The 105,986-nt window shown below is 41.2% G+C and overlaps 1 protein-coding gene across 1 annotated transcript; it reads right to left on the bottom strand.

The window, feature by feature from the left end:
* Positions 1 to 9,430: 9,430 nt before the first annotated feature.
* Positions 9,431 to 95,358, bottom strand: Slc38a9 (solute carrier family 38 member 9). The gene is given in 16 exon segments (XM_037209438.1): positions 9,431 to 14,429; positions 16,483 to 16,572; positions 20,629 to 20,777; positions 22,387 to 22,500; positions 31,878 to 31,984; positions 43,109 to 43,216; positions 45,381 to 45,440; positions 45,443 to 45,571; positions 46,746 to 46,805; positions 50,288 to 50,458; positions 56,776 to 56,869; positions 57,593 to 57,656; positions 57,786 to 57,907; positions 61,325 to 61,457; positions 81,662 to 81,805; positions 95,174 to 95,358. Coding segments are annotated over 15 exon segments (1,677 nt in total). The 5' UTR covers positions 81,772 to 81,805; positions 95,174 to 95,358; the 3' UTR covers positions 9,431 to 14,263.
* Between the last annotated feature and the right edge of the window lie 10,628 nt (positions 95,359 to 105,986).

Here is a 105,986-nt window from a genome sequence, read left to right on the forward strand (position 1 = left end):
CCGGCTCCGAGTAGAGGAGCTTCCAAATTTACAGGAGTCAAAACGATTAAACAAACTAACAACTCAATTAGTTTCCTGGGAGCAGATGAAATAGAAAGGATTTAGTTTTTAAATAGAAAAGGTAAGCAAAGGAAGAGGAAGTTCCATTTTGTTTTGACTAACGTTCCATAGCATAACCACTTGAGAACGCACAGTTCCGTGTTGTGGGAGTAGGAAACTGGCTTTGGCTTTCTGAGCCCCCAGCTTCCCCATGTGGGAAGCAGGTAGGAATGTTTGACTCAGCGTTCAGGGTCACTCTGAAGAAAGGTGACCGTCAGAAGAAACTGCTGATCACAGAGGAGCACATGGCCACGACCCATGGCCACGCAGAGACCCGGAGCCGATCCGCAGTCTTCTGTGTCCGTAGCCAGACAGGCCTCTGACGCTCATGAGCGTCCGGAATGACTTCATCCACTGCCCTGGAAGTTTCAAAGGAAAATCTCAGGAAATTTCTAAGGAAACTTCCAAATCAGCTAGCTCTTGATCAGATGATCACTTGGCTATTTAACTTTTTAAGACCACTGGTCCAGGCTGAACTGCAGACTGACCAAGCCAAATCATTCCTCCGTCTCTGGGCAGTTCTTGCTCGTGTCAATATGTGGACAGAAGAATATGGCCCATTGTCCCACCAGATGCAAATTATGGTCCCGATTCAACAAAAACCATCTGTCTTCCACACAGGGAAAATAAGCAGAGACGTGAAGCCAGGCTAATGTTTTGTGATGTGGCACTGTTGGCTGAAATTCACATTGTGGTTTGTGATTAGTAAGAAAAAGAAAAGTCTCAGAGAGAATAAACAGACAGTTGTTTTGAAAGATGAAAAGATTTTCAAAGAAATCTACACACCTATGCAAAGCCTATCCAGCAGTATCCATAACACAAATTAAATAATACAAATCACTTCCTCATCTGTGGCCACTGGAAATTCTTTCATCAAAAGCATGGGTGATTGAATCTTAATGAAGTACATGTAGTTGGATACCTTAGTAATTTTCTTTTGAGACAGAGTCTCACTATGTAGCCCAAGTTGACCTCAGACTCACCATGTAGCCTCATCCTTGGGGCATTTCCCAGGCTTCAGCCTTCCCAGTGCTGGGATTACTGGTGGGAGCCACCCCACCTGGCATGATGCATTAATTGGTACTTCTTGTAATAGAATAACACCTTAACTTTAATTTTTGCCCTTCCAGGTCTCTGTACACCTTTCCTACCCCTTTAGTGGGACGGAGGGCTTTTGTTATTTGTACTGTTCTAAGGGAGAGTCTGAAACAGTTAACATGCAGAGAAGGAAAAAGTAAGTTCTGTGCTTAGCTTTGGGTTGTATAATCTTGACTTGGAAGACCTAGAGCCAAATAAGGATTGTGTACCGGGCTCACTATGCTGGAGTCAGCAGTGAGCTTTGTAATTGTATTCTTTCTTAATAATGGTTGTTAGAAAGTGGGTTTTCTTTGTTATTGTATAGCTGTTAGTCATTTGTTCTTGCTCACTTGTGAACTGTCTGTTTTATATTCTTTTCTCATGTATGCACTGGAAAATCTTAGATCACTCCCTATTTATTTCCATATCAATATCTTATATATAGAGAGAGAGCAAATATTTTGTCTGATGTACGTCTCTTGTAATTAATAACTTCTGATTGTGTGTGTGTTTGTGTGTGCGTGCACACTGAGGATTAAACACAGTGCATGCCAGGAAGTGCTCTGTCTCTAAGCTACATCCCCAACTCTAGTTCCTATTTTTTTCTTTTACCCATAGGATTTAATATTTTCATGCAGTGAAATGGGTAGGGTTTGCCCCACCCCTGGATTTCCTCTATGATTCTAAAAGCTGATAGTCCATACTCAGTGACAGAGAAACATCTATTCATAATTCTATTTTGTTTGGGATTTTATTTTCACAGCAAACATTTTTTTTAATGTGTGTGGTGAATGTGTACATTGGTGTGTGTGTGTGTGTGATGGCATGCCATCATCCAGTCTTCTAATATATATATATTTGGTTTTTCGAGATAGGGTTTCTCTGTGTAGTTTTGGTGCCTGTCATGGATCTCACTCTGTAGACCAGACTGGCCTTGAACTCACAGAGATCCGCTTGCCTCTGCCTCCCGAGGGCTGGGATTAAAGGCTTGTACCACCACCACCACCACCACCCAGCCTGTCTTCTAACATTTTAAAAACGATTGTTTATTATTATTATTATTATTATTATTATTATTATTATTATTATTTTGTAAATAAGATGGCTTTCTGACCCTGGAGCTCACAGCTGGGCAATAAGCCTCTGGTATCTGCCTGTCACCACCTCTCAGTGCCGGAATTAAAGGTACTCACCACCAAGCCTGACTCCTTATGTTGGTGCTACACATCCAAACACAGGGCTTCATGTTCATGCAGCACGCTCATCACAGATGGAACCATCTCCTCCATCCTTTCAACAATTTTTTTTATTCTAATCAGAAGTTTCATCCATTTGATCAGTAAATATTTTCTGAGTGGCCCTTTATGCTTGACAAGATGTAGATACTAGGGATAAAATAATAACCAAAAATATTAAGAGTAGGAGAGATGGGTGACTAACAGGCAATGTCCCTGTAGTTGGGGACCGTGGTAAAGGGGGCTTAAGTGCTCTGGATGCAGTGCTGAGCCAAGTCGGTCAGGGTTGAGAGCTGCTGAAGCCTCTCCAAACCTTAGCCTTGCTCTCCGAGAATTCCCTTGAGCTAACTTGATAAACACAGTTTCTGCTACAAGCAAAATCTGATTAAGCACGGAGCATTATTCATGCTCTACTAATAGGCAAAAAGTCACCAGAAACACAGGAAGCAAGAGAATTATGCTTAAAATACTTAAGAATGACAACAATACACTTTCAGCAAGATTTCAAATCAGGATTCAGAGGAACAAGGCTGTCTGAGATAATTTGGAATTGGCTTTGGGACAACAATTAAAGGAAACCTTAAAGATTAGTAAATGTGAAAAAATAAAAACAACCATCTCACTTATAACCAATGTATACATGGAAACAGGAAGATAAACGTTTTATTCAGCTCAGCAAATATTTTAAAATACGGGAGTCAAACAATTCAGTCAGGCGTTTCCATACTAACGTTGTGAGTATAAATTAGTAAATCGGTATCATTTTCTTCTCTCCCCTCATTCTTTCTTTCTGAGACAAGATCTTACGTCTTAGACTGACCTTGAATTTGCTATGTAGTCGAGGATGCCTTTGAATTTGTGATTTTCCTGCTTTTCCCCCTGAGTGCTGTTTTTATAGGTGTGTGCCCCATGTCTAGTTTAGGCTGCAGGGAAAACCTGGAGGGCTTCATGTGTGTGAGTCAAGCGTGCCTCCAATTGAGCTACATCAGGTGAGTGGAGATATGTATGTGGTGGGTTTTGATGACAAGAATCTCATCAAAACAGCAAAGCTGGGGGACAATGTCCCACAACATTGATTAAATGACAAAGTGGCACATAACCAACCATTTCAAATACCAAACACATGAGAAATAATAATTTAAAATAACAGGTAGCTCAGCAGTTAAGAGCACTGACTGCTCTTCCAAAAGACCAGGGCTGAACGCCTAGCATCCGCATGGCAGCTGTAACTGCAGTTCTGGGCTCTCTGCTGGCCTCCACAGGCGCTAGACACACACATGGTCCACAGGCACCCATGCAGCAAAGCAGCCATACACATGAAATAATGATACACAAAATAACGGAATAATCGTTATAGTATCAACACGTCATGAGAATCGTGTTTGAACATATTTTCCTGAATGCCAGGATGTTAACCTGATAGTGGAATTGGGGTTTTCTTTACTCTAACTTCTCTATTGAATTTTCCAGTTTTTTTCTTTCTTTTTAAAATTTTTATTTATTTATTTTTTCATTTTACATACCGACCATAGTTCCCCCTTACCTCTTCTTCACCCTCTCTACCCACTACTTCTTAGAGAGGATAAGGCCTCCCATGGGAAGTCAACAAAGTTTGGTACATCAAGTTGAGGCCGGCCTAAGTCCCTTCCCCACTGCATCAAAGCTGAGCAAGGCATCCCTTCATTGGGAATGGGCTCCAAAAAGCCAGTTCATGCACCAGGGATAAATCATGGTCCCACTGCCAGGGGCCCCACGAACTGCCCAAGTCACACAACTGTCACCCACATTCAGGGGGCCTAGTTCTGTCCCCTGCAGATTCCCTAGCCATCAATCCGGAGACCCTGAGCTCTCATTAGCTCGGGTCAGCTGTCTCTGCGGGTCTCCCCATCATGATCTTGATCGCCCTCCCTCAGACAATCCCTCCTTCCTCTCTTCGACTGGACTCCAGGTGCCATTTATTTGGGAGAATCTACCCATTGTCACCTAAGCCTGACCTGGTGCCACCTTCTGGGGATGACTCCAAGGCCTGGAAGGTGGTTGCCCCAGCTGACAAATGCTTTATAAGGGTGGTGTTTCCTGCTGTGGCTGAGCCATGGCTGATCATCCAAACAAGCGTCCCATTCTGATCCCAATGTTGGCTTATGTAATCATATAAGTGGCACTTCGGCCATCAGCACTTCAAACATGCTGTCCCTGGCTCGGCCATCACAGGGTATGCTGTGCCCCTCCAGCATCGGGCTTGGACAGCCACACGCCTTAGGGAATTCCTAGATAACTAACAAGTGAAAAATTGCTTCCTGCTGGTATGGTTTGTTAAGTTTTGAGTGTGCTGATTAATTCTGTCATCTGGGAACGCTATCCAGATACTCGGTCGAACACGTCTGGGTATTTCTCGGAAGCATCTATATTGCTTTGATGTATGATTAGCATTTAAATCAGTGCAGGGGACCGGACTCAGAACCCTAGGCATTCGAGGCAACCGAGCTTACCCTTAGCTCTACTCAGCAGAATTTAAAGCAGACTGCCTTCCATAATTGGGTGAACCTCATCCAATCAGTTGAGGAAGACGGAGGAGCCCCACAGAATACTGTCTGCAAACTGCCCCGGCAGATAGGGAGGCACCGCCAGCCAGTTCTCTCAGAGATACCCACTCTACATGCATTGGTCTTGTTGGCTCTACGACCATGAGCCAGTTCTTAAACACACCTCCACAGCCCTGCATCTAGTCCGTATCTCCATTTCTCCACGACGTTCTGGCTACTGCAGTGAGTCAATACCTCATTTCTTCCTTGGGCTCAGCTGGAGGCAGTAGTATATTCCTATACTTTTTTTGCATAAGAGCAATGCTTTTCCCAACAAGGTTAGGACTGCACAGTCCTGTTTGTGGGGTGTAATTAGATGTATCAGTGCTTTGTGTTCTTCTCACTCCAGATGTCACACTGCCTACTCACTTGAAAATGACTGACCTGACTGTACAGAGGGGACGGGATTTCTCTCATCTCATGGTCTTGTCTCTGAGTTGCAAAGCTCCTCAGGAGGAGCGGTCTGCACATTCCTATGGAATGTTTCCAAAGATGTAATGATACAATTAATCCTGAAACAGTATTGGCGCAGTGCATTGGTTTAATAAGGCTCTGGTGCATACAGTGTGTTCTACAATCTTCTAAGCCCTCAGAGTTAAGAGAGGCATTATTATAACCACTTCCAATTTGCAAAAACAAACAAACAAAACAAAACAAAACAAAGACCCAGAATCAAGTCATGTGTCATATACTCCGTCTCTTCAGCTAGCCTCTGAGAAAGCCAGGACTAGACAATACGCCTTCTCTGATGCTTTTTTCTCAGCACCCAAACATGCCCAAGTGAGCCCACTCTACCAGGAGACTAGAGTGCCAATTTAGCATCCAAACAAGGACATCCATTGTCAGTGGGGTGTTTTTGGCTTTTGGATTGATAAAGGACAGTGACAAATTGGTCGTGGTCATGGTCATTCATACCCATAATCCCACTATTTGCAAGACTGAGGCAGACTGACAGAGATGAAAGGAGAATTGGGGCAGGAAGGATAACTGGTGAGTTTGAGGTTTGGATACAACAGGGAGTCATCCCCATTTTTCTATACGGCACACTCAGAGCTTTTCTCTCTTCCTCAGTTTCTCTAAACTCTAATTCAAATGGACCTTCCTCTGGGAAGCAGTTCCCAAGGGACCAGTCCAAAGTCCCCCTGTGTCCTCTGTGCCCTCACTCACATCTTCTTATGGGACGAAGAAGCCAGAAACGTGTGTTAAATGTTCAGTATATTCAAGGTGACATCATTTGACTGTCACTCTTAGAACTGTTTTGTGTCGGGCTCCTTCTATAGCCCAGGCTATCCTTCATCTCATAGCAATTCTCCTGTCCCAGTCTTCCAAATGGTAGGATTATAGGTATGAGTGACCATGCCCAATTTATTGTCATTATTTATTTTTTTTATCATCAATAAACACTGATTTCATGGGCATCCTGGTTATATAGTGAGACCCCTGCTTCAAAATCAAAACCAACTCAACCCTCTCAAAAACAAAAGCCTATTAAAAACTAAAAGCACAATTATGGAATTTTAATTCTTTTGAAAAGACTCAATATGTGTGTGTTGGTGGCGGGCACAAAGGTGCCACAGCGTGCAAGTGGAGGTCAGAGGACCACCCTCAAGAGTCAGTTCCTTCCTTCCACCGTGTGGGTCCTAGGGATCGAACCGAGGCTATCAGGCTTAGTTAGTGGCAAGCACCTTTGGGCGCTGAGCCATTTCACTGGCCCAGAATTTGCTTTTGGGACAAGGTCTCACTATGGAGCCTTGGCTGGCCTGAGATTTGATATGTAGACCAGGCTGGCCTCAAACTCAGAGATCCTAGGATCAAAGGCATGTATTACTACTCCTGGCAGAAATTTTGCTATTAATATCAGAAAAGGTATCTATTGTTTTAAGTGATAACAAGTCCATGATTTTTTTTTTAAAGAAAAAGCATTTATTACTTTTACCTCATATAACATAATGCATTTCAACATTTTAGACAATATGAGTAAACAAAAGACAATAAACAGGTCCACCCCAGAGGTAACCAGAGTTCATATTTGTTAAGCATCAAGCCCCTTTCCCATGCATATGTCTAAACAAAGGTTTTTAATTTCACACATTTAGTTTTGGCGATTTTTACAAATATCTTTTCTGGCATGTGCCACACACCTGTGAAGTTATTTTAAATAGCTACACAGCATTCCTGTTGGAAATTTACGTTTCTCATTTTCCCCATTAAAGTGTAAAGAGATGGGCTTCTGCGTGTCCAGGTCCCAGCTAGTTCATTAGGCTTTGGTTAAAAGTACAGTGTGTAACCAACATCACAACCCACGTTGACAACATTCCTAGTCTCCCGTGGCTATTTAGGGGTAAACCTTGCCCCATGCCTGCTTTACACGGTCTGGTTCTATCAACCTGCGTTTCTCGACAGGTCATCTGAAGAGAAGCACACGATGGTTGGGGTGTTGCCCACCTGGCGGTGCTGAGCGCGTTTCCGAGGTTTATCTGGGTCATGGTGTGGCCACTCGTTGGTTCTTGAGCTGTTTTCTCTTCTGTTAATTTGTAGTTCTCTGTTTCAAAGCCCATGCCCACTTTTCCACTGTGGTGGGAAGGATTTCACGGGGAGAGGAACAGTCAGCCTCAGACTAAGCAGGGTTCTATCAGCACCGGAAAGGACGCCGCTGTCTTCAGTTTCCAAATCCAGACATCAGTCCATGTCTCTCGTTCTGGCCTGGGCTCTGTGTGTGTTTGGCACTGATGAATAATTAAGATTCTTTATTTGAATCAAGTTTTAGTTTCCTCTCTTCAAAGAATGACACGAATTTCCAATTTGTTTTCTAAAACAGTTAACCCTTTAAAGCTGATCTTAGCTTTAATAGAAACATTCTTTACTGAAGGAGGCAGAATGTAAATAAATCAGTGGTGCCTTACTTAAATGTTACCTGGGAAGCTGGCTTCCTGAACCAAGAGCCCTGTAAATTCCTCATCCCTCAGGTTAAGAGGAATCACTGTTTGCAAATTAGTAGTCTCCAAAGACTAAAAAGAAAAAAAAAAAAAAGGGGGGGGTGCTAGGTGTGGTGGCACACACCTGGAATCCTAGTACTCTGGAGCCAGAGGCAGGAGCATTGCTACAAGTGAGGCCAGACAGGGCCACACAGCTAAACTCTGCACAAATAGAAAAAAAAAAAAAAAAAAAAAAAAAAAAGTTAACAGCTTGTGAGACTCATCCCCAGGCACAAACTCTCCACCCTGAAAAAGAAAAATGGTCTACTTGAATCCCAAATTAACCATCACTAGATTGGCACCTACTCTGGTCCTTTCAGAAACAAAAGCTCGGGTTTGGTAAAGTTCTTGGCCAGGTGTTGGTGGCGTACGCCTTTAATCCCAGCACTTGGGAGGCAGAGGCTGCAGATTTCAGATCTAGGGAGCGAGTTCCAGGACAGCCAGGGCTACACAGAGAAACTGTCTCAGAAAAAGAATTAGCTCTCCGGGTCACAGAGAACTCAGGTGTGGTGCCCATTACTGCTTCTCTAGATTCTTAATTCCCTGGCTGTCCCCAGTGGCCTGTGTCTTCAAGCTAACGCAGCCAAATCAGGGTTCCTCATTTGTATGAGCTACTTGCTATCTGAGGCTTCACATTTTGTGTTGTTCCCTAAGGAGGCAACTTTAGACGGTGTAGGGTGTCCGCTGGTGAAAAACCTGGACCTGTCCTTGTAACCAAAGGTCTTTCTCAGCTGGGCATGGTAAAGCCTTCCCTGTGCTCGTGACATTTGGGAGGGGTAGGGGGAAGATGCAAAGTTCTAGGTCATCCTTGGCTACGTAGTGAGCTCAAAGCCAGGAGAACCTACAAGAGTCTAAATAATAATGATGATGATAATAATAATATATTAAATATATCTGTACTAAAGATTCATAGTAGGCAGGCACCTTCCATTGTAGCAGTGTGTACACATGTTTCTACAAACCTTTGCCATGATTTATCTTAGCCATCACTTAAGGAAAAATTTGTTATACAAATAATAAAGCAACATGGGAAGTGATTCACCCGGAACTCCATCCCCTCAACAGGTCATTTGTTCTTCTACGTGACCTTCTGGTTTTGTACAGATAATTTAAGTGCTATAATTGACCTGGGATGGGGGAGCGTTTTTACACAGAAAGACACAACTCACTTCAGGAAGCCCCACTGATCACATTGGGCTTCTTCACTCAGCTCCTCAAATTACATGCCACAGCACTCCACAGAGACAGAGCACCAAGAGGGCAGAAGCCGGCCACTTCCTGGCACCTAAGGAAGGTGACTCAGTTGCTGGGTCAGAAGGGTGGACAAAGGATGTCGAACTGCCAGGACACACCTTGCCTGTTCACCACAGCATGCTCAGTCCTTACCACAAGGTCAGGCATTCGGTAAGCAATTAAGTATTGAGTGATTAATCTGGAAACTGACTGACCCATTTTTCCCCCTTTTTTGTAATGCTGGGATCAAACCAGGACCTCATGCTTGCTAGGCAAATGTTGTACCACTAAGCTGCACCTCCAGTCCCCACATTATTTTGAGGGAGGAGTATGTAAGAAAATTCTAGATAATAGCATCTAATGTGACTTTCCGTTTAAGTGGACTCTTGACTAACTAAACAAGCGCATCCTGAGGCCTGCGATGACTCAACATTACTGGACTGTTTGGGATGGAGAGTCAGAGGGGGAATGTCCAAGTGGAACCTCCTCATTCCTACTCTGGGACTAGACTGTGAGGCACAGTCTGAGATAAACAGAGTGGCTTTTTTAATTTTTAAAACAGTCTTAACTTCTCAAAGACTTGGGAAATCAAGAAAAAAATGACATTTGGTGGGGGCTAAAAGCATTTTTACTTAAAGAAGCCAGAAAATTAGGGACCTTTATTAGCTTAAAAGGTTTTGGAAATTATGACTTTTCCAGAGCTTTAGGCCAGAAACTGGGCAACACTCACCTAAGAGGGCCACAGTTCACGGGGATGGTCACCTCAGGTTTCAGTTAAAGTGATACATGCCTTCCTAGAAGATCAGGACTTTAAGGAAAACTTCTGACACGAGACATAGGCACAGTCACTTGAGAAATGTGGAACCTAGCTGCCTCTGTCAGTGGCCAGTGCTAGGTGGCGATAGTATTTCCTAGCCAAATTCTACTAAACAAAAATCCCAGAGATACTTTTCTTCAAAATAATTTTGATTTAATTTCTTTTTTTTTTTCTATAAAAAGACAAATCACATATCAGAGAATACTGCTGGGACTCTGAGGTTGCCCTCAGAGCTGTTTGACAAGACGTGTTTATACAATCTTAAGTGAAGTTGGCGGCCAGACTGCGAAAGTGGGCCACCCGGGTCAGCGTGTGTGACATCAGGGATTCATTTCACTTTGGATCGCAGGCTAGCGACACACTATTGTTAGGCACCAACTAGACTTGGATTTGTTTAAGTTGGTATAAAGTCAAGTTAAACACAAAACCCAAAGCACCACCACCTTCTAAAAAGCAACATGTCAATACTGGGTAAGGGAAACACACAGCATGATTTTCTCCGCTATTATCAACTGTGGGGGTTTCAGTGAGGAGTCTCCCCATGGGCTTATGAGTCCTCAGCTGGTTTGGGGACCCATTGTTTTGGGGAGGTTCTGGAACTTTCAGCAAATGAAGCATGGCTGGAGGAGGTGCGTCCCTGAGGGTGGGCTGTGAGTTCACACCTCTCCACACTCAGTGTTTGCACTCTTGTTTCCCTGTGTGCAGATGAAGTGTGATTTGCCAACCCTGCTTGCATGCCTTCCTGGCCAGCATGGACTCCCTCTTTGGTACCGTAAGCCAAAATAGACTCCTGCTTTTGGTCATAGTATTTTATCATGGTAACAGAAACAAAGGGAAACACTAGTACATCAATGAATGTAAACATTTGACATCTTGAATATTCATATTTAAAGAAATTAAAATTTTGAAAAGTTTATACAATCTGTTCATAGCACCCAGTGTATGACTAGTTACACCTCATATTAATCAATTATGCTTTCTGTCCAAGAGCTATAGGAGTTAAATACTTTAGTGATAATAAGGAAGAGGAAATAATAGCATAAAGAAGCAATTAAGTGTCACAAAATATGTTTTAGAGGAAATCTGCCCCAATAAAGGGAAATGCATGTAACATATCATTCTAGTTGTTGGTGAAACACACAGCATGATATTCTCCGCTTTTATCAACTGTGGGGGTTTCAGTGAGGAGTCTCCCCATGGGCTTATAAGTCTGAGCATTTGGTCTTCAGAGGGTTCATCAGTGAACGTAATGTTAGGGAGTAGGAGGAAACTGAAAAGTGCCCTTTGCCTCTGGACAGTTCCTCTTCCTCTGCAGCCCCTCCCCAGAACGCCACGATGCTCCAAGAGTCCCCAACACTGCCCTGTGTGCCAATGAGCACCCTACCCTGTTTCTTCACTAGATCCAGAGTCCCTCTAGGATGTGCATGCTGTCTGACACGTCTTTAAGCTCCTCCAAAGGAATGCACGTCGCTGACTACTCAGTTATTTACACAGAACAATTATGGGAACGATAATGAAAAGCACACAGGCGTTTTCTTGGTAAGTTTCAAGCAGAAGCAGACACCAGGTCCTCTGCTGTGGCCAGTAGCTGCCGACATTTCTACGGCACATTTAATGTAGATGCAGTATTTCCCCTAAGGCAGTCTCTTCCAGTGGCACATTTAGTCCTATTCCAAGCACATTTCCGGAGTGTGCCAACGGCAGTGACTTGGCATGATCATCCACAGGTATAAAACTTATCTCCATTTTTCCCTTTCTGGCTTAATATTAGCAAAGCCCAAAGAGATCCATAGGATTTATTTCTAAGGGAGATCTCTCTAAACAACGCCTTTACAATTTTAGTGTCCTTGGCTGGGGGTTAAAGAAGTTAAATCCAAAGGCTAACCACATCAGAGCAAAAAGTGAAAGCAGTTTAATTAGCAAGTTCAAAGAGAGGGGAGCAGAGACAAAGTCAGATTAACTGCGTGTGAGTTCGTGTGGCGTCACCCTCATAAGCCAGGACTCTCGCACTCATGCAGAGTCCGACCTAGCCAAGTGACGGGCAGAGGAGTCTCATGAAGAGACTAAGGAGCTTGTCTAGCAGGGCATTAGGAGGTCTAAACGATCAAATCTCTTTAAGAAAACAAAAGCATAAATCCATATTTTTTTGTTCGGAGAGTAGCATCCCTCGCCATATTCCTTTTATCTATGTAATAGGCAAAAACACATGCAATCATCTTTGATTGTTAAAGCATAACACATCTCTGATGTGCTAAAGCATCCAGGAATGCCTTGGGGGAAAAAGCAATGAAAATTGTTCCTAAAGTTCTCAAACACAAAAGAACCTACTCCGAAGAGACAGAGCTTAAGTCGGGAACATGTCTTAAAGCACCCAGCTCTGAGGCCAATGCCCCTTTACCGACGTGACTCTGCAGTCTGAGGTTCCAGGGTCCCCCCCAGCACGAAGGCATTCGCCCCTGTAACATGACTTCTACAGCAGCTTCTGCTAGCCAGAGCTTTTGAGACCAGCTCCATGCTGAATGGGCCCAGGTTCAAAGTTCGGGCTATTAGCTGGATGTTAAGGTTTGGAGAGATGAAATGACATAATGTCTGAGATCAGTTTTTAAATATGTCAGTCGAAAAGAAAAAGGCAGGAGGGAGCAGGTGAAGCACATTCAGCTAGGTCTGTAATTACTAGACGCAGGGATGGGTGTACAGGAGTTTTCCATACTATTCCATTTGTACATGTGCTCGACAGTGCTCATAACGAGCCCTTAAAGTGTTAGGAATTACAGCTTCTTATAAACAGGCCTGCAACGCCAACAGGACGTTAAACTATGCTGAAAGAAATTAAAGCTGGTCTTAAATCTGGAGCTCCTCACTAGATTTGTCAAAACCATTTCACCTGGTTTTTTTTTTTTTGCTTTTTTTTTTTTTCCCAAAGGAAGGACATGACGCAAATCTGCACACTGTCCTGGGAAGTGGAATCAGGATGCATTTTAAACAATTTAGCCCCAAATTAGAGAGCTCTAAATGTTAGTAGTCGTGGGTGGAACACAGACCGTGTTACATGGAAGACAGACATCTGGATTCTGGTTCAGCTTTTAGCTGAGAAGGGAAACGGGATGTTAACTCTAAGAACCTGGGTTTCTCAACCTTCTTGTCAGACACAGGTTTTCTTGGGGAGGCCTCACTTTTCCCTTCCCGCTACAGGAGCAGGTGGATGGTGTCTGCTCCGGAGGTCAGACCTGAACCAGAACGACTCGGGATACACTGGGCGCAGGTCCACCCTTCCCAGCTAGTCCCTCTCTCTTCTGCAAAGCCTCATCCACCACCCCTCCCCTCTGCTCACACTGTCTCCGTTGGGCTTCATGACAGGCCATGCTAGTCTCCAGGGCACGAGAAGTAAGAGTCCCCTCGTTGTCTGTGAGGACAACAGCTTTTGTGACGTGCAAGATCTGGCTTGGGAACTGTAACCTCAATCCAGGTCCCTGGAACTGGGTTAGAATTAAGTCACACAGAAACAAACTGTGCCCAAGTGTATCTGAGCCATGTTTTCTTTTGATGTCTTGAGACAGGCTTTATATAGTCAGGCTGGTTTCAAACTGGCCGCGAAACTGAGGATGACCTAAACCCCGGATCCTCTCCTCACCACCTAAGTGCTCACCGACACGTACCGACTGCCCCTCTGGCCTTACTTTACATGCATTTTCTGGTGGACGGATACTATTTACAACTTTTTTGTTCTTCAGATTAAGTACTTAGTTAGGAATTCAGTCAATTAATAATGATGCCATGGAAACTTCTTTTACAATGAGGTATTTGTTTTACTGTTTGAAACAGCAGAGGTTTGAGTGAACTGTAGAAAAGGTCCAGCAAGTAAGAAACTGGAAGAGAGTGCATCAAAACAGACCCAGGGTCTGGCACAGGCCGCCTCGACCCAAGACCCCTGAGATTCCTCACTGTAGGCAAAACATACCCACCTACCTTCTACTTATCAACAGAAAGATCAGTACGGCTCCTTCTGTACGTCTACTTGGATGCATGGGAACGGGGGTCACTGAGAAAGGCAGAGGGCTCAGACCACCCAATCACCCCCTCCCTGCTCCAGGACAAAAATAGTCATCAGTTGACCATCATTTCCCTTGCTCTCGGTTATCTTAGGAAAACACTTAGAATTACAGCAACGACAGCATTTTCAAGTTCTTTTATGCAGAACCGTTGCCAAGGTTCAGAACACCATGAGAAATCTCGAGAAAACAGTTTTCACATGAAGAACTGAGCAATCAGGTTCGCCAGGCCCAAAATGATGATGAAAACGTGAAAGACTAGTTTAGGCCATGTCAGACGCTCTTCTTGGTGGAGGGAAATGATATAGATGAGAGAAGGATATATGAACACGAAAGCCAGGCCGCACGCTGCTCCTGAGTACCTGCAGAATGAAAACTTCCTGTGTTAATGGTCGTGCTGTATTTTGGATGACTTATAATTAAGGTAAATACAGTATAATTTAAATTGTGCTCAGTCTCATTTTGCAACAAAATGTGTCATTTGTTACTGACATTGAGTTTAAATTGAGTTGTTAGATTTTTAAATTAACAAAAATATTATTTCCTGCTTGTCTTTATAATATCTGCATGGCAAACAGGTTTTATTCATTTCTTAAATCTCAGACACATCTGGAGACAGACTTTTATCTTTGATCTTTTTTTGAGACAGGCTCTCACGAAGACCAAGCTAGCTTTGAACTTGTTACATAGCTCAGAATGACCTTGAACTTCTGATCTTCCTGCCTCTACTCCCTAAGTGTGGGCATTTCAAACCCACAACACCACATTGGTTTATGAGGTACTGGAGATGGAACCCAGGGCCTTGTGCATGCCAGGCAAGTTCTACCAAATGAACTACATCCCCCATCTCCATTTTTGACCTTTATAAAGTCATTCAGGGTTTGTGAGGGATTGGTAGCACCTGTGTATGAATGAGAAAAAAGGAATTCATTCAGTGTAATTATCAAGGAACACAAAAATTCTTAAATAAGTTTTGACAGAGAAAGAGGCAATTCCCCATTTTCTCAAGGAATACTTTAACAGGGACTTTTAAGTCCATTATATTCCGTTGGTACCACATAACACTTTCTCACAGACACCACAGAACACTCTCTCCTACAGACATCACATAACTGTGGTGGTTTGAAAGAAATTGGTCCCCAAAGGGAGTGGCACTGTGAGGGGGTGTGGCCTTGTTGGAGTGGGTGTGGTCTTAGTGGAGGAAGTGTGTCACTGTGGAGGGGGGCTTTGAGGTCTCATATATGCTCAAGTCCTGTCCATGAGAATAGCCTGCCTATCAAGATGTAGGACTCTCAGCTTCAGCAACATGTCTGCCTGCATGCCACCATGTCCCACCATGATAAGGGACTAAACCTCTGAAAATGTAAGCCACCTCAATCAAATGTTTTTCTTTTATAAGAGTTGCAGTGGTCATGGTGTCTTTTCATAGCAATAGAAACCATAACTAAAACAATAACACTGTCTCCCACAGGCACACAGAACACTGTCCTCACAGGCACAAAGAACACTGTCCTCACAGGCACACAGAACACTGTCCTCACAGGCACACCCCCCCACCCGAACACTGTCCTCACAGGCACACAGAACACTGTCCTCAGAGGTACAGAACACTGTCCTCACAGGTACAGAACACTGTCTCCCACAGGCACACAGAACACTGTCCTCACAGGCACACAGAACACTGTCCTCACAGGCACACAGAACACTGTCCTCACAGACACACAGAACACTCTCTCCCACAGGCACACAGAACACTGTCCTCACAGGCACACAGAACACTGTCCTCACAGGCACCACTTTCTTCTTTTATTGCTTGCTACCTTCTTAGGAAAAATTCTTAACAAGAGTGACTCAATCTGATGTCTAAATCAAGGAAGACATCAGATCATTTTGAATGCATTTCACTCAGTCTGCTGTTCATATCGAGGAAGGCGTCAGATTATTCTGAACACATTTCTAGTGACAGTATGATCAACCATCTTTTTTTTTCTTTTTTCTTTTCTTTTTTTTTTTTTTTTAGAAAGGACATTAAAAAAGAGCCATCTTGGATTTAAACTCTTGCTTTTTGAATCTTTTTTCTTTTTGAGTAGAAACGTATTAAGAGTTAGGCAGACATGGTGTTGACATATAAAGGACTTCCTGGGTGCACCTAAGAAGTAATGAATATTGAAAATAACTTTTTATTTCAGATAAAAGAAACACAATGGAAAATGAGAAAAATAAAGAGAAAGGTAGCTGCGGGACAAGGAGGCTCCCAGAGCTCCTTCTCAGAGATCAGCAAAAATGGAATTTAATAAGCACCTAACAAACAGCAGAAAGTATACTTGAACATGACCAGCATGAAACACTTCCAGAAAATTCGTTCAGTTAAAGCATCAACAGCAACAATGACAACAGCATGTTTGCACAGTGTACCTTATGATCCCTCCTATGTTTGGGTAGAAGCAGGCCATGGTCACTCCAGCTCCCACAATAACTAAATTAAGAATCAGCACATGGAAAATGCTAGAAGGTAAAAGAGAATTTATATGAAAGAAAAGATATAAAACAGGTAAGTTATAATCAATTTTTAGGACAATTAAAAATCATTCTTTTTTCTCTTCTTTTTTTTTTTTTTTTTTTTTTTTTTTTTTTTCCGAGACAGGGTTTCTCTGTGTAACAGCTCCGGCTGTCCTGGATCTCACTCTGTAGTCCAGGCTGGCCTGAAACTCACAGAGATCTCTGCCTGCCTCTACCTCCCAAGTGCTGGGATTAAAGCTGTGCGCTACCACCACCTGGCTAAAATTCATTCTTAACACCTTTAAAATGATTGTCTTTACTTTGTCAACAAAGCTGAGATATACTATTCAATGCTGGTAAATGAAAGTGAAATTGGCCTTTTTATCTAATTCTATAAAAATTCTATAAAAAATTTATTAGGTGCAAACTAGTAGTATGCACCAGAATATACATTATATCTATAATTTTTTTACTTGGAATATCTTGAGAAAACAAAACCATGAAAAAAAAACCTATTAAAGTACTTACAAAAAAAATAAGAAGACTGTAGATCAAGGAAATCAAGTTTATCTGACAGAATATAGTAAAAATTATTAAAAATAACACCATTATTTATGTAAATAATCAAGAATTATCCAAACAATTTGGAAAAAAGCTAGTTGGATTTTCACTAAACAAGAAAATCAAAGAAAAAAGTGGAGGGTAGGAAGGTATGGCAGAGCATATTGCCAATGTATGAAAAAGTAAGGAGAATTATTTATGCTGGTAGGTAGTTATCATACATCTCGATAAGTTCCAGAGCTATTAGGTGTCAAGATGTTATTAGTCACCTAGAATTCCAACCTTCAACTTGCTGGACCTTTTGTTTTTCCAGGAGAAAAACTTGGTTTATTTTCCAGAGCAGCAGCTGGTTCTCCGAGTGTGACCACGAATCCCGTTTCGGGAAGCCTTTGAGGTAAACCCTGTTCTCCTGACCGTACAAGACACGGCATGCTTTATGAAAACAACACAGGAGGGCGAGGGCGCCCAGCTGTGTTCTATGATGGAGCGCTCACTGCCAACACTTCCAAGAGAAAATGAAACAGGAGAAAATACTTATTAACTTTGTCCATGAGAGGGGAGGGGGGTATGACTCAGTGGGGTGTTTACCTCACATGCTCCAGGCCCTGGGTTCGATTTCTACCACCCATGGGCAAAAGGAGCAAACTTAGTGTGTCAGATCTCACCCTTGGAGTGTGTACCTTTTAATGTTCTCTGTGGTCACATGGGAAGCAGTCAGGCACCCCTGCACACTCAAGTACACGCAAGTCTTGAGGAAAGGCAGCTACCAGCAGAGCTGGCCCAAACTATTGGACAGGCTCAGCAAATGCTACCATTTCTGCAAACGCAGCCCAAACAGCAGCCATCCACACTTGTTGATGAACTGACATTTCCTATAAATGAAGGCTGACGAGCTTGCCATTTAAGGAAAACAACAGGCAGTATTCATTGCTGATAGTAACAACTGAGTTTTCAAATAAAAACTAGGATTTTGGAGAACTTGGCACTTGCCACTGTGAGTTTGAGGGTTTTTCAAAATGTAAAGACTTTTTGGGATGAAACTGGTAATGATATTAATGGATGTGAGTTTTAGTGATGTATAAAGAAGTGTGTGAACATTGGAGAGACCTACAGAAACCCAGGAACCAATATTGACCAAGTATGATGTCATAAACTCATTCAGGGACCAAGAAGCACAAAGCAAGGGAACTCAATGGGTTTTCAGGCAAACAGCTTCCAACTGTACAGTGGGACGAGGAGCTACGCTGTGTCCAGTCCCCTCATGGCACAAAGATGAGGAACATCCTCAATTATCTGACAAGCTATAAAAGGCTCCTCTTCTTCTCCAACTCTACATCTACATGAGGCTGAATTTTCTTCACATATCTAAATGAAAGGATAGTATAGTAGACAATACAGAAACACAGACTTCAACTGCCAACCAGAAAGCAGACATTAAAGAGTTTTTAACCATACAACAATATTCCAGGGAGTCAGGTGGTGGTGGTGGTGGTGGTGGCGCATGCCTTTAATCCCAACACTCGAGAGGCAGAGGCAGGTGGATCTTTATGAGTTTGAGGCCAGCCTGGTCTACAGAGCGAGATCCAGGAAGGTGCAAAACACACAGAGAAACTCTGTCTCGAAAAACCAAATAACCAAAACAAACAAACAAACAAAAAAACCCCAATGTTCCAGGGAATCAGTTATTTTCTATAAAAATATTATTCACGTTAACAAGTAATGGTTTTATCTATAATTTTTTGAGGGGAGTGCCAGGGTCTCAAGAATGATGCATTTGTTTTCCAAGTTGGCCTCACCTTTGAGGTTCTCCTGCCCCTTCCACCTAGGTGGGCAGAATTACAGGTGTGCCTTTCTGCTTAGAGTTTTTTTTTTTAAGGAATCAATAAATACCCTAAAATTTTTAGTTTTAATTTTTTACATTAAATATTGATAATGTACCTTTGAAAATGAAAGCTCCTGGTAGTAATCAAATTGAAGAGTATAAAGAAGTCTGGAGTTAAAAAAAAAATCATGCACCATCATGTAGGGCAATGGCAGTGTGTTCTTGTCACAGGGAAGAAAAAAATGTGAACACAAAAGGGAAATCTCAGACTTTTTTCCAAGAAGAAAAACCACTCTAATGGGCACCATTAAAATAGTGGAAAAAAGGAAAACAAAAAAAGCTAGGCAGTGGTCTGTAACCCCAGCACTCGGGAGGCTGAGGCAGGTGGATTTCTGAGTTTGAGGCCAGCCTGGTCTACATAGTGAGTTCCAGGACAGCCAGGGGTACACAGTGAAACCCTGTCTGGAAAAAAAACAATGAAAACGAAACAAAAAATGGCCAAAGATAGGAGTGATGCATTAGCCCAGAAATATTTCATCAATGACTTGTTGAAATTCATTGGGTTGTTTTATTTTGGTGAAACAAATACAGTAGAGTCACTGGAGTAGCAAACAGAAACTTTGTATTTTCTGGACTCCAATAGATTAGCAGGGTTAGAACTGTAGCTTGTTACCCATTAATGTACAAGAGGACATTGTATCAATGTATCAAGAATACCTGGTAGCTCTTGATTTGAAATATTTCATGAGGGGACAGACTACAATCAGGAACTGTTTGTTTAATATTGCTTAAGAGTTAAAGTCTTGTTTAGTATGTTATTATAAATACAATGTTTTCCTATATTGTATTAATAAGTCTTTTTCCTTTAAAACATGTATTCTATTCACACCTATAATCCCACCATTTGGGAGGCTGAGGCAGGATCATGAGTTCCATGCTAGCTCTGGCCACATAGTAATACCCTCTCTCAAACACCCACCCTTTCAGAGCTAATTTATTCCCAATGAAATAAGGCTAGGTACATAAGTACTACTATTTACTGTAAGGGTTAATCAGGGGACTGTGAGAAATCTTCAGGAACTCCTGGAAACACAGTGATGTTACGTGGAAATTTCTCTTGGGTAAAAGTAACTACTTGAACAGATCTTATTCAAAAGGGTGCACAATTACTCTAGACCCATTAAGAGGCTAACATTCCCATAGTGATTTAAATTTGTTATATATGAAAGAAGAATTTAAACTATTCTATGTCTCACTTTCAATTCTACACAACTTGGCATTTCTGTAGGAATGTACAGCTATTAATAAACATAAAATGTATTAATATCAGTAATTAAGAGCACTGGCTGTCTTGAGCACCACAGCAATATAGGTTCTAAGTGCCAACACCTCTTAGCAAGGTGCACTTAGTAGCAGTTAAATCTTACATAGATAATAATAGACATTAGGGCTAATTGACTGTCCTGGAAAGGATGGACACCAGATTGTCCTGGGCAAGGGAGTGGCATCTCTATTTAAAGCTCTTCTGGGAAAAGTACCCTGTGTTCTATCTTTAGTAACCATTTTCATTAGGCATTTTTTTTTTTAATAGCAAAAGGATCAGTCAAACTTTAAACTGACCTGTTTGCATAGTCATTTGTTGCTTGGCACATCTTGCTGGTCAAGAGAAGAACCCTTACCTAGGATAAATGTCACCGAAGATATGGCCCAAGAGCTGAACACGAGCCAAGTAGCCTAAGAGCGGATAGACAGTCATCATCTGGAACAGCAGGAATATCCTTGCAATGAAGGACAAGGTGTCCCCGCTAGGGAAGTTGTCTAAGAAGTTCTAAATCCAAGAAAGACAACGGAGTCATGTCAACACTCAATGCAGTACATTCAATTCACCACATTTCCTGTTTATTGTGAACACAGGCAATACCCAAATAGTGGCTTATGAACTGATGTCCGTCTACAAACCACTTGCCAACTACTTGTCAAGAGGTGAGTACAGAAACCAAAACTACATATTTAGAAAGTGATAAAATACCAACACTGGCATAGTCTGCCTTATAAAAATCCTGGTCTGAAAATGACTCAACATTAAAACAATAAAGAAAACTTGTTCTTCACAGCAGACGGTGCAGGAAACACGGCTCTAAAGAGCTCATATGCAATACGTAAATTTGTTCCCGATTTATTTAAATGGCAAATTCAATCCCATGACATTGTATCGTCACTATATAGCTCTCATGCTTTTCCTCCACCGCCACTGCAGCACTTCCAAGAGTGTGCGCGGCGTGAGTGCACCTGCTACCGTCAATGCTTGCAGGCCAGCACCAAGTAGAAAGGAGTTACTTTGACACTTTGGCTTGTTTTTTTCATTTCAGTCTGGTATCCTAAAAAGTTAATAACTCAGAATTACATTTGCCCTTTCAACTATGAATACCACGAATATTCCTATTCCCAGGGGAGTTGGCAAATTGTGGGATTATTCACATCAGGGAAAACTTAGCAAACACTTGGCTTCCAAAGAACTTCCACAAACAACAAGATGAAGAGGGGTACATTTCCAGCTATCACACGGCAGCAGCTCTGTCTCCTTGCAGAGAACACTACCAACATTGCTGAAACACACCTTGTAACTGGCTTGAAACACGATCACTGGACTCCTAGAGGGGTTTCCTCTGACTAGAAAATCACCAGGGAAATGCTGTTCTTCGTGAGAAATTCTTTAATACCTAAGATGTTACTATTTCTAAGTTTCACTACAACTGCTTAGCGAAGGATTTCTCTCTTACTGTTTCTGGCTCTCACTTTTTTTTTTTTTTTTTTTTTTTTAGTTTTTCGAGACAGGGTTTCTCTGCATAGTTTTGGTGCCTGTCCTGGATCTCGCTCTGTAGACCAGGCTGGCCTTGAACTCACAGAGATCCGCCTGCCTCTGCCTCCTGAGTGCTGGGATTAAAGGTGTGCACCACCACCGCCTGGCACTGGCTCTCACTTTTTAATGGCTACATCGTCTGCTTTGTTTTGCTGCTTTTTACTCAGTCTCTAAACAAGAGTCCTATCTGTCCTTAAAGACCAATGAATTAAAACCGGTTCACCCTGGACATTCCCACAAGCAAGCTTTGGGAAATCAGGGACTTCAGTGACTTCTCGGTGGGGGTTTTAGAAATCCATGTGAACCCTGGTAACAGTGATCTATACAATGAGAAATGTGTGCAGCACATAAGAGTGGTCATTCGAGCATTACAAGCTGCAGAGTATGCAGAACCTTATTCCAGAATCCATCAAATGGAGCCTGCATGTATTGTGTTACTTGATGCAAGAGAAAATGGAAACTTGGGAAAGATGGGGGAGGTAGAGGTGGCATTCAAATCCAGGCCTGGCTGATCTTGCTCCTGTATCATTCTCCCTGCTCCACACACAAAGTCACACACGTGCACACGGTGCCTTACCTGCTCAATGCAATCTTTGGATAATGGAGGTGAAGGAAACGAGGCAAAGACCAGGAAGCCAATATAGAGATAAGTCAGTGTCACCAGCATATAAGCCAAGCACAGGTCTCGAACCTGCGCATGAACAGAATAAAATGCTCACTCAATATGAAGACATTACAGTACGTCCATTCAAACACACTAAGCAAGGAGTCCAACAAATAAACCTACATTTATAATTTTATTTTGTATGTGTCTACATACTTCCTAATTTTCACAGACTGCAATATCTATATATACATACATATATACACACACACACATATATATATTTAATTACTCTGATAGTTTTTTTTTTAACTTGTCTGGAGTATGTAGACTACTAAACTACTTGTTAGAAGACTTTGGGAGCTAATAATAACTGTGGTTTTTAACATGACTGAAGTTCTAATTTAATTTCAGAAGGTAACATTTGCCAAATTAAAAAATACTTGATTATAATAATAAAGACAACAAGAAAGTATAAGCCGCTTTTGGTTTGACCTGTGAAATTTTAAAAATTCTTTCTTAGTAAATTAGCTTATATCATCCAAGTATGCGTAGGGAACAGGAGTGGAACATATGAAAACATATTTAGTAGAGAAGGGAGACTAGTTAAAGAGTAGACAAGTACACGTTAAGGACAAGCTTTGAAAACTCAAACAGTAACTAAAAGGACATTGAAAAAGCAGCTGGTTAAAGAGCTGTCCAAGGCTATTACCGGAATCAGCAAACAAACCCAGATTATTAAATAAAGCAGCCTGCTTTCTTCCAGTGCCGTTCCCACCCTCCCAGTCCAGGCAAAATAAAAAGCTCCAAGAGGCTGAAAGCAGCCAGCTGTTAGATCCAAACAGAGCAGATTCCACAGCCTGCACATTGTCTCCATTACCACTTAAGCCGGAGCCAAACAATTCAGCACGACTAAATTGTAGCAACAGGCCTATTCATTTTAGATAGAGACTACGTGAAAGCTAGGAAAACAGATTAGAAAAAATTATACGCAGTTTTTAAGTTTGATAACATAGTAAGAATGTTCAGACACTTGGAGTTAGGGAACATTTTGGATTTTTCTGGATGACTCCTAAAGTGGGGTGAAGCAACAGCAGTGTTTTATAAACTTGGCATTCATAAGTCTGGCTGAAGGGCAAACAAGAACTTATGAAAAATCTTAAGGTCAGGTCTAAACTGCCATTCAGTTTGAAAACAAACGAGGGCTTCAGTATCAGAAATGAGATAGTGGGTAGGCCTCTGGAGCTAGAGGCTTATGCAATCTGGTCCCAGCCCTTCCAGATCAATGTGAGAGCTTACTGTCTAGGAAGGGGCTTCGGAATCTTTTCTCTTTAGTTCATGAAGCTCTAGGGCCCAGGTCAGCTAGGATTTGGTTTCCCCTGGCGTTGGGTCACACTCTTGTGTGGGATGAGCAAAAACAAATCGAGAAATGCCTATTTTCATATCAAAAAGTAGTTGGCTTCAATTACAACATTTCAAAGGCATTCCAGTCTCCACCTACTCAAGCTGGCTCAAGAATTAAGACAGCCTCATTTAAAAAGTGATTTATTATTTTTATGCATGTGTGTGTTTGTTTGTGGGTGCACATGGGTCCTGGTATCCAAGGATACCCCTGGAGCTGGAGTTACAGGTGGTTGTAGGCTACCTAATAGAACTGAACCCAGGTCCTCTGAGAAAGCAGTACATGCTCTTAATTGCTAAACCATTTGTCCAGCCCAATATAGCCCCCTTAAGAAAATCCTGGGGGGCTGGGGAGATGACTCAGTGGTTAGAGTGCTTGTCACATAAGCATGGGGACTGGAGTTCAGATCTCCATAAGCCCACATCAATGCCAAGCTGGCCTTGGAAGGGAGAGATGGGGTCCCCAGAGCAGTATGATTGGCAAGACTAGTCAAATCTGTGAGCTCTGGGTTTGACTGAGAGATTCTGCCTCAATAAAGAGGTAAGAACAACTGAAGATGATTCCCAACTTCAACCTTGGACTCCACATACCCATACATATGCATAACACACACACACACACACACACACACACACACACACACACACACACACACACAAAGGAAACTGGAGGATAAACAACTGTGTCAGAGAGGGAGAAGGGAAAGACTTCACTGACAGTCTTTAACTTACACCTGACCGTCTTCCTTTAGTCCAACTTCCTATAAAACCTGTGCCTAAGTGAAACTTCAGGATGCGAATGATGATTCCAAGACTACGGTACCAGTGCCTCCCAACAAAGCAGGGTTCCCTCCCTGCTTTCCTGTTCTCAGGGCATCAGCCAAGTGCAGCAATGCTTATGTTCTAATCACCATTAACTTTGATTTTTAAAGTGTGTGTGTGTGTGTGTGTGTGTGTGTGTGTGTTGGTGTGTGGTGTGTGTGTGTGTGTGTGTGTGTGCGCGTGTGTTGGTATATGCGCAGGAAGGAGCCCAGGTGTCCACAGAGATAAGAAGAGGGTGTTGGATTCTTTGGACCTAGCGGTACAAGCAGTTGTGAGCTGCCCAGTGTGGGTGCTGGGAATTGAACTTGGGCTTTTTACAAGAATAGTTCACACACTTAAAGGCTGAGTCATTGCTCCAGTTCCCAAAATTATCAATTTTTTAAAAAAAGTTCTTGAGTGGAAATATGTCCCTTGACATTAAAAAAACAGCCAAGTTTAATAGTTATTTTATCACAGACCTTATACTCCCACTACCTAGGACAATATTGGACATAGCAGGAACTAGGAGGAGAAAATACAGACATGACCTGGCAGCCAGCCCACCTGGCACACTGCGTTTCTAAATAAGAAACATGGCACACCATGCCCCAGCAGTCGGAACACTGAATTCTGAAGGAGTGTTTGTTGTTAATAAATAAAGTTGCCCGGGGGTCAGAGCTATTAGAGCCATAGCAAGAGCGTGGTGGTTAGAAGAGCTAGGTGGATTTCTGTGTGTTCAGGGATACAGCCAGCATTGGAGACATATGCCTTTAAGACCTGGAGGGTGGTACTTACAGGCAGTGACGAGGCAGTCATGTGTTTGGGTTTACAACCAATGAGAAGGCAGAACAGAAAGACTATTTAAACACAGACACACAGGAAGTAGCTCTTTCGAGGAAGCTAGGAGCACTGCAGGAGGTAAGATTTTAGCTCTGAGCTCTGACCTCTCAGCTTTCTCTTTTACATTGGTTCTGTGTTTCTTATTTTAATAAGACGGTTGGTTACATCTACAGTTAGTAACTGGTAGCTGGCCTGTAACAAACCACACTCTCCATGTCTCTTTTTATGTGTTTCTTCCCCATAGAGACCCTGGAGTTGTGAGCACTCACTATCCAATCTGAGGTAACGTGCTAAACAATCACAGGCTATATATAGGCTTCCACTATGTAAGTAGTTATTCACATTCAATAAAGCAGACACTGTTCCCTGTGACTGTCTCCAGAGTGGTTCTTCTCCATGCCCTTTACCCACCCGTGGGCCTTGTGGTCTTGTCAGGGGACACCTGGTAATGATGGTAGGAACTCAATCTAGATAAAATACACACATCTGTTAATGACTTCTAGATGCCCGCATCTGTGATAAGCCCTGCATAAAGCCTTACGATGTAGCCACAGTCCATTTCTTTACAGCTGAGTTTAAGTCACAAAACTTTTACATGGTGAGTAGTTTGGTGAAGCCAATATTCCAATCTCCAGCAACGTCTTTCTGTTGCCAAATTGTGTGCACTTAGCTACGATGATGCAAAGTTTACTAGTCTTCGGGTATTTAAACCATATTAATAATAATAATAAAAAGAGGCAAAAAGGAGTAACAAAGAATATAACACAAAAGAACAACTAAAATTACAAGAAAACAAACGCCTTTGAGGACAGCTCTATTACATGTACTTGGCACATATTAAGTACAGCTCAGACAGGAGATGTGTGTCTGTTTTCATATGGAACTACTGATGAACAGAAATGACGCTTTTATTATGAAGCAGCTGAGGATCAGCATGACCTGGGAATCATGGTGCCCACAAATAGCATGCATATATTGGGGGCTTGCTATTCTTTGAAACCAATGTCATCTCTGTACTAGACCTAAACTATAGCTTCCCAAAACCCCATCGCAGGGAAAAGGGCCGGGAAAATCATCTTATGGAAAATGAGGGTGACTGAGTATGATGGTACCTGTCTGTAACCCCAGCAATCGGGAGACAGAGAAAGAAGAACCAGGAATTCAAAATTACCCTCAGCTACACGATGACGTTGAGGTCACCCAGGGCTACACTGAGACCCTCTCTTGAAGTGGGTGGGGAGGAAAGACTCTAAGCAAGGAGTATGTTTAAAAAGAGATAAAAGCACAGTGTGAGGTGGTAATACACCTATGTCAAGAATCCTGCCCCCTACTCTGCTTCATTATTAGGGATCCTGGAAGATGGAGGAACTAAAGACAGGTAGACCGTCAACTCCGACTGAGGACTAGATTTACAGCAAGGTCAAAAGAAACACTGTGTTTGTCACACACAGCTTATTTGTTCCATGTACTGTTCACAGTGAAAACACTATTCTACAGAGCATCCACTAAGAAAAATGACAGACAATAACCATACAGCTCTACTCCAAAATTTACATAAAAACTTCTGATCTGTGGCCAAGGATCTACAGACTCAGACAAGAAAAAAGGAATAGCAAACAAGATAGAAGATATGTTGAACCACTTTAAGATCAAAGCTTGTAACAACTAAATCAAACAACATAACTACACAGAAGGCTCTGCATGAGGTCTGACTCACCGAGAACTATCAGGAGGCGAACCCACACACCCACATAGACCACGCATTTGATGGTGAGTTCATTTTCAACCCCCTGATGTTTTTCTGGTCAAGTATGCTTTAAGGAACAGAAATGATATACAGTTTACACACACACACACACACACACACACACACACACACACACACCAGCTGCTGAGGTCTTTAGGGCCCTTCACAAGCACCTGGGAAGGAAGGGGTCAGGTCCAGCTTCGGGCACACTGGAGGGAATGACCCGGCATTCTACTTTCAAATGTCTTCACAACTCTGCTATTTTCTGACTTTAATCCCCCCAAATTTTGTGCCTCGCTATCAACTGGACAATTTTCAGTCAAATTATTTAGTGAAAGCTCTTAAAAGGTGTAATCATTAAATAACTCAAATAGTATGGCATCCATTTAGCTTGAGTTATGCCAGTATAAAAGCCAATTTCCGTATATGTTTACATCCATTCAGAGTGGTTAGGATGCTGCTGGCACATGGTACCTCATAAATGTTCATTTTCTTTGTGGTAATTTAAAAAGAATGAAGTACAACTGCTTTTACAGAAAAGTGGGAGCAGGGGCAGCAGGTAAAGGCCATTCTTGCCAAGCCTCACCCCCTGAGCTCAACCCACGGGCCCCACGTGACAGAGGCAGCGAACTGATTCCCCCAAGTTGTCTTCTGACCTCTATGTAGACCTAGGACATTTGCATACACACAGAATAAACAGTTGTAGAGAACTAAAATAAAAACTTTAAAAGTTAGACTATCACTTCATACTAGTTTTAATTAAGACAATAAAAAGAAAAATCCATTTAAACACTGGCCTTTAAGTCTTTCTTTAAAAGATATTTTCTATAAATGACAAAAGCTGAAGACAGACTTTATTAGTGCACCTGATACATGCACTAGTTTTACAAAGCCCTCACTGACCAACTCAGCAGAAGGAGAAACTCATGGCGTCCAGCATTCTGCTTTGCTCTGCGCATGTCTGCTGGCTCTTAAACTCACGCCTCACGCGTGCTGAGCTGGAGCCGTACCGCTGACCTACGTCTGCAGGCTCCCGACTGTGGTAATAAGACAGACAGAGATCTCCTCAGCCCCCGGACAAGGCATCCATGTCTCTATCCAGTTCTCAGCTTCCCATGAAGAGGCTCGCCCCCTTCCAAAGAAGCAGGCCTGACTTTCTAGAGAGTCGATTCTCCTGGAGACTTTTGGGAGCTAGAGTTAAGCCCTGGCAGTCTCCACATGCAGTACAAGTTACTGTGCAGCAGGGCGCTGTGACAGCCAATCACAGAGACAGAAACTGTGATGCTCGTGTAAGCTTTGACAAGTTTTGTCAAAACATTAAACTGTATTTGCTACAAATGGAGAAGGAAATGAAAAATATTAAAATAGGTGCTTATTTAGTATTGTAATTAAAAAAATCAGCAACCAAGGGCCTGGGGACGTAGCTTAGTGGTGTAGCACTTGCCCACACGCATAGGGCCCTAGGTTCAATACCCAGCACTGCCATAAATGAACAAATGAATAAATGAATGAATCAGGAGCACTGAACATTAGATGTTTTGTTTTCTAAACAGTATTAGTTTGAACTACACTTCCCCCTTCCTGACCTGGTTTTTAAGTACAAGGTCTCCTGTAGCCCAGGCTGGCCTGAAACTCACTATGTAGCTAAGGATGACCTTGAATTCCTGACCCTCCTGCTTCTACCTCCCCAGTGTTGGGTTGCAGATGTGAAGTGCAAGGCTGGGCTAACACTTGCCTCCTTTTCGTGAATGATTATGATACATAGCAAGCATCTTTTTAAGACCTCAGTGACATGTCATACTCCAGCTTCGCATGGCTTCTAACTTTTCACCCTGGGGCTTTCAATATGGTGAGGTCTCTCCAAGAGTTCTTTCTTTTAATGTGAAGCTTTCTACACTGTCACTCCTTCTGTGACGTCTTTCTTCTTGTCTTGAAAACCGGTCTCCAGATTTGCTTTCCGTAAACTCCTCTGGCTGTGTCTCTGGAGTCTCTCAAAAGGAAGCAGTCTCAACGGTTCTATAACCAGCTATTTCTCTTACAACTCTATTTGTGTCTGAATGAAATTTCACTTTATCATTGCCATTTTTGATTATTGCGTTTCACCTTTTTCAGTTATCAACTTTATGAATTATCATGTTTGTTGCTGAGGGGACAACACAATTATCAGTTCTGTAGACTGTGAATGACATGCAAGTGACCAAATGCTGGCTGACTTTGAAAGCAGTGATGTGATCCGTCACTAATCATGATGGACACTGCTATTTACACAGTGATTTGTGAACTGAGGACAGTGACTATTATTCTATGCCAGGCTCATAATTCCAATCCTGGGTTAAATGAAATTTGAACCATATCGGGACTTGTAATTTGAACTACAGTGATTAAATTTGGCATGCGGGAACCATGCAATGTGAGAATTGCTTACAGTTTAACTCCTTATTAATCCTAGAATTCAGGAGGCAGATCACTGTGAGTTCCAGGCCAGCCAACGCTGCATAATAAGACCTTGTTTAAAAAAAAATTTATGCGGCGTGGTGCGCAATCCACACTCGAGCAAGCAGCGATCTCTGTGATTCGAGCACCTACAAGTACAAAAGCAAACAACAAGAAAACTGTCTCGAAAAACAAAAAAAAAAAAAAAAAAAATATTGTAAACAAAAAACAACAACAACAAAAACCATGGTCTTACCTAGTCTAGACTGGCCTGAAACTTACTATGTCGTGGTGGATGGCCTTGAACTCCTGAACCTCCTGTCTAGCACTTGGGAAGTGGAGGAAGGTTAGGCTTTTGATTCTACAAATTTACTCTTAATGTAGGTATTTATAGCTGTACATGTCCCTTTAAATATATATAGCTTTAGGGACAATTCCATACATCTTGGTATTCTGAATGTTCATTTTTCAGTAACCTTCAGTGTGTGTGTGTGTGTGTGTGTGACTCTTCCTTGACTCACTGGCTGTGTAGGAAGATGTTGGCTAACTTTCATTTCTTTGGAAATCCCCAATGCCAGTTGTTAGTTTGTGCTTTTGCTCCTTTACGGCTAGAGAACACACTTGACATAATTATCTTTTGCATTTATTGATCCTTGTTTTGTGACCTCGCATGGACCCTATCTTGTAGGTGTTCCTGTGCATTGGAAGGAATATAGGTTCTGATACTGACAGGACTTTTATAAAGGTCAATCAGATCCAGTAGGTTCATGGCATTTTTCATGCTTCTTACCCTTGTAGTTTTCTGTCTATTTGTTCTACTGGTTATTGAGGAGGAGGGAAGAACATTTCCAATTATAATTGTAAATTTGTTTACTTTCAGTTTGTTGGTACTTCATATATTTTAATTTCTAATTACATTTTATTTAGCTCTGTGTGTGTGTGTGTGTGTGTGTGTGTGTCACAGTGTATGAAGGTCAGAAGACAACTTCCCAAGGTCAGTTTTCTCTTTCACCATGTGGATCCCAAAGATTGAACTCAGGCTGTCAGGCTTGGCAGCAAGCACCTTTACCTACTGCGCCATCCTGTAGGCCCACTTCACGTGTTTTAAGTTTCTATCACTGGGGGAATATAGACTCAGGATTATTATAGTCTCTTTCTTTCTTTCTTCTTACAAGTGAGAATGATTGTATTTCAATGCATAATTTCTGTATAACCTGATATTAAAGCAGAGTAAACAGAAAACACAGCACTTCCTTTGCAATGCATGATGACTTGCTTAGAGACTCACTCACAAGTGAGCTTATGAAAACTAAGTCTTAACATGAAAAGTGAAAAAAGAACACAAATGAAGAACATTATGATCTAATAGTATCAACTAGACAGTACTTTATTTGTAATATTACATTATGAGTAACTAAGAATAAGTGGACTGTTAACTAATATTTTTATAGTTTTAGTAAATGGCCAAATCTAATTGAAACACAGTACACACTTATTCCCATTAGGACATTTACTCAAATGTAGATTTCATAGATGTCGCATGGTACTTCCAAGCGAATTAGTCCATGAGGTCACAATATAATCATTTCTCTTTGACTATGGCATTATCATTTGTGCTGCTAGTAACACAGGTGTTCTACTTTCTTATAGTATTCTTAACGTTTCTTAAAGGTACCACATAATTAATTTTATTTTTTAACAAATCTGACAATTTTTCATTGTAGTTCTTGGACCATTTATATTTAGTGTAATTGTCAATGTAACTGGGTTTAAATCTACTAGCTTGATATTTAGTTTCTTTTTCACAGCTATTTTTTTTTGTTCTCCTTTTCTTGTCCTCTTATTCTCTTTTTAATTATTATTGGAATGTTATTAGCTATACCTCTTTATTTTTTAGTAGATTCTCTATAGAATCTGGTCTATGGGTCAAATCTGACCCACTGTCTGTTTCTGAAAAAAAGCTTTACTGAAACATAGACACCACCCATTTGTTTATCCATTGTCTGTTTTCATGTCACAACAGCAGGATTGGGTAACTGTAACAAGAACATATTGCCTGCAAAGCCTAAAATATTACTATCTAAAAGTTTCATATGGTTGACCACTGAGCTATAAGTTAAGCTTATAAATTAAGATGTAGAAACAAGTTGTATAATTTTACTCAGAATATAAAGTGCTTCCAACATTGATTAAAGTTTATTCTTAGGAAATATCAAGGTCATTTTCTCTGTTAACTACTCACGTTATTTTCTTGGTTCTTGTTGTTTTTCAAGAGTGTGATAATACAATTGTGAATAAAGAAAGCAAGAGTAAGCACTCCAGTCAGCTGTGGAAACTCAAATCTTATCTCTAGGAGAAAAAGAGACAAAACCAAAAATGTTAAAATTACAAGTAGAAAATGAACATTATCATCCATTAAAATCAGTCCCTTTTATTATTATTATTATTATTATTATTATTATTATTATTGCCTCAGGGAATAAGAATATTCAAGTGTTTATGAAAGTTCCTCAAGGTGAGCATTGTACTTGGTCAAAGCACTTAGAAGAGAAAGAAAAGGAGTAAAGGGATGTGTGTTCTGTGACTTTCTCTCAGTTATCCCTAGCTGAGATCCCACAATTAGAAATAATTCAGGGTCTGTCTAGGACTAAAATCTTCCACTCTTTTATACCTGAATTTGCTTGAAAAGTTCCTGTGGTGGTATTATGTTCCCCAAAATATTGTGCACCCCAAAATTTATCTGGGGTCAAAGAACAGAACAGCCACTAGATACAGAGGCTAGAAAATGATGGCACTCACACCTTTAATCCTAGCACTCCAGAGGCAGAAATCCCTCTGGATCTCTGAGTTCAAGGCCACATTGGAAACAACCAGGTATGGTGACACACGCCTTTAATGCCAGTAAGCAAGCCTTTAATCCCAGGGAGTGATGGTAGAAAGCAGAAATATATATATATAAGGAGTGAAGACCAGAAACTAGAAGCATTTGACTGGTTAAGCTTTTAGGCTTTTGAGCAGCACAGTTCAGCTGAGATTCATTCTGGATGAAGACTGAGAGGCTTCCAGTCTGAGGAAACAGGATCAGTGAGGAACTGGCAAAGTGAGGTAGCTGTGGCTTGTTCTGCTTCTCTGATCTTCCAGTATTCACCCCAATAACTGACCCCAGGTTTGATTTTATTAATAAGACTCTGTAAGATTCATTCTACAAGTTCCTCTAGAAAAGGCACCACAGAGGGAGAAATGGCTACTTAAGCTTCTTGGGTGACAAATCTAAATTGCATTGCATGAAAATATTAGTGGTTAAACTGAGATATAGTTTGCATTGGGCTACAGTATTTAATACCAGGACAAATGTTTGAGTCAAGCAGCATGTCAAGCATGATTTGCTTTTATTTTTTAAAATGTACATAAACAGCTGTAGATTATGTACTCAAGAAAAGAAAGAAGAAAAGATGTTGACAGAATCACAGTGGCTATCCCTAGTTGACAGAATTTATTTTAAATTAACCACTTAATTTTCTATAATAGATAGTTATTTAAAAATAATATTCTATAACCAATGTTTGGAGGCAGGTAATAGTAAGTGAAAAAAATTAGCTAATGTGGAATCAGACTACAGTTGACTTGGCAATATTGGTAGGTCTAGGCAAAGCATGTGGCAAAGTAGAGAGCCATCTCAGGGACAGCTTGGTGTAGAGAGCAGAACTGTAGAAAGGGTCTACTAGCTCTCTGCTACACTGTTTTAGGAAAGGAAGTGTGACCCACTAAGAGTCAACCAGCAGCTCTGAACAAAAGTAGAGGTTAGGCCAATGGAAGTCCATTGTTCCGCTTCCTTCCTTTTTTGTTTGCTTTCCTCAGCCTCCTGAGTTCACCACTCCGGTTACAGGCACGCGTCCCCACGCCCGGCTTACTCTGCTAGCATACTTCCTGTCCGTCAGCTTTCGTCCATATTTTTATCTGTGAATGCAATTCACCATATAGGCAAATTCTTCCTTTGTTGGTTTTTAAAAATCTTCTTTTAGTAATCTTTCTAAAACACCTCCTAATAAACTGAGATCACTTGTAGTTAACAGCAGCATTACACATGCGTGACGGCAAAAGCGCTATTTTTGAAAATGATGACAAAATCATGTGCAGATGGCTTTACTTGCTGATATTTTTAACAGAGGAGTAACTGACAAACTCTTTAGCTGGAATCCAAAGTAAAGCAGCTAAATAGGAAAAAAAAAAAATCACCAATCATAGTGGTTCATGCCTGTGATCTTAGCACTTGGAGGCTGAGTCTGGGGCCAGTCTGGGCTATTTAGTAAATTCCAGGTTAGCCTGAGCTAAAGGGAGATCCTGTCTCAAAAGGCTACCCTACCCCATCAATTTCTTTCTTATATAATAACTGGTTAGAAGCCGTAAGAAAACAAATGAAACGATCCCATCCACATTAGCACAACAGACACTAATTTGGCCTCTGAGTACTTTCATTTCTACATGCCATTATATTAAAGTACTCTGACATATTACTGTGGAAGTACAACACCCAGATCTTCCTTTACGTGAGAACCTGAGCAAGGAGGTTGTTAGCTGATGGTTCCTGGCTCCAGCCCTCTGGTGTCTGCTGCCCTGATCCTACAATAGCTATTTTCCCACCCTAACAGCTACTAGCCAACCCTGAGCTTGCAGTGTATTAGGGTGTGGGCACATTTGTGTATCTCTAGATTATTCTAGAGGCAATATTTGCATTGAGAGTCACAGTGGCTGGCCAGGACTTTCTGATTTATTCTTTACATTTCTGTGGCTTTATAATCCAATTCTTTTCACTCTCATGTTCAAAAAAAAAAAAATCCAAAACAAAAAACAAAAAAAAAAAAAAAAAAAAAAAAAAAAAAAAAAAAAAAAAAAAAAAAAAAAAAAATTCCTTTTCTTCTCTCCCTTCCTACATATCTCAACCAGGCTTAGTCTTGTTCCTAATCCCTTATTTCTTGCTCTTCTAACCCTATTTTGGTACCTGCTTACTGGAGAACTGAAACGGATCCAGTTGGTGTTGAAAGTGGTCTGAGAAACTGGGATTTGAGCCCTGGATAACTTACTACCAAGTTTTCAGTTATCATCTGTGCTGTGTTCATGCTAGATCCAAAGGTTCTTTTTAGTTTTGAGATGGGATCTCATGTAGTCCAGGCTGGCCTCAAACCCACTATGTACTTGAGAGTGACCTTGAACTTCATGATCCTCCTGTACCTACTTCTCGGGTTAGAGGCATGTGCCACCATGTTCAGTTTTATACAGTGCCAAGGATCAAATCCAAGGTCTCTTGCATGCCAGGCGAGCACTGGATAAAGAGTGGTACCCGAGCCAGGCGGTGGTGGCGCACGCCTTTAATCCCAGCACTCGGGAGGCAGAGCCAGGCGGATCTCTGTGAGTTCGAGGCCAGCCTGGGCTACCAAGTGAGTTCCAGGAAAGGCGCAAAGCTACACAGAGAAACCTTGTCTCTGAAAAAACAAAAAACAAAAACAAAACAAAACAAAAAAAAGAGTGGTACCCGAGCCCCAAAGGTTCTGACAGTGTTCCACTGTTGACTGAGAGTGACTAAAAGGAGGGGCGCGCTCCTGACCTCATCCTTTCTGGGTAGCATTTCACCACGGCCACTTCACTACAAACTGCATTTTCAAACAGAGGACTATAGGGCTATTCTTCCCTCGCCCTACTGGTCTCCTGAAGACATAAAAGCCTATCTTGCAAGCGTGGGGGCCGGGGGAGGAGGAGGGAGTCATAACTGGCCTTTAGAGTTATATTTAGCTTAAAAGAGAAGCTTTTCAGTCCAGTTCTTGCTTTTTAGTGCTTCCTACCATTTTCTCAACAAGTATTCTTTCAATTGAGCCATTCAAATTCTCATAATTTCCTAAATGAGTCATGTTACTTCAGGCTTTAACTGTGCATGGCATACCTCTGAGAATTCTCCAATTCTCATTTACAGATCTCTTTTCGGCCTTTAATAGATTCCTCTGAGATCACTTCTCTGCCTCCTCTGGTATATGCAATTCCTCTGTACTCCAGTGTCCCTGTGTACCTCTTTATTTTACGATTGCTACTCCATCAGTTGTCTTACTGCTCATCTGGAATCTCTTGGAGGGCAGTGGGTCATGTTTTATGCAACACTGTGTGGCATGTAGCAGGAACACTATTGTCAGAACTGAAGGACTCTCAGCCATGGATACAAACAAAATTCTACTTAAAATTGTTTTTAGAGTTGAGATTATTAATTTTCACTCTTACTGACCTTTTCCATCTCAAAGCAATCAACCTCTGTCTATGAAAGCTGATGAACTTGGTCATTTTCAAATTAAAACATTTGCAATTGATTGACACAGATACTTTTTGAGCAAAAATGTAAAAACCCGAGAGTTTTCAGTGTTGTTAAAATATAATTCGTATATGTTTTACTTATGTGAAGTGTAAACATAAATGGTCTTTAGTATATTCAGAGTTGTGTGATCATAGCCATAGCACTTTGTCCCTTTCTAGTGCTGAATGATAGTCCACCATATTGATTCATCATACTTCAGATACTCACCAGGGACAGACACTGGGTTGCTTCCACTTTGGTCAATTACAAATAATGAAGTTATAAACACACATACACACACACACACATTATGAGGAATATGCCCAATATGCTTTTTCAAAGAATATAACATTCATGCCATGATTATTCCATTGTAATTAAAGAAGACAAGTAAATTCACAAAGAATTTTAAGGAGTCCTAAACATCTGGTCATTTTCAAACTACTTAATTTTTTCTTTTGAAAATGTGTATCAAAGGAGGATTTAAGCTAGTTCTGGGATGAGTTTGTGGTGCCTGCTTGGCATATGCAAGGCCCTAAGATTGATTTCCAACACTAGGAGGTAGTGGGGATAGGGAGAAGAGAATGTCAGTACATGTATCTAATAAAGTAGTACTTATATCCAGAATACACAAAGCAATATAAGTTAAAACATGAAAAATAGAAAACTACTCAGAGAAGTACTTTACCAAAGAGCAGATCCATATGTCTAGTGACATATGAAAAAGTGATACCTTGCTGGGCATGACACATGCCTGTAATCCCAGCGCTAGGGAGGCTAAGGCAAGAAGATGACCAGGAGTTTGAGGCTATCTGGGTTGCAAGGAGAAACCTTGCTTAAACGATCAAACAGAGGTGCCAGTTTTATTAGCTATCAGAGAAATGCAAATAAGACCCACAATCTAACAAACACAGATGCATCAGAAAAGCCAGTTGAGAAGAAAAGACAAGTGTTGGTGAGGACCTGCAGAGCTACAATCCATAAACAATGTCTGGAGAATGGAGTGCGCACAACCACTGTGCAAAGCTGTTGGACATCTCTTAAGCAGAACACAGCGTATTCTTTGGCCTAGGTTTGTACCCAAGAGAAGGCAGCCACATGTTCACCTATATATAAGAATGAAGAGTACTAAAAATGAAACTAATAGCAAAAAAATCAGAGACTACTCAAATCTTCATAAACAGAAAAAGATAAGACAGACTGTGGTAGCTATCCAATGCAGTAATAATGACAATGAACTGTAACTCTGTACCAACATGAATCAATCTCATAGTATAATGCTAACTGAAAAAGGCCAGACCCCAAAGAATATACATTATATATACAGCACATATTACATTTATATGATGTTTAAAAAAAGCACACAAAATCAATCTTTAGTGTGTCATTCTTACAGGGAGACAGGTGGGAAGATTGAGAAGATCTAGTAATTGGGGTTTTGATCTGGATGCTGCCTAGATGATGGATACAGTTTGTGGAAATTAAACTGACACATTCTTGCATATGAATATTCTACTACAATAGTAAAGCTCCTAAACAAACAAACAAAAATCAAAGGATAGAGCATATACCTAAGAGTAAATAGAGGTTCTATTTTATTTAGAGATACTATTAGGTATCAGTGTGTGTAAAAAATGTAGTCTGGATAAAAGAAAAGAAAAAAAAGTAGTCTGCTGCTGTGGATGATTGATAGATAAATAAAACACTGATTGGCCCAGTAGCCAGGCAGGAAGTATAGGCGGGACTAGCAGAGAGGAGAACTGAGAGAACAGGAAGGCGGAGAGGAGGAGACACCAGCCTGCCGTCCAGGGAGCATTATGTAGAGGCAGCAGGTAAAGCCACAGAACACGTGGCGACATATAGATTAACAAAAATGGGCTGAGTATACGAGTAAGAGCTAGACAATGGTAGGCCTGAGCTAATGGCTGAGCAGTTTAAATAATGTAAGTGTCTGTATGTTTATTTTATAAGTGGGCTACAGGACTGCTGGGGCTTGGCGGGACTCGGAGAGAAAAACTCTAGCTACAGTCTGCTCTCAATATAACTATTCAAAATACTTGAGCAGGAAAAAAATTTCATGTTCTTATTATACTGGAACAGAATAATGCTATGAAAACAGCAAACCAGGGGCTCGGGTCAGGGAGGCTCAGCCAGTAACGCACTTCGTGTACTCACGAGGCCTCGAGTTCAGATTCCCAGCAACACGCTTAAAACCAAACACAACCCAACAACAAAACTATCAGTGTTTCAGTGCACATGCCATTTCAGCACTAGAGAAGTGGAGACAGGAGGATCCCAAGCTCCTGCTGCCTGGTTCATTTGAGACTTTGCCTCAAGAAAGAGTTGGAGGTTAATTGAGGAAAACACCTGATGTCATCTTTGGCCTTTGTGTGGCATACACACCAGACACCACACAGACACAGACACATACACACACACACACACACACACACACACTCAGTGTAAACTAGCATCTAAAGTCTCTTTGACGTCAGTTTCAAAGAATTGTGAGAGCTTGTTTTTTGAGATAGGTCTCTGTGGTGGTTTGCAAGAAAATGGCCCCAAAGGGCGTGGCACTTTTAGGATGTATGGCTTTGTTAGAGTAGGTGTGGCCTTGTTGGAGGAAGTGTGTCACTAGGGGTGGGCTTTGAGGTCTCCTATGCTCAAGCCACTTGACATGACAATAACAGACTAAACCTCTGAACTGTAAGCCAGCCCCAATTGTTTTCCTTTAAAAGAATTGCCATGGAGCCAGGCAGTGGTGGTGCATGCCTTTAATCTCAGCACCCAGGAGGCAGAGCCAGGCAGATCTCAGTGAGTTCAAAACCAGCCTGATCTACAGAGTGAGTTCGAGACAGCCAGGGCTGTGACACAGAGAAACCCTGTCTGTCCTAAAAAATAAAAAAATAAATAAATAAATAATAAGAGTTGCCATGGTCATGGTGTCTCTTCACAGCAATAGAAACCCTAACCCTGGGTTAGCCCAGGCTAACCTCTAAATTGTGACAATCCCTCTGGCTCAGCCTCAAGTCCTAGGGTTACAGGTATGAGTCACTATACCCAGCTCAGAAATGTCATCTTAATTGCAGTTTCAGGTCTACTAATTGTTGAAAGTTAGCCTGGCATGCTGGCACATACCGGCGATCTTAGCACAGTGGAGGTAAATGCAGGAAAGCAAGAATTGAAGGCTATCCTCAGTTACACAGTGCATTAGGCCATCCTAGGCTACATGAAACCCCGTCTGTCCTCCCCACCCCCCAAAAAAGGCAACAACCAAGAACGGTTAAAAGTTAAGCAATATTGGAGATGTGGCTCAGTCACTAAAGTGCTTGCCAAGGGTGAAGAAAGAACTGGATTTGGTCCTCAGCAGCGAATAAACCGGCTGTGGTGGTTGGTGCATGCTTATAATAAACATGGGCATCAGAAGTGCTGAATAATCATACTTTTAATTTGGATTGGGTAAATCCAAATTAAATTTTTTTTGTTTTTATGATTATGACTGAATTCATAGCAGGCCATGGACTGCATTGTGATTAATTTCCTTTTATATAAAAACTCTTTTCATTGACTTGTTTTTCCGGAGGAAATAAATAACTTTCTTTTTTAGTCCCTTAATTATCTAGTTAATACTAGTTCCTCCTCAAACTTTAGTCAAGAATTATAAACTCTTTCCTCTCAATCTATACAACATACCAAAAATTTTTGCACTGTTTTCTTTGAAAAATTCCATTTAGGATATCTGTCTATCTCTCACCATTTGCTCTGGCTTCCCACTCGGCCTGTCCCTCTTGTTTCCTAGTTCGCCTTTCATCATGTCTCTTTACTCTTATTTTAATGGGATTTAGGAGGAAGTAAAGTAAACATATTTAGTTATTCAGTAATTATTTCTTTACATCTTTACTTGTGTGCGTGTGTGTGTGTGCGTGTGTGTGTGTGTGTGAATGTGTGTGTGTGTGTGTGTGTGTGTGTGTGTGTGTGAATGTGCATGTCACAGTATGAGTGTGGTTGTCAGAAATGGGTCTTGGGGATTGAACTCAGGTCCTCAGGCTTGGCAGCAGGTGCCTTTACCTGTTGAGCTATCTCACGGACCCTCAACACTTATTTTTTATTAGCACTCAGTGTGTGCCAGCAAGTATTATAGGATTTTGGGATACAACAGTAATACAGAACTTTAAAGAATATAAATAACACTCCAGTTAAAGGAGACAGATACATAAGTAGAAAATGAATTTTTGGTATCTGAATTCAGGAACCCAAAACATTTAGAAGTATTTCTGGATAAATCCCCTTTTACTGTAGCTTGTGCTACTTTGGGAAGTGCAGGAGCCAAATGGATTAGAATAATTTGGGGCCCCCAAGACTCCAACTCATTAGAATCAGGAATTACTAACACATCACAGGTGCTTGCTAGAAGGTTCGTACTGAAAAGAGCCTTAAGGAAAGGAGCAAAGAAGCCTGAGGGTGGGTAGGTAGTCTAAGAAGATCCTGCATAACGACACTGGCCATCTGTGCCTCTGAGAGAACAGGGCACCTCATACACAGGGAACAGTGAATGAAGAAATTCTTAAGCAGGTAACTATTTATTCACCCTGGTTACACATTTTAAAAATCATGTTTTTTCTATGTTCAATTATGTGTAATTGTGCCTGTGTGTGAGTATGTGCATGAGAGTATAGGTACCCACAGAACACTGATCCCGTGAAGCTGGAGCTACAGGTGGTGGTTGTTGACTCCCAGCAGGTGCTGAGAATCAAATTTGAGTCCTTTGCAAGAGCAACTAATGCTGTCAATTGCTCTGTCAGCTCTGGAGCCCCACTAGGTTTCTACTTTTAGTTTAACTATCATTAGTAGAAACTTTCCTCACTAGCGCTTAATAAAGCATGGTAGACGTAATATTCAAAAACAATATCCTGGTCTATTTTTGCCATTAGGGGGAGGACTCAATACTACCATTTTCATCAGTACTTTTTATTGTCTCTTTAGAGACAGGGTCTCTCATGTTCTGGTTCTTCTGGAATAGAGATCCAGCCGCCTCAGCCTCCCTAGTGCTGGGATTAAAGGTGTGCACCACCATACAATCTTGGAAAGAAACATGCCCTTTCAAGGCCCAGTTCTTTGATAAATCAAAGTTAATAAAGTCAAATGTTCTGAAAAAAAGTAGCCATGTAACATAATCAACAATTTTCAATGGCTCCCTATTCAATACAGCTTGAAAATCTAGGAAGGTCCTAACAAAGAAATAGGGAGATAAATCACTCCAACTAGGGATATTAGGAAGACCAGACACTGAGTAGTGACTTGAAATTCTAGACTGCTTGGTGACTGAAGAAAAGAAAGAAAGCAGTCTTTCTAAAGCTACAGTAGAATTGAGCATTATTTTCTCATGATTAGTTTTCAAGATCTTTTTGTAACTTTTATTCCCCTGGGGGAATCTTTGTACTGTCAACTTTTTGGTACGTCGTGTTTTCTGCGGGTATTGGCCACACACTGGGGCATTTTCTGACTCTAGATCTTCTTCCTTGGTGAAAAGGCTGAAACTTCCCCAGAGACACTTTGCCCCCAGCAGATCCTTTCTTGGGGATGGGCAGAGACAGGTCACAAAAACCCTCAGAGATCGTGGAGCTTGGCCTGGCACAGACCTGGCACTTGAGGCAGATTTTCAACTGTCCCACAGATAGGTCCACAATCTTGCTGTCTTCTTGCTCCAGATAGCGCTTCCACATTAAGTTGGCTCTGTCATCATGACTTAATTCAGGTTCTTCATGCATAACCCCTCCTTGGAGAGGTGGAGAGGGAACTGGACCACTGGCCAGGATTGGAGGTGCCTGGCGGCCTCGTCAGTTGATTTCAAGGTGCAAACGCTCCATGAGGAACTTCAGGAACTTTTGGGTATCCTGCTAGCTGTATCCAGAGAAGGAGGCAACGTATTTATGGAAGACAGCCCGGAATTGAGGAGGATTCACAGCTTCACAGGAGTCAGGGTGCCAGACGTAACTACATCTGCGAAGCTCCTGGGCTCGGCCTCTCCGGGCATCTCTTGCTGGAAGTTCCTTCGAAGACAGAGTCTCTCCGGGCATCTCTTGCTGGAAAGTTCCTTCGAAGACAAAGTCTCCAAGAGGCTTGTGCTGCTCATACACTGTAGCACCGTGTTCAGGAAACAAGTATTTTCCAGATTTCGGAGGCCAGCATGGTAACAGCCACTTTTTAATCTGTCTTCTTATTTAGTATGATTCATTCATTTATTCATGGTTTTATTGGTGCTTTTTAAAAAATGCCCTCTATATTTTAATTTGGGTGAAACTAAATTGCCACATTATAATCAGGAGGAGAAGTGAGACAGGTGCAAAAATCCATTTAATAATAATAATCTTGCCGGGCGGTGGTGGCGCACGCCTTTAATCCAGGCACTCAGGAGGCAGAGGCAGGCAGGATCTCTGTGAGTTCAAGGCCAGCCTGGTCTACAAAGCGAGTTCCAGGAAAGGCACAAAGCTACACAGAGCAACCCTGTCTCAAACAACACAACTATTAATAATAATAATGATAATAATAATAATCTTAACCTGAAAAAACAATAAAGTTACTGAAAAACCTATAAAGGGGAACAATGATTTTTCTTTTCTCTTTCTTTTTCTTTCTTTTTTTTTTTTGAGACAGGGTCTGGCCTGGAACTCACAGCAGTCCTACCCAAGTACTAGGGTTGAAAGCATGTATCACCACACCCAGCCAGGAACAATGATTTAAATGAGCAGTATTATCAACATGCGTAAAAATGTTCTAAGTCTCTGACATTCTAAGCATATGTTCCTTAGAAAAGTCTAGAGAATAAGTTTTTGATTTTTTCAAGTGCATTATAAATTAAATGGGCTTCAAGTGTCAAGTCGTAAATGGTAAGAGCCCTGGTTATCCTTAGTTGCCAGAAATACCAACTACAGTCCTGTTTTGTTTTATTTTATTGTTTTTCTGAGGCCCAGGCTGGCCTAGAACTCAAGGCAGCTCTTCTGTCTCAGTCTCCCACATGCTGGAATTGGCAGGTGAGAGCCACCACATTAACCTTGTATTACCTGTTTTAGACTGACAGTTCAGAGTAGTTAACTTAAAACACATTGTTATTTAGTTATTTCTTATTTTGACAAACTCACCTGGTACAAAAAATTCTGTTGGCACAAACCAGTGAAATTCCAGATGGAATCCTAAGCGAATAGCCTTCAAGGTGACAAGGAAAATCAAATAGAGGACGGACACCGTACCTGTGTGGGACAGACAAACAAACCCAGAGACCACTTATCACCCTTGCGTATCTTACAGACTGCTTTAAAAATCAGGACTGGAGAAATTATCTTCATTAATTTTTTTTTTTTAAAAACCCAGCTAGATTCTAAAGAATAAAAATTAGCCTTGTGAGTTATCAGAAAATGAAACAGGAAAGGAAGCCTAAGGAGACCCAGATCAAGGAACCTCTAGGGCTCACTGAAGGGGAACTGTTCAGTTAACTCAGGGATTCAGCGCAGACAACAAGCAGACTCCATTACAGAACTGTCAGGTATACAAGAGAACAAAACCATGAAGCCAGCTGACTTTGTTTTAGGTGTTGAGAGACACGCAACACACTGGAAAGTCTGTCCAGTTAACTTGAAATGATAAAGTAAAGAGAGAAAAACATTTGAGAAAGTGGACAAATGGGCCGGCAGCTATGTGAGGCTCTGCCATAGTTTTTACTGGTGCAGAAATGAGAGGACTGTTATCCTTTAACTAAAACATGTTTCTTGTAGTACTGGGAATCAAACTGAGAGCCTCGTAAACACACAGCTAGGCTAATGCTCCCTCGGGGAGCTCCATCTCCAACTCCAGGTTATTCCTCCTGCGGAAGTAGATCCGGTCATTATGGAGGCAGTCAGACCTGTTTCTGGATGCCCCTGGATGCTACTGCTGTGAGGAAGTCACAGTTGGAAGAGGAAGGAAAAGGATGACAGCAGAATGTCTTCAAGTCTGGTTGGAAGCCTGAGGACCACAGACGGGGTCTCGCTGAGCAAACTCTCTGTAAGTTCACACGCTTGGAAAGACTTGTTCCCCTGGAAAGTCAGCAGTGAGTCAGGAAAGCACAGTGAGCTCTAGAAGCTGGACCGTGGGTTTAGAGATTAGCCCATTCACAAAGGTGAAGACAGAAGGCCGGGCTTCCGGAACAACTCGATTTCTCCCTGTGTTCATGCTGGCTTACAGCATCCTGCTCAGAGGGAGACAGACAGAGAGACCTGTCTGTACCCTTTCTTTTCATCTCCTGGGAACCCAGCTACGTCTGGGTTTTGTACCTCTGAGTTCCCTCATATGATGGAGAGTCTGGTTATCATGCATGCACTACAGCTGCCCACCGGGAGAGCCTTTGAGGGAGGTAAAATCCTAACAAGTCTTTGTAAGTGGTTATCTCCAGATTTCCTTTAGTTAACCAGATCTGAGCTTTCACTGAAGGTCTTTTTGTAACTTAAATGGGGTGAGAACATTCCTTGGGAGGTTTCTGTAAAACAGGAGACACATACAGAGGTCTATTCCTTTAGGAGGCAACTGTGCTAAGAAACAAAAACCGAGGAAGAGCGCAAAAGCAGGATAAACCTAAGAAGCCAAGCCAGGCTGGAGTGGAGCGCAGCGCGAGAGCATGTTGGTTGCCCAGGAGGCACAAGGCCTCTGTTTCTTTTTGTTTGTTTTTAAAGCATTGGGTTTGGTTCCCAAGACCACATGAAGGAAAGGAAGGAAGGAAGGAAGGAAGGAAGGAAGGAAGGAAGGAAGGAAGGAAGGAAGGAAGGAAAGAAAGTAAGTGAGGGAGACAGAGAGAAAGAGAAAGAAAGAAAAAATGAATGAATGAATGAATGAATGAGAAAGACTTAGCTACAGGATATCTCTTATGTTTAAAGTTAGGTGACAATTCTGTGCCATACCCCCCCCCATCTCTGTAGTCAAGGATGACCTTGAACTCTAGCTCCTCTGCCTCTGTCTTCCAAGGGCTAGGATTAGTGGCATGTGTCGCCTGCCTCACTGCTATGAAATACTCTTAGATGGAATACAGGGAAGGACCTTTCTGTAGCAAGTGCCAGTGCTTTTATACTTTTAAACTGAGGATTCCTGCAATAGCCATGCTGATGTCTCCTCCTGATTAGTCTATCTCCTCCAGCTGAACTCTCACCGGAGTGAGTTGTTCAAGGTTAGAACGGGAAACCTTCATATCAAGAAAACAAACCCCCCAGAAGGCAAAAGGAACCTCAAGTGGTCATGTCCATTTTTTCTGTGCCAAACTTTATAGAAAAACAAAAAGCAACAAGATCCAAGTATCATATGAATGAACAAATGAAGTAGATATGAACAGCCAGGAAGGTAACGCTCTCCCCACTCACACGCCTCAAGTCCCACAAAGCAGCGTCTTACCTAGGATATTAAATTTGGAAAAAAACGAAGGCGATTTGAAGTTGAGCAGGGGCAAGAGGAGCCTATCAGGTACAAGGGCACCGTCTTGGACTTACTCCACCACTTCTCAAACTGCTGCACTTCCGTGTCGTTGTAGAGAATCAGGGAGCCGTTGTTCGGGTGGCCACCGCTCCCCGCGCTGGGACAAATCACTGCAAAAGTAAAGTGCCACGTCAGAGGTTAGACCACACAAGCCAGAGGATCACCGTGCCAGGGGCTGGCGCCTGCCTGCTCAGCTCTTAGCACCAACTTCTGGAAACGGGTTATGTAGGTGCTGTGGGAATCTTTCCCCTAAATATAAATAGTGGAAGGTGAGGGAATCTTAATTAGGACCAAGAGAAAGATCCCATAAGGTGCTCCTTGGCCCCATTGCTGGACAGAAAATTTTGGGCTTATGGTATCTCAGTAATATGAGATGTATCACGCAGAGTGATTGTTGGCACCAATAACCATACAAAGGTCTGATAGCAGGCCTTTCTCTCTTAACATTTATATTGGATTTATTACTTGTGTGTGTGCGTGTTCATCACAGCACATGTGCAGAGGTCAGAGGACACCTGGCAGAGGCCTTCTCTCCCTTCTACCATGGCTGTCTGGGGACTGACCTCGGGTCATCAGGCCTGGCGGTAAAATACCTTTACTTACTGAGACACTTCACTGACCCCTTTTCTCTTTTTTTTAATAACAAAAAAAAATCTATGTGTTAGGGAATTAAAAGCAGAAATCCATGATCACTAGTGAAGAACTGAAGAATTTGGAGTGTGGCAATCCAAAAGGATTCTGGAGTTTACCCGACTTGCAGAAGCCCGAGAGTCTATTTGACAGGCTGAGGACTGCGAGGTCTGGAGAGGTGTTGGTCTTCTCTTTCTCTCTGGCCCTCCCTTCCTTCTGCTCTCTCAGCACCCGCTTCTGTAACTTACTTGCTGTGCACTGACAGGCTGCAGTGTGTGGAGGTCAGAGGGCAACTTGCAGGAGCAGGTCCCTCTCCAACCCCGTGGGTCTGCGGGGTCAAGCTCGGGTTGTCAGGCCTGTTACCCCCGATCCATCTCCCCAGGCTCATTTTCATTTATCCCCTTATGGTGCCGAGGCGTAACCCCAGTGCTTCTCACACGCCGTGCAGATGCACTACCACCAAATCACACTCACTTATTGTTAGCAAATGAATCCGTTCTGAAACATCCTGCCAATAATTTTATAGCAACCCAGTAACATAAGAACAAGTTTTCCCCGACCGCTCACTTAAATTGTGGTCACATGTTCTATTGTTGAATTGTTTTGGGAGCAGGACTGGGGACAAGGAAACGGACTGAATTCCAAACGACTTACCAGAGTTGCTAGTATTAGTGCTCAGTATAGTGTCTGTGTCATTAATGTGATGGATAAAATCTAAAAGTTAAAGACAAGCATATAGTTAAGCAATGAACGAACCATGCCAAATCCCATCATCATCTAAGGTCTTTTGTTTATAAAAACAGTTATTTACTGTATCCAACATTACTGAGTACACTGACCTCAAGCTTTCTTAGTTACATGATTTCACTTTTAGTTTTCTTTGCCTACAGGAATGACAATGTCATTTACTTCATAGGCCCATATGGAAAAAAAATTACATAATCCAAGGTTAAAAAAAAAAAAAGCTACCTGAAAGACTGAATTAATGGTAGTTAAAAGGTCTGGAGGAAGATAATGCATACAATTTTTTCGTATACTTAACATTAATTTACAGAAGTATAGCTACATTTTATGTAAAGCTCTCCAGTATGCCAACAGGGAAACCAACCAGCATACATGGCCAAGCCCATTTGGAAAACCACTTAACGTCTTAAGGCACAGTACATACTTCTACAGAGTTAAGGCTGTATAGTGACGACCAAGCTTGTAAGAACTGCTGAGGTGGATGGAAGGACACAGGTAAAGGCACGTGCTGCCAATGCCCGAGCATTCCTGCCATTCCACAGTGAATGTGAGGATGGGTAAACAGTGTGCTAGGTCTGTCTGTTGGTTTTGAGACAGGGTCATGCTTTATACCTTAAAAAAAAAAAAAAAGAAAAAAAAAACTACAGACATAATAATATTTGAATTAGAGTAGTGGGGGACACCATGGCTCATGGTTTCTCAATGGGTGTGATAATGTTACCAAGGAGAATTCATTCATTCCTGAGGGGAGGAAAAAACTTACTTTTTAAAAACATAATGTTCAGATACACACTTTATAAAAAGTCTATCTATGATGGTAAATTTTCATTGGAGGGACAATTAGAATAAAATGTCTAAAAAGGTGTTCTCAAGGAGTAATATTTTTTTTTTTTTAAAGTGGAGGAGTTAGAAAATATAAAAATATAGGAGATGCCAGCCCACTATCCAGGGAGCAGCATGTAATGGCACACAGGTAAAGCCACAGAACACGTGGCGACATATAGATTAATAGAAAGGGGCTGAGTTTAAGTGTAAGAGCTAGTCAGTAGTGAGCCTGAGCTAATGGCTGAGCAGTTTTAATCAATATTAAGCCTCTGAGTGATTATTTTATTAGTGGCTGCAGAACAGTGGGTGAGAGAGATGTGTCTGGACCATGCGGGGTTGGACCAAACGGACACAGAAAAACTTCAGCTACATATTACAGACTATTCGAGAACAGTACAATGTTGACAGCTGATAGGGCTAAGTGAGAGAAACATGTGGATTCTTTTTCCTTAGTATGTATGTATGTATGTATTATGTATTTATTTATTTTGGTTTTTCAAGACAGGGTTCCTCTGTGTATCCCTAGCTGTCCTGAAACTCACTCTGTAGACCAGGCTGGCCACGAACTCAGATCTGCCGGCCTCTGCCTCCTGAGTGCTGGGATTAAAGGCGTGCGCCCCCATCACCCAACATGTGGTTTCCTTATATTGTTTTGTTATTTTGTACACATTTGAATTTTTTAATAATAAAAAGTATGTGTTGTATAACAAATTGAAACTACATTTACAAAACCAAATTAAGGTATCAAGCAAAAAGTGTTTCTAAAGTACATAAGACTTTTACCAAGAAAAACATTAAATAGAGACTTAAACTATGCTATGATCATGGGTAGGAGAACTCAGCATCCTGGTACAGTTTCCTCCCACACCAATAAATCTAATGCAATTCTTATTAATCCTAAATCAATATCCTAGTAATATTGATTATAGTATGTTGACTGAAAATTCAATGCAACGTCAGTCAAAAATCTAACTATATTGCTTTAGAATTTGATAAGTTGATTGATTCTAAATGTATATAAAAGACTTATGAACCTTAATGCAAAAACAAAACAACAACAACTAAAAATGACTAATTTGAAAGTAAGATTAAAAAAAAAAACACCCTGAATACAGCACCATATGAAAGTGAATACAAGCCATTCAGATGTTTACAACACAATGGTAGATATGAGGCTAGTGCGTGGTCAGAATTTGATCCCGGAAACACAAGTGGTGGAAGGAGAGAATACAGTCCTACAAATCCTCCTCTGACTTCCATACGTGAGCCCTGGCACGTGTGTATCCACCCACATACACACGCACACACACACACATACACACGTACACACGTGTACACACACACACACACACACACACACACACACACTACAAATAAATGCAAACAAAGCTTAAAATCAACATCCTTTATCCAAGTTAAAAACAGTATAAAAAGCACTTGGGTTGAGTTGTTAATACCCTCTTCAGAATTCTACAGCTGAATTGGGCAGGTAACAGTTCTGTAGTCCAGAAATAATATATCATCTAAATTTCATTATTCTACTGTTTTCTACTTTTAGTTCCTAATGTTTCAGTGACTAAAATCTGTTTACTGTTCAAACACCCAATTCTTCAACAACAAATACCAGTGAATTTCATAAACTTTTCTGTTTCAGTACTAAAGTGTTGTAGAAATACTTTATACTAACTAATTAGAGACTTAGCAGGAATACCTCTTACTAACAGTTAACTTAGTCGGAGGTCACGCACCCTGGCGTGGGAGTTACTGCTGCTGTTTTGCTGTGGACATGATGGGCCTGTGAAACTGCCTTCTACATAACTGTGCTTATGCTCACAGACTGGCGCTGCTCTCAGCTCTGGCCAGAGACGCTGCTTTTTGCAGTGGTCAGTGGTAACTGTGGAGACTCCTAACTGGCCAAAGTACTGAGAATAAATGACTGTTGGTTGCCCAGTCGTAAGTGGGACAACTATAACACCCTCTCCATGGTTCAGGGAACATTCTGGAAGAGGAACCAGAAAAAAAAAAAAAAAAAAAAAAAAACCCTTAGGAGCCAGAGAGGAAGTCAGGGTGCTGCCTTCTGGGAATGGCATGTTTTTGCATTCTTGAACTCACAACAGTTGTGATACCTTCCTAAGACTGGGCTTGTCGATAACTTTCATGGAGGGCGGAAGGGCTCTTGGGGCCCACCCCTTCATGAGAATACATATGCAGGTAACCAGTGACGGGGAGGGAGAGATATTGTCAGCGGCGCAGACGTTGCTTGAGCGCATCTGCTCCAGCAAACCAGCTTACACCCGTGTTCGTGTGAGCAACCCTAATGAAATGTGGAAGTAAAAGGGAGCTGGTTGGGAAGGGGAAGGGGACTAAAGGGAGTGGAGGGGAATGAGAGCCCAACAGGAAGTGAATATGATTGAAATACACTACGAAAATGTCAGAATGAAACCCATTGTTTATGTAAAAAAATTAATGGTTATACACAGGATATTTGAGGTCCTGAGCATAGAAAAGCTGAATCAAGCCTATTACCCAGGGTTATATAACACTTGACATATAAAAATGTAAGGCGGAACTAAAATATTACAATGCTATTTGAGGGTAACTTTGTTAAAGACTACATCGATACTTACTAAAAATAAACTTTCCAGTATTAAAAAGAAAATTAGACATAAGCACCCAATAAACTATCATTGCTCCAATGAGAGACACCAAGGAGAAAAGGAGACTTGACCATTGTCCAAAGGAGCCAAAATAATGTTTGCAGACATCTGGATATTCCCAGGTAGTTGTGTCCGATGTACCTAGATAAAAGTGAAAGAGGAAGAATAAGACTAGATATTGTCACACATTCAACATTTATGATTTGTATTCCCTCAATCAACTCAAAATAGTTAGCAAAAGATTATGGCTACTTTACCAACAAATACAAGAATGTACTATGGAAAAATTAGCAATTAAAATGTTGTAAATCAAAACAAACATGATTAGTGAAATCGTATAATCTGAGAAACATAGCATCATAACTTTTTATAACCAAAAAGAGCATGTGATAACCAAGAGTAGGAAAACTAATTAGTCAAAAACAGAATACTCTCTCTTTTTAGTTTTTTGTGATGGTGTCTTGCTGCACAGCCCAGGCTAACCCCAAATTTACAGCAATCCTCATGACTCAGTCTCCTAGATTTCTGGGATTGTGGCATAAGCCACCTTGTTAGCTCATTTAAAACACTACTTAACAGTTAAACACTACTTAGCAACATGAAGGAAACTTGTCTTGAGTCCTATTTTATGCTACAAGCCAATTTAAATTTTAGGTAACTGAGTTAAGAATTTAAAAGTAAAGCTAGGCATAGAAGTGAACACTTGTTAATTCCAGGCTCCGGTATGCTGAGGCAGGAGAATGTGAACTCAAGGCCAGCCTGGGCTACACAGTGAGTTTGTGAACAATCTGAACAAGCCAAACATAGCAAGACGAAATAACAACAAAAGATTAACAAATTAAAGTCAGAAAATAATACAGAAACCCAATATGAAAGGTTATCCTTTTATCAACTCAACAAGAAACAGAACGTGCAAGAGGGAAGACAGAAAGGCTTATGAAAACCATTTGAACACTGAGGGAGAAAGAAATTCATAAGAAACTATAGATAAAAAAACTAAGTTCAATATCAGATAAAGTACTTAGCAGAACTAAAAAAGCACTAGGGAACTTGGGGATAAGTGGAAAAAGATACAAACAAATGACACAATTAAAGAAGATCACACCACTTTGCAAGCATAAGAAACAAAAACAGAACTGGGAACACACAAAATAATGGCCGGCTTCAAAACAGCCTACCGCTAATGTACAGCTAGTACTCATGGGAATTAGCACGGCTCTTAGAAAGAAACTTAAATTTAGCCATTGCCGTCTCTCTTTTCCCTTCTGTGTTTTGAACCAGGACTTGAGCCCATGTAGCTCTACACAAGCTAAGTCTGTGCTCCACCACCGAGTGCATCTCCAGCCCACACTTTTTTTTTCTTTAGTGGTCAAAATTTAAAGAAAATAATAAAAATAAAATCTACAAAAATATGTATAAATTATTTTTAGAAGAGTATTTCTTAGAACAGTAAACAACAGAGGACATTGTACATGTGTTACAGTACACAATCAATCAACCAACTAAACAACAAACAAAAATAATAATGGTGACTGCAACCCATAAAGTTCTCTTAAAAAAGTGATGAGGGCTGGAGAGATGGCTCAGCAGTTAAGAGCACTGGCTGCTCTTCCAGAGGTCCTGAGTTCAATTCCCAGTACCCATATGGTGGCTTACAACCATCTGTAATGAGATCTGGTGCTCTCTTGTAAAATAAAAAAATAAATAAATAAATAAATAAAAAAAGTGATGAACTGGGAGACTTGTAATTGTAATAAAACATACTAGATGATAAGAAGACCACAAAGACATGTGTATAAAAACACAAAAATTATTTGCTTTTCCATGGTTGGGTTATTGTAATAGCAATTTGTCCCCATATTTTGGGACAGAATAAGAATAGAGGTAGTAGGTATAACATAAGATTATGCTAACTGTCGTCAAGTTATAGTCACTTTCTCCACGACTGCATGGTTTGTACTGCTGTAAGTTAATTGCTGTGTGCTGACGAAGCAGGAGCAGTTCTATAAACATCAAGTGAACACAGCAGCCAGTACATGGCAGAAAGCAGCGGTGGACGCTGGCACTGAGCAGGGCGGTTTGCATCTACATGAACACCACTAGTTTGGACGAGCAGAAAGCTCAGTGGTGAAGGTGCCGCTGCTAAACCGATGACCTGAGTCAATCCCTGGATCCACATGATGGAAACAAAGAACCAACTCCCCAAAGCTGGTCTCTGATCTCCACACACGCTGTGGCACTCATACGCCCACACACATATACAAGCATATACACCCCACACAATAAATCAGTGTAGTTGAAAAGAGAGTTTTAGAAACAATGACAGTTTCATGAACAATTCCTTCAGCCTGGTGTAGTAGTAGGTGCTATACTCCTGCTATTCTGGAGTCTGAGGTGGCACACCAGTGAGTCTGTGAGTAGGAGGTGGAAGGACCACATGAACCTATTGGTTTGAAAAGAGCCCTGGGCAACACAGTGAGATCTCTCTTAAAAACAAACAAACAAACAAACAAACAAACAATTGTGCCAAGCACTCATCTAGTTTTGGGGGGTGGGAGGTCCAGTGTGATTGTCTGCCTGTCTCTCTGTGTGTATTATATAAGTAGGACTAATTAGGTACAGTTTGCCCCCCCCAATCTTGTCTGTTCTATTCTAATAGCATTCATACGGACATTGGGGTATGAGAATAAAAAGAAACAACCACAAAGGAAAAACTTTCTGGTCTATAAATGTCCAATTACGAATGGACTTTGAAGAATAGACAACAAGCTTATTTATGGGCACAGCACAGAAAAAGTTCTTCATGAATGATGGGTGATAACCATCTCATGTGACTCTTTCAAATGTCCTCTTGACTACCTGCCCAGATGATTTCTGGTAATGCCCTATAACTTTTTGATATATTTCTTTTAAGGTTTTTATATCTTCTGTATTGATCAGGAAAATCTCAATCACTAGTTTATGTGCACAATCAACCTGCTGAATTTTCTTCTAATATCTTTATGGCTTTATTTTTTCACATTCAGTATGAATGCCATCTGGAATATATATATATATATATATAGAATATATATATGAGTATAATTTTAAAGGTTTATTTATTTATTATGTATACAGTATTCTGTCTGCATGTGTCCTTGCAGGCCAGAAGAGGGCACCAGATCTCATTACAGATGGTTGTGAGCCACCATGTGGTTGCTGGGAATTGAACTCAGGACCTCTGAAGAGCATAGCAGTCAGTGCTCTTAACCTCTGAGCCATCTCTCCAGCCCATGGAATATATTTTTATATAAGGTGTCATACAGTGTTTTCTCCCCAATTGATACTTAGTTTAACAGACACCAAATAGGACATATTAAACTCATAAACCCGAAATTTACATTTCCTTGTCCAGTCTAGTTTTTATAAAGATTACATTTTTTTTAAAAATTTCATGTGTATGGATGTTTTGCCTGCGTGTCTGTGTAACATGTACATACCTGGTGCCTGAGGCTAGAAGAAGACATTTGATCCCCAAGAGTTACAGACAGTTGTGAGATGTCATGTAGGTACAGGGAATTGAACCCGGGTCCTCTGGAAGAGCAGCAAGTGCTTTAACCACTGAGCCATCTCTCCAGCCCTTCCCCTCTGTTTTCTTCCTGTTTCTAAGATAGTAGCTTTCTGCTTTATTAGAATGACTTTAGAGTATGTTTTAATAGCTGGTAAGTCTGAGTCTTTCATACCGCTTCTTTTTTTTTTTCTAATTTTCCTGGCTGTGTTTGAAATGGGACTGAATTTATACATTTGATTTTCTGCGGTTTACAATAGTGAATCTTCCAAACCACACGGTATGTTTTTCTTACTTGTGCGGTTTAGTTCTTGGGTTTAGGTAGTTTGTATTTTTCCCTCATCACTTGTGTTCTCCTCCTAAATTTTGTAAGTCCCTTAGAGTTTATTGCTGTGGTGAATGGAACAATGTCCTTTGCACTGTAGTTCTAGCTATTGATTCTTGACTTCATATGCAGTCAACTTTCAGATTCTCATTAATTCTAATAGTACTAGCCAGCATTCTAATACATTTTTTTTGTTATGATTACTAGTCTTTTCCAGTTTTTATATTAGTTCAAAATTATTTTGCTGTATTTGATAATATCTCAAAAAACACTATGAGTAATTATGAGCATCCCTATGTTTTCTTGACTTAAATGGAAATAAACTTAAGGATTTTATCACTGTAGAATGCTGCTGGTCCTGGTTTAGGAGTAAACAGTCTTTAACTTGTTAAAAGTAGTATTTTCCTCAGAGCTTTACTAAGAAAAGGAGGCTGAATGCCATCAACTGCCTTTTTAGGGGTGTCTATTGATATAACCATGGATTTTAATGTTGGGTTTCTTAATTCTCGCCTCATTGGAGTAAGCCCTATTTTAAACACGGGATATTATTTTTGTACATCAATGATTCTATCAAATAATATTTTGTAACTGTTTTTCTTTCTTTTTATGTCCTGTCAGGCTTTGCTTTAGGGTTTGTTGACTTTGTAAAGTGAACTGATGCAAGTTCATCCTTTTAAATGGGAGCAGTTAAGAAGCACAGGCATTACCTGTAACAGAGCGAGCACAGGAGAGGCCATGTTCCCACTGCACAGGCAGCCTGATGTAAGATCCATACTTACTGCATGTGTACAAAGAGCTCTTCCCATTTCAGTCAGAACCGAAACTGCAGAAACCAAAGCTGAACAAACTCAACTGGAAACTTGAATGGCTTTTAAACAAGACTTCTCCCAAGACTTTAAACAATACTCCCCAAGTGACTAAGACTAGATTTAACTAAAGAAAGAGGCTGCAAACTAGCCGGGCGGTGGTGGCGCACGCCTTTAATCCCAGCACTCGGGAGGCAGAGCCAGGCGGATCTCTGTGAGTTCGAGGACAGCCTGATCTACCAAGTGAGTTCCAGGAAAGGCGCAAAGCTACACAGAGAAACCCTGTCTCGAAAAACCAAAAAAAAAAAAGAAAGAGGCTGCAAACTAAATGTTGCTTTGAACATGCTAATAAGACTGAATGGCACCTCCGCCTAGCCAGTTCCAGGTCAAGATGGCCATTTCTGGGTCAAGGCGTCTTGCGCAGCGTGACCATGTATTCTACGCACACGTGTGGAGTAGTGACGTGACCTGGCCACGCCCCCAGCCGGTTTTAAAGCAGAGCACCATGTTCCCGGTTCTCTCTTCTTCCTCTTCTCCACGCACGTGTCTCTCCCACAGGCCTGCGCACTCTCTATCCCTTTATCTCTAATAAAACTCTTATAAGTGGGGGGGCGGAGACTGAATGGATAATACACATCTGTCAAGTCCTAAAAGTACTTATATATGTTTTTGCCTTTTCTTTCTTTCTTTCTTTTTTTTGGAAAGAGTCTCATGTAGCCTAGGCTGGCCTTGAACTCCTTATATAGCTGACGATAACCTTGGATTCCTGATTCTCCTGTCTCTAATTCCCAAATTCTGAGATTATAGAGATGTATCACCATACTCAGTTTAAAATGTGTAAAAATGACTCAAAAAGATGTCTCTCTGTAGTAGCAAGCACAGTCCCAGCTGCTTGGGAGAATAAGGAGGTGTGGGTTAGATGACAAATTACTTCTACTCAGGACTGAAACCAGCCCTAGCAATCCAACAAGACCCCATTTCAGACTTAAAAAGAAACAACACAAAGATTATCCCCCTGATTCCCTGATCTAGAATCTATACAAATGAGTAGAGGAAATGAGTTTATACAACTTTAAGAATTGCTTCTACTTTCATATTCTTTTATGGATATTTTATGCTTTTAGGTCTGTTATGTATAGGTCAAAACAAGTAAACAATAATTGGTAAGAACCATAGAGTTCTTAATAGTTTTGACAAGGGCTTTATTTTAAAAATATAACATTTTTGGGCCAATGAGAGGGACAGGCACTTGCCGCCAAGCTTGAGAACCCGAGTTTAATCTTCAGGACCCCCATGGTGAGAAATCTGTTTCCGTCAAGTAGTCTTCTGTTTTCATATGCACTCATGCACACCCAGGAATAAGATATAATCATTCTTATAAGGACATCAGCAGTAATATCAATGTATTCTCCAAAGAACTCTCCGTTCTGAACTTCAGAGGGAGTCAGAAATTGTTAACAGACTGGCCAGCAGGAAGCCATGAGTTAGAAGAGAAAAGCTTTATGTAAAAGTGGACGGCTGGGGCCAGTGAGAAGGCTCGGAGGTTAAGGAGCCGCTGCCAACCCTGACAGTCAGAGTTCAATCCCAGACGACTTACATAGAAGAAGAAAACTGACACCTTCAAGCTGCCCTTTGACCTCCACGTGTGCACTGTGGCACATGTACACACACACAAATAAAAAGGGAAAGGAGACAGCTGACACACACGTAGAGTATACACAGGGGCATCTGCCTCAGTAGGAAGGTTTGCTAGTTCATGCGACAATGGATTCTCACTTACATATCAAAGTCCGTGATTTCACCACTCTGTAGCAGCAATAAAGTGTTAAAAGGCCCATCAGCACGATGACGCACATTCCAGTAGTAAAACCAGCCTTTTGAAAAATAAAAAAATTGAGTTCCTCTCATTAGGTAAGAATAACATCATATGCAATACATTGTTACCCTAAGCAATTATGATGAAAACATGGCAATGGAAAAATGAAAAGAACATTTGCATTTAAAGAGAATTTTATGTAAATAATAAAACTTAAAATATAGTTCTCTCTCTCTCTCTCTCTCTCTCTCTCTCTCTCTCTCTCTCTCACAGTGCTAGTATTTGAACCCAGGGCCTCATGTAAGCAAGGAAAGCATGTTATCATTGAGCTATATCCCCAGTCCCAAACTTAAAGTATAAAGTAAAAATATTCAAAGCTATTATTTAATTATTTTGGAGACATTTGGAATAAAAATAGGATGGCTTCAAATTTACTTTGTAGCCCAAACTGGTCTTGAACCCATGATCCTGTTGCCTTAGTGTAAGTGTTTTGGATTGTAGGTACTGAAAAAATTTCAGGAGGTGAAGAGATGGCTCAGAAGTTAAGAATGCATATGAGCCTTTCGGAGCGCCGGAGCCTGCTTCACAACACCCACGTTGAGTGGCTCACAGCTGTCTGTGACGCCAGCTGTGGAGGGCAACCTAACACCTCTGACCTCCACAGACCCAGGCACTTATATGCACATACCCACACAGTCTCACACATATACACAATTAAAAATAAAAAATAATAAATCTTAAGAAGTTTTCAGATTAAAGTGTACTAAAAAAAATATATTACCTGTTTTATGCCCCAAGGAATACTTAGTATAGATGTTCCCATCATGGTATTCCAGATCATAAAGCTGAAAGAGTAATAGCAGTAAACATATGAAGTTGGGCTCCTCAAACATTTTAATTAAGACAGAACTAAATAACCAGTTATTTTCGTTCATACACAGCTTAGTTCACACTTCAAGAATAGCTCTACTCACATAGTTACTAAGCTGGTGTTTTTACCGTAGCCTTCAGTGTAGCTCTGGAGTTTATAGGCAGAGCCCAGGGGACTATACACATAGCATTCCTCTGGGGCTGGAACTACATGGTCTGGAGCAATCTTGACGAAAAGAAAAGAGAGACATCAGAACCAGCAAATGTTCTCTATTGAGCAAAGAAACTGACTGGACACACTTCTAAGATTGACACTGAAGTCAAACAGTTGGGAGGCTCTGGTTGATGGATGGGCTCCCATAGGCAGTGGTCAGTGAGATACTCGGCTCTTGCCCATCTGGGCTTTTGCTCTCCCTTCATGTCTCAAATGTGTGACCCTCCTGTCCTTGCTACGTGAGTGCTGAGGTTATAAAACCCTCCAGCATGCATATCTCTGAGACACATTTTTAGATACACTGCTAAGCATTATGAACATTTCATATTATGTATCCCTGATTGAGAAATTAAAAGTTCTTTTTTCAAATACAGTGGTAGATATAAAGAAGCAAGACTTTATCTCTATCATCAAAGTACTTTTCACATTCACAAGAAAGAAGGTAGCAAAGAATAAAATGAAAGAAATCTCCACAGAGGAGGCTGTCCTTACGTGAGGGGCTTTTCAAGAACTAAGTGGTGTTACTTAACTCTGAGGTGAAGGTGGTTTTAGAAGAAACAGCCAGGAGTCTCAGACTAAAGAACTGAGGAGACAATGGGGAGTAAGTAAAGAGATAGTACATAGATTAAGTTTTAAATGCTTTGGGTAAAAGAAACAAGTACCAAAGGTATTTAATGAATGGTAAACAAGGATTTCAGAAGCCAAAGACATTGAAGTATAAAAGCAAAGGAGAAGGCAACAGAGAAGTAACAGATGTAGTGAAGAAGACTGAAGAGATGTACCATATACACTTATTTCTCACACTGCCTCCTACATTTCTTCTAACTCCACCTTCCCATTTTGGAGAAGAAAACCCATCCTGTTTTCTGATGAAACTGTCCATCTCTGAAAGTTGTTCTTAGAGAAGAGGAAGTCCTTAAAGGCGTGGAATCTAACTAGTGTGAACCGACAATCTTTTCATATTTAACACCTACATATCAATTTGCAACTTTGTGCTAGGTTTCCTATTTGCAAGTCAGGTAACAGCTTCAAACCATCTCCAATTCCAGTTGGACACATGAAGCAATTAGACAGGACTAGAAGGCATACTAAAATTAAGTGTTCAACTCTGTGCTGTACAGTCTCACTGGCTATACAATGAGACCCAGAATAGCTGGGGGAGACGTCAAGGAAGAGATGGAATGTCAGCCTTAGTAGGAGGAAAGGGCATACATTATCAGTACAATGTCACACTTTTCTCTTTTAATGTAGTGAGATCAGTGGTGTCTTTGCAGGAAAGAACATTCTGAAGGCTATGCATGGTGTGGCTTCAGAAACAACTAGTTCCTAGAGACACAGACAAAAATACATATGAAAATTGTTCTTTTCCTTCTCCTCACCGACATTCCTCTAAGAACTAGATGATCTTGTCTTCTGCCATGAGTAAAAAGAAAAAAAAAAGTGCAACGCTCTGTCATATCAAGAAGGAAAAACACCAGAGCTGACAAAGGAAACTGAAGAAAAACAAGTAAAATCAAAACCTATACGGAGCATGGTTCAATAAGAGGAATCAAATTCTGGTTGTGTTCTCACACTGACGTATACACAAAAAGGAAGAAAAACCTACTGCATGTACACCTCACCTAACTCTGTGCCCTGGGCTCAGTCTCTGGTCTGGATTACGTATGGGAAGATGTGAAAGATGGGGCGTTCTTAGGAGGCCTGGTAAACCGGAGGGCTGGATCTCACTGTGGCAGTGGTCTAGGGTGGTATTTCCATCTGAATGTTCCTATGACACGCACAGGATCTTGCTGACATACGGACTATGCTTCACTGGTCTGACTAAGCCCCACATAATGCCTTTTTATTAAGCTCTCAGTGATGCTGACAATGCTGATCTGTAGATACACGTGTTTATTAGCAAGGATCTAGGAGATGCTGGCAGACAACTTTCCTCTCCAGCTTAAAATAACAATAATGGGATTTTTGTCATAAGTGAAAAGGTTTTGTTCTATGAACATTTGGTAACAATGATTTATTGTTCTTCACTAAAACATACTTTTAGGGAAAATGACTGGGATTTTTAGAAAATGCATGTGGGTATTTATACAAGTTCATTAGAAATGGATCTATCACTAACTTTGGTGACTGAGGGTACTAAAGTCATCCATCCCAGTGCCAGCTAACAAAGGGTTACAACTCAGTGCACATGCTGACTGAATTTCCAGGCACGTTATATTTATTCAGCCCTAGATGATATCTCTGAAGTCTGCTTCTAAGAGTATAGAATTTGGAGAGTCTGTCAGACCATATTGTCAAATCCCCCAAAGATTTAGGTAATTCTATAATGGACTTCATCAATACTTATGTAAAGTCCTGAGTGGGGAGATGGGAAATAAAAAATAAAAATTGTAAAAAAATTAGTCTGCACATAACATTTCAGAAGTCTTCTCTTGAGATCTTAGAACAAGGCATGGTGGTTCATGCCTGGAAGCCAAGGAGAGAAGGCAGGGGCTCAGGAGTTCACTCTCAGACACACAGAGAGATGGAGGTCAGCCTGGACTTCACCAGATGCTATCCAAGCGAAGACAAGGAGATCTTAATGCTTACTTCACATAGCCATTATGGGGGTTAAATCGGATGGCCAAGGTCAGGTGGTACCCACTCCTTGACCTTGGTAGACCTTTAGTGACAGTCAGAGGCCAATTGTTTTCTTCATTTTTGGCACTAAGATCGACTTTTACCCTACTTTTTTAGCTTTCAAATTTCCAAGTATCTCACATCTGATCACCGTATAAGCAACAGATTACTTACACATTTTTAAATTCTAAAATAATAGACTTCAGACAATCATGAATCCATAAGCTATGGTCCCTAATGCAAATTTGGCCTTTATTGTATTTGCGGCCCTTTCCTAAGAATTTTTTTTAGTGTTTCTAAGACAAAACAATGAACTGTAATAGCATGTGGTCTGAATAGGCTAATTTTTAATTTATAAAAGGAAATGCTAAACAGGAAACTATCAGGTATATGTATGAGCATATTTGTTTCTTATTCCCATAAAAAATGTATGTAAATATTTTCCTTTGTAGCTTCAAACTTAGAAATTAAACAGACTAGCTAGAATCTTATGTTTTTAGTCAATGATTTAAGCTGCTGTTTTGAAAGAAATTTGACTTCCTCAGAGCTCTTGGAATCAGAGATAAGCAAAAATTAAAAACAAAACAAAACGATCCAAGCTATTGTCAACAGAGTTTAAAAAATGTCTATGCCAGGGTAGATAAGAATGAACAAGCCTGAAACATGTATTAATGACTACTTTGACTTTGCATGATGCTATCTTTGGAATACCCTAGCGAAAAGTTCAAGCCCTGGGAGTTGCCCTGGTTTTTGGTGTTTACAGTTCACTTCAACTCAACTTTAGACAAGCAGCAGAACTTTGCCTCTTACCAGCGCCTTGTCTGCAGGAGTGGTGAGCCGGCTGTAGTAATGAATCCGCTTGTTCATAGCAGAGGCATGGTCGCTAACCTTCTGAATGACATCATTCACATTGACGATGTTTGTAGGCTCTATATAGAAAGGCCTAAAGAAGGGAATATATACTTGACAAAAAACGTTCAGGCAGAAATTCTGGAAGTCAGCCATTGCAGAGAATAACTTCTTGTCCTCCATTTGAAATGGGATGCACAAAGGCAAGGCATTCACTTCTCACTTTTGGTGGGAAAAGAAAATGTCACAAAAGAAGTATTATCCTATCCACAGAATACAGCTTTTGTCTCATAATGCTTTACTTTAAACACACTTGAATCTTAAGGGATTTAGCAACAGATGAGAAAGAGCAGAAAAAGCTTAAGTCATTAAGGAGAAATATAGCAAAGAAAAACAAAATGTATCAGCTGTTGGTCTCCAACAGTGTAACTTAGATAGAAACAGCTTTGATTAGTCTTTTAAAATACTTCTGGCACTAAATCAGAGAAATTATAGACAAAAATGTCCCTTTACAGAAGAGTTTCTACTCCTTTCTCTATAAGCCAAAGTTACTTCCTTTGACAAACAACATTCCTGCTTCTCAGGTCATGTCCTAATCAGCTTCTCTCTTTGTGTGACTGTCCAAAGTGGGTCAAGTGGCGCATCCCGGCACTAGAGGGATTTTGCCTCCCTTACTTTTCTTGGATCTTGCTAACAAACTCGATTATATATGTGTTTGTTTCCTCGCCGGCTGTGTCCTGATGAACTGCAGATTCTGGCTTTCAATCAGCATCTCCAGTCCGCCCCTTGGTGTCTTCCTGAAACCCCCTCACTTGCCGTCTAAGTTTCCAGTAATCAACAGCCCAAATGGAAAGACAAGGCCGCACTGCATGGAACACTGCATTCCTCTGCCGAGTCTCAGACCCTCTGCAGTGGGAAATAACACTGTGTCCCAAACTGTGGCTGTGACTCTTCCACATTATACCCTGGCAAGAATAGTGAAAACCGAGCCCCAAGAGACTAATCCTGGCCTCACAGAGCTCTTTTGCACTCACAGTTCTGAGAGAAGCTCATGACACACTGAGGTTGGTGACTGACTTTGGAGGATTCTGCTGATCTAATCTTGTGGGGGGCAACTGAAAAGCCAAGTGAATGACACTTTTATTTCTGCTACTTTTCTAGCCAACTGTGATATGGTAGGTGTTGAGTTTAGTCCTCTCTTTCTAACTGACCTATATCTATAGAGCCTTTGAGCCACTTGTTATTCGTTCTCCGTGACCACACCCAAGTAGAGGGATCAACTAACTAGTCCATTTGATGGACAATACTAGAGCACTTATAAAAGCAAATACATGGGCAGAGAGATCAACATGACATTTTAGATATCAAACATACTGGCAAATGCATTAAGTGCCATCAATAAATTTTAAGGGGATATAGTAAAATAAATGGGTAAGAGGCTAAACAATCACTACTTCTACATTTGCCTAATATAACCCCCACTCTCTCTGAAGTGTTAGGATGTGATACACTATTTCTATTTCCACTGTGACACTCAGTGATACTAAAGGCAATGTAAGAATACTGCTCTCTGGGGCTAGGGCCATGGTTCAGTTAGTAAAGTGCTTGCTGCACAGGCGTGAGGAATTGAATTTAGATCTGCAGCATACATAGACAAGCACAGGGGCACATGGTTTTAGCCCCAATTCTGGGGAGGAGGTAGAAAACAGGTGAATCACTGGAGCTCATTGGCTAGCCAATCTAGGCAAACCGAGGAGCTCCAGGCTCAATGAGAAACCCGGTTCAAAAGATAAGGTGAGGTGCAATGGAGGAAGATACTCAGCATTGACTTCTGGCACTTGCTTGCGTGTGTGCTCATACAGACAGACAGACAGACAGACAGACACACACACACACACACACACACACACACACACACACACACACACACACCACACACACACAGAGGTGTCTGGGAGATGCTACATTAGGAAGCTCACACTCTCCAGGACATTCCTGTAGGATCAATGCCAAGAAAATTCAAGAATGCTAACTTAAGGCAGATACTTAGTCTACTGAAAAGGTCTACTGTTGGTAGAAAGAGGTATATATATGTCCTTGTAGCTTTTCACTCTGAAATTCAATGGCAGTAATCTCAACCACTGGGCTGGTTTGAAGGTCTGCTGAAAAGCAGTCCGGGAAGTGCTAGATTCCTTGGCTCCTGCCTCTGACTGAAGAGTTAACTGTACCAGTTTAGTTGGCTCGGGTACTCTGAGAACAGAATGACTTTGAAAGTTTTCCTTTTCCAACCGTTTTCATCGAGATGTTGAGTGCCTGTTCAAACAAATATTTTGGAATTTTTTCAAAACAGATTCTCTTTAAAAATATACAATTCAGCATATTTTCAGTGAATTATTAGAAACACATGTCTAAAGCTTCATTCGAGAAAGTGAAAATATATTTCCAACGTGAACTTTAGTTGGATCTTAAGACACTTTAAAAATGAAGAACTCTCCACAGAGGACAATTCTCAGGATAAAGGGGTAGGGCTTTTTTCTCTGAACACTTTCACTGGACTGCGCCCGGCAGTGTGGCTTGCCATTTGACATGTAGTTCATCTGTACCCACTAAAAACAAAGCGGGCATGTTTGCTTCCCCTTGTAAACACTTAGAGTTATGCCAAAGAAAAAGTGTTTTAACACTGAGAAAAATTTGTAAAATATTTAAAAATATGACTCAATTCACATGTGTTCATTTAATATACGTATAAACAAAGAAATCTCACTCACTCCTATTAACACCTTTTTTAGATTCTACTCCTTAAATTCCTTAAAATCTTTTGGCTTTTCAATCTGTCTCCACCCTTCTGCTGCCTGCCATGGTTCGGTGAGGTTAAGTAACAACTCTATGACTCACGGGAAGGCTGGTACCCAGTCTGGAACTCTTGATTGGAAACCGCCCACTTTTTCACATCCCTATGAAGTTGAGGAATTCCAACACCTGACAGACAGGTGTGTGTGTGGGGGGTCATTTGTTTAAAAAAAATGACAAGGCAATCAAATATTCCAAAAATGTTATTCAAATAACTTTTCAAATAATGAACCCACTGTTATTGCTTCTACCTGCTTGGTAAAATATTCAGCAGGCAGCTTTTCAATAAAAAGTCCAGAAAAAGAAATTGCTCAGGCCACTGCATCTAGAAAGTCCTTCTGCTCCTAGGGAATGATGGGGAGCTCTGGCCTCCTGGCCTGTTTCTCACTTCCTCCGAAGCTCATACAACATCATCTCTCACAAAAACGCTGCTCTACAATTCATCTTTAGACACAAAGGCTGGGCCTATATATATTTCTTCTCTATATTGGCTAGTTTATTGGTATGAGTTTTCAAATTTATTGAATAAATATTATTTAAGTTCCAACGAGTATTAAGCATTTGTGTGAGATATTAAAATGATGAATAAAACATAGACACCCCCCCCAAGGAGGTGATCATAAGCTATTTAGACCCAGGAGAAGAAACCAGGTTTTCAAAAGTAACAACAGAAGCAAGGCAATGAGGACTGTGTGGCGCTTGGTCTATGTGGGGAATGGGTAAAGGACACAGAAGAGGGAACCAAATCATCTGGTACACTTTTGAGGAAGTTAGAGGTAAGCTGAATCTTAAAGTTGGAAATAAAGGAGTAAGTCAGATGTGGGCAATAGGAGAAAAGAGTGTTTCAAAGAATGGAAGGCTAGAGATGAAACCCACATGCCCAGCATGTGTAAGGCCTTGGGTTCATTCCCTGCACACACACGCTACATGCATACACACATACACATCACCACATGCACCCACACCACACACTTACACACACCACACACACACACACACACACACACACACACACACATACACATCACCACACACATACACACACACACACTTACACACACACACACACACACACACACACACAGGGAGAGGGAGAGAGAGAGGAGAAAGAGAATCAAAAGGAAAAAGTATAAAGGTATATTTTAAAAACCCATGTGGGTCAGTATATGGAGGATTTCACACGCTAACACAGGACTTCATCCTAAAGGAAGGAAGCTTTCATTTCTGTTTCTCTGACTGATTAAATCTCAACTCTCCAAGCATTAAATGTAAGGGTTCCCTGGAGATCACAGGCATCTCTCTAGTCTCACGTCGCTGGCTTCATCACCTAACTGCATTCATGCTGTGCACACTGAAAGTGTGAGGTCCAGACTGAATGCCTGGCTCATGTATCAGACTTCCCCGCTGGGCTTCCTTCTCCCATCGGTTGGACTTGACCACATTAGCCTCCTCCTCACCATTCCAGAAACACTACAAGCCCACATCCTCTTCAGGTAAAAACGAAGTCTGTGAAGGCCTTTTATCTAGATACCTGCACAGTTTGTTCTTCACCAGTTCATTCCCAAGCTGTCTCTCTCTCAACAAGGCATCTGATTATTATGGTCATCATATATAAAATTTCAATGCCTCTTCAACACTCTTGCGATCTGCTTCTGCTCTACATGTTCTCCTTCACAGCTATACTACCTAATATGATAGACAAATCTTTATTTTTGGACCCCTCTGGTGAAATGCAAGCTCTATGGGGGGCAGGATTTTTTTTTGTCATTTTGGTCATTAGCATATCCTTAGAGCCAATCACTGTATTTGACATGACATCGGAGCTCTATAAAATGTGGTAAGTGGGGTTGAGAATTGATCTCAGGGGTAGAATGCTGACCTAGCAAGCACAAGGCCCTGATTTCAGTCCTCAGTTCTGGAGAAAAAAATGTAGTAAGGGAATACAGAATAAAGTAGTGCTTTGAGAAAATTCTGTGTGTGCATGCTGTGTGTGTAGATGAGTAAAAGTGTGTGCATGCATGGAGGCTAGAGGTTGACACAGGGGGTCTTCTGCAGTCTGTCTCTATGCTGTTTTTTAAGATGATGAACCGGGAGCTTATCAGTTGGCTAGGCTGACTGGCTGATGAGCCCAGTGCTGGGGTCACAGACACCTTTCACTACCCCAGCTTTTACGTGATGCTTTGAAGCCAACCTCAGGGTTCCAGGCTTGGGTGTGAACACATTTGCAGAATGAGCCATCTCCCCAGATCCAAGGAGAAAATTATTTTAAAATAGCTTTAGACAGCTACACAGAATTTGGAGAAAGTACACAGAGTTGAGTTTCTATAAACCTAGGCTTCTCCATTGGTGGCATCTTCAATAATCAGAAGATAAGCTAATGAAAACATGAGACAATTCTTTCAACTTTTCTCTAGGCTTAATTTTTTTACAATAAAAACTCGGGGAGCAATGATGGAGGAAATGAAATCAAAGAATCAAATGTTGCGGACTAAGCAGCAGCCTGTAAGAACACCGCACGGTTATAAACCTAACCTATGAACCATGAACACACACAGTGCTCTCTCCGTTTCCTTCTGCCCGCTGAACCTTCCTACTGAAACCTGTGATGTGACGGGTCCAGAAAGACTCTCCCTGCGGTGTGTAGACATCCTCCAGTGCAGCTGTCACACCCACTTTGGAAGAGGGTGCTTTAGTCCGTCAACTCTTCCTGCACAGAAAGAAGATATGCCCATCTTCTGAGGGCTCTCTCCATATCTGTGTGTGTGTGTGTGTGTGTGTGTGTGTGTGTGTGTGTGTGTGTCTATGTTTGGAGCACAGGTAGGTGCTTGAATTTCGAGATTAAAATGAATGTTAGGAATGAAGGGGAACACAGCAGAGTACAAAAGAACGGGAGGCTGAGGGACTACATGCTGATTGAACCCAAAGTATTACACCAGCAATACTAGTATTTAGAGCCTTAACAGTTGTCGGGAATCCCAGGCATGGCAGCTCATGTCTGCAATCCTAGTACTCAGGAGGACATGGTAGAAAGATTGTTCTGAGTTTGAGGCTAGCCTGGGTTACATAATGAGTTCTAGGCCAGCTTGTGCTACATACAGAGACCTGTCTCAAAAAACTAAACAACAGAACCAAAAATTGTATGGAATACCAGAATATACAAACGGTATTGCAAGTACTAAATGTAAAAAAAAAAATATATTACCAGCAAGTTTCAGTAATACCACATAATTACTATAGGACCTTGAAGTGATTTAGAATTCAGCCTGAATGACTGTTGCACTGTAATTTTTAAAAAGCATATTAAAGGCTTGTTATTTTAAATTGAACTTTTACTGTACTGTTAGTATATACAACTTAATTTTTATTAACATTGCTTATTTCTTATAATTAAAAGTTTCTTAGCCTGGTGGTGCCAGTAGTGGTGCATGCCTTTGATTCCAGCACTCGGGAGGCATAGGCAGGTGGATCTCTGTGAGTTCAAGGCCAACCTGGTCTACAAAGTGAGTTCCAGAACAGCCAGAGCTGTTACAAAGAGAAACCCTGTCTTAAAAAAACAAAACCAAGTTTCTGTGGTGGACGTTAATTTATAGGGCACATGAAATAAAATGCAAGTAAGTAAACATATATAATTTGCAAATGAATAAATGTGTGTGCATATGCACATTTATATGTAGTCCAATTTTTAAAATTGTTAGTGTTATTTTTCTTAAATTATGTATTTATTGATTTTATGTGAATGAGTGGTTTGTCTGTAAGCATATCTGGGTACCAAATGAGGGCCTGGTGACCACAGAGACCAGAAAAGGGTGTTGGTTCCCCTGGGACAGGAATTTCAGACAGTTGTGGGAGACCGTGCAGGTGCTGGGAATTGAAACTGTGTCCTCTCAAAGAGCAGCTAGTGCTCTTAACTACCATGTTATTTCCCCTTCTTGTTACTTTTTAACTGATAAGAATGGTATGATGGAGCAGGTTTAGAAAATGTAAATGCTATAAACACTTGGTTGAAGATTATAAATTCCCTATTTTAGATTCTAAACTGTTAACTTAGTTGCAAGTAAACATCTTCATCAAAAACATATGGCAAAGAACTTGGGCTGAAAATTAATTCTCAGGCCCATATTATCCTAATTAAATACAGACTCTACTAAGAATGAATTCCAAAATTATTTTGATGCAATTCATGTTTCAAATTTTGGCTCTAAAATGGCATAGATTATTGTTTTAATTCTACTGGGCTAAAAGACAGAAATATATATTCTCTCTCACATTACAAAATGATCTAAAATAGAAATTCGAGGATTCAGTTTTTATTTTCCTTTTCAGCATTATCATGGATGAAGGGAAAGAGAATCACATAAACACCAGACATGTCACAACCAAGTTCAGATGACAGGTGTACCTGAAGGTAAACGTCAACAAAGTGTGTCTTCATTTTTATCTAAGCTGATGCCAACACTGATTCCTCCACTCCCCTTCAGCTTCTATTTCGAGAAAGTGAATCCACATAGGACAGGGTGAGTGACATTCCCCAAAAGGAGATGAGAAACGTGGGAAACTGCAAGAAGCGTCTCCTTCTTCAGTGTAAGTGAATACCAAAGGAAACCCAAAAGTCTCAATGTGCTTAAGTGTAATAATGAGGAGGGGTATCAATGTAGTATTTGAAACAGAGGGCTTGTTTCAATTATAAGTAAAGTAGGCTCCAGCCAGCAGAATCATGCTAATTGTTATTCTCCCTTTTACACAAATCAACCAAAAAATTTCTCAAAATATGAAGTTTCCAGTTTGTAGCCTAACTATTCCACAATTGGGGGGGGGGAGTGGGGAACAAGAAACACGATAGGCCAGTGGCTGCCATTTTAACCAAGATTTAACTACATTTTAGCATTGCCCCCAAAATTTCCTTCCTTAGAAACTTGGAAGATATTAAGAGAAGTTTAAGAATGTATATATATTGGTTTTATATAAATATCTTGCTTTTAATCTATATATAGTACTAAAATTGCCTTAAAAAATGCTGCCCAGTGTGGTCTTGAACTCCTAGTCCAGATAAATGCCACTGTACCTAACTTGTTTTTGCCATTTTAATATAATCATTCAGAAACTAAAAACAAACAAACAAAAACCCTTCAAACATTCTTTAAAAAGATGACTGAAGCCAGGTCATGGTGGCACATGCCTTTAATCCCACACTTGGAGGAAGAGGCAGGTGGATCTCTGTGAGTTTGAGGCCAGCCTGGTCTATAGAGTGAGTTGCAGGACAGCGAGGGCTGTTACATAGAGAAACCCTGTCTCAAGCCCCCCTCTCTCCCCCACAAAAAAATCACTGAAGAAGATGATCCCTTAATCATCCCCCTTAATTCATTTTTCAAAGAGTTATTTATTTTATGTGTACGGGTATTGTGCCTTCATGTATGCCTGTGCATCATATGTGTGCCTAGTGTACTTGGAGGCCAGAAGAGGGCATCAGTGAGCTGCCAGTAGGTGCTGCAAATTGAACCTGGTTCTTCTATACAAACAAGAGCTCTGAGCCACCTCTCCTGCCCGTCTCCCTTAATTTTATCCTTCAGATAAGAAGAACTTAAACCATGGGCTCATGTCTCACTAATGGTCCCAAGGCCTTTATAACAGAGGCTCTGAGCAGCATTTAGTTAACTTGCTCTTTAACTCTTCTGCCATGTGAAGACATATCAAGAAGACCCTTACTAGACCTCAGGCTTAAGCGTTGATCTCAGGCTTTCCAGCCTCCAGAACTGTTAGAAAAAATATATATTCTCTTCACAAAATCCGCAGTGTGAAGGAAGCACAAATCAGACTGATAATTTAAAAGAACAGTTCTTCTACACATTAAGCTTTAGAAATCATCATGATTCCCAGGGCAGGGGAGATGGCTTAATGGGTAAAGGGGCTTGCTGCCACAACCATGAGGACCTGAATTTGGTTCCCAGCACCAATGTGAAGCGTTGTGCGTGGTGACAGAAGCCTGTCACTTCAGCATTAAGAGTACAGGCAGATCCTAAAAATTCACTGGCCAGCCAGTCTGACCTAGGTGATGAGCGTCAGGTCTGGTGAGAGACCCTGTCTGACCTAGCTGATGAGCGTCAGGTCCGGTGAGAGACCCTGTCTCAAAAAACTAAGGTGGAGAGAGACAGAGGAAGACATTTGATCTAGACCTCTGGCCTCCACCTGAATGGTTATCTGCACACATGCAAACACCTATAGATGCACAGAACACACACATACTCTCTCTCTCTCTCATACACATACACACACACACAGACACACAAATCATCATGATTCTCAAGAAAGGTATGTGCATTCATGCACACACATCACACACACAATACTTATTATTATTATTAAAATTGTGAACAATTTTATATCCAAACATGTTAAATTATATTCTAAGATAAAGTTTAGAAATAATTCCTACTGATTACTTTTTTGTGTTATTTCAGAGATAATTTTTCAGTACTGGGGTAGAACTCAGCATCTCATATATGCTTGGCATGTGTTCTACCAGGCTTCAGGGTCTTAAAGACAATTTGTTTTTTCGTTTTGTTTTGTTTTTTTTTTTTTTTTTTTTTTTTTTTTTTTTTTGGTTTTTCGAGACAGGGTTTCTCTGTGTAGCTTTGCGCCTTTCCTGGGACTCACTTGGTAGACCAGGCTGGCCTCGAACTCACAGAGATCCGCCTGGCTCTGCCTCCCGAGTGCTGGGATTAAAGGCGTGTGCCACCAACGCCCGGCCCTGAAAGACAATTTGTACTATAAATGTTTAACTATTTTTTTTTTAACCTGGCACTTCACCTATCAATTTTTGTCCCAGTTTCTGTCCCTAGCGTTTATAATAGTCAAATATTTTTTGAAAAGCAATTATTTGTTTTGCCTGTATGTAGGCATGGGCGTCACACTTGTGCCTGGTACTTAAGGAGTTCAGAGGAGGGGGTGGATCTCCTAGAACTGGAGTTGTGGATGGTTGTAAGCCACCATGTGAGTACTGGGAACTGAACTCGGGTCTTCTACAGGAGCAAAAACTGTTCTTAACTGCTGAGCTATTACTCTAGACCAACAGTTAAAAGCTTTAGAGTACCTTGTTAAAAGAGTCTAGGTTTGGGGCTGGAGGAGTGGCTTATCAGTTAAGAGCACTGCTTCTTCCAGGAGGACCCACATGGCTGCTCACAACCGTATATAACTTTACTTCCAGAGGATCTGACCACCTCCTCTGGTTTCCATGGGCACCAGGCACAGATGTGGCTGCACAGCATACACACAGTCAAGACACTCATAAAATAAAAATAAATCTATCTCTCTTTAAAAAAAAAAATCTAGGTTTGCTTCTATGGGTTGAACTTGAGGGAGAAGCTGGAGATTGATAAAAGGAACAATGTTAATTAGAATGGTGTGTGTGTGTGTGTGTGTGTGTGTGTGTGTGTGTGTTGCTGGGGACTGAACTAGGACTTTCTGTGTTTGAGACAAGTACTGTACAAGTGAGCTATATCTCCAGTCTCAAAATGTTTTTACTAGAAACAATTAAGGGTGTGGGATGAAATTCAGGTGAGTAGGCTTTTTATTTTTATTTTTTAAACTTCTCCAGAAACAAAGCAAGAGGTATTTTCATGGGTCACAGCAGTATGAAGTACCGGGGCTGCTTATACCAGGGTCTCTGGAGCTCCTCCTTCTAGGCCAGGGACCAGCAGCCCATAGTTCAGGAGAAAAAAATTAGGTCCACTGCCTGTTTCCATAAATAAAATTTGATTTAAACACAGCAAGGCTCATGCAATTATGGAGTGTCTGTGCTACCTTCCACCCTACAATGGCAAAGGTGAGGCCATATGCTCACAGAGCCGGAAATAACTACTCTCTGGACCTTTGTAGAAAAAAAGTTACCTAGCCCTTGCCCTAAGCACAGATGGTCCCCTGGGGGACTCAGAACTGGAACAGAAGCTTCCTCATGCCATTATCAGATTTATGTCAGGGAGCATTTAAACAGGTCTTTCTTTCCTTTAAGGATGTTTATACTCACACGTCCCTGGGCCTTGCTCAGGGACTTCCAGCTGGCACAGAGGAGCACCAGCACAGCTCCCAGCCCAAGACCCCAGCCCTTAGCAGTGCAGAGGACTAGGATTCCACAGGGGTCTTGGCAGTGGTGGCTCAGAATGGGTTTAACTAGTGCTTTCCTAGTGAACAATAAGTTTTGAAAACACACACATACTTTAAAAAATATTTTAGCCATTGTATCATCATGCTCTCAAAGCTTTTGCTAGAGGCACACAGTAGGAACTCAATGTTTGCTGGCAAAGGAAGGAATGGAGAAAGACAGAGAAATGAGGAAGAAAGAAAGTACAAAAGATGACAAGAGAGAGGAAGATAGAAAAAAGGAAGGCAGGAAAGAACAGAAAGAGAGAGAGAGAGAGAGAGAGAGGGAGGGAGGGAGAGAGAGAGGCAGACAAACACTAGGGAACACCTTACAGAAGCCATGTTACCTTGTGTCTTAAATTTTAATCAACAAGAATCACATGAACTTGTATATACTTGTGACTTCATCTAAACGCACCATAGAAAAGGCAGCTCAGAAGAGAGCTTGTTTCTGTGTTTTATTCTAGAGACTTTATGATCTTCCTCCCAAACCTTTCCTAATTATATATATATATAAAAAATAAGCAAGAGGAGAAGGCAGAGGAGGAAGGAAAGAAGAAAACATACACCATCCTAAAGAAGCACAGGAGATTTAGACAATTTTTTTAAGAGAGCCAGCTTATAATTTTATATTTTGTTTGGATCTAAATTATAAGAATGCTGTATTTTTTATTTTGTTCTCATGAGAAAAGTATTATATTGCAGACAATATAAGCATTATTGAAGAAATAACTGTGGATGTGCGGGAATATTGTTCAGCAGTACAGCATTTGCCTAGCACATACTGGCTCTGGGGTCAATCACTGCAAAACTACCTAAGTGAATAAAGGAAATAAGCACTGCTGACATTCTGGTGTGTGTCTGAGAAACAAGCACAAACATCTGAATTTTGGTTTTACTTCCTTCTGCACTCTACATGAAACAGAACAATAATCACACACATAATTGTCTGTCTACTTTTTCTTTGTTTGATGTCTTAGGACAGGATTTCCTGTAGCCCAGGCTGGTCTAGAACTCACAATCCTCTTGCCTCTTAGCTTCCAAGAGCTGGGATTGCTGGCTTGTCCCACCGTGCTGGGCATCTGTCTAGCTTCTCTTGGCAACGTTATTTTTTTTTTTCTTTTTTATTTTATTTTTTTGATATATATTTTTTATTTTACAATACCATTCAGTTCTACATATCAGCCATGGGTTCCCCTATTCTCCCCCTCCCACGCCCTCCCCTTACCCCCAGCCCACCCTCCATTCCCACCTCCTCCAGGACAAGTCCTCCCCCGAGGACTGTGATCAACTTGGTAGACTCAGTCCAGGGAGGTCCAGTCCCTTCCTCCCAGACTAAGCCAAGTGTCCCTGCATAAGTTCCTGGTTTCAAACAGCCAATTCTTGCAATGAGCACAGGACTTGGTCCCACTGCCTAGATGCCTCCCAAACTGATCAAGCCAGTCAACTGTCTCACCTATTCAGAGGGCCTGATCCAGCTGGGAGCCCCTCAGCCTTTGGTTCATAGTTCATGTGTTTCCATTCATTTGGCTATTTTTTTTCAATAATTGAGTAAAACTGAAATTTATTATATGCCACAGTCGTCCTAGGGACCTCCATGCTATATATATATAGCCTTTATGGTTCTATGGGGCAACGTTATTTTTTATGTATTGGAGATTCATCCATATTCTTGTGAGTGGCTAAAGTCTGTTCCCATTTATAGCTGTGTAATATCTTAACATAGGAAAGGGAAATGAGATGAAAGTATGTAACAATAAAATATAATTTTCAGATATAGATGCCCCGGCACAGCTGGACTCAAAGATATACATAGAGAAGATCACTGCTCTTTTCCATTTCCAAGGAGTGAGTCAGGATTTAAGGGAAGATCACAAACTGCTCTGCATGGGAAGTGTCAGTAAGTAAACAGCACAAGCACTGGTAGTCGTGAATGGAAATTGGTGTTAGGAAACAAAAGCCAGGGTTAAAGAATAAGAGGGCAGATATGTGGTCAAAGAAAGAGAACCTTAATGGACGTACTGACAGTGTGTCAAGATAAACAACAATCAAGTGAAAAACAAAACAAAACAAAGATCTTGAAAATGATTGAGGGCACGTGTGTATGTGTGTGTGTGTGTGTGTGTGTGTGTGTGTGTGTGTGTGTGTGTGTGTGTGTGACTGGCAACAACTCCAGGAATCAGTTCTGTCCTACCACATAGGTTCTGGGATGGGGCTCATATCCATTGTCCAGTTTGGCAGTGAGCACCTTACCTGCTGAGCTATCTTGAAGGCCCAACCTTGCTCTTTGAAACCGGGTCTGTCACTGGCTTAGGACTCCTTGCTGGCTGGCTGGCCAGCATGCCCCGGTGATCTCCTCTTCTCCAGTGGTGGGATTACAAGCATGTGTCACTGCACTAATCACGTTATGTGGTGTCTGGGAATCAAACAGGTTCTCATGCTTGTAAAGGAGGGGACTTTACAGGCTAAGCTAGCTCCCCGAGTCCCCCAGACCTATTTGGTGTGCATCATTAGCATTTGGTTTTCAATTTGTTGAAAGCAATCTCTTGCTATCACTACTGGCTTCACTGTTTTTGTGGTACTGGTGTACCATGCAGCAAATCCCTTCTGACTATACACTGGAGTTAAAACTGAGAAGACAGACAAGGGCTATACCTCAGCTCTTCATATCTTTTCTGCTCAACAAAACATCTTTGACTTGACCCTGCAGAGTATCAATCCATCCCCCAAAGCTCCCGTGATCTTCGGGCTTCTCTTAGTAATGTCAATGAGAGAGGCAGAAAGTACAATAAAATACAACAGACTTTCCGGAAAGTGGAAAAAAAAAATAAACAAACCCCGAACTGACAGATCTAAAGAGATCCAACTCAGGCAAACATATACTGAAGGGGATAATTGTAAAAAGATATCTAGGAGAGAAAGAAGGGGGAAAAAGACATTAAAACAAAGAATTTGAGAGCCTAGAATGATTCCAAAGAGCCTAGAAATAAATCATAATCTAACATAGTAGCAGAGTCCCATATAAATTTAAGATATCTCTGACGCTAAGACCAAGATGATTTTCTTTAAGCATTTGGCAAAAAGATAGCTCTTTTAGGAAAGAAATCACAGGAGAGGGTGGAAGAGTACAGAAGTTACTGGGCCAAGGAGGGAAAGAAAGGAGGCAGAAGGGAGAGGAGTAGAGGAAAACCAGGAAGCAGAGATGGGATTGCTGAAGGTAGTAATACAATTTGTTAGTTCACCCCAGCACAGTGTTACCAGTGATAATCAAGGTCCCAGCCATCTATTTAAGGCAAGCTCTTTATCATGTAATTCACAGCAGCTCAGCAAACTAGCCCTTCTGGGAAAATCACTCTCTCTTTTTCTCCCCCTGCTTCTTTTGGGAATTTAAGATCAAATCTAGGGGTGCCGTGAACATGCTAGGATGCTAAGAACAATGTCTACCACTTTCCAAATGTTGCTCATTTTTTCTTGTCTATATAATTCCCAACTATAAAATCACCAGACGTCAGGTAATCACTTCCAATCACTGCCACGGGCCAACATCTACTAAACTGTTTACTTTGCCTTAGGAAACTGCTTTAGTCTTCGTCTCTCCTGGGGCCACAGATCCCCACCTACCACTTTAGGCTGATCTATAGGGACAGCATTAGTGGCAGATGAACTAAAGAGGCTGATTCCCAAACACAAGGACCGGTAGATACTCCACAGAGCAAGGCACCACAAGGCACCTGCCATGCTCGAAGGCCATGAGGATGCTGTGTTTGAAACACCCACTTCTGTCCTAGAGCCTTAGCAGAACACTACCGAGGGATGCTACCAACTAGCAAAAGCTTGAACCCTCAGGTTAGCATTTGATATTTTGAGAATTTGGGGTGTTAAAATTCCCCGAAAATAGCCATGTAAAGGTAATAGATTACATCCCCAATAGACCAGATTATTTTCCATTCTAATACCAAGTAGACAACAGAGCCCTATAAGAACCATAACAGGGGAGTACTGGTAAATAATAAGGTACAGGGTTGAAAAGTATGTGTACAAAGCATTCCTAGGGGTTAAAGCCCGAGTGAGCGCCTGCCTTAGGCGACCCTGAGCCTACAAAGAACGACATGAAAGCCCTGAACTCTGGGAAAAGGAGAAGAGAAAACAGAGATTCAAAGAGAAGGGGAAAATTAAAAACCAGACCAACTCATAGAAGAGTGCTTGCCTAGCAAATACAAGGCCTTGGGTTCAATTTCCAGCACTGGAAAAAAAAATTAAATCAACCATTTCATAACTTTGTAGGCTGGCTGGAATGTCAACTTCCCAGGGCACAGACATAGTGGGAAAAATATAAAGCAATCCTGAATACCAGCTCCATCAAAGTCTCTGGTAATTCCCAACAGAATGTATCCAATAGAACCCAGGAGACTTCTAGACTTTTCTGCCCTTCCATTTACGTTTGTACTGTTCATTCAACCCCCAAACAGGCTGAAAAAAATCATGGTATAGAAGGGAGGCATGTGGAAGAAAAAGAGGCCTTGCTTTTTTTTTTTTTTTTTTTTTTTAATAAAAGTGCCCTAAATGATCCAGATGCTTCTGACTTGTATCCTATAATGTCAAAATCCTTCCTCTACCTGATTTAGACTCTGGTTCACCAAAATGATAAGCATGCAATCCTTCAGTCTATAGCCTTAAGTCTGAACTAAGCCTTATATCTGAACTAATATAAGATTTGATTGCCACCTAGTGGGAGAGAGAAAAATAACAGAAGCTAATTGTAGAAGAAGTAATCCTCAAACATCTAATGTTGTTTTCTATCTCCCTCCAGCCATACCGTTTCCCACACGTAAGATGATTCTTGGCACTACAATCATGAATGCTAACTAGCTGGGATACATGGCAATATAAATTAGAAGAGTATAAACACTGTAAAGTCCTCATTTCACAAATATGAGATGAGGCTAAATGAACCCTGATTTGAAAAGGTGAGCAGGTTGTTAAGAACATCCAATTACACCATATCTATGGTACAGGGATAGCACCAAAGTGACTCAAAGGACTGAAGCTTGGGAAGATCTAAGTGGGATCTCCTCCGGGAAGACACGGTGTCTGGGTTTTCTTTACATGTAAGAGAGGGAGGATCCATAGCTCAGCAGAAACAATGTCTCACAGTACACATCTCCTCCTCATCAAATAGTTTCTGCTTTCTCAAACAGAAATAATCCTACAAGCAAAAGCAATGAGAAGTGCTAAGTTCTGACAAGTGGCTGTCTTCCTTCATACATGCTTACCAGTCACGCCAGGATTGAAAACAGCGGATTCCTTCTGACAAATTTCATTATAGAAAAGGTATTTCCATTTAATCTCCCCTGTTAGATTAAATTTCCAAGGAACTGAACTCCTGCCAACTTATCGTAATGGAATGCACTTTCATGACCTATGTTCTATTGTCATAGTGGTCAATTATTTATCACAGAACTTAGAAGTTTCAAGAAAACTCTGGGCATTCAGTCAGCATTTATTAGTGCTTGTATTAACTAATATTAGAATATACAAGTGAAATTGCAATATCAATTTCTTCTAATAGCCACTACTAATAACAATGACAGATTTCTTGCATGATAAACTTCACACTGCCATCTTTAGATGCAAGAAAGACTGAAAAATGGTAACAATACCGTCATGATCAGCTCACAGCAATCCTTCTTATCTCCTAGGCAGGAAATGGCTGAAACTCTTTAACTAGGATTCTGCTGATAGGGAGTGAGAGCGGTAATGGATTAGGTGTTGGGTTTCTACTACCACTATTTACCAAACTACCTTACCTCAGCTGTTCAGTTTCTCAGCCATCTATTTCTTCCTCAGACTTCATTGACACATACAATGTTGTCTATAATGTAGTAGTTTTGTTGTTGTTGTGGTTTTTTTTTTTTTTTTTGAGACAGTGTTTCTCTGTGTAGTTTTGGTGCCTGTCCTGGATCTGGCTCTGTAGACCAGGTTGGCCTCGAACTCACAGAGATCCGCCTGACTCTGCCTCCTGAGTGCTGGCATTAAAGGAATGTGCCACCACCGCCCGGCTTTATTGATTTATTTTTACATAAATGGTGGCATACTATACACACTGCTCTGCATTTCTTTTTTTTCTTTTAACAAAATAAGTTGAAGAGTGTTTCATTTTTATATATCATAAAGCCATCTCCTTTGTATAAGATGAAAATATTCCATTGTATGAATATGCCATAATTTAGTTTTTCAGTCCTGCAAGAAAAGATGTTTTAGTTGCTTTCAGTCTTAGCAACTTACACAACCCTGTACATACATCATTTGACACTGTGAATCAGTGTGTGTATAGCAGTAAGATTGCTGATACACAGCAACTTCAGAGTTGGCTGCTGGTATTCGGGAGCAGGATCACACTAAATTTGTGGGTGCACATTTGTGTGGGTGTGTGCACATGTGTGTGTGCACCTGTGTGTGTGCAGGCATATGTGAGCACAAGTATGAAAAGGCCAGAGGTCAACATCAGTTGTCTACTTCAACAACTTCCACTTCTTTCTTTCTTTCTTTTTTTTTTTTTTTTTGAGATGGTCTCTCGCTGCACCTGGAGCTCATCCATTTGGCTAAGCTAGCTAGCCAATGATGTCTAGACGCCATCTGTCTCTGCCTCCCAGTGTAGTGATTACAGGTGCACACCACAGCTCCTGAATTTGACAGGGGTGCTGCGGGCCCAAATAAAGGTGCTCATGTTTGTGACACTCTACCCATGGAGCCTCTCCCCGGATTAAAATTTAAAAAGTATAATCTTTATTCTTTTTACCTGGAGTAGAATATGACTTTCTTTATGTTATATTTTACACACACATATATTTAATATATACATTTCAACATTTCTAAATGAGGGTACCGCATAATCTTTAACACGTCTTAATCTCTGTTGGCCAGATGGTCATGTGGTAGTGATTTCTGGTGGTGTGCTGACAAGCAGCTGCCACCCCTGGCCATTTCAGTCAAAGCCCTGAAGGACCATCTGAGGAAGAAATGGGAATGCTACGTGAGAAGAGCTCCCATGACACCTTCTGGTAAGGCCATGACAGCGCCAGTGGGAAAACCTGCCAGCATCCTCATTTGTCTCCTAAGAACATCAAAGAAGGCTGCGTCATCAAAGTCAGCGACTCACGTTACGGCAAAAGGACAATTCTGTATGGGGGGGGGGGAGGTGGAGTGACGGGGTGGGCATGGGACACACAACTGTCTGATGACTCTAAATCAAGAAGTGGTCCAGAGAATCAGGTTTTCTAAGTGTGGGGTTTCAATAATATCTTAACCAATGCACTTCATTTATATTATCAATTTTATAATTATATATGAGATAAATGAGAAAATAACCAATATGGCCATTCAATTTCAGCAAAAATTCCAAGTCCAGTTTTTCACATATATAATGCACATAGACCCATTGTGTTTGTGTGTGTTAAGTTTTGTGAAATGATCTTTGTATGGGTATGGGTGCTTTGTCTGAGAGAATGTCTGTGCACTATGTTCACATGTGGTGTTAAAGGGCCACAGAGAGGGCATCAGAGCTTCCGGGACTGGAATTACAGATGGTTGGGAGCCACCATGTGGGTGCTGGGAATCAAATCTAGGTCCTCTCGAAGAACAGCCAGTGCTCTTAACCACTGAGCTCTCTCCCCAGGCCCTCTTTGTATATTTTTATTTATTTTTCTATCTATCTGTCTGTGTATGTATGTATGTATGTATGTATGCATGCATGTGTCCACCCACCCACCCACCCACCCATCCATCCATCCATCCACCCACCCATCCATCCATCCACCCACCCACCCACCCACCCACCCATCCATCCATCCATCCATCCATCTATACATACATACATACATCTATCCATCTATCTATCTAATATATTCAAGACAGTTCTCACTATATAGCTCTAGCTCTGGTTGTCCTGGAACTCACTCTGTAGACCAAGCTGTCCTTGAACTCAGAGATCTGCCTGCCCCTACCTCACAAGTGTTGGGATTAAAGGCATGCACCACTATGCCCAGCTATGTATATTATAAATGCAATTAATAATCAATAGCATCTCAGATTTGATGAAATACTCCAAATCCTATCTATCTTTTCTATCGATTTATTTAGTGTTTGTGTACACTCAAGTGCATATCTGGAGGACAACTAACACTGGGTAAGTTCTCTCCCTCTGTCGTGTGAATCCTGGGGATTTAACTCAAGCAGTCAGGATTAGTGGCAAATGCCTTTCCTGCCAACCCATCTTGCTAGCTCCTTGGTTTTGTTTGTTTTTAAATAGACAAGGTATCACTGTGTAGCCCAGGCTAGCCTTAATCTCACAATGCTCCTGCCTCTGCCTTTTGAGTGCTAGATGATAGATGTGTCCCATCATTTTTGGTCATATTTTTGCCCAATTCGTAAGTAACCACTTTGGGTATGTGTGTCTACAACTATGCACTGAGGCCACAGGAGGGCATTGTCTCTTATTAATCTGGTACTCATGTTTTTTAAATCTTTTTTTTTTAAATATTTATTTATTTATTATGTATATGGAAGAGGATGCCGGATCTCATTACAGATGGTTGTGAGCCACCATGTAGGTGCTGGGAATTGAACTCAGGACCTCTGGAAGAGCAGTCGGTGCTCTTAACCTCTGAACCATCTCTCCAGCCCGGTACTCATGTTTTTTGATTAGGCTGGCAGCCAGAAAGTCCTAGTGATCCTCCTGTTTCTAACACCCCTATCCTTGGGTTTGAAGGTGTGCATGGGCTCACATCTTGCTTCTGTGGTTGCTAGGAAACAATCTCAGGTCCTCATGTTTGCACAGCAAGCATCTTACTGCAGCATCTTCATCTTTCCACCCCATAACCACTTCACTGAACTCACTTACTGTTACATTGTTTTCAGGAGGTTCTTTTGAGGTTTTCAGTTATAAATTGAACGATTATTTAATCTCAAATTATTTTAGATTATCTGTGTGTATTTAAAGTCAATGAAGGTAAAGACTATTCCTTTTCTATCTCTAGCATCTGATTACTTTGCATGAAGTAGGTGATCAACACATAGTTGAGTCAATTACATAGATGCATCTTACTTGATAAAACAGACATATTGAGTTTAGTCCAAAACACAAAACTATGTAAATGAGGAAATAGTATTTATATCATCATATACACATACATCAGAGTATAAGTCTGTAAGAAAATAGACATTTCATTATCAATTCTGTTCACCTTTTTGTCTGTAATTTATTAAATCTTAATTGTTAGAAGCTCTAATTATAAAATAAATGCACCGAAGTCTTACCTTTTAGATCTTAGATCTGATGAATCAAACTGGATATTCATAGGTCCAGGATGTACTTCATTTTCTTCCTCAGAGATAAGATGCCTAGAATCACTATCCACATTTGCCATTTTTCTTAGATTCTAGGCACTGAGGAAATTAGTCCTATATAAACCAGAAAACGGTAATTCAGTTTAATCTTAAAAATATTTTACTATACAATATGTTTGCATGCAAAAGAAATAGGAAAGTATGGGAATTTGCTGAAGGTACCATTTTTAAAGACAGCTCACTGTTGCTCAGGTTGGTCCCCAGCTCTTAAGCAAGCCTGGGATTATAGGTATAAAGCCATCATGACTTTAATGAGGTCTATGATTGACATATTTATCAGAAATATTACTAACTTGAAATCTCTCTCTCTCTCTCTCTCTCTCTCTCTCTCTCTCTCTCTCTCTCTCTTTGAGACAGGGTTTCTCTGTGTAGTTTTGGTGCCTGTCCTGGAAATTTCTTATCTTTCGGCTTAGAATTAATTTCCAGGAATAGGACAGATTCAGTTATTTGGACTCAACATTGGAAGAAAAGAGTATTTTGGAAATCTTAAAATACGGAGTGAAGTCAGGTAAGTTGACAGCAAAGAAAAGAAACATTGAAATAGCGCAGGGAATGGCTGCTTTATCAGAATTTGAGCTCATGTCTTCAAAGCCGTAAGACTTAGGGCAACAGAGACTCCAGTCCCCCTAAAGACAAGACTCAAGAGTTTGTCCTCAAAGAAGTAAATGGGGGTAATTGTAACTCCATTACAAGAAGTAAATGGAAGATAAATTTTCTTAACTGTGATTAGTGGCTACCACACTAGGTGGCATGAAGATAAAACCCTTCAACTTTAGAAAATTCAGTCGATTTAAGCATGCCAGCTTCTACAGTAATACTTGTAGCCAAACATCTCTCCTGAATCCACACTTGTACATCCAACTGGCTACTCAGCACTTTAACTGCACATAATCACAACTCAAATTTAGCATGTTTCAAACTTGATTTTGTTTGTTTGTTTTTGTTTTTGTTTTTTTCAAGACAGGGTTTCTGTGTAGCTTTGGAGCCTGTCCTAGTTCTCACTCTGTAGCCCAGGCTGGCCTTGAACTCACAGAGATCTTCCTGCTTCTGCCTCCCGAGTGCTGGGATTAAAGGTGTGCGCCACCACTGCCCGGCCAAACTTGATTTTCTTCCTTAAAAAACCATATGCATACTGTTTTCCTAACTTCAATTAGTGGAATCTTTGTCCTTCTGATTGCTCCAATCAAAATTCTTGGAATCATCAGTGACTGCTTTTTCTAACTCCCAGCATCTAATCCACTAGGATATCTTATTGCCTTTTCCTTCAAAGAGATCCAGAATCAGACCATCACCATTTCTTTTTTTTTTTTTTTCCCATCACAGGCAATTTATTTTGTTCTATTCATTCACAGTTAATACAGAAAATACTTGGAAACATTTCCATATAATGTTTGACACAGAAATCATCAAATAGAAGTATACGATGTTGACAGGAGGCAGTACATTTATAATTTATAACCCCAAATGTATTTATAAATTAGAAATGGAAAGATCTACAAATGAAATTATGAAGGTTCACCAAAGTCATTTAATCTGTCAGTTTCTCATTCATTTTTATGTCTTAATAATATTCTATTGTATGAATAAGCCACATTTTATTTCTCTCCAGTATTTGATAGCTATTTAAGTTGTTTTAACTTTTTTACTATTAGCAACACACTGCTGTAAACCTTCATGTACATGTTTCATAGGTGCACATTTTCAGTAGTTTGAGGATATATTCCTAAGGGTAGAATTGTTGAGTAACAGAGTAACAATGTTTTGCATTTTGACCAACCACCAAACTGTTTTGCCAAAGTGGCACACCATTTTACAATCTCACCAAATCCTTGTTTTTAAGGCTCTGATTTTTGTACAAAAGCATTCAATCATTCTGTCAGACCAAACCAGGAAAAGTAAGCTATAGTTCAGAGCTGTTCTATTCCATTTACTATGCAAAGCCATTCTTGGCGTTTGCAACTCTCAGCCCTTTTGAGTATTCTTGCAGTGTTCACCTTTTCCTCCACCACTTTTTTTTTCTTCTTTTTTTCTGGTTTATTTCTATCTATTACAAATGTATAAAAAAATCCTCTATCAACGCTGCTGATAGCAGCAGAACCTTGAGAAATATACCTTTGGTTTGCCTCAGAAAAGGAACACATATTGTACTGTAAAGTTTATAAAATTGGCGCAAAACATTGTGATAATGTTACAATACCAGTTTTAAGAGTTCAGTGACTAATGGGGAGCCGATGGGATACATGCTGAACTGTGAAAGCGATCTCACTTAGCCAGCTGTACACGTAGACTGTAAATCTACATTCAGATCATTTCTGAACTAAGACTATCATCTCAGTTTATCTCTTGAGGTCAACCAGGAAACCCTAGAATATACCTTGATTTTTGCAAAAAAAACAAAATAGGGGGAGGGGTTTCTTCAGCATTTCAGTCCACGAGTAACAGTATCCTAACAGGCAAAGTGTTCTCTCACTGTCAACATAGAATGAACTGCTGCTGGAGGTCAACTTGGGCTTTAAATTTGCATTAGCACTTACATGCATAGTAGTCCAAGTTGTTGACCTCATGACTTTAAAAAGTAACTCTAAAAAAGTAAAATGGCCCTTCTTGGAAGACTAAAGAAAGACATCCAGCCATAGTTGTAAAAGGTCTCATCAAAACAATATACCCTTTTATGAATTACGCCTCAATTAAAAAAAAAAAAAGTAGCCCCAATAAGAAGCAGCTCTGAAAAAGAAAATATAACTTAAGATATTTGAAAAAAACAAGGTGAATACAGGTTCAAAAATAATTAAGATACATTTTCTTAAGGCTACCTAGAATTAGGCTTTAAAGAATTCTACCATTTCAAGTTTACCACTAGTTACTAGATACCTATTTACAAACAAGATGTTCACCTTTTTTGTTCCTTTATCAAGAGAAAAATCTACCTTCAGACTATGAGGGTGGTGATGGGGAGGGACTAGAAAACAAGATTCAAACAATCCCATGCAAATATCACATTTTTCAAATGGAAGAACTCCAAACTGCACTAGAAGATCCAATCACTAAGACACTTTCCATTGAAATGATTTAAGTACAACTACATGGCACCAAGGTTTAGGCCTAATATAGGCCTGACAACCAAGTCCTTGTTTTCTGGAAGAAAGGCCTCAAAAGTCCCACTCAATTCCACATAACAATACTTCCAGCTGCTAGTTGGACCATCACCATTTCTTACAAAGTTACAACTGTTTTCTTTTTATGAGAATGTGCTGTTTTTATTTTTGTTGGTATATATCAAATTTTACTTTAAAATGCTTGAAATGTATTATACTGTCATCCTTGGGTACTCATGGTTTAAGAGAATCTATTGAAAACAGGACTTTGAGGAGGTTAAGAGTAGAGTCTACACGGTCTTCCTCATCTACTGGATCAGAATTTCTATTATATTAGAATTCCAAAAATCTCTCACAGGCATTATAATCTAAACCAAATGTTACTATTCTGTTATACTCTAGAATAACTCATTTGCTCAAACATGTTTTGTTTCGCTTTCTCAATTTTCACTAAAAAATCATCATCTGCAGAATTAAAATTATCTAAAATCAAAGTCTATATTTCAATAGGAGTAGCATATAGAATCTAAGACAACTTCCAGTTCAGAAAAGATTATAAAGAACTTCAGCTACATCTCTTTCTTCAGTCAGGTCCCCCAAACAATATTTAATGAAAATAGATAAAGAACTACAACAGCTGAGTGGGGCTCCCTGCTACTAGCCCTGTCCTACAGTCTGTCCTACCATGAAGAACATATAACGAGCTGTAGAACAGAGCAATATAAAAAAGAGCTTGACATCCTCCAATTAATTGGTATGATTTGGGGGAGGATGTGTGTCCTGACATACAAATAGCAGAGATCAGTGAGACTGCTAAATATCTAACAACGCACTAGACAACTTCCTACCAAGAAACTACCTAGGCACAACGGCATCCTTCTGATGCTGAGAGAACACACTAGAGGGACAATGAGGGGTTGGAACAGGAAAGACAGGACATCTGGTAATGGCAGTGCTCAACTGCTTCAATTGAATTCTAGTTACAGGGATATTGGCTCTATAGATAGCGCTCTCTCTCTTCTCTCTCTCTCTCTCTCTCTCTCTCTCTCTCTCTCTCTCTCTTTTCTCTCTCTCTCTCTCTGTGTATTTAATGCAGTCTCTGTATGAATATTTCACTATAAAATGCAAAGAACTACACAAAATGAGATCGATTGTGAGCTGTAAAAGCAGTCGTCATACTTCTTCTTTACACTCTAAGTTACTGTTAGCATGGTCATCCTACACAGAAAGATGAGAAGCACAAGGAACCAGCCGTGGACTGTCAGGACTGCGGTCGTCCAAATCTGAGCTGATCCTCTTCCCCACAGTGCTGTGCTGTCTGTCCTGCTCTCTGTCACATCCCCTTCCGCTGTCTTTCATCATCTCCCATTTCATGTTACCGTGGACACTAAGCCAGTGCTGTGTGTCATTCCTGATTTGTTTAATGGACTCTTCCACCAACTTTTCTAATTCATTCTTTTCCTGCTCCCCACCTCCTTTCTCCCCTCCTTCCTCTTTCTCTCTACTGAAGAGTACAAGACATCACGGGTGCTAGGTGAGTGAGTGAGTGCTCTACCCCTGAACCACACCTGAGCCAAACTTACCCTGATTTTCTAATTGTAATACTTATGGGAGGATTGAAAGGAAATAAGGTTTTGTATCAGAAATCCAGTATCTGCCATTCTGTGTGATTTAGCACTATCCATTTAAAGCTCTATGCCACTATTTTCCCACCTGCAAAAGCAAAACATTAACACCCATCTCACCAGTTTACATAGGGATTAAAAATAGTGATGCATACATTAGAACTCTGTATTGAGAAATGCTCAGTTGTACTGTTATTCCTCTCAATAAACTAAAAATATTTTTTCTTTTCTATTTTAAAAAAATGTCACCTTTTGAACTTCTCCCTTTTAAACAAAAACTGCATTAATAATAAGCATTTAGGCAACTGTCATCAACATGCCATTGACTGTGACACAGATGCGAGCAACATGTTCTATTCCCCAAATAGGTGCATTTTTTTGTCTAATTTTTTCTCTTTCACTTCCCTCTTTGGTTCTGCTTTTCTGACCAATATATAAGCCAGTCAAGCCCTCATCAGCACTCCTGAAGACAAACAAATGCTAAAGAAATCCATTAAACAGTATCTCGGAAGGGTAACGTTTCCAAGACTGGAAGGGAAGGACAGTGGAAGAGAGCTTACACAGTGTGGGAGAGAGCCTGGGGATCACCCAGCACCACAAAAAGGGAAAAAGGTAGGGGCAGAAATAATAGCATCCCCAAAGAAATACTTCACTCCCACATGCTGTAAGGATTAGAACGGCAGCAACGACTAAGATAGTCCAAACGGTGAGCAATGCAAGCCCTGAACATAGGCATTCAACAAGTGCTTACCGAGAACCAACAGTGTAAAGAGGGATTGAGAAAAATAGAGAATTAAGCCCCGTTTCCCACCATCAGTAAATTTAAAAACGTAATTTATAAAGCTGAGGGAATATCCCCTAGATCTCTTCAGTGCTAGTCCAGTAGCATGCAAACCCACTGCCAATTTTCAGTTCATTATTTCACTTCATTATAGCTCAACTCTATACCAAGCACTGGTCCTAGTTTCCAAATCAGCTTAGGGAGAGATCAGAATAAATAAAAAGATTTATTCCAAGTGATAACCTGGCTGTTGTGAACAGTGTTTCAATAACCATGAATGTGCAAAAACAAAAACAAGATTTATCCCAGGTTAAAGTTTTTTCGATCAACTCTTTGACACAGATTCATACAGCACATTGTGCACTTTCTAACATGAAGGAAAAGAACATTCTTTTGCAGGTTCTCCACCTTCCTAATGCTGTGACCCTTTAATACAGCTCCTCATGCTGTAGTGCCCCCCAACCACGAAATTACTTCGTTGTTACTTCATAACAGCAATTTTGCTACTTTTATGGATTGTAATGTAAATATCTGATATGTGGTCACTAACTGGGGTGGGGGGGTCATGACCCATAGGTTGAGAACCACTGCTTTAATGTAAAGTATACATTGTTTGGAGAACCACTGTTTTAAAGTACACATTATTTGAAGGTAATTGCTACTGGAATCCCATTAATATGGGAGAAACTGTGATAACATTAATTTTACTAAGATGGTTGAAATGCAAAAAATAGAAGTTTGATCTTTCATCTATTTCTTTATTTTGAGGCAAGGTTTCACTCTGTGGCTCTGTTGGCCTCACATTTGCTAAGCTGTACCCAGCATGATCAAACTGGGCTCAACTACCTCCTTTACATAATAAAACAAGTCAGTTTGCTTGCTTGCCATAAGTTTTAAAACTAAAAGCTTAGGTTCTAAGGCAAGACAGACAAAAAGTTAAGGAGATGTGAGAAGTGAAGGAGTTCCCTGGTCCTGGGGTCCAGTTAAACTCTCTCACCTGCTAAAAATCAAAGATTGCAGCAAAATTTCCCATAGGGATTGCCTACATAGAGATAATTATTTTATAGAGATATTTCAAATGAGAATAGCAAGGAACTGTGCTTAAGGCCAAAGTGTGCTTGAATATGGCCTTACTCCTTTCCAGGGGTAAACCTGCATTTTCCTGGGAATTTCACAGACAAGAATATAAACTTCATTTACAATATGCCCCAATTTCCCTTGTACAACTCTTGTTACCTATGGCTTTACCTTATCAGCCTGCAATCCCATCCAGTGCACCTCAAGGGCCACTCTGTGATCTTATGTACAAAAAGAGAAGAAGAGAAATAAAAGCCCTCGAACAATGCAACTTCAGCAGCCACCAAGCACGCGACACACACACACACACACACACACACACACACACACACCACACGCTAAGAGACTTATGCTCCACCTTCCAGGGAAGCTCACACCTCACATATGATGGGCATACTGTCTTTTCCCTAAGCACATCTTCTGTTAACACCCATGCTTAAATCTAGGGTGAAATTCTCTTCTTATAGATTTAAATCTGCATCACACCGACTCTTCCTGAAATTCTTTTCTACAGCACAGTCAAGAATCCCATCTCACCTCAGTTACATACACCTGAAGAGAATGCCTCAGGCTGCTGCAGGTTAGTGTGAACCTCTAGCTCCCACTCTGGTTCGTTTCTAAATTGAGGCATGCCTGAATTCAGAGAAAACGAGTCTTCTTAACTCTCAGAGATTATTTGAACTAGGAATTGAATGCTACTAAGAAAGAGGAGAAACTTAGGAAGATTCTCGGATGTCAGTCGGCCTTGCTAAGATGAGAGTGAGATTATGGAAAGATGGAAGGAACAGAAAGAAAAACTAAAGATGGAAAAGAACTGTCTTAGATCACTTAGCTAGCAACCCACAGAGGACTGAGAGCAGATCACGCTCGTACCCAATGCTATTTCCTTTATGTAACAACAATACTAACCTACTTAGAAAGCGAGAACTCACATCCACTGTTTCCTTAATGTAAAAGTGCAAATTTGACTAATTTTAAAAATGCCTCCTTGAGGCAATGAGCAAAAACATTTCATATACAATACTCAGGAAAGAAACATTTGTAATTAATTGGAAAAGTGCAATGAAATGAAAAGCTTATGAAAACTAAACATATTGGGCTAGTTACTTTCAGGATTCTGCTGTACTCTACAGAATTTTAAAACTCTTTCAGTTGAGAAAGCGTTTTAGAAACTGAAAAGATGTTTGCAAGGAAAGCAGGAGTCTCTCATCAGAAAGAGTGGCAAGAGATGAAGGAGTGGGGAGAAAAAGAGGAACTCTGGGAAAATTGATTTGGAAAAATCTAAAACCCATAAAAGTGTTTCTTTGAAATATATAAATATGAGTCAGGCGGTGGTGGTGCACGCCTTTAATCCCAGCACCCGGGAGGCAGAGGCAGCCAGATCTCTGTGAGTTTGAGGTCAGCCTGGGCTACAGAGTGAGTTCCAGGAAAGGTGCAAAGCAAAGCTACACAGAGAAACCCAATCACAAAAAAAAAAAAAAAGAAAAGAAAAGAAAAGAAAAAGAAAAAAAAGAAGAACTATATAAATTTGTATAAGCATTTAGAACCATGCCAATCACTATTAATCTGTGCAATGGAATTTGTTGTTATTTGGAATAAGAGCATAAATTCTAAAGTAGAAAAAGAAATAAAAAGGTTTATCTTCATAGCATTATTGAACAATCACAAACAGAAGAGTACTAAAGGGAAAGTATTCATTTCTAGAGAGGACAACTGCATGCCATTTTGGAGGAACCTCAGAGAAAAGGATGCATCTGTCAGTAGAATGGAGTGGGGGTGGGGAGATGGAGTAGAAAGGGATGGGAAATGGAGTATAAAGGGGCAGGAGATGGTAGAATGGGGGCAAGAGATGGGGTAGAAAGCTTAGGCTCTCCGAAAGACCCAAGAACCATCTGAAAAATCAGGTCTTCATCATCTAGATTGTGAATAGCAAACAGCCTTCACCTCTAAAACACAGATGGGACTAAGATGACTAAAACTATGTGTCTATGTATCCATTGTTAGAAATGCAACACAATGACTTTGTTTTCTGTAAGGCAAACTAATTTAGAGAATCTGTTTGCTGATGCAAGCTTTTTTTTTTTTTTTTTTTTCCTCAAGGACATTTCCCTGTCACCATCAGTCCTTCCAGGGACAGTATGACAGGAGAAAGGACAACAGCCAAATGAGAGTAATATCAAATCTGCTTAAAAGTGGAAGAGGAAAGTGGCTTTACTTCCCTATTTGTAAACCAACGCATGGAATTTTTTTTTTTTTTTTTTTTTTTTTTGAGACAGGGTTTCTCTGTGAATCAGTCCTAGCTGTCCTGAAACTCACTCTGTAGACCAAGCTGGCCTCGAACTCACAGAGATCCACCTGCCTCTGCCTCCTGAGCACTGGAATTAAAGGCGTGGGCCACCACTGCCCAGCTGTGGCATTGGTTCTTAAATTAAACTAGTTCAGAAAGATGGCTCCTTGTCATTCCTGGAGATATTTTAACTAGGGATTGAAAACTACTAAACTGGGAAAGAGGGGAATTTTAGGAAGATTCTCTAACGTCAGCCTTACCAAGAAGTGACTGATTATTAAGGAAGACACGCCAGCCATTCAGGAACTTAGGGGTTCTAGGTCAGCCACATATGAATGTTTATTTTGAGCAATGCTGAAATGTTGTGGCATAGTAAAATCGCTTGGATTATTCCAAAGAAGCCGGAAGTTGATTTAAATTAAAAATAAGCTCATAAATGAGGAGTCCAAAGTTCTTGTTGCCTCTTTTATCAAATATTTAATAATTTTCAGGTAAATGAGTACAGAACTTGGTGGTTTCCAGCTGCCTTAATAAATTAGCTCCAACTTCAAATCGCCCTGAAACACTGTTCCATAGGCATTTTACTGGCTTTTGAAAGTGAGGAAAACTACAAGATACTCTGCTGTTTGAGAAGCCGAGGTTGAGAAGGGAATAAGAGTTCTGTATCTGCAGGTTAGAATGCAGAACGGTCTGGCAGTGACAAAGACGCTAAGCACTCATACAGCTTTTCCTGCTGCAGTCTTTACACTGACGAAATTGGTGGGTGTTAGAAACGCAAGGTGACATAGACAGACACATCCAGATGTGGCAGCTTAGTCTCCGAGCTTTAAAAAAAAGACCGAAACTCAAGAAGCATATTTTTTTTTTTTTTGTTTGTTTTTTTTTTTTTTTGAGACAGGGTTTCTCTTTGTAGCCCTGGCTGTCTTAGAACACGCTCTGTAGACCAGGCTGGTCTCGAACTCACAGAGATCCTCCTGCTTCTGCCTCCCCAGTGCTGGGATTAAAGGGGTGTGCCACCACTGCCCGGCCAAATTCAGTACTCTTAAGCCAAAGCTAAGTCATTAAGAGTTCCTGATTGTTTAAAACTAGTTTTAGTATGGGGGTACCGCCATGTTTTCCTCCGAGGTTTATGTTGAAAGTAATTCCCGAGGCTGGAGAGATGGCTCTGTTGACAGGAGTAAGAGACCTTTAGGAGACGATAAAATCACCAGAATGATTAGTACCTTATAAAGGGATGAAGGGTGGAGCTAGAAGGCCCCCTTTGCCTTTCTGTCTCTTTTACCATAGCAAGAAGGAGCCACCCCGGAAGCAGGGATCAGGCCCTTACCAAACACCCAAACTAACTCCACACTGACCTCAGACTCCCTAGTCTTCAGAACACTCAGATATAAATTTGCTGTTTATAAATTACTTCATTCCAGGTTTTTTTTTTTTTTTTTTTGAGAATAACATGAAAAGAGAGAGATGGGTCCAAATAGGAAGTCGGCAGCTTACCTAATTTGTGTGATACTGAGGGTAAAAACAAATGTGGGTTAAAATGAATGTTAAGATTAAAATGGTGAGGTTGGGAACACTAGGGATAAGAGATGAAAAGGCTTGCAGCTGGGCATGAGATAGCCAAGGGACTAGATAAGGGAAGGACAGGGCTCTGGGAAAAACAGCAGAGTTGGTCTTGGCAGGCTCCATCTGGCTCCCACAAAGCCCCACCAGCACCCTGAGAACACACCCAAGGCACTGTTGCCCTCTCCCCTCTTCTTGCATCTAGTTGCAACCAAATTGTAAGAATGGCTTTGAATAAAGCCCCGCCTACTAAATTTCCACTCCCACCGGTCTCTAAAGGGATGGGGCTTTAAGTTAATATATGACCTGCATACGTGACTTGGTATGATAAACATCACAGAGGTACTAGAAAGGAGAGTATGGGCTGATTAATGTGTGACTATAATTCAAACTGACTCCAACTCCAGGCAGCAGGAGCTGGAATTGCTTACCTTCAGCGTTCTCTGCTTATGATCAGAAGGGCCTAGATGTTCTAATGACCTCCCTATAAATATCCATTAGCAAACTTGTAGTATCTATGCTAACATGCTAGCATCAATTTGCAAAGTAGACTAGGTTGTGGTAAGATAAATATTACTATGGACATAAACATACAAGGAGTTTATTTATGTCCTTTCTCGGAGGCTGATATTAGTTATTATCTAATACATTTGCATATGTTATGAAATTTCAGACACTTTATATTCAGTTTACTAGGCCATAGAGTGACTTTTTTTCTGTAAAGGGGCAGAAAAAAATTATTAAGCTTATCCAGCCAGTGGGTGTCTGCAATTATTCACCTCTGCCTTTTACTGTGATAGATAATATGGAAATGAGTGTGCATGGCTAGACTCTAATAACATTTTATAAAAGGAGAATATAGTCATTAGCAGGTAAAATTTGGTAAGAGTTCATCTACCTCTATCGTATAAAGGCAAGGGAATCACATCATTTTAAAAAGGAGTCTGGTAGAAGCTGTTATTGTATACATATCTATTTTCTCTATAAATCTCCTAGAGAGTCTACTAACACACTTACATAAATCCCTTCCTTATGAATAATTTACTAGTGTGCTAATAGCTAATAGCCATAAATCTACAATTCTGATGTCACCAGTAGAACATGTTTCTAATCTGATCAACTATGCTTCAAAGGATGTTCAAATCTGGCAGAGCTGGACATAGTACAGCTTAGAAATCACCAAAGCAGCATCATGGCACCAAAGACCCCCTCCTCCCACACACACACCAGCAACACTAGATTCTCTTAAGTTCTGGATAAAGAAAAACTCCTAGCCATGTACTGAAGTTTAAGTGTATTATACAAATTCAGGCCTGCTAGAAAATTTTAACCTTTTACGATTTTTTCTACTTTTATGCCAATATAGATCCTTTATAATAACATCATGCTGTTTGCATTTGTAATTCATGTTAGCAGTACTATCTTCCTGAGTTTATCCCTGTTTAATACTTAGAGTATTATAAAACTATAGTAGGATATTTTTATGTGCACAATATGTACACACTAAAGATTTTGAGAGGAAATCTACAGCTGATTGTTCTCAAAGTTCTGGTAGGCAAAATTGGGAATGCAAGGTAAATTTATTTCCTTAGAGGTATGTGACATCTTTGTTAATATGGAAGTAGCTGATTTTTCTCGTCTGTGCAGTGGATGTGTATGTACACGTTCACATGTGTGCACACATGCATGTGGAGGCCAGAAGCTGAAGTCGGGTGTCTTCCCTCTACCTTACTTCTTGAGGATGGGTCTCTCAGTGGACCGGGAGCTCACCAGCTCCACTGGACTAGTTGGCCAGCAAGCCCGCGATCCTGCTGCTTCTGTCTGCCCAGTGTTGGGGCTACTCCGTGCATTAGAGCTCCTGGGTTTGGTTTTTACAAAGGTTCTGGAGGTAGAACTCGGGTCTTCACGCTTGCAAGGTCAGCACTTTAGGGACCAGTCATCTCTCCACCTCCGGTTTTCAGGTGTGAGAAAAGTCTCATTATTTACTATCTAACGGGCGACCATCCCTACATCTGCTTTGTCCTCCTGAGTCCTGGGATTACCCTATGTCTATCTGGCAGCAGTTTACAAGACGCATACATTTCTCTTTAATTGGCAAGTGACATTTGACCTACTGAAAAGTTTTGTTGAAAACAATCAGCAAAACCCAAAACAAATAATGAACAAAACCTTTTTGCCTATTACTCCACATGGCGGTTCATTGTCATATCTGAAGTCATCAAAAAGGAAGAGGGCACTCAAATCTACTGATCTCAACAGTAGATACTGCACTCCCAAAAGATCACGACAATTCGGTTTTGGACGAGTTGGCTTAATAACTGATTGATGATGATAAGCAGGTGTCTCCAACCCGGTGGGTCTGTTTCCTGATTTGTAAAGCGAGGAGAATGCGTTTGACCAGCTGCCTCACAGCTCCAGTTTTGCGAGACAGCCAACACACCATGCCTTCCACTCTCAGGGCGCTCACTCCCGGGCTGGGGAAGTGGCTTGGTGGTACAGGGATTTCACTGCATCTACCAAGCCCTGGGTTGGCACTCCAGCACCCGCACACACACAAGTTGAGTAATACCCTTACCACCCGTGGCTGCAAATAGAGACCCAAGGAGGCTTCAGCTCTCAATTGCTCTCTCTAGCTTTCTCACGGGACACGTCTGTTCTTGCAGTTATCCTAAGAGTCCTTTCATCTCGGCTTCGGGTGCTGATCCGCTGTTAACTCTCCCTGCCTTTTTCCAGAGGCTCCGGCAGCCCCAGACTCGCTCAGCCTCCTCGGACTCCCCGCAACTCGACCCACTCAAGGGACGCGCGCCGCTCGGGGTCAGTCTCCCCGACCCAGGGCTTGGCTCTCCCTGCATCCCCCAAACCCCTCGGTGGTGACAGCCGGTTGACCGCAAGCTCAGCCCTTCCCGCCTCGCTTGGGCTCCCTCTCAGACTGTCCCAGGGTGAGTTTGCCAGGAGCGAGAACGTGCTGTATGTACCTCAGCAGGCCAATCCTCCTACCTCGGAACACCCGATCAGGAGGAGGCGAAGACCCCTTCGCAGACCTCGCAGTTGGCGGCCGTCGGGCGACTTGTCCCCAAAACAGGAAGAGGCAACAACGGCTTAAGCCGCGGGGGCTGGCGGGCGATGGAGTCCTAGGCTCGCCGGGCCCGCCGCCTCTGTCAAAGTGCGGCCATCCGGAACTACAACTCCCAGAGGGCTTTGCAGCAGCCAGCCATCCTCCCTCAGAACCCCGCCCTCTGGCTTCGGAGGCGGGGTCGCTGGGCAGGTGCACGAATGTCTGGTCTGCCGCGTCCTCTTCTCTGCCCGAAGAACCTAGGAAGGGAGTAGAGAAACGATCTCCTGCGGAGTTTTATAGCATCACAGGGCACGTGAGAAAAAAGATGATGTGGCTGACGTCCCTGGTGACTTTCTTCTCTGGCTTTCCGGGCTCATGTTATGTTGTGATCACGCGCTTGAGCGCTGTGGATACCGAGGGAAGCTGGGGTGGGGTAGGACGGCAGGGAGGGCGTTGTTAGCTTGCGTTGATTTCTCCCAGTTGGGGTTTTTTAAATGCTTTGACAAATTAGACTCTGGACGAAAAGAAGCTTTCGGAGAATATTGACTCCCCTCTTTCCAGCAGTTTTGCCCAAACCGACGCAAATAAACACACAATCGCATTAAGTGTTTTGGTAAGAAAGTCAGCTCATGATGAGTCCCTAAAACCCATGTGACATGCCCCAAGCCAGGGTTCTGTAAAAAACAAAACAAAACAAACCCCCCAAAAAAAAAACTAGCATTAGAAGGCAATGTACTGTAATGTGATCAAGACCCCCAAGACCTAAATTTATCAAATAGAAACTATTTCCAAGAATTTTACACGTATCTCTTTTTAAGTCTTTTGCAACTGCACATTTTACTTATTTCACAGATAAACAGTCTTAGAAAAGTTAAGTGACATGGCAAAGCCAAACTTTCAAGTGTCGAAATATCTGGAATTCAAACCAATGTCTTCCAAACTCTGCTCTTAAACGCCTCTTGTCGGCAGCAGTAAGTTTGCTGCCTTAATCTTAAATGCCCTTTTTTGTCCTGTCCCCAGTTAAGTTGTTTGTGTGAAAAATGTGCAGTTGGGTTCCGGAGGGTGCTGGGAATCAGTTCCCCTGTGTTTTTTCCTGTTTGGAAAGCAGTGTCCGGCTTGCCTCCGGATACAGAGTAACCATTCCTTGACCCCTGCTGTTAGAGGGGTGTATAAGTCCATGTTGGTAAGAGAGCTGCTCCCCGACGAACTGAAACTGGGTGTCTAGAGTACTGTTTAAGGCGTCCCTCGCCAGATTTCGTGCTCCAGCTGTGCAGGTCGGGGCAGCCTCTAATTATCCATTCTGATACTGAGGGCTTGAAAATTTCCGGTTGGTGACTTAGTGAGTGTTGCCTTTAAGAGAGATACAAGATGTTATGCTGATAGTGTTCTTGTTCCAAAAGGCTTACCAGTGCTTTTTGGCTGTTTCCTAATGAGCAATGCATTGGTTTGTAAGCCTCCCTGATTGGAAAATTTTCTTCTTTCTCTGAATTCCAGTCCTAGAAAACAGTTTTAGGCAAGGTTGAAAAGTAAATAAATACTGTAAAACTGTCAAAAAAAAATGTTTATAACAACAACAAAATCGCTGAAATTGGTAAGAAAGCTCTGTTCATACTAGGCAGTAGTAGCACAAGCCTTTGATACCAGCACTCCAGAGGCAGATATAGGCGGATCTCTGAGTTCAAGGCCAGCCTGGTCTACAGAGATAGTTCTAGGATGGCCAGGGCTATACAGAGAAACCCTGTCTTGAAAAACCACAAAGAGAGAGAGGGGGGAGGGAGGGAGGGAGGAAGGGAGAGGAGGGGAGGAGAGGAGAAAAAGCGATCTGGTCATCTCCCCCATTTCAGGCGGTGGTGTTCTTGAAGGTGGCAGTGTATACTCTTGGTACTGATCACTGGCACCAAAGGGACCAATAAAGATCTTACTCTCAAGAAATTGTAACTGAGTGTTTTGACCTGCCTAGCGGATTCTTGGAGGTTCAGCCCAAAGTTTTGCCTTGTTTCATGGCCCTCATCTTGGCTCCCAGAGCAGGGCCTGTCCAAAGTGTTTGAACCATAGCCATAGCTACAGGAACAAGGTCTAAGTCCAAGCAAGAAATAAACAGACCAGAATTGTTCCAGGCTTTCCACTGAGAAATGCTCAATTAATACTTTCATGTACTGTAGAATAGGATTTAAAAATTACTCAGGATAAAAGTAGGCCAGTAATTGAGAACAAATTCTTTTGTTTTGTTTGTTTGTTTGTTTGTTTGTTCGTTCGATTGATTGATTTTCTCTGTGTAACAGCCCTGACTACCCTGAAACTCTCTTTGTAGACCAGGATGGCCTCGAACCCACAGAGATCCACCTGCTTCTGCCTCCTGAGTGCTGGGATTAAAGGTGTGCGCCTCCACTGCCCAGCAAGAACAAATTCTAAGACACACTGTCTTAGTTAGGGTTCTATTGCTGCAGTGAAAAGCCAGGACCAAAAATCAAGTTGGAAGGAAAGGATTTGTTTGGCTTTCACTTCAGTATCACTGTTCATCATCTAAGGAAGTCAGAACAAGAACTCAAACAGGACAGGAACCTGGAGGCAGGAGCTGATGCAGAGGCCATGGAGGGGTGCTGCTTACTGGCTTGCTCCCCATGGCTTGCTCAGCCTGCTCTCTTATAGAACCCAGGACCATCAGCCCAGGGCTGGCCACACCCACAAAGGGCTGGCCCTACCTCCATCAATCACTAATAAAGAAAAAGCACTGCACACCACACAACCACACACACCAGCACACACACTAACATTTAATGACTAGGTAGAGAAGGAGGCATCCATAGAAAAGTTTGAGAATGAGTTGGTCATAGAGGCAGAGAAGAACAGCCAGGAAAAGCCAGGGAGGGAAGTATATTTTCACATGACTGTTTGGTTTTTATTCTTACTTACCTATCTTTTAGGTAAGGTCTGTAGAGGACAAATTAGAAGAGCCATTACACCTGGCATTTACTCCGGAGTGATGGCATTTACTCAGGCCTTGAAGTAATCTGTGGTAAATAAGCAGTGATTGTTACTTGAGAGTTATGAAGTTGCTCTTTCTCGGGAATTTTAGAACCTTAGCATGACCTCAGTCATAAGACTTTGCTGGCAAACCTGGAATTCTTATAGTGACTGTGTTTGCTTAGATAATGGTTCCTTCAGACAACTTCTAGATCAGAGAAGAGATTTTGGCATGTGGACATTGACTTGCTAAAAAGCCTTTTGTGTGTAACAATCAATAAAAGCGCTCCTGCAAAGCTACAAGGCAGTCAGACCATCAGAAGCTGGTCCACCCTGCTGCCTTTTTGCTAAGCTTATTACATCCTTAGTGTCTTTTCTCCCTTCAACGGTCCTTCATACTTGAGAACACCGACAAAGGTCTCACTTTGTATCCCACATGGACCCAGAACTTGCTCTGTAACCCCGGATGGCGTGGTCCTCTTGCTTCTGTCTCCCAAATGCTAGTAGTATGCATGAATCACCGCACCTAGTCTTTTCATCTCTTTCAGTGCAAAGTTTCTGCTCTATCCAGAAGTAGGAAGTATGGTGAACCTCTGTATTTCTATTACTTATAAAAAAAAATCAATACAGAACCAAGTCTCAACTATAACCACATCTTTGTGCTTCTAAAATATAAAGTTTTAAATGCTTTAAAAAGTCATAACCTTCACATCATCTTATCTAAAACATTAATATTTGCTTAGCATCATTTAGTATCTAATCAGTTAATAAATTTCTTGAAGCTGTGGAGATACCTCAGTTGGTAAAGTGCTTGCCACGAAAGTGTAGAGACTTGAATTTAATCCCCCCAACCCATGTTTAACAAAAAGTCCAGGTTCATAGTGACCTGTGCTTCTAATTCTAATGCTGGAGATACAGAGGTGGATCCTTGGGGCTCACTGACCATCCAAGCTAGCCAACTTGTCAACCTCCAGACCAATAAGAGCCTCTGTCTCAGAAAACAGGGTGGGCAGCTCCCAAGGAAGGACATCTGAGGTTGTTCAAAGCGTCCATGCATATAACCATAAACACATGCTCCTACACATAAGAGCCTGCACACAGATAAATGTGAATTCTCACTCACAAAATAAATAAGTTTTTTTTTTGAGATAGATTCTCACTATGTAACCCTGACTGGCCAGGAACTTGCTATGTAGACCAGACTGGCCTCAAACTCATAGAGATCTGCCTGGCTCTGTCTCCCAAGTGCTAGATTAAAGACATGAGCTACCATGCCTGGCCCAATTTCTTGAACTGTATTATAAATTTTATAGTTGGTTGGAGTCTGGATCTACACATGTATATTTGATTTGTCTCTTAGGTCCTGAGATTTTTCCCCAGTAACATTTCCTGCATTTTGTGTTTTGTTGACTCTGTATCTGTGGTGAAAAAAAAAATCTTCTATTTCTTCTATTTGTCATGGACTGGGAGTTAAATCTAAAAGTTTGATTATATTTAAGGTTGAATTTTGAGATCAAGTCTCTGCATGTAGTGTTTTGTACTTTCCACTGTGATACATCAGGCAGTGGAGGTCTTTGTTTTGAGATATAAAGGCTGTCCAGTGGGTTTAAATGCTGTCCTCTTTGTGTGTGTGTGTGTGTGTGTGTGTGTGTGTGTTTCAGAACAAGGTGGCAACTAGGTAAGATCACATACCAATTACCTCCCTAGAGATACATTACCTGGTGTGTCCAGCCTATGACCCTAGGGTATCATGCATCCCAGCATAGCTGTGGGTAAGGCCCAACACATTTGTAGATAACATCATGTCATAGTGTCATAAAGGTGGACACCTCTGTCAGATTTTCATGCACCACACTACCTTCACAAGAACTAAAGAGGTAAGGTGAAAGACCACCCATAGTGTTCTGATTTTAGTATAAACAGAAAAGATATGTTGAAAAAAAATGCCAAGGCCTGTATTACCCCTCCCATAATTCCAAGCTTCATGGAGAGTGATACCTCCACTTTGGGGATGGAGAAGGAATTAAATCCTGACCTCGGACTTGAAACAGTATGAACCTATCAGTGATGTCAGTGCTGGTGGAACTCTGCATCCTGTGTCCCAGGCTGTACCTGAAGATGCTGCTGCTGGACCTGTGACAGTCAGATGGCCAAGACTGCAGTTAGGACTCCTCCCCCACGACCTCAGCTAGTAGACTGGAAAGCAAGACCACCTACTGGGTAGCATGAAAGCAAAGACTCTGCCTTGGAGCTCAGTGCCAGCCTTAATAGTCCTAAGGCAGCAGTTCTCAATCTGTGGGTTTCAACCCCTTTGGAGGTCAAACGACCCTGTCACAGGGGTCACCTAAGACCATTGGAAAACACAGATATTTACATTACAATCTATAACAGTAGCAAAATTACAGTTTTATGAAGTAGCAACGAAAATAACTTCATGGTTGGGGGTCACCACAACATGAGGAACTGTATTAAAGGGTCGAAGCACTGGGAAGGTTGAGAACCAAGGCTCAAAAGGACTGTTGCTACCAACCATTCCCAACCTCCTGCAGCAAAACTATCCTGGGCCAGTATTCACAGATGGAGCTCAAGACCCTCACTCCTAACACAGTTTTTTTTTTTTTTTTTTTTTTTTTTTTTCGAGACAGGGTTTCTCTGTGTAGCTTTGTGCCTTTCCTGGAACTCACTTGGTAGCCCAGGCTGGCCTCGAACTTACAGAGATCCACCTGGCTCTGCCTCCCGAGTGCTGGGATTAAAGGCGTGCGCCACCACCGCCCGGCCTAACACAGTTTTAAACTTAGCATGATAGACTTGTTTCAGTTTGCCTTACTGTCAGCTCTTGTATGGACCAGGATATACTCCTGAGTCTGTGTAGATAAACTGTGCCTGTGAAAGTCAGATATGGCACAGGTTAATGTCATCTTGGATGGCCAAAGGACTGATTGCATCAACACTATCCAAACCTTGGGCAGCATCACCTGGACTCTATTCATCAGGTGGGATGGGGTAAAAGCATAGGATTTTGCCTTGGGACTTATGAAACTCAATGCTGGCCAGGCAGAACCTAACAGTCCCCATCTCAAATCCTGCCTGAAGACAGGGTCTCTGAAGAGTTCCAGTGCCAGGGGGAGACTTGCTGCGGTCCTAGTCCAGCCAACTCCTGTTCCAGTCAGGGCAGAGTTCCCAACAGCAGTTGGCAGCCTCTGCAGCACAGGACCAGGTCTAACCTCAGTGCTCTGTTGGTCCTGGTGTGTTGTGGGCTCGGCACTGTGGCATTTATAGCCACAGTTCTGGAGTACCTACCCAGGGCTTGTTCCTTTTGTGATTCTCTCGAGAGCTTCACAGAATCCTACAGTGCATGACCACAAACTGATGGTTTGGGAAGGGTCCACTGTAGGCCCATGCAAGCCCCACGTAAAGGTTTGTGTGGATGAACTACCCTTTGTAAGAGCTCCCTAACTGAGTCTGAAGAACTCACCAGCTGAGAGATTAAGATGACTCTAAACTTGGACTGCCTTCTAGTACTGCAGCAGGCAACCTGAACTTTGGTGCCATCTAGTGTTGGAACTATAGGCTGAAAAAAATTAAAGCACGCTGGCTTTAATTTCTGAAAACAGACGAAATCAAAACACGCCAAATTATAAAGACTGGGATAAAATTCTTTGTCTTTAGATGACATCATACATCAGCCAGCATCAAGATGTTCAAGGAACTATGGCCTCATCTATTTGAAAAAGTAAAATCCCAGAAACTATCCAGATAATAACCAGTATAGTAAGGGTAATGTACTACTGCTTTTCTGTTGCTGTGATAAAATACCATGACCAAAAAACTGACTTATGGAAGAAGGAGTTTATTGTTATTGTTTTTTTACTAAACTAAGCTAAGGCGGGGCATTCAAAAGTAAGAATAAGCCTCTGCGTGTGATTTATTTGGGAGCTGGGTGGCAGGCCCCCCAAAAGAATAAAAAAGAGTAAAAACTCCCAATAACAGAACCCCAAGACAGGCTATTTGAAAATACACCGAAGAGAGAAAAATGAAGAGGATGAAATACACTTAGGATAACTTTGGTATAATGGGTAGCTGTTCCAGCTTTGACCTTGAAACACTGCCCCTAGTGTGGCAGGAAGTAACTGCCACACCTGCCTATGACCTGCCCCAGGGGTGTGGCCAAGAGGAGACCCCTTAAGACCCGAGATGTGTAAGTGTTCACTCTCTTAGCTCCTCATGGTCCTGGAGGCTGTATTTGCAGACCAAGTCAGAGTTCCCCAGAGAACTACGCTAGACTATACCTCATCTTTCTCAGATTGACCCCTTATTTGTTGTTAGTTACCCCTGAAATAAACCTCTTTTAATTACCAGATAAACTACGTGGAATTGCCTCGTTAATTATAACAATACTTTGGGACAACATTAAAAGGGCAAATAGGTTACTGGGGATCTGAAAGGGACTTGAAAATCCAAAGGAGTTAATTGATGGAGCGACAGTCAGGTTCCAGTTCTGCGGTGGACTATGTGTCCAGTTTTCATGACTTTATACAGGCCCATCTCCATGAATCTGGACTGGCCTTGTGACTTTCTCATGCCAATCAACTGAATGAAACAAATATGATGTTTTAACTTGTTATGCTAGGTCTGAAGAACTATTGTCCTGATCTCTTGGAGTGATGTCCATGGCATGTCTGTCCATTTAAAATGCTGGCATTTGAGGTGAGCAACAACCTTATAGAGTGACTGAGATTATCCAACAACCTTCAAATCTCAAAGCCGTCACTTGTAGAGAAATACGTTTGACCAGCATACAATTGTTCTGACCATTCCAGCCATCAGATGCTGGAGTAAAAAAAAAAGTCACTTTGGATGTTTAAACAAACTGATATTGGGGGCTGTGGATATACTCAGTGGTAGAGAGCTTGCCTGTTATGCTCAATTATCTAGGTTCAAACTCTGGCAATGCCGAGAGAGAGAGAGAGAGAGAGAGAGAGAGAGAGAGAGAGAGAGAGAGAGAGAGAGAGAGAGAGAGAGGCTGATATTAAACTCTAAGATGATCCAAGTTCCAATCAACATTTGAACATAATCCTATAAGATGGTATGCTGATCCTTCTCAATGCACACAACCATGAGAGCATTTTTGTAAGCCAACACATTTTGCAATGGTTTGTTATATAGTAAAAGGCAACAAGAAGAGTGTTGTGAAGTGTGGTAAAGATAGTGTTTTCCAGGGTTCCTCATTGCATAGTTCTTATTTTCTTCTTATATTTGGGAAAACATTGTGGTACACACCTTAGGGACTTATTGTTCTTCCCCCAATTTCCCCCTAAAGCTGAATTCTCAGCCAAATGCTGGTGATGTCCCCTCTGTTCCAAAGCTTCAATCTTTCAGTCTTTATCTTATTTTAAAGCTTTGTTATTGCATTTATTTATTCTGTGGGGTATGTGTGTGAGAGGATGGGGGCTGGTGTGTGTGTGTGTGTGTGTGTGTGTGTGTGTGTGTGTGTGTGTGTGTGTGTGTGTGTGTTCAGGCCATGGCACACGTGTGGAGGTCAGAGGACACCTTGTGGAAATCAGTTCTCTCTTTCCCTCATGTGGGTTCCAGGATCAACTTCAAGTCCAGGTACCATCTCACTGGCCTTTGATTTATTAGTATTTGATTTTGGCTTTTGAAGCTGGATGTTATGTTGCACAGGTTGGCCTTGAACTAACCATGCAACTGAGCTCCTGATCCTCCTGCCTGTGCCTCCCAAGTAATGATTACAGGAATGTGCCACAGACCTAGCAGTGGCAACCCTTCAATCTCAGAGGGCAGACAAAAGGATTCATTTCAGGTCCAGGTTCACAGATAGGAGCTGTTTGTTAATGCATTACTGCTCTTAAGATGAAATACTTTTTTTAAAAAAAGTGCAGGATTACTGATTAGTGGTAACATTCACACATCCTCTTTCTATTGCTGCTCGGGACACAGGAAGCCGGCTTTCTTTGTTCTTTGAGGCAGATAGTATCCAGTGGGGATGGAAAGATCAACACCCCAGTGTTCTGTGTTTCCTAGAACCTGTTCACCAAATTCTGCAGTTCAGTGATGAATCTCCATTTTGTGGTGAAGGGCCAGAAATGGCCGTTAGTGTGAGGAAGGTTGACCAAGAGACCCTGACCTAGAATTTGGCTTTTCTTTTTCGTTCAACTTTAGCTTTCATTACACACTTGTAACAGCACTAGGGATACTAACATCATGGAGGAGGGCCTGGACCAGGTAGGACCCCTCAGAAACACTGCTCACACGAGACCCATTTCTGAGCCGCAATAGTGATGAACTCATTACCAGGAACAGATAGTGCCGATAAATCTCATCCATATTAAGTACTTGACAAGTTAAATCATGAATCAGGAAGTTGCTAAGTAAGCACAGAATGGGAACAGGTGTTGATGGAATGTCTTTAAGTGGAGAAACCCTGCTAGAGAGCAGCCCCCCAGATCCTGAGTCTTCATCCGTACCAGTGTTTCCCACACTTTAGCTACCTGAATATCATCTTCATGTTGCTTCTTCACTGTTTCCCTATTATTATATATCTAAGTTTTTCCTCAGATGAATAAAAATTTAAAAAGGATGCATTAATTTAGCCTCATTCTAAGCATTTACATCTCTAAAAACATGCTTGGTGTGCTAGATATAGTTTTAAATACATAACAAATAATAAGTTTAAGCACAAAATGACTATCAAAATGGAAAGTGTTCATGAATTGCTTAATGATTGTTAGTAGTGTATACCACAGTCTGGTAAACATTGCCTTACAAAAAATACATATTCTCCTCCTCTCGCCCCACTCCATCTTTTTGGAGACAAGGGTCACTCTGTAGCCAAGGATGACCTAGAGCTCACTATGTAGCCCAGACGACCTTCAGGCCGGGAGGGACCCCCTGCCTTACTCTCCCATGCAGTGGGATTCTAACCACAAGCTACCACACACGGCAAGAAATTGTATCTTTTAAAGCCCTGCTTGTGTGGACAGCCCGTCCATTAAATGCTTTATCTGCTGTTTTGCTAACAAGATGGTTTCTGGAAGATGCTGTACCCCTTGCACCTCCATTTTGTGATGCTACATAGTTCTAATATTTGGTGTTTAACTTATAGCTATGTGCAGAGCTTGAAATTCTCCAATAATTATAGTGCCTAAGGATGCACATCTCTTTTCTCTATTTGAGGTGACCCACTTTTGGCCTGCTGGTGTGTTAAAAGAAAGCTTTAGCAGTTTTGCTAGGCTGCTAAGCCACACGCAGCACACATCCACAACAAAAATTGTCACTAAGATAATGTGAAGATAATACTGAGAACATAAAAATACCGAAATGTGGGGTTTCGTCATTCATATAAACTTGGAGAACTTAGTGCCTCTTTCTAAAGCACGGAGGTCTTACCTATAAGCTTTACTTGGAAATATTTACATTTCAAACTGAAATAGAAAGTAATAAAAAAGTGGAGGAAGACATTCTGTTACTTTATTATATGAGAGTTGGAGACATTGGAGAAGGTATGTATGGTTGAGGATTTCCTTCCACTTAGCTTTCTTTTGAGGAAATCTTTTGAGGAAAGAGACTAAAAGCTTGAAATTCTACTCCCCTCTTTTCATTACCTCTTTCTCCACTAGACTGTCCCTTGAAACCAGCTAGTTTCATAGTACCTAGCATAACCCTTGGCATTAGTACATGCTAGTTTAATTCTTCTTTAACAAATAAGCAAACACTTGACTTTCCCCTGCCTTGCAGTGTATCTCTACCACCCTGTCAGAAGGAACCAGAAAA

The sequence above is a fragment of the Peromyscus leucopus genome, chromosome 11, assembly GCF_004664715.2.
Source record: "Peromyscus leucopus breed LL Stock chromosome 11, UCI_PerLeu_2.1, whole genome shotgun sequence".
Taxonomy (NCBI): Eukaryota; Metazoa; Chordata; class Mammalia; order Rodentia; family Cricetidae; genus Peromyscus; species Peromyscus leucopus.